This window comes from Diadema antillarum, unplaced genomic scaffold, assembly GCF_040938485.1.
Source record: "Diadema antillarum isolate AM-2024a unplaced genomic scaffold, OU_Dant_1.0 seq00000712_RagTag, whole genome shotgun sequence".
NCBI lineage: Eukaryota > Metazoa > Echinodermata > Echinoidea > Diadematoida > Diadematidae > Diadema > Diadema antillarum.
Window position 1 is genome coordinate 630,987 of NW_027271616.1, and position 137,999 is coordinate 768,985.

The 137,999-nt window shown below is 39.4% G+C and overlaps 1 protein-coding gene, 1 long non-coding RNA gene and 1 pseudogene across 2 annotated transcripts; 1 reads left to right on the forward strand and 2 right to left on the reverse strand.

Annotated features, from left to right (window-relative positions):
• Window positions 1–16,005: 16,005 nt before the first annotated feature.
• On the reverse strand, window positions 16,006–17,694 carry LOC139737894 (uncharacterized; annotated as a pseudogene).
• Window positions 17,695–18,001: 307 nt separating this feature from the next.
• On the reverse strand, window positions 18,002–22,255 carry LOC139737883 (uncharacterized). The gene is made up of 3 exons (XM_071648552.1): window positions 22,219–22,255; window positions 20,318–21,777; window positions 18,002–18,097 (listed from the first exon to the last, which is right to left on the reverse strand). Exons 1-3 carry the CDS (start codon window positions 22,253–22,255, stop codon window positions 18,002–18,004), a joined length of 1,593 nt encoding a protein of 530 aa, XP_071504653.1.
• An 8,030-nt stretch (window positions 22,256–30,285) lies between these two features.
• On the forward strand, window positions 30,286–120,818 carry LOC139737895 (uncharacterized). Its single transcript, XR_011711406.1, has 3 exons — window positions 30,286–30,783; window positions 93,265–93,356; window positions 120,605–120,818. It is a non-coding gene; the product is annotated as an uncharacterized lncRNA (long non-coding RNA).
• Window positions 120,819–137,999: the final 17,181 nt, after the last annotated feature.

The following is a 137,999-nucleotide window of genomic DNA, read 5'->3' on the forward strand; positions in this document are numbered from 1 at the left end:
CATGTATATGGAGATGATCTTGTAGAAAAAAACGTCTATTCAAGACTACATTACATGGGATAAATGTGGAAATTAAATTTAACAAGTGAACGACTAGCGACTCGAGCTCGTATGAACATGATGAATAAGGTAAGAAACGTACATAGGCTCTACATTATAAAAGTAATTTTAAGCCTTTTGCTGGTAAATTACGAAACTTACAGTTGCGCGAAAATTTGTGTTGCTTTTCCAACTTACAGAGATAGCACTCTTCTGACTCCCACTGTATAAATGTGTACAAGGAGCGCCCCGGGGTTAGAGATGGGGATGCGCTGTGTAATCTACTACTTAAGACAGCACCAAAATCAATTCGTGGGACTACACATATCATATTGACAGAACTTTGTATGACGTATCACGCATCATGGGGTCTTTGTATTATTGGGCTCACCTTTCCTTCTCGATTTTCTCGATGGTTTTCCTTTCTTCTTTGTCATAATGCATGCTATAGTATCAACGCAGCTCTAACGTACTAGAACTCACGAAAATTAGTAGGTCTGTCTTTCGTAGATGGATTGCGGAATGTAGGCTGGTTGATTTTCAAAGATTTTTGACGATCGCGCGCAAGCATGCCCTCTACGCTAAAATATCTTTAGGGTAAGCCAACGATCACGACCACGACACCACGATGATGCGCCGACGAGTTTTGTTGTTGTTGTTGTTTTAACTCTAGCTACCAAACAAATTGAAATCAAAATAATGACCGAGTGATGAAACGTGAAAATGAAGTTGAACATCGTACATGAACATGAAATCTTAAAAACATGCATCACAGGTGCAGCTGAGCAGACTACTAGTATAATACTGTGCTTACTGCACCTGCCAAATCTGAAAAGAAGAAACATTCCTTAGCTGGTCCTTAGCTGGAAAAGGAATATAGCATTTACGATCAAAGCATCTATCTATTCAGAAATACGTAGGTTTAGAAAGGAAGCCACTATTATGCCTTATTAGTTTACGAGTCTAACTATTGGAAAAAAAAAATCCATGATTCCCCAACAAAACTTAATAATCTCATTGAGTTTCAGAGGTTGGGATTGCCGGTACCCTGCAGGCACTGATTCCTATCTGAGTGCATTTATGAGTAAGATTTTGAGCCTAACCGTTTTTTGTTGAAGTGTTTTTAATGATTTTGCCTTACGTCGAGGGTGCTGAATCAGAATCTGAATGATGCAACTCTTGCGTCCTTTAGGACTTTTAGATATTCAGGATAGCCGCCAAATTCTGAAATACCTATAGTTACAGTTATACAATGGAGACAAATTGAATATGGTGTTATCCAATTTCAAGGGTGCTGAATCCGAATCTTAACGACGCGCAACGTTTGCAACCTTTAAAGATTTGAGATATTCAAGATATAGCCACCGAGATTATTGCAAACTTAATGCTTGTCAAAATCTTAAATCCTTTGTGCTCTTCCTCATAAATGATGTGGGGGGGGGGAGCATGTGTTTATTTGCTTCCACTGTGCTGCATGCGAATTTGGACGATTGGATTTTGAGATAATATCATATTTGAACATAATCATGGCCGCTAAAATCTGAAATTTCCTATTCATTGTTTCTTCCAAGTGCTACGTGATGAAGCTTTATCCTTCATTGTTCATGATATTTAACCAATTAAAAAAAAACAAAAAAACGAAATATATTTTCATATTTCAGCCGAGCGAATTGGCGAAATCATCCCAAAAGGTATAAAAAAGGGGCGATGATAATGGTAATCTATACAGGGTCTACCAAGATATTTTAATAATGTAGGCCTATGTCTCACAGAATGTTTGCACGCATATTGAAAACGTCGATATATTCATTCTCTCTAGAAGTAGGTTATGAAAGTCTGACAATTACGAACACAAGGATATAAATGACTTATATTTGTAATACCCCTCCCCCCCCCCAAAAAAAAGACCTTACAATGGTCGCCAATAAATAGGGGAAAGTAGGGGTATAAAAAGAGTACAGCGGTCAGCCTATAAGACGAACCAGCCCATCAAACTGCATATGTTATTATCAATACTTGTTTATAATTAACATTATTATGTACTAGTGAGAGGCAAAATGTGCGAGGATTGCATGTGGTTAGGAAGAAGGCCTACAAAAATTCGCAAGAGAACCTTTAAATCTGAGAAAAACATTATACTTGACACGATATGCTTCAACCAGCACTTGATGTAATAAGGAAAGTTTCAACACGTCATACGGGTTCATATGAATGTTATTACTAAGGCAAATTGTGTCATTCGATTCAAAGATTTATTGTGGCCTTTGATAATCACACCAATTGTGCGGTAATGCGCCCGTCACAAAGCAAATGCCCAGCGAGTACTACACAGTACCCAACGAAATCGAAAATATGAAAATACGTTCCCATCCGTTGGTAATATTATGCTAGAATAGTCCGTGATGTTTTTGACCGTCCTTGCCATTCATTAGCTACATACGTAGGGATTTACAGAGATACGCTGGAGTCGATTTGACTTCCTTTTTTATCCTATTTTGGAAAATTACTCCATTAGTCAAGGTGACTACAAGATAAAGACAAAACTCTATACTATACACGTTAAAACACACACGCACATACACACAGGCACACACACGTGCACGAGTTTCATTATCGTGTTAACCTTCTTATTTTCTTATATCTTTCTTGTTTAACGTCCGATCTAATAAAACTTTGAGCCAGTCTATTTGCGCATACGTATTTCCTAAAAACTAAGTAACAACCTTCCTCACCATACAAAAGTAAACCGAAAAGCGGAGTGGACTTTCCACACAAAGAATAATGGGATGAGACTAGAACGTTCCATGGGCCAGGCCGACACCTTGGAAGTATCTGTAGGCGTTTTCACATCAGCCCGATAAAACTCCAAGCTCGAGATATTTTTTAATGTCCCAAGTCAGAAAAATAGCGCGCTATTTCGAAACATCGGGCTGATGTGAAAACGCCTTCTTTGTCTTTTATCTGAGTGCCTTTTCGCCTACCCTGCCTCGCATAGCAACACCCCCAGCTTTACATACATTTGCATGATATTTGACGGTCGCAAGGCTTCATTTGCCCATGGACCTACTACACAATCATAATTAGAATGGGCTTCTTTCTTTGACCCATCATCACTGTCGCCACCTGATTATGTGCGTCTTGATGAGTACATTCAGATGTTTGGATGATGACGATTATATATTCGTGCATTGTCACTGACAAAGGATCCGTTTCCCTCGTTCGGTCTTATTTGGCTGAGGTGCCTGATTTCAGACTCAACTGCCTTTGAATAAACACCACTGATAGGGAGCAGCAAAGCTCAAAATATGACAGATTTTGCGTCACAAAATAAATAATTTCTGAAGTGGTCGACACTCGTGGAGACACATGTCGTCTACGTTACTGCCCATGTTTACTCTGAAACAATGTGCGAAAATGGGAAAAATCAGATTACAAGTACAAATAATAATCAACCTGTCAAAATATTTGCTTCCTCTCGTAACGTGCATTTCGCAGATGAAATTGGCTGTGCGATGATTTTCCAGTATACACGACAACTGCACATGCATTTTTCTTGAGATAGAGTTATCGTCTGCGCATGTATAGTTTTTCTCAAAGCGCTGTCTTGTTTTTACCCAGGTTTGCTGTCGGCGGTCATGATGAGATCAAAACAGGAAAGCATTTTTAACATTTTTCTGTGGCACTTTGGCAGAAACAGGTGTTTGAATTGATTAACGAGAGATGAAACTATATATATATATATATATATATATATATATATATATATATATATATATATATATAAGAATAATGCATCAGTTAGAGTTTGAGGAAAGTCGGACAATTTGTTCAAAAGTTTTGAATGTTTGAAGTTTCTGCTAAGCCACTGCTGGATGAGAAGACGACTCCAGCTTGTGATGTCACAAGTTAGTGTAGAACGATATAAAGAAAGTATAAAGAAAATTCAGCATAATGTTATCTTCACTTTTCTCGCATAATAAAAGAACACTTGATTTGCCTCTTTCAGAAAACAGGGAGAATAATATTACCCTTAGTATATGTCAGTGAGAAGTCGAAGAATGTGCACTTTTATTTTAAAAAATGTGAAATTCTCTTTATATTTCCAACACTTGGGACCTTGACTACCTAGAACTGGCCGACATACTCAGAATAAAGTGTTCAACGGTCAGATAAGTTGTGGCCACATGCACAATCTTTGGACCGGGAGACTCTTGAAAAAAAAATGTTGCTAAAATCTCTAACATGAATTCGAAAATATGAAATGTTATGATACTTACAAAACAATAACTATGATGAAAGAAGATAAAGAAAAAGTCAAAGAATCAACATGTCTGCAAAATCGACCGCAGAGCATGTTAATTTGGATGCCCAAAAATGAATTCGAATAAACGAGCGCTGCATTTATACATGATCACGTGCCCTCATTCTAAACTGAGTGAACGGATAGCGAAATGCTGCCTGCCTTACGAATTCAGTTGAAAAATGCGTTGATTAGAATTTTTTTAGCATTCCTCCCCATTTCCAACATTTTCCTATACCTACAAGTTTTCTGTAAATTTATCCTTTACTTTGTATGATGAAATTTATGAACTGTATTCAATTTTTGTAATATATTTATATGTTTCTGTTGGAAATGAAAAATAAATGAATGAATGAATGAAATGAATGAGGGTAAAGGTAATTCGAATGCTCCAAAATGAATTTGAAAGAAGAGATCACAAAATTGAAATACCGAACATGTCATCTAGACTAAGTTTTGCTAAATTGAATGCAGCAATAAGAAATTGGATTTAAAAAGGTGCAAAATTGGTCGGGAAAACCTATATTAAGCAAGAACGTGTAGCTTCTGCGTAGAAAAAACGAATTTCTAATCGCTTTAGGGGCACTTTTATATATCATGCGATTGGTATAATTTTGAGGGGTCTTTATTGTGAGAAGGACCCCGTGTGAAGCCTGGATTTGTACAAACACCGGGAAATTCATAAACGTTCAATTTTTGACGGAATATGTAAAAACGCTACCAGGCAAGGAACAAAATAATCATCGGTATTACCGATGGTACAATACTCGATGTCTATCAAAACTGTGCATGAACCTTTAACTTTTTTAATTTTCCTTAAAACCCCATAACAGATTTTCACCAAACTTATACTAGTAACATCTTTACAGCGATTATAGTACATTGTTTAAATGAGCTACCCCCCCCCCCCCCAAACTTGGGCGGGGGGGGGGGGGGGGTTGAAGCCTCAGAGTACCTAAACACTGGATTTTGAAGTTATCTTCTTCACTAGAACTGAAAATGATAGAGCTAGGTGAGTGCTATGAAAACATGAATGAATGAAGTTTCATGTTTGATTATGGTGGTATCCAGGCGGGCAATGATGGGGAGGGGGGAGGGGGGGGGGGAGTTTTCGCATTTTCAACATCTTTTTTAAAATCATCATCTATTTATCTGTCTGGACATGGTTGACATTGACACTCAAACAGCGATGAAGACAGGAACAAACACCACAATAGCAATACGTTGCAATTCATTCTCGAATCTTTCAAAGTGCAATTTTTGTAGCGAGCGAGCGAGCAGACGACAGAAAGAACTGGCTGATAACGTACTCAAAACCACGGGTGGAGAGGGAGCAGACAACAGAAAGAACGGGCTCATAAGTTACTATCCCAAACCACAGGTGGCGCTCGATATGCGACTGACACATTTTCAGAAGCCTAGACACCGAGCACACTTTAAGCCTTACAATCGTGGCGAGTGGTTTTTGCGGCACGGAGACGAACGCTGCCTCCCCCATTCTGTATGATGTAGTGACACCGAATGAGAATAGCGCTGGCTCAATGGGTCAGCGAACAATACTTAGACTAGAAATCTCCTGACCCAAAATGGCTGCCCGAGCCACGAGAGCTTCCGAAGCGAATGGACGCACACTCTCAGTGCGCATGCGCATGAAGAGAGGCCAAAAGGCCTTGGGGGCATTTCATGAAGCAATTTGTCAGATATTTCGTCTGACAAACTGTTAAAAGCTACTGAAATCCTTGCTTCTGATTAGCTGAAAGCAAATTTTGTCCGACAAGTTGTCGGACAAAATGCTTCATGAAATGCCCCCCCCCCCCCCCCCCCCCCGCCTGGCCTCTCTCCTCCAATCACCGCAGCTCGCAGTCACAATGTTTGTGTATGAAGCAATTGCATGCACAAACTTCGGTCGTTCGTGAGTTTACGAAATAACGTACCATTAGGGGTGACGATCGTCCGTAACAGACGCAGCCTCTTGGGTTGGATCCATGGATTTGATTAGTCTGGCTTCCAGACCCTCTGCTCGTATTACTTTGCTACACAGGACGTTGATGCCCTCAAAGTCGAAAACTGGAGTAGGTTTAGGTGGATTTGTCCTGCCTTCAGCAAAGGCGACGACTTTGTCGCCGGGGAATCCAGTTAACAAAGGGTCTGGAAACCAGACTAGGATCTGATGGACAATGGAAACAGCTGTCTCGCGCATGTGCAGAGCACCATTTTTTTTTTTTTTTTTTTTTGCCTAATTAATTAGCGTCCGGCGTCGTCCTATTAGCGATAGCGTCGCAGATCTAAAGGTGTGATTTCACGGAGCACGCGAACGATTTGCGAAAGACGCGAATGACAAAATCCAACATTCGGAAGAGTTTTTCTCCGAATTGTGTTCCGACGATGAAGCCGAAAACCATTCTTGCCCAATTTGTGCGAAGTACTTACGACGTATGTGCGAATGTCGTGTGTATCATTGCTAAAGTACAGCATGTTACGTACACGAAGAACACGCGACGGAAATGCGAACAATGCAAATTTTTCAATAATCATGGGAGAAAATGTACCTAAAAATAGGTGGGAGCTGTCTTGAGTTGAAGGTTTTTTTTTTCTGTCCTGTATTTCTCCTTTCTTTTTTCTCTCATATCTCTATTGTGTGTGTGCCTTGAGTTTTTTCTTACGACCTATCTCCACTAGTAAAGCATTTGATTTTTTTTTCAGTTTCTCCAACACATAATCTCTAGTTTCAAAATGTAATTTTGGCACACTTTAGATTAATTTTAAGTGTATTCTGCGATTTTTTGAACATCAAACATTTCTTTCTCTTTGCTAGTCTTTAATTTCTTTTTTATTTTAAAGTATATAGTTGTTAATAATTGTTTGATGTTTAGATTCATGCTACGATTTTGATTTGTAGAAAATGTAGGTCATACATCCCCCCAAACATGCGCTAAACGTTCGTGAGAATGTCTCAAAAGGTACGCGAAAAGTTTGCTGTTACGTCGTAAAATGATCGGAAAATGTTCGCAGATTTCGCGAAACATACGCGAGACATTCTCAAAAGTTTCGGGGTCTGTTTGGGGTTTCACGAATATTTTGCGAACATCGCGCGTGTCTTGCGAAGGTCTTGCGCATATGATGAGGCTTTAAAGAAACTTTCGGGAACAAATCACGAGCAAATCACGACCAAGTGTGCGGAAAAGGTTCGCAAAAAATTTCAAATTTTTTTGAAGTTCTCGCCGAAGTAAAAACGACATTCGCGAACAATTGACGACGCTTCCGAACCCTCACGTTCGTTTGGCGATCTTTTGCAGACTAAAATACGAATGCTGGATTTTGCCATTCGCGTCCTTCGCAAATCGTTCGCGTGCTCCGTGAAATCACACCTAAAAGCTATTTAAAATGACTAACACAACAAAACAAACACATTTTACATTTATTGGCATGGTGGGATCGATTTTTTTCTACTTAATGAAAACTGCTTGTGCAACGGATCCATATATAAATAGTAGACTTATTAAGGGGGTAAACAAACATTGCATTTTTAGTTTAGTACTTAATATCCTACTTGGCACAGATGTTCCCTCTGGCAAATTATTTGTTTTTATCCAAAAATATACTCTGTATCAATGGAAATAAGCCTGAATTTGCATAAGTTATGCAAATGATATGTTAAAAATAGTTTTATATATATATATGTATTTGCATCCAATAGATATGTCTTATTTAGTAGAAATATTCTATAGAATATATGGAAACAGTTCATGCAAAATTCTATTTTATATTTGTGCAATTGAACACGAAATTTGCATAATTATGCAAGTAATTGTGCAAAATTTTGTATTTTTTGAAAGATTTTCTATTTCTATGCATTTTGTAGAACAAAAGTTGTACAAAGTTCTAACCTGGGATGAATGTTCCTTTTTTTTTTTAAAGCAAATAATTCATCTAAAGAGACAAACTGTCTCTCTGCAAACAACCTGTAATTTGCATATCATACATATCAATAGATATGCATCTATACATAGATAATCAGGAACAAAAATTAATGTCTTAATCGCCTTGAACTCAGTATCAAAAAAGCTAATGAATTAGGACAATGTTTTAGAAAAAAGATGCTGCAGTTGCTTAAAATTGTTTCACAGTATTTACATCATTATACTTGGACATTTTATGCATGAATTATGTAAATAAGTACACAAGACTATACAGTGAAATTTCGAAACATATTTATCTTTAAATCATTTTACTATGAATTTCCGCTCATCAGTAAAAATGCTTTGTAGGGTGAGAAAAATAACAATCGATAGTGACACTCTTTAAATATGCATAAGTGCAGAAAATCATTACAAATAACCTCTCCATATAGGGAAAGTGTGGATTCTAATTTTTATTTTGCAGGGCTATACCCTGCTAATTAGAGGCTTGTCCCATCGAACTGATTAAAAACACGTGCAAAACTATGTTGATGTAAGAGTATCTGCACAATTAAGAGCTTATAAGTTTGAGTTAGAAACAAAGTCTGTTTCTGTAAAATTTGTGATGTCCTCAGTATGAGCTGCTGATGCCATGGAAACCTTGAGTGTGAGTTTACGCACATTATAATAAGGTAATATGGCAAAAATATCATGTGAACAAATAGGTAATGTAACTCTGAGTCAAATAATCTAACTTAAAAGCAATCAATTTCAACATCAAATCAAAGCAGAAATAGTTATGTTCATAGCAATAAAGTAAAGTATATTTGATGATGACCTACATGTTCTTTAAGCTTTTTAAAAAATGTGACACTTTCTATCTACCAAGAGTTACTGGAATGGTTTTGTGTAAAGATGTCAGAGGTAAAAAAAGAAATACGCTGGTAAAAATGTGAGAGGTAGGAATGTCAGAGGTTACATTATGTGTGCATCAAGAATAACGTTCATGCGACCCTGATTGAATGCAATGACTACCATAATAGAGGTATATATATATATATATATATATATATATATACACCCTGTATATATATATACACACACACACTTGGTGATTCTATCCTTCTATGAAGAGTGCTCGATATCCTCAAAGGAAGAGAGCTTTAGACAGAAGTATTGGAACAAGTTCACGCGGTTGACTGATGATTGCACCTCATGGAGGTTGCATGAAACTCAGAGTTGCAATAAATACGGATGAACATGCAGTCAACCGCGTGAACTTGTTCCAATACTTATATATATATATATACATATAGATATATATATACATATATATATATATATATACATATATATATACATAATGTACCAAAATCAACTGAGATTTGTATGTTTATGATATTTTGTGTTATATATCATTAAGTTCATATGTTTTTTTTTTGTATGAAGAACTGATAGTGAAGTCTGAAATCTGAAGGTATTGAATAATAACAAGTGTATATGGGGGGGGGGGGTAAGTGAAGTGGCAATATTTTTCTGATTGCCCTATCAAGCTGTAATAGTAATTATGTTTGAGTTTGTTTGTATTTTTGTTTTGGTGTATTAGTGGTTGATTTGTAGTGTAAGCTATTTTATTGTTTGTACTTTGTTTTGATGTTCATGACATTTTTATCTGTACATAATGTGAGCAGGGCCCCTTGGCAGAACAGTTAACCAACTAGAAAGGCTAAAAGAACATTGAAATAAATAGATAAATAAATAAATAAAAAAATAAATAAATAAATAATAAATGTCACTGAATTTCTTTTCTTTTCCTTATTCATCAAGAGGAAAGAAACACTTGAGAGGGGAGGGGTTTAACATTGTCTGATTAACAACTTTCCAGTTTGTGTTTTATCTCATCTTATTTCGTTTGCTTTCTTTTTTGAGAGAGCGTATAGCGAGTAATAATACACATTGAGCCTTTTTGTTGTGGAAAGGAGTAGAAGTACCGGCAAAAATATAGTACAAGGTAATTTTGTACTCCTACAATATTACTCGGCAGTTGTCCAATAAATACATAAATACATAAATACATTTTCGCATGGGGAGGGGGGGGGGCGGTGGTGGTGGCTAAAGCCCTCAGCATCCCAGTACCCTTTGTCCTATAATACACCTTCGTCTATTTTACATTGTAAATTGAGCATATTCCCAGATCGTACTACTATAGTCGACATTATTAAGTATCAACTTTCTATGCCAGAGATAACGGTAAATAAATGTTAATAATTAAGGAAGTAAATGTCACTTCAGTTTCATTTATTTTCCATCCGACTTCTAACGAAAAGTACAAGATGTGGCAAAAAAACTGCTGAAAACTGCTTATCCAATAAGGCGAGCCAATGGAGTAAAATGGAGTCAAAAGGGGCCTGAGCTTTCGATCCTAGCAGAATCTTCGTCAGAGGCAAAATGACAAACCAGCAGGGAAAGCACTCACATATAAGGACTTCACACAAGAACAGACAGGTACAGGCTGGGTACACAGAACAAAGAAAACAAAGGAGAGGGTGGGAGTTCATGGGCAAGGAGCCCAACAGGTAAAGAGAGGGGGGATTAGAGCAGGAGGGTGGACAGACAAAGGGCAGAGGAGAGTGGACAGACAAAAGGCAGAGGAGGGTCAGTGCTCATCAAGAGGATCAAGGGGGCAACCAATGTAGGAAAAGGATGAATAGGGAGGCAACATCAAAGAGGATAAGGAACACCAGAGGGATAAAGAAAGGGAAAGAGTGAAAAGGACAACAGCAAGGGGAAGGGGGGGGGGGGGCTGAGCAAACAGTGAACCCTGAAAGGAGTACCAGGAGGAGGCAGCAAAAGGAAGTAATCAAATAAATCAAAGTATATATACACACAGTAAGGATAATGACAATTGAAGTAACAATAATGAAAAAGATATTGATAAAAGAAATGAAATAAAACACATATGAAAAAACTGGGGGAAAGAAAATTGTATACAATGTATGTAGATAAGCAGGCAAGGCATTGTAAGCACAAGTATGTAAAAACCAACAGAACCAAGTGTGTGTATGTTTAGGTAGAAAAGGGCTGTATAAAAGAGACTCGGACTGGAGGAAGGGATTAATTTGGAATAAACAGGTCTGCAAATGGAAAAAGCGCAAAGAAAGAACAAAATGAAATTCAAAAATGAAAAAGAGAATAACAATGGTAATAATAATAAAAAGAAATAAAAGATGGTTAGTCATTTCCCTCCTGGATGTTGAGGCCATGGGGTTGGATGGTGTGAAGACGTCTCATCCAGAGCTTCTCTCTGCTGGTTCTGACTGTGTCTGGACGAGTGCCTAAAGATTCAATGCCCTGTAGAGTCATATCAGTGATGGAATGATCGGGTAGATTGAAATGGTGGCCCACTGGAGTGTCGAGCTTGGCTGTGTTGACAGTAGATCTGTGTCCATAGAAGCGTCTTTTGAGTGTTGTCTTGGTTTCCCCAACATACTGGATTCTGCAAACTCTGCAAGTGATGAGATACACAACATTAGTGGTGGTACAAGTGATGTTTCCCTTCGTGTGGTGAGAGAGGCCGGTAGAGTTGCTGGTGAAAGAGTCACTCTCGTGGATGTGTATGCTACAAATGATGCACCTACTGGCTGAACATTTGAATGTGCCATGCTGTAAAGGAGAAGAGTTGTCAGTGAGGGAGGGTACTTCAGCACGGACGATGAGATCCTTGAGGTTGTGGGGGCGTCGGTATGCCAGGATGGGAGTATCTGGGATGGCCTGTAAGAGACGATCAGAGGTATGAAGGATATGGTGGTTATCACGAAGGATATTGTGGAGAGAGGGTAGATTGGGATGGAAAGTGGTCACGAGGGGTATTCTGTCAGTGATGTCCTGCTTGTTGGTTTTCGGCTTGAGAACTTCAGATCTGGGGAGAGAACGAACTTTGTTGATAGCTTGTTGAAGTCTCCTGGTACCGTAGCCCCTGGCTGCGAGATGTCTCTTCAGGTTCCTGGCATGGAAAGAAAACTCAGAATCCTCAGAGCAGATACGGCGAAGTCTGAGGGCTTGGCTGTAGGGGATACTGGTTTTGCAGTGGCGGGGATGGCAGCTGGCTGAGTGAAGGTACTGATGGGTATCTGTGGGTTTAGTGTAGAGAGTGGTGGTGACATGGTTAGACTCCTTCCTAACGGTGACATCAAGGAAGTTGGTCTCTTCTTGGGAGAAATCAGAAGTGAATTTGATGGTTCTGTGGAAAGAATTGATGTGGTCAATGAAAGTATGGAGGCTTTCTTCCTCCCTGGTCCAGATGAAGAAGATGTCATCGATGTAGCGCCACCAAATCCATGGACGACAGGGGGCTGAATCTAACATCTGCTGCTCTAGCTTGGTCATGAAGAGACAGGCGAAGGAGGGAGCCATCCTGGTACCCATAGCTGTGCCAGATACCTGTAGGTAGTGCTTGTCCATGAATGTGAAGTTGTTTTTCGTCAGTACATGTGACATGAGGGATTTGATGTGAGATATGGGGGGGTTGGAATGGCCGCTGTAAGTCAAAGCCTCACAGGAGGCTAGAATACCTTCATCGTGGGGAATGTTGGTGTAGAGAGAGGAGACGTCGAAAGTACCGATGATTGCTGTCTCGGGTATCTGGTCCTTGATGTCATCGAGTTTCCTGAGAAAGTCTGGTGTGTCATGAATGTAGGAGGTTGCGAGTGAGACAAGGGGTTTAATGTGGTGATCAACAAAGAGGGAGATGTTCTCCGTTGGGGAACCATTTCCAGAGAGGATGGGACGACCGGGATTGCCAGGTTTGTGGATCTTGGGGAGGAGATAGAATCGGGCAGGTTTGGCATTAACGGGGGAAAGAAATTTGTGAGCCTTCTTGGTGAGGTGTTCATGTTCCTTCATGTCATCGAGTGTCGACTGGATCTGTTGGGAGAAATTATTGGTGGGATCAAAGTCAAGAAGTGTGTAGTGGGAAGGATTGCGGAGATGTTTCATGGCTTCATCGATGTACTGCTGGCGGTCCATTACTACAACAGCTGATCCTTTGTCTGCGGGCTTGATGATGATGTCAGACCTGTTTTTGAGAGATGAGAGAGCCTGGCGTTCTTCCTTTGGGAGATTGTCATGTGATGCAATGTCGAGGGTATCTGCGGAGTGGACTTGAGATGAGACAGCTTCGATGTACGTTTCCAGGGAGGGAACTCTATTCTTGGGGGGAATCCATGAGCTTTTTTGATGAAAGGGCTCAGGAGCAGAAGGGGGTTCATCAAGAAAAAATTCTTTGAGGCGTAACCTGCGGTAGAAAGTAGAGAGGTCTTGGCTGAGTGCTATCTGATCAACCTTGGGTGGAGTGGGGCAAAACTTGAGACCTTTTGAGAGAAGAGACGTTTCTGCTTGAGAAAGGGGAGAAGAAGAAAGGTTGACGACAGAAGTGGAGGATACATCAGTTGGTGTGGTGTGTCGCCTGAATCTGTTAGACCCTTGACGTTTCTTCGTGATGTTGCCTATTTTCTTGTTCCTGCGAGCAGTGAGGTCAGACACATGTTTTGAGAGACAAGATTCAATTTCATCATTGTATTTGAGCCATTGGGTGTCGGTGCAGCAAGAGCGAAGTTCACTCTCCAGTCTGTCGATGTCAGCTGAAAAGGAAGTGAGAGAGGCGGCACACTGTTCAGAGAGAATGTTAATCAAACGGATGGAAGCTCCACGTAGAGTCTGGTTCCAGCGTTTCCGTAGTTCAGGTGAGAGTGTTCCAAGAGCTGGAGTGCAGTGGAGTTGGAGGCCTGTGGGTATCATGCGGTTAAGGGAGTAGAATCTGTAATTATCCTGGTGAAATGAGAATCTGAGGGCCTTGAGCTTGGTTTTCCTCAGGTGATGAAAAAGAGGTAGATGGTTAGCCATGGTAGGCAGGGGACAGAGAAGAACAATGATAGCCAAACAAGGGAAGGAGAAATACATAACCTGTCAGAATTGAGGGAAATTCAAAAAAGGGAGCAAGATTGACCTGTAAGGCGAATAAATCAAAGGGAAAAGGGTAAGTACAGTCGGTCTATGTACAGCTAGGCCAACCTGTGCTAAGCAGAAAAGTGAGTGAAGAGAAATGATAAAGGGAAATGATACAAGCTCAGAGACAAAGGCACGGAACTGAAGAGAAAAGTAACAGGGACGGAGACAAACACCTGAGAAGAAAGAAAGAAATACGATAAAAACAAACAAATGCAATACTGTGGAAACAAAGATACTGCAAGTTGAGAAGAGGGAGAGAAACATAAAAGCAGGGCTAGGAAGGAGACTGAACTGGAACAAAGCAATAAAACAATTAAAATAATTAAAACAGAACAGAGAAGACAAAGAGGATAAGGAGGATCACGTGGGCGTGATGCAACAGCAGAGGATGAACTAAATGTGGCAAAAAAACTGCTGAAAACTGCTTATCCAATAAGGCGAGCCAATGGAGTAAAATGGAGTCAAAAGGGGCCTGAGCTTTCGATCCTAGCAGAATCTTCGTCAGAGGCAAAATGACAAACCAGCAGGGAAAGCACTCACATATAAGGACTTCACACAAGAACAGACAGGTACAGGCTGGGTACACAGAACAAAGAAAACAAAGGAGAGGGTGGGAGTTCATGGGCAAGGAGCCCAACAGGTAAAGAGAGGGGGGATTAGAGCAGGAGGGTGGACAGACAAAGGGCAGAGGAGAGTGGACAGACAAAAGGCAGAGGAGGGTCAGTGCTCATCAAGAGGATCAAGGGGGCAACCAATGTAGGAAAAGGATGAATAGGGAGGCAACATCAAAGAGGATAAGGAACACCAGAGGGATAAAGAAAGGGAAAGAGTGAAAAGGACAACAGCAAGGGGAAGGGGGGGGGGGGGGGCTGAGCAAACAGTGAACCCTGAAAGGAGTACCAGGAGGAGGCAGCAAAAGGAAGTAATCAAATAAATCAAAGTATATATACACACAGTAAGGATAATGACAATTGAAGTAACAATAATGAAAAAGATATTGATAAAAGAAATGAAATAAAACACATATGAAAAAACTGGGGGAAAGAAAATTGTATACAATGTATGTAGATAAGCAGGCAAGGCATTGTAAGCACAAGTATGTAAAAACCAACAGAACCAAGTGTGTGTATGTTTAGGTAGAAAAGGGCTGTATAAAAGAGACTCGGACTGGAGGAAGGGATTAATTTGGAATAAACAGGTCTGCAAATGGAAAAAGCGCAAAGAAAGAACAAAATGAAATTCAAAAATGAAAAAGAGAATAACAATGGTAATAATAATAAAAAGAAATAAAAGATGGTTAGTCATTTCCCTCCTGGATGTTGAGGCCATGGGGTTGGATGGTGTGAAGACGTCTCATCCAGAGCTTCTCTCTGCTGGTTCTGACTGTGTCTGGACGAGTGCCTAAAGATTCAATGCCCTGTAGAGTCATATCAGTGATGGAATGATCGGGTAGATTGAAATGGTGGCCCACTGGAGTGTCGAGCTTGGCTGTGTTGACAGTAGATCTGTGTCCATAGAAGCGTCTTTTGAGTGTTGTCTTGGTTTCCCCAACATACTGGATTCTGCAAACTCTGCAAGTGATGAGATACACAACATTAGTGGTGGTACAAGTGATGTTTCCCTTCGTGTGGTGAGAGAGGCCGGTAGAGTTGCTGGTGAAAGAGTCACTCTCGTGGATGTGTATGCTACAAATGATGCACCTACTGGCTGAACATTTGAATGTGCCATGCTGTAAAGGAGAAGAGTTGTCAGTGAGGGAGGGTACTTCAGCACGGACGATGAGATCCTTGAGGTTGTGGGGGCGTCGGTATGCCAGGATGGGAGTATCTGGGATGGCCTGTAAGAGACGATCAGAGGTATGAAGGATATGGTGGTTATCACGAAGGATATTGTGGAGAGAGGGTAGATTGGGATGGAAAGTGGTCACGAGGGGTATTCTGTCAGTGATGTCCTGCTTGTTGGTTTTCGGCTTGAGAACTTCAGATCTGGGGAGAGAACGAACTTTGTTGATAGCTTGTTGAAGTCTCCTGGTACCGTAGCCCCTGGCTGCGAGATGTCTCTTCAGGTTCCTGGCATGGAAAGAAAACTCAGAATCCTCAGAGCAGATACGGCGAAGTCTGAGGGCTTGGCTGTAGGGGATACTGGTTTTGCAGTGGCGGGGATGGCAGCTGGCTGAGTGAAGGTACTGATGGGTATCTGTGGGTTTAGTGTAGAGAGTGGTGGTGACATGGTTAGACTCCTTCCTAACGGTGACATCAAGGAAGTTGGTCTCTTCTTGGGAGAAATCAGAAGTGAATTTGATGGTTCTGTGGAAAGAATTGATGTGGTCAATGAAAGTATGGAGGCTTTCTTCCTCCCTGGTCCAGATGAAGAAGATGTCATCGATGTAGCGCCACCAAATCCATGGACGACAGGGGGCTGAATCTAACATCTGCTGCTCTAGCTTGGTCATGAAGAGACAGGCGAAGGAGGGAGCCATCCTGGTACCCATAGCTGTGCCAGATACCTGTAGGTAGTGCTTGTCCATGAATGTGAAGTTGTTTTTCGTCAGTACATGTGACATGAGGGATTTGATGTGAGATATGGGGGGGGGGGTTGGAATGGCCGCTGTAAGTCAAAGCCTCACAGGAGGCTAGAATACCTTCATCGTGGGGAATGTTGGTGTAGAGAGAGGAGACGTCGAAAGTACCGATGATTGCTGTCTCGGGTATCTGGTCCTTGATGTCATCGAGTTTCCTGAGAAAGTCTGGTGTGTCATGAATGTAGGAGGGTGCGAGTGAGACAAGGGGTTTAATGTGGTGATCAACAAAGAGGGAGATGTTCTCCGTTGGGGAACCATTTCCAGAGAGGATGGGACGACCGGGATTGCCAGGTTTGTGGATCTTGGGGAGGAGATAGAATCGGGCAGGTTTGGCATTAACGGGGGAAAGAAATTTGTGAGCCTTCTTGGTGAGGTGTTCATGTTCCTTCATGTCATCGAGTGTCGACTGGATCTGTTGGGAGAAATTATTGGTGGGATCAAAGTCAAGAAGTGTGTAGTGGGAAGGATTGCGGAGATGTTTCATGGCTTCATCGATGTACTGCTGGCGGTCCATTACTACAACAGCTGATCCTTTGTCTGCGGGCTTGATGATGATGTCAGACCTGTTTTTGAGAGATGAGAGAGCCTGGCGTTCTTCCTTTGGGAGATTGTCATGTGATGCAATGTCGAGGGTATCTGCGGAGTGGACTTGAGATGAGACAGCTTCGATGTACGTTTCCAGGGAGGGAACTCTATTCTTGGGGGGAATCCATGAGCTTTTTTGATGAAAGGGCTCAGGAGCAGAAGGGGGTTCATCAAGAAAAAATTCTTTGAGGCGTAACCTGCGGTAGAAAGTAGAGAGGTCTTGGCTGAGTGCTATCTGATCAACCTTGGGTGGAGTGGGGCAAAACTTGAGACCTTTTGAGAGAAGAGACGTTTCTGCTTGAGAAAGGGGAGAAGAAGAAAGGTTGACGACAGAAGTGGAGGATACATCAGTTGGTGTGGTGTGTCGCCTGAATCTGTTAGACCCTTGACGTTTCTTCGTGATGTTGCCTATTTTCTTGTTCCTGCGAGCAGTGAGGTCAGACACATGTTTTGAGAGACAAGATTCAATTTCATCATTGTATTTGAGCCATTGGGTGTCGGTGCAGCAAGAGCGAAGTTCACTCTCCAGTCTGTCGATGTCAGCTGAAAAGGAAGTGAGAGAGGCGGCACACTGTTCAGAGAGAATGTTAATCAAACGGATGGAAGCTCCACGTAGAGTCTGGTTCCAGCGTTTCCGTAGTTCAGGTGAGAGTGTTCCAAGAGCTGGAGTGCAGTGGAGTTGGAGGCCTGTGGGTATCATGCGGTTAAGGGAGTAGAATCTGTAATTATCCTGGTGAAATGAGAATCTGAGGGCCTTGAGCTTGGTTTTCCTCAGCTGATGAAAAAGAGGTAGATGGTTAGCCATGGTAGGCAGGGGACAGAGAAGAACAATGATAGCCAAACAAGGGAAGGAGAAATACATAACCTGTCAGAATTGAGGGAAATTCAAAAAAGGGAGCAAGATTGACCTGTAAGGCGAATAAATCAAAGGGAAAAGGGTAAGTACAGTCGGTCTATGTACAGCTAGGCCAACCTGTGCTAAGCAGAAAAGTGAGTGAAGAGAAATGATAAAGGGAAATGATACAAGCTCAGAGACAAAGGCACGGAACTGAAGAGAAAAGTAACAGGGACGGAGACAAACACCTGAGAAGAAAGAAAGAAATACGATAAAAACAAACAAATGCAATACTGTGGAAACAAAGATACTGCAAGTTGAGAAGAGGGAGAGAAACATAAAAGCAGGGCTAGGAAGGAGACTGAACTGGAACAAAGCAATAAAACAATTAAAATAATTAAAACAGAACAGAGAAGACAAAGAGGATAAGGAGGATCACGTGGGCGTGATGCAACAGCAGAGGATGAACTAAATGTGGCAAAAAAACTGCTGAAAACTGCTTATCCAATAAGGCGAGCCAATGGAGTAAAATGGAGTCAAAAGGGGCCTGAGCTTTCGATCCTAGCAGAATCTTCGTCAGAGGCAAAATGACAAACCAGCAGGGAAAGCACTCACATATAAGGACTTCACACAAGAACAGACAGGTACAGGCTGGGTACACAGAACAAAGAAAACAAAGGAGAGGATGGGAGGTAATGGGCAAGGAGCCCAACAGGTAAAGAGAGGGGGGATTAGAGCAGGAGGGTGGACAGACAAAGGGCAGAGGAGAGTGGACAGACAAAAGGCAGAGGAGGGTCAGTGCTCATCAAGAGGATCAAGGGGGCAACCAATGTAGGAAAAGGATGAATAGGGAGGCAACATCAAAGAGGATAAGGAACACCAGAGGGATAAAGAAAGGGAAAGAGTGAAAAGGACAACAGCAAGGGGAAGGGGGGGGGGCTGAGCAAACAGTGAACCCTGAAAGGAGTACCAGGAGGAGGCAGCAAAAGGAAGTAATCAAATAAATCAAAGTATATATACACACAGTAAGGATAATGACAATTGAAGTAACAATAATGAAAAAGATATTGATAAAAGAAATGAAATAAAACACATATGAAAAAACTGGGGGAAAGAAAATTGTATACAATGTATGTAGATAAGCAGGCAAGGCATTGTAAGCACAAGTATGTAAAAACCAACAGAACCAAGTGTGTGTATGTTTAGGTAGAAAAGGGCTGTATAAAAGAGACTCGGACTGGAGGAAGGGATTAATTTGGAATAAACAGGTCTGCAAATGGAAAAAGCGCAAAGAAAGAACAAAATGAAATTCAAAAATGAAAAAGAGAATAACAATGGTAATAATAATAAAAAGAAATAAAAGATGGTTAGTCATTTCCCTCCTGGATGTTGAGGCCATGGGGTTGGATGGTGTGAAGACGTCTCATCCAGAGCTTCTCTCTGCTGGTTCTGACTGTGTCTGGACGAGTGCCTAAAGATTCAATGCCCTGTAGAGTCATATCAGTGATGGAATGATCGGGTAGATTGAAATGGTGGCCCACTGGAGTGTCGAGCTTGGCTGTGTTGACAGTAGATCTGTGTCCATAGAAGCGTCTTTTGAGTGTTGTCTTGGTTTCCCCAACATACTGGATTCTGCAAACTCTGCAAGTGATGAGATACACAACATTAGTGGTGGTACAAGTGATGTTTCCCTTCGTGTGGTGAGAGAGGCCGGTAGAGTTGCTGGTGAAAGAGTCACTCTCGTGGATGTGTATGCTACAAATGATGCACCTACTGGCTGAACATTTGAATGTGCCATGCTGTAAAGGAGAAGAGTTGTCAGTGAGGGAGGGTACTTCAGCACGGACGATGAGATCCTTGAGGTTGTGGGGGCGTCGGTATGCCAGGATGGGAGTATCTGGGATGGCCTGTAAGAGACGATCAGAGGTATGAAGGATATGGTGGTTATCACGAAGGATATTGTGGAGAGAGGGTAGATTGGGATGGAAAGTGGTCACGAGGGGTATTCTGTCAGTGATGTCCTGCTTGTTGGTTTTCGGCTTGAGAACTTCAGATCTGGGGAGAGAACGAACTTTGTTGATAGCTTGTTGAAGTCTCCTGGTACCGTAGCCCCTGGCTGCGAGATGTCTCTTCAGGTTCCTGGCATGGAAAGAAAACTCAGAATCCTCAGAGCAGATACGGCGAAGTCTGAGGGCTTGGCTGTAGGGGATACTGGTTTTGCAGTGGCGGGGATGGCAGCTGGCTGAGTGAAGGTACTGATGGGTATCTGTGGGTTTAGTGTAGAGAGTGGTGGTGACATGGTTAGACTCCTTCCTAACGGTGACATCAAGGAAGTTGGTCTCTTCTTGGGAGAAATCAGAAGTGAATTTGATGGTTCTGTGGAAAGAATTGATGTGGTCAATGAAAGTATGGAGGCTTTCTTCCTCCCTGGTCCAGATGAAGAAGATGTCATCGATGTAGCGCCACCAAATCCATGGACGACAGGGGGCTGAATCTAACATCTGCTGCTCTAGCTTGGTCATGAGGAGACAGGCGAAGGAGGGAGCCATCCTGGTACCCATAGCTGTGCCAGATACCTGTAGGTAGTGCTTGTCCATGAATGTGAAGTTGTTTTTCGTCAGTACATGTGACATGAGGGATTTGATGTGAGATATGGGGGGGGGGGGGTTGGAATGGCCGCTGTAAGTCAAAGCCTCACAGGAGGCTAGAATACCTTCATCGTGGGGAATGTTGGTGTAGAGAGAGGAGACGTCGAAAGTACCGATGATTGCTGTCTCGGGTATCTGGTCCTTGATGTCATCGAGTTTCCTGAGAAAGTCTGGTGTGTCATGAATGTAGGAGGGTGCGAGTGAGACAAGGGGTTTAATGTGGTGATCAACAAAGAGGGAGATGTTCTCCGTTGGGGAACCATTTCCAGAGAGGATGGGACGACCGGGATTGCCAGGTTTGTGGATCTTGGGGAGGAGATAGAATCGGGCAGGTTTGGCATTAACGGGGGAAAGAAATTTGTGAGCCTTCTTGGTGAGGTGTTCATGTTCCTTCATGTCATCGAGTGTCGACTGGATCTGTTGGGAGAAATTATTGGTGGGATCAAAGTCAAGAAGTGTGTAGTGGGAAGGATTGCGGAGATGTTTCATGGCTTCATCGATGTACTGCTGGCGGTCCATTACTACAACAGCTGATCCTTTGTCTGCGGGCTTGATGATGATGTCAGACCTGTTTTTGAGAGATGAGAGAGCCTGGCGTTCTTCCTTTGGGAGATTGTCATGTGATGCAATGTCGAGGGTATCTGCGGAGTGGACTTGAGATGAGACAGCTTCGATGTACGTTTCCAGGGAGGGAACTCTATTCTTGGGGGGAATCCATGAGCTTTTTTGATGAAAGGGCTCAGGAGCAGAAGGGGGTTCATCAAGAAAAAATTCTTTGAGGCGTAACCTGCGGTAGAAAGTAGAGAGGTCTTGGCTGAGTGCTATCTGATCAACCTTGGGTGGAGTGGGGCAAAACTTGAGACCTTTTGAGAGAAGAGACGTTTCTGCTTGAGAAAGGGGAGAAGAAGAAAGGTTGACGACAGAAGTGGAGGATACATCAGTTGGTGTGGTACAAGAAAATACAAAGTATGTATTACATCATCACATTGTTTGGTCACTTTGAAAAAGTAAATACATAACGCAATATGAATTGTAAGGTATATGATAAGATGATTATGTACAACAAAGTAGAATAACTAAGAACATTAATGAGTACTTGGAAAGGTTGACAGAAAAGGATGTAGGCCTAATCTAAGCAGATAAGTAAAATAATGAATAAAAGATAAATTACATTTTTGTAATTTTAATATGTGACATTTTAGCTCTGAAATTTCTATCTCTTTCATTTTTACTACAGAAATTTTCACCTTCGACATTTTTACCTCTAACATTTTTTACCGGGCCCCACTGAATTAGAGTGTCTCAACTATGACCAGAACACGTACCTGTTTGAAGATCGATGACCACCAGCACTTGCAACATTATCATCAACTACATATTTCATAGCACTGTCTTTTTAGTATAAAATAGATTTATGCCCATCAGTGGGGCTATTAGTCTGGTAGGAATGGGGGGTCCCCATGCACCCCCCGAACACATTTTTTTAACTTACTTTTTTGTAACCCTTAGGGTGTCTAGTTAGTGATTTTTTTTGTTCCCAAGAAAAAATCGTGTCCCATGGGGGTCATTGGCGGCCATCTTGGCAACCATCTTGGATTTTCAGGGAAAATCATTATTTTCCATAACTTTTGAACTACACAGCATAAAATTATAAATAAAGCATTTCTTCAGGGTAAACGTGACACGAGGAATCGATTGCAATGGTTATTCACATGATAAAAGCAAGTTTGAAACAAGAAAAGCCTAAAAATATGCAAATTTTGGTGTCATTTTCACCTAAAAATACCCAAATAGTTTAACTTTTGAATTACACAACAAACAGGGACAAATAAAACAGTACTTCAGAGTTGATACGGCATGAGGAATAGTTTGAGATAGTTATTTACATGATTAAAGCAAGTTCCATACAAGACAAGTCCAAAAATGCAAGGAAAACCAGTGTTGTTTACTCTAGAAATATTCCAAAGTTGTCCATATACATGTAAATGACAATCTCATACCTTCTAAGAGTAACTAACCACTTTTTCTTAACAGTCTGGTAGAAATAGGGGGAGGGGGTCCCATGCACCCTTCTTTTTCTATCCCTTAGGGTGTCTATTTCATGATTTTTTATTTGTTTCCAAGTAAAATCGTGTCACATGGGAGTCATTGGCGGCCATCTTGGATTTGCAAGGAAAATCATTAATTTCTATAACTTTTGAACTTTCAAACATACAAGGAAAAATAAAACATTTCTTCAGGGTAAATGTGACATGAGGAATCGATTGAGATTGTTATTTACACCATTAAAAAACGTCTGATACAAGGAAAGTCCAAAATATGAAAAATTCTGTATCGGTTACACCGAAAAGTACCCAAATAGTTCAACTTTTGAACTACACACAACATACCGGGACAAATAAAACATTTCTTCAGACGAAACACAGCATGAGGAATCAATTGAGATTGTCATTTACATGATGAAAGCAAGTTTGATACAAGAAATGTCAAAAAATGAAAAATTAAGCGCTGTTACTCTGGAAATGGCCCAAATATTTCATGCTACATACATGGCAAATTGCATACCTCACAAAAGTGACTAACAACTTTGTCTTTAGATCATTGCCCAAATAGGCCTGTTTTGTTTGGTATCAGAAATAGAATCTGAAGAGAAAATTAATTTCAAGCATTGTCACCCCTCACTTGGTGAAATCGAATAAGAATGTAAGCACTATGGTAATTCATATGCAAATACCCTTGAAATAAGTGGTCAAAGGAGGTGACACATGATAATAATGTTGATCACAGCATGTGAAAGTGACTAATGGACAAAGATAAAACTTGAACTGAAATGTAACACTCTTTGCGCATTCAATTTCGTTTCATTTTGTATTTAAAAAGAGTTTGAGTTGGGATATTTTCAAGGAAACAATCACTGTGCCAAAATGTTGAGCCGATTTGAAAAAGTTAGATGCCAAAATGTTTCCACCGATTAGTGTTTTCCTGAACACAGTCACGTGATGGAGGTACATTCGTTATGTTTGCCCATGGGCGAACATTCTTGTAATGTTCTCCCATGGGAAAACATGTTCACGTAACAAATGACAGAATTAAGGCCTAGGACCGCACCGCAATTATAACCTCCCTTAATAGCATTTCAAGTATGTTCCCTCCGCCGCCAGTCATCATCTATTATATTTTAACATCTCTGACGTGTGTATATGCTTTTCATGAAGTATACGGAATTAACGTATATTGAAATAATGCCTCTGGCACCACTTCGTGACTTCACTTTTCTAAAAGTATTCTGAATTGTCATTCTGTGTAACTGTACAAACTCAGAAGCGGCTATGCGATATATCAGCTTTCCATTTCACACTTCTTTAATGTCTAGTCATCATCAAAACGATCATTGTAATCAATGTCTGGCTCCTCTTCTTCATCCTCCTTCATCTCCTTAGTAATTTTCTGAAGCAAGTCAATGAGGGAAGTCGGAAAGATAGGGCCACTTGACCACACTGGCTCCATCATAACAAAGGCTATCTTCTGCCATCCTTGTCCAGGTTCAAATGGGTCGTATACAGAGCATCAGAAGATTGGTTGGTCAGCTCTCTTTAAGATGGCAAGGCGATGGGTCACACATTTAATGTGTGGGATAAGGTTGTCTCTGCAAGGTGTATATGAGCATGAAGAAATCCACATTGGAGTTTGTCGTCATTTGTTCGCCCTCTCCCATCATCTGCTTTGGATGATGCTGCTGTAAATAGACTTCTCCGGCTCTTATGGTCACACATTAGGCACGTGAATGCTCCAATGTCTTCTGTCACCTCTTACTGGCTCTACAGACCATCCATCACCAAGATTTATGTGGGGGACATAAAACATTGGCACATTTTAAAGTCATGTTCTAAGATTTCAGCAGTGTTCATTAATATGTAATATTGAACAATTTACCACATTTCAGTAAAATATTGCTGAAATGATAATATCAGAATACTCTCACTTGAATGCTGTTTGATACATGGGGTGGCTTTGTAGATTCTTTAGGGGTCCGACTTTGCCCCTACTCTTGGAGGCACTTGTTACATCTTCCCCTGTAAACACATGTAGTCCAAGTATTGTGGTACAGTAGCCAGCTCTCTTTGATTCTGTATGCCAGTTCACCAACATTCACACTTACCACAATCTGGCAATGCTCGACAGTCCATTTATCAAGGAAGATAGTGAGGGTGACGGAGTAAGCATGGTGCAAGAAGATCAAGAAAATGTCTGTGTCTGGTGTCCTTACCACAGCTGCTTTGTACCCAACCTTAATAGTGGAATACTCGAGGCAGAGCGCTATACCCTGGTGTCCTTCTCCTGGTTACAGCAGCTCATGGATAGAGCTTATTGTCTCGTGGGATGAATAATTGAGTGAACAAAAAGAATGTAATAGGAATCACTTAAGCTTCAGAGAATGTGATTTCTGTTTGTTTTGTTTACACAATGATGTGTTCCAGGAGACAATGGTGCGATATCCATGAGTGACTGTCTAACCAGTATAAGGAGACGGACACCACCGTGACGGTCGTGCTCTACCTCAAGTGCGCTGCTAAGCTTGGGTATAAACAAGGTAGCTTTGGTGAGGAATCCAGACACACATTTTCTTGATCCCCTTGGTCCATGCTTAATCCATTCTACAATGTAGTATCTTACTTAATAAATAGACTGTCGCGTATTGCCAGGTTGTGAATGTCAATTAACTTGCATATAGAGTTAACGGGAGCTCATTACTGTACCAAAATACTTGGACTGTATGTGTTTACCGGGGAAGATGTAACAATTAAAGTGCCTTCATAGGTTGGGAAAAGTTGGACCCCTAAAGAATCTACAAAGACACCCCACATGCCACATAGCATTTAGGTTGGGAAAAGTTGGACCCCTAAAGAATCTACAAAGCCACCCCACATGCCACAAAGCATTCAGGTGAGAGTTGTTTGATATCATGATTTCAGAAGTATACTGAAATCTGATAAGTTGCTCAGTATTATATTATAATAAACACTACTGAAATCTTAGAATATGACTTTACAGTATGCCAAGTTGAGTGTTTTTCCTCATAAATCTTGGTGGTGGGTGGTCTGTGCAGCCAGAGGTGGCAGATGACATTGAAGCATTCACATGCCCAAAATGTACAGCAAGGCCAGGGAGAAGTCTATTATAATGGCGTTCGCAGCATCATGCTGAAACAGATGACCAAACCAAGGTGGATTTCTCCTTGCTCCCACCTGGCAGAGGCAACCTTATTTCACACTTTCAATGTCTGAACCACGTGTACCACCTTGCCATCTTCAAGCGATCTGACTAGCCAATCTTCTGGTGCGCTACCTCTTTGATCCTGGACAAAGGTGGCAGAAGATAGCCTTCGGTATCATGGATCCGATGTGATCAAGCCGCCCTATCCTTCCCACTTCCCTCATTGACTTGCTTCACAAAGTTACTGCGTAGATGGAGGAGGATGAAGAGGAGGAGCCAGACATCGATTACAATGATCGTTTTGATGATGACTGGAAATTACAGAAGTGTAAAACCAAAAGCTAATATATCACTTACCACATCTGTGGTTTGTATGATTGCACAGGATGAGAATTCAGAATACTTTAGACAAAGTAAGGTCATATTGTGTTACTTTTTCCGATATACGTTAATTCCATACTTTATATATAAATACATACATATATATATATATATATATATATATATATATATATAGAGAGAGAGAGAGAGAGAGAGAGAGAGAGAGAGAGGGAGTGGATTTCTGGCTGTCAAGTGAAATTCATATGTTGATGCATGGCACAAAAAGTGTTCAATTACATTTTAGGTATGAATTTTGTCGATTAGTCACTTTCACATGTTGTGATCAAAATTTGTTTGTTCACCTCTTTTGATCTGCTTTTTTAGGGGTATCTTTTAATTTCTTTCCGAAGAATTCCGATTCCCAATAATACACTTCAAGGATTTTTCTCGTCCTTGTTGTCCCATGACACGTACAGAGTAAATTCGATTCTATTTGTATTACTTCCGCATCTTATCTTTCTATTTTCCCATATTTCCGTATCCTTTCCACGCATCTCATTATTTTTTCGATATAGTTCTGTCGAGGATCGCTGGATTTGTTTTGCCTTTCTGTCCGTTGTATTGTCTTTCTATTATGTCAGCCTTGTCTCGTTCTGTCTTGTATTTTAGTCCTCCTTTATAAGTGTTGTCGTCCCAGTCTCGTTTAATGTTCATTCGCCTGTGTATGTGTGTGTGTCTGTTACTCTGTCTGTTTATTGTTCTTCGAGACTTTTTTTATCTGACTTTATTCTCAAAATTTTCCCCTCTTTGCATCAGTTCATTTCTATTGACATTCTGTACCTGAGGGGCTCACATTCTACAAGCATTGCCTTTTTAGTGGGTCCCTCAGTTTTCGATATTTTGTGTAATGTTATATCGTCTATATCACTTCAGTCAATTTTCATTGCAACATATTTGTTATCTCACGGTTTGACAATTATGTTTTCTCAATTTTCCTTTGTTTTGATTATATGTAACCTTATTCTCTGTTACCAAAGAAAGTGAAATGTTTATGTTCTTCTTTTCGAAAAAATGAAATAAAAGTTTGAATTGAATTGAATTGAATCTGCATATGAATTGCCATCTTGCTTACATTTTTCACTTGAATTCAACAAGTGAGGCGTCAAAATGCTTGGAGTTGCATGATGCATGCTTTTTTTTATACAAAACACCATAGTTGAGCTATGGTCTAAAGACAAAGTGCTAAGTCACTTTTGTGAAGTAGTTTGTCATGTATGTATACGGATTTTGGGTACTCTACAGTGTAAATGACACTTAATTTTTGTATTTTAACCATCTCAATCGATTTTTCATGACACAGTTACCCTGAAGAAATTTTATATATATCCCTGTATGTTGTGAAGTTCAAAAGTTACAGAATTTACTGATTTTTCTCTCAAATCAAAAATGGCCGCCAATGTCTCCCCCCTCCCACACGATTTTCACTTGGAAACAAAAAAGAAAATCATCACATAGACACCCTAAGGGATACAAAAAATGAGGGTGCATGAGGATCCCCCATTCCTACAAGACTATTAAGACTTTAGTGGTTAGTCAATCATATGAGGTATATAATTGTCATGTATGTATATGGACTATTTGGGCAATTTCCAGAGTAAACGACACTTTTTTTTCGCATGTTTGGATTTTTCATGTATCGTACTTGTTTTAATCATGTAAATAACCAGCTAAATCGATTCCTCATGGCACATTTACCTTGGAGAAATTATTTATTTGTCCTTGTATGTTGGAAAGTTCAAAAGTTATAGAAATTAATGATTTCCCTTGCAAATCCAAGATGGCTGCCAATGACCCCCATGTGACACGATTTTTACTTGGAAACAAACAAAAAAAAATCAAATAGACACCCGCAAAAAGGAGGGTGCATGTGACCTCCCCCCCCCCCCCATTCCTACCAGACTGTTAAGAAAAAGTGGTGAGTTCACTCTTAGGAGGTATGAGATTTTCATGTATATGTATATGGACTACTGGGGAATATTTCTAAAGTAATCAACACTGGTTTCCCTCGCATTTTTGGACTTTTCTTGTATGAAACTTGCTTTAATCATGTAAGTAACTATCTCAAACGATTCCTCATGCCGTATTAATTCTGAAGTACTGTTTTATTTGTCCCTGTATGCTGTGTAATTTAAAAGTTAAACTATTTGAGTATTTTTCGGTGAAAATGACACCGAAATTTGCATTTTTTTAGGCTTTTCTTGTTTCAAACTTGCTTTAATCATGTAAATACCCATTGCAATCGATTCCTCGTGTCACGTTTACCCTGAAGAAATGCTTTATTTATTGTTTTATGCTGTGTAGTTCAAAAGTTATGGAAAATAATGATTTTCCCTGAAAATCCAAGATGGCTGCCAAGATGGCCGCCAATGACCCCCATGGGACACGATTTTTTCTTGGGAACAAAAAAATTCATTAACTAGACACCCTAAGGGTTACAAAAAAGTAAGTTAAAAAAATGTGTTCGGGGGGTGCATGGGGACCCCCCATTCCTACCAGACTATATAGACACAGATGATTTTTGAAATAATAACTTCCCCTCGCTCAAATCAATCACAATGATAAGAAATGTAAAAAAAAAATAAAGTATATCATATTTTCAAAATTCTTTGCATGATTAATAGGAGGCCTACTTATCAAAAGGCAATTGAACTAAAAAAAGTCTTAGAAAAGGAATATTAATTATTCAATTCAGCCATCATTTCTGGATGACATGGATTCCAGTAGTTTTGGAGATTTCACTTTTTGGCGGTTCTAATTTGCATAACTTATGCAGTGAGTACACTTGATCATCATAAAGACAACACCTGAGGTTATTTGGTTAAACTTCTCCATCATTTCCTGTCTTGAACTTTTGTTTAAAGTATGGCCTAGTTTTTTCCATGTTTTGGCTACTGGAGACTTTGGTATATTCAGGAATTGATATATAGGACCTACAATATGCTAATTGGGTAGTACATTGTATTTGCATAGAGACAGAGTTTAAATCTTATAAACCCGCCATTTCCTTTTGACCCAAGGAATATGCATGATATATAGGTTTGTAGTTTTATCACAAAATGCGGTTCTTGAACGGTAAGAAAAAAAATAACAAAATAATGTTTTCATTTCACTTCTGTGAATAAAATATTATGTAAATTAGGTGGCTATGATCACACATTTTCCAATTATTCACATACTTTCCTCCTCGTGTTTCATAGAATGTTACATATTTGCCTAGGATGAGATATTCATGTTTTTTTAAATTAATTTGCATAGATTATGCAAATTAGGAGCTACTTGCATGGATACAGTTTGTCTCTTTGGGTGAAAAAATTCCAGCTGCCCCCTTTGAGATACTTGTGTGCCAAGTAGGACATTTGTACTAAAGATTACAGTGATCGCCCTTTTTTTGCCCTTAGCAAGCTTACTACATGTACTAGTATATAAGGCCTATGCTACCCTGCTCGCCTCCACGTATTAATGATTATCATAAAAGAATGTGCTGATAAATTAATGTGTACATTTTTTTATCATTCAAGAGGCAAGGGGATCTCATCATCATTGGTGTGATTTGTACATGCACGCAAATCACAACATGTATGTTCATCATAGTTCAAGTGTCCTCTTCAAATTGGCACCAGGTTCTTACCGTCTTCAGAATTGTGTGCGTACCAACGTTCAAGGTGTTCTAACTCAACCCAGTCTGTACTCTGATGCGCAGCGAGGTTTTTTGACTAATGTTGGCGACCTTTTTTAGAGGGCGTAGCTCGGTCGGCGGCGCGGCGGCGGCAACTATCAGCTGACAAATGAAGCGTTTGACGACTGTGGTACGGTAGCTTACACGGTGTCCATTGTTTTATGGTCGAACTCGTGCATTCGACCCTCGCGAATAAATTCTGACTGCACTGCTTTACTATCGGGGACCAACCTTTGAACATTGGGATCTATCATGATTATTACCACTCTTTTACCTGATCAAATTTAGTTGTTTTTTCATCTGTATGTTATATATTAAACACAATAACTATTCGGTGAATATCAAACCGTTTGGTTAAGCCAATCCAGTGAAAACGTTCTTCTCCGTACCCTCATCAAACGTCAATCCGCCACGACGTCGTGCAAGTGACGGTGTAGAGCTGCAGTGGCAGGCCCGCCGAGACCGGCTGCCGCATTGCTGATCTTGGGCCTGGTTGTTGCCTCGCCCTCGTCGGGTGGCATATCCGGTATCTACTGGCTGTGGTCTGTTCAAATCAAAGAAAGGCGTTCAGAGCTCGGGCCTCGGAGCTGATATTTAATGACAGCTTTCAAACCGAACGGTAAGATAATGATATACAATTAGGCAAGACATATTGGCATTTATCGCAGCAATACCAACCACGAAGAAATAGCAGCGCAGTTGCAGCGTCAGTGTCACAGTGTCAGTGAGTGACACTATCATCACTACACAGGCTACAGTCTACAGAGTCACAGTGCCAGTGCCAGTGGGTTACCCCAAGAATCAAAGTTCGTAATCATACTGTAGGGGCCTACTAGGCCAGCCAAGGTTGAAATTGAAGAGTTAGGTGCTCAGCAGTCGACAGAAAAATCTGTCTGTCAGGAGGAGTCTTTTATAATTTGTTGACTTTTACAGCTCTCCTCCGTGAAGCCAGACATAGAGTAAGTAAATTTACTGTTGAGTACTAGTAGTCTCCGCCGAACATATCAGTTCGGGAAACCCACTCACAAGGGGGGCCCCTCCTTATAAGTAACCCGTCCCCCTTATAAGTAACCCCGTCCCCCTTATAAGTAACCCCCGGGGTAGCCCCGGAGACCCGCCGCTCTGCGGCGGGGTCCTGGCGGCTACCCCGCAGTTTCGTTCAAGTGAGAATCACGAACAACTCCCTATTGCCACATATACGGCAACTTCACAAATAAACCATGGCTAAATGTCCATCATAAACACAGTGACAATATAAAATGAAATATACACTACCCCATTGCCTTGGTCCTTCTCACCAATTTATCTGGAAACTGAATAATTTTCCACATTTTTTAGGAGTAGGCGGTCTGCCCTAGTGGAGAGCTTTGCTGCTATTTTGAACGTGTATATCCATCAGTACGCATCTACGCATGCGTAGATAAACAATGACGTCAACGTTACGGACGCAAAAGGATATGAATAATGCATCATCGCACGATGAATATGCATCATGTAGCGAGTAATACAGCTGTCAATGCACTGCACTGAATGCATTGTGTGCGCATGTGCAAGTGATTGTGAGTTTTAGTGAGCATCGGTGAGCTGAAGATATTTGCCTTATAAGACAGCATTTTCTGCATCATAAGCAATGAAATGCATCAAACAGTCGCCGATGTAAATCATTTAGGTTTAGTCCACCCATGTAAGTATTCCCAGTAGTTTTTGTTGAAAAATGAAGGAAATACAGCGCCGGAACGGCACCCGTTTGGTACAACATTAAAATATCGAGGCCAAAACGGCGCAGCCCCAACACTGTACGTTGTACGTTGGGGCTGCTGGTCGCAGTTACCCCCGGGGCACCCCTTATAAGGAGTCTCCACGCTTTTTTGCAATGCAACGCGAAAATGAAAGGACTGCGGCAATTCGCTTGATTATGTCCATAAAGCTTCACAAGTTTCCTAGTTACTCACGAAATTTGAGCAAAATCGGTTTGAGGCATCATATCTAAAATCATGGATTTAAATGCGATGTCAAACGACCCATGCGAATGCTGAAATGCGAGCGATTACTGGCGCGAGTGTCGCCAGGCGCGGCGGCGGCGCGGCAATGCTTGAGTGCAGACGTGGCGACTGAGTACGTACTCAGTCGCCACGTCTGCGCTCAAGCATTGCCGCGCCGCCGCGCCTGGCGACACTCGCGCCAGTAATCGCTCGCATTTCAGCATTCGCATGGGTCGTTTGACATCGCATTTAAATCCATGATTTTAGATATGATGCCTCAAACCGATTTTGCTCAAATTTCGTGAGTAACTAGGAAACTTGTGAAGCTTTATGGACATAATCAAGCGAATTGCCGCAGTCCTTTCATTTTCGCGTTGCATTGCAAAAAAGCGTGGAGACTCCTTATAAGGGGTGCCCCGGGGGTTACTTATAAGGCCAAGTAAAAAAAGAAAGTAGTTTCTCGTCCGGGTTTTTTGAGCAAGGCGATGAGGGAGGTCCTTACTATTTGATATCTTACTATTTTTTCGAGGATTGTCAAAATGAAAGTAATACGTGTTTCTCGTCCGGTAATTCTGAGAAAGGTAACGAGAGAGCGCTTTACTATTTTCATACCCAAAATATGAAATGAAATATCACTCTGATAGCTGTGTTATGAGAGACCAGGTCCCAAGTGTGTCTTGCCTGCACTCTGTGCACTTTCAAACAAATAGATATATGTACCATACTTGAAATGAAACTTCATGCATGCAGAAATACATTTGCTTTTTCTTTCCACTACAGATGTCGAAGGGAAAATGGCCCTCTTGATACTGGTATTTAGTGTTGTAATGGCATTTCTGATAACAGTGTACTTGCAATTCTGATGTATTGTGCTATTAATTGCAACAGGTATAAAACATGTCTTTCAACGAATGTACGACTGAAATAAATTCCCTGATATTCAGAAACACTGCTTTATTTATCATTTGTGTTTGTGACTTTTTGTGTCCACTCAGCTGGTATGTATCTGCATTTCTTCACAGTACAATTGTAGCACATTCAACTGGAAACTGGCTTGTACAATTGCAGATGGATGTCAAAATGATACTGATATGGCATTATAGCATTAAACATTTAAAGATGTTTCTTCATATTCTAAAAAGACATTTGATAATCACTCATCATTGGATGATGAATGATTGTATACCAAAACTACATGTGTAGTTAAACATGTACCTGTGAAGGTAAGTCACATTCTCCCTTCATTTCTTCCATGGCCATCATTACAGTGCTACCAAGAAGCAGCAGTGATATAAACCACTTATCATTTGAGTGATGCACAATTTTATACCAAATCTGCGTACTAGTATATTGCTGTTTATGTATGACAAGTATACCAATTTAATTACACTGTGACTGTATTCATTCAGTCACATCAAGGGTATGGAAAAAACACGTTTTTTAAACATAGAATAGTGACATTTATGCATCACTTGTTGAACCTATGAATCCTCCCATTATCTCTGGAAATGCATAGAATTACTTTTGCCTTTCAACACAACACAAACTTACTGAGTTAGATCTTTTCTCATATGAAAACTTATTCGCTCAGGGATTTAAAATGCCGCAGACAGTACCGCCAATTGTCAACCGTGTGAAACAACCACCTGATTTCCTTTTTACTGAAAGACAGAATACGAACCAGTTGAATACTATTCACTATTTAAAGCCGTTCGCTGTGCACACGTACGCTTGAGATCGGTTCTCTCCATCACTCCACGATTTTTTTTTCCAGCTCCAGAACGCATGCTATGCTGGCTGGCTGGTCTCCTCTACTACAGTGAAACCCCGTTATAACGAGTTCGGTTATAACGAGGAACCGCTTATAACGAGGTGTTCGCGTCGGTCCCGTTTTTCTTTGCGTGTAAACCTATGGCAGAACGAATCGGTTATAACGAGTTCGGTTATAACGAGATTCCGGTTATAACGAGGACAATTTCGGTAAATCATGATAAAGCAAAACATAAGCAATTTGATCGGATATAACGAGGTTCCATTTCTTGACCAAATTGCCGCTTTCAAACACGCGACAAATGAAACATTGGAAACCGAAATCTCGCTATCCACGTCTTTTCCCGTTTTGTAGAGAACCGTTCCTTCCATGTTTTCTTCTTAATCACGCGATAAGACACAGGAACACCTTCCGATGTTCCTACTAAATTATTAACCATAATCATTCGATTTTCTTTTTCGCGAGAAACGCGTGCGTGATATGAGTTCAGACCGCAGCGCAACGATTAAAAAAAAAATAAACAACGCATTCAAAAACTTTTCATATAGCGACAATAAAATTGTGACCAAAAATGGACAATTGGAATGCGTGTGCAACTCATCATTATATCCTTTCCACTTTTAGTTCCGACTTCCAGTTCTTTTGCTGGTTTTGAGCAATTTGAGTTTGGATGGTTAAAGCCGAAATAATAAAAATCATCGTCCCGATCCCGCCGGGTGACAGTAGCGTTAAAATAGTTTAGTAACGCATGTTAACCTACTTAATCGGTGTTCAGAAAAAGAAGCAAACGCATTTATTAGTTTGAATAGATCTGGATTTGTTCATTATCATTTAACAAATGATAATTTAAATAATGTGTGTATGATCAAAGCAGAAATAATTAACGAAATCACCGCGATCCCACAGGGTGACAGTAGAGTAAAAATAGTTGAATAACGCATGTTAAGCTACTTAATCGGTGCTTGGAAAAAGAAGCAAACGCATGTATTAGTTTGAATAGATCTGGATTTGTTCATTATCATTTAACGAGTGATGATTTAAATATGAGTGTGTATGATTAAAGCCGAAATAATTAATGAAATCATCGCGATCTCGCCGGGTGACAGTAGCGTAAAAATTGTTGAATAACGCATGTTCACCAACTTCATCGGTGCTCGGAAATAGAAACAAACGCATTCAACAGGTCAAGAACGGATGTACAAAACGCGAAGAGATTTTCAGCAGAAAATAAAGAACGCATTTTTAATCCCTTCGAGCGCAACGATCATACATTGTATAAAATTACAGCCAAATGATTCATGAAATTATCGAATTCCCGCTGGGCACCAACAGCGTAAAATACCTCGCAAGTTAGCGGTAAACAACGCACGTATGTTACTCTGAAATCAACGCGATCTCGCCAGGTGACAGTAGCGTAAAAAAGTTGAATGACGCATGTTAACCTAAATCAGAAAAAGAAACAAACGCATTTATTAGTTTGAATAGATTTGGTACAGATTTGCGTAAACAGGATGACAACCTCCCACATTTAATCCTGTCGCATATTTTCAAGAACGGTCGTACAAAACGCGAAGAGATTTTCGGAAGAAAATAAAGAACGCATTTTTAATCCATTTGGGCGCAACGATCATACATTGTACATGTGTACAAGATTACAGCCGAAATGATTCATGAAATCATCGCATTCCCGCTGGGCACAAACAGCGTAAAAATACCTAGCAAGTTACGGTAAACAAGCCTTTTACAAGGCCTGTATGTTACTCTATATATTTGCCCCCATATTTACGCTGGTGTTTAGAAATTTAAGCTTAACAAGCAAGAATTACAATAAAGAATTAACTTATCATTTCAGCCTCTATTTCTTCGTCTAATTCACAAATAATCTCCCTTTATTCTCTCAATAATAACGCTCAATAATTGTGTAATAACAACGCAAAGGATATGTTTAAGTTTCATTGATGGGTATATGACGTCATGCTTATGTTTTTCTTTGTTTTTGATGAGTACGGTTATAACGAGGTACCGGTTATAAAAAATAGCAAATATCAAAAAAAGTCGATGCGGCAACTGAAAATCGATGCGGGCGGGGAGCGGGCTGGGAAGAGAATTATGAATTTCTTGGTATTTTTAGCGCCATTTTGAAAATAGTAAATAGTAAAAAAATCGATGCGGCGGCCAAAATCGATGCGCGCGAGGACGAGAAACAGGTTTCTTTTTTTACTTGGCCTAAGGGGGACGGGGTTACTTATAAGGGGGACGGGTTACTTATAAGGAGGGGCCCCCCTTGTGAGTGGGTTTCCCGAACTGATATCCCGGACGACAAGATACAGACCGATCTTTCGGTCAAGGTGCGCAAGTGCTGCCTAAATTTTTTTGAATGTTCATAGTATACAGCTACAAGCAGTTAATGTACTAAAAGTAGCTAGTCCTACACCTAAATAGTTAAGTGTTACAGATTTGTCAAGGGAAAATACACCCTCATAGAACGTATGAAAAACAAACAGTTCCAGTTTAGACTGACCTATGGAATAACATTTCCTAGGAGAAAATGTGACATTCGTGTCACTTCACGCGTGCGTGCACACACACACATACAAATTGTTAATCCTAAAACCTATAAAGTTTAGTTATTAAGCCAAAGGTGATTTGGGGACCATTTCATGAAAGTTGTCAGCCCCGACAAGATGTCGGTCTCCGACGGTTACCATACCATAGTATTCAACAGTCAGTGAGCAGAGCTTCACAGCCAATCAAAACCAAGGATTTTACTGAAACTGTCGGAGGCTGACAACTTGTCAGGGCCCCTGCAGAACGCAGTCCGTTTATACTGATGTACATTGTACAAATTGTATGACACCCCCTTGTCTTCCCAGTGACAATTGTTTTAATTTTGTTGGCAAAACAACTGAAGTGGTGATATGCTTGCCCCTTCTCAACATGCATCGTGCATGCACTTAGCAAAACAGTGTGTCTGTACATGAAATACAATGTACATTGTTTTGTGAGGCGTATCGTTATGCAGGTGATGCACAGTCAGGTGATATGACCAGGATGATGCCATGATCAATGTCCCGCAATGACTGACAAAATTCATGCTGTAATAACTGACCCTAGAGCTTGTATGTGATGCGTCTAAATTTGCTCGAATATGTCACATCTAGTTTTTGCTCTGTGTCCCTGCTGTTCTGTTTTTCTGTTTTGATAATGGCATCCCAAAGTCTTCAGTGCTTCAACACTGCAAATCTAATGTACACAGAGTTCAGTAAAATGAATCCAAAGTTACAAGGTAAAACAGAGAGATGTTATCATCAAAATACAGTCAAACCTGCCTTAGCCACCACCTGTATATAGCGGCCACCTGTCTATAGCGGCCATTGAAAAATCCCCAAGAGAAAAGCCCTGTTAAAAACCCTGCGTATAGCGGTCACCTGTCTAACGCGGCCAGCGGCCACAAATTTTGTTTCCCGCGGTAGATTTTAACCTGTCTATACTGGCCAAAGAGTTGATAATTCAGCGTGTTTTCTGCTTTTAGTAGCCATGCCAGTCATTCATGGGCAACGTTCAGTGATCGCCACCGCTGGATTTATCGCTCATTCAGTATCAAGATTTCTTCACGACTGTGTACACATGCTACTGTACAACAATAATTTAATATTTCAAGAACACTGGCATTGTTCAATTCATGAAGCACATGTGTGCACACGTACACACATACATTGTACATGTGTAAGTACCTGGTACTTATAGATGTACACAATGTATACAAAGATGATACGTGTACATTCGTAGGCAATGCTTACAAAGTTGGATAACCTGTCTATAGCGGCCACCTGTCTATAACGGCCACTTTTTTTCGTCTCCCTTGGGTGGCCGCTATAGACAGGTTTGACTGTACAGTATCTAAGGGAGGGATTAAGTGCACATGCCCCCATGGCAATATTAGTTATAAATGCAGAATGTTATATATCTGAGACAAATGGTAGTGCAACCAATGGTATCCTGCTGTTCATTAAGGTTCCTGTGCCATGCAGAACTGATTTGCCATTCATGTGGTGTACATCCTCACTGCCTAGAGTCATTTACCCTTGTCAGCCTTGTTTTATTGGTCCAGAGATAGAAAGACCTACATGGGGAATAATCATAGATTCAGATACTGTACAGTATGTCCCAAAAAAAAATTACAATCAGATTTTCGAATTGATAACACCCAATATGATTGACCTGTCTAAATGCTGCTTCAGGGTCTTAGAATATAACATCTTAGCTCTATTTTGCAGAAAACCCCATTCAATTTGGTTAAGCGGTCACAGAAAAATGTAGATTGTTGTAAAGCATGTCATGAGTCTGATTCTTCCAATTTTAGCACTTCGATGCTCTTGTGTGTGAATACAATAGACAGAACTTGGAGGGAAGAGATTCCTGACATCCTCTACAAAATTCCTCATTTCTCTTTGACCACTGAAGCAAATCGAATGGGGTTTTCTGTAAGATGTGGGCAATGAGTTATAGTTTCATACCCTGAATTTGCATTTAGATTGATTCAATGTTTTTAAAGATATCATTGTGGAGGATCCCGTTGTAATTTTTTTTGGGACATACGGTATAGTACAGTGTGTATAAAAAAAAGGTAATCCAACTTTGGAGGGCTACTATTTCATATTGTCAGCTATAGAGAGCACAATCTTAGTTGTAGGGAAAGGGGAACTCTTCATCTTTCCATTGATACCTAATTATGTCGACAAATGTCATGCATGACTGAGCACATGAACGTAATTGAATGACAAATTGCACTTTTTCCAAGTCTGCATGTTATTGTGAAAGAACAATGCATGTCTCACTGCATGGATGAGATCTGTCAATGAAAGTGGCCAAATAGCTTGTACAAATGCAGCCTACACGAATGCACGTTTGTGTTTAGGGTTTCTCCTAACATTTTATGGTCTATCTGTCTGATAACTTGGTGGCTCCCACATAGGCCAACCCACACAGTCCATTTTTCTCTGTTCATATTCAACACATACCTCCCAGTGACAAACCATGTCTTGAATATGAAAAGAGAAAATGGATAATGGTTTAGCCTTTATGGCAAGGACCAAGTTATCGACAATGTGGCCATTTTGAAGGTTATGAATCATAAAAGGTTAGAAGAAACCCTAAACACAAACCTGCAGTCGTGCAGGCTCGCCTGATGATTTGACCACTTTCGTTGACAGATCTCATTCATGCAGTGAGACATGCATTGTTCTTTCACAATAACACGTAAACTTCGAAAAAGTGCAATTGTCATTGTTGTCTTTAAAGTTCATGTGCTCAGTCATGCATGATGTTTGTCAACATAAGTAGGTATCAATGGAAAGAGGAAGATTATGGGTGCATTCGAATGCTCTCCTAAAGCAAACTGTACTGTACCGTACCCAGCGCCAGAGGAGCGTTCGAACGCTCCTAAAGTGTACCATACCGTACTGTACCGAGCCAAAAGTGGACCACCTCCCGATGTGCTCCAAAAGCGTACCAAAAGCATACCAAAAGTTCATTGTAAAGCATGCGCGTATCATGCGCATACGTCACAATGCAAAGACGTCATTCTCTTTGTTCGGAACAGCTGTAAGTAGTTAAGCTCCAGGTGGATGATATTCTTGCTACAAACAAGCGTGACCTTTTCTAAAGATAACTCATGAGGTACGCTTTCTCCACAGAGCGCTCGAACGCTCCAAAACTGGCACAGTTTGGTACGGTACGCTTTAGTTCAGTTCGCTTTGGTTCGCTTTAGAGCGTTCTAACGCACCCTAGGTCCCCCTTTCTTCACAACTAACACTGCACTCTCCATAGCCAACAATTACAAAATAGTAGCCCTCCAAAGTTGGATTACCTTTTTTTTTTTTTTGATACGCACTGAATATTGCTGACCAGGCAAAGTAAATAATGTCCATGGCAAAACATGACATTTTTTTCACTAGTCGTACTGCATCATAGTGTTGTCAAATTTAGAACTATAGGTCATAACCTGTATAAATGGTAATCCAAGGTAGAAAATCACTTCATTTCCTCATGAAAAGGGATGATACTTAATTTTCATTCTATCACTTTGGCTTGATCACAAATTCAATCACTGGCTTATTTTTATGTTTTAAATATGCATGAAATTATATAATATCATACATACAGTATACAACAATGCTGTAGATCTCTTGTCAAATGTTTTTATGCCGTATAAAAACAATTAAATATTATAGTGCTGCAATTTACCACAAAAAATATTAATGAAATAAACTACTCTGGATTAATTGTTATTTTTTGTTTTTAAACGAGATACAGTGAATAATTATCAGAACTTTACAAACAGTTTGTCATTTTCATCATTTGATTTTCCTTTTTTTAAGGATATAAATGTGAATATTAACCTTGCCTGTTTTGCTCTGTCTTAAAAAAAATAAGATTTGGTGATTTGGTATTGATAGGATATCAATTTCTGCGTACAAACATGCACAAATATTACGTTTGTACATTGTCAGAAATACATTAGAACACATGTAGAATGTGCTTAATTTACACATAGGAATGTGCTTAATTATACCCAAATAGGGCAGTGCTTTCATCAGAGAGAATATTTAGCTTCCGTATTACATAGCAGGAATTGTATGACCGTATTAATAACTTTGTAGAGCTCGCTCTTTTTCTCTCACACATTCTGTCTCCCTCTTGCACTCCTTATCAGCCAATTTATGTAGTATACAATGTAGCTCCTGACTCCAAAGATATTGGTACATTATCCGTTCCTATCCTCTGGAAAGGACGGTGGGTGTCTTAAATGATGACATTATGTTTTAACAACACTATTCTGATTTAAAATCAGCCGTATAATTTTTTTGTAGATTTTCTTTATTCTTTCAACAACTTGTACTTCACTCATAAAGCATAATTCAGGGTGCACATTATGCGTATTCATGCAATGTGTATAAAGTAGGCCTGCATATTTAGTGTGAATCATCGTTTTATATAGATCTTGAAATTCATTTGCAGGAGAATACTACAACTGTATTCCCAAGTTAACTTGTGCCGCATTCATTTGGATGATGACTTGTCATGGAGGATGAATGCACAGGTGTAACTTAAAACCATGTCATACAAGCACATCAGCTTTGCTGAGCTCAGTTGAGCCTACTTGGTTGCCTGCCAGGACAATTACCGATATACTTTGTGTCTCAGCGATTCAGTCTTGCTCAAAACCACATGTAACTGTGCAAGTGTCTTGTGAGTCATCTTGTATAATTCAGTTAGGACTTAGGGTTCCTGTTTTCTTGAAATCATTGCACTATGTGTGACAGCAGATACAGTACCTGTTTTAGCTCTGATGTGAGATTAAATAGCAAGCCCTTGTTAAAAAAGAATGTATCCGGTATATTAACCCATCAACCCGTTGAGGACGAGTCCCGAGTATACTCGGGCAGGTGTCTATGGGAAATGCGTGTTGTGGCAAAATCAGCCCGTCCTCAACGGGTTAAGGACGAGTCCCGCGTATTCTCAGGCAAGTGTCTATGGGAAATGCGTGTTGTAGCAAAATCAGTCCATCCTCAAAGGGTTAATTATATAATGTGTGTTAAAATTTCAACATGTATCCTGCTTCTAAAGGAGCCAAGAAAAAACAAAAACATTCTTTGTTTTTATTTTCAAAGAGTATTAATGAGGTGTGTGTAACATACAAATGTACATGATAGACATCTACTCAAGTGTAGTCTCTTGTCCTTGGTACACAGCTATATTGTAGCCTACTTGCAGTAGTTGTGTGTGTGTACAGTATGTGTGTGTGTTTGTTTGTTTTAGACCATTCTTCAAAGTAGTTGAACCTTGCATTAAAATTATAATTCCTCACAGTCTTGGTTAACAATTCCATTAACTGAATTAGCCCTAAGTAACATTGTGTGGTAGAGAACAGACCTCATTGACAAGACACCTTCCCCAAAAACATTATCAACAGAATGCATTGAGTGGAACAGTCATCCATCCTATTTTTATGAGCTCAATTTCATCTTTTGTTTTTCCCTGTATTGTATGGAGGTATCTTGTCACAAGCGAAAGTCAGATACCATGTAGTCTTTGAAATACCTGTACTTGTACCGTGGAAACCATTTTGTCCGCTGTAGTTTTCTGCTTTTAGTTTAGATTTCACATCAACTTTTTTTTATTAAGCCGTATTGATAGGAAAGGCTATGATGCTTGTAATTCTTCAAGAAAACCAGTAGTTGGAATGGGAAGCACTGCGTCTATTAAAGCGGTGCATTACGGCAGGCAACCTGCAGTGGATTCTCCAGTCCCCTCCATTGTACTCATTATTCATGCCCATGATAAGAGTTGATTGGAAGCCAGCCACAAAACAGCTTGCTGGATGTTATATCCGCGCTGCAAGTGGCCAATCCCTCTTCACCAGGCATACATAAGTGGGCCAAAGACGACCAGAGGGAAAACCTCAAGAGTAATGGAGAGAGCTTTATAGGTTGGGGGGGGGGGGGGGGGGGGGGGAGGGAAAGAGGTGGTCAGGCCTTGAAATGGCAGACACCTCTGTAGTGGTCAAGGCTATACCTGAGTTAACCAGTCAGGAGTTAAATCATGCATAGTACGAAGAGTTCGTACGTATACATGTAAGACCTACAACTTGTATCCTATATACATTTGTACATAGGACATGGAAATCAATATACTGATACATACCATCCTAGTTAGACATTTACGTCGGGCCTACTGCAAATGAATTTTAAGCCGTTGAGGACGAGTCCTGAGTATACTCGGTGTCTATGGGAATGCGTGTTGTAGCAAAATCAGTCTGTCCTCAACGGGTTAATAGGTATTTAAAAAAAAAAATTGCAAATTGATGTTTCTTGATAGAAAATAAAGTGATTAACTACAGCAGAGTTTTTAACCTATGCTCATTGCTGAAGTTGAATTTGTGGTATTTAAAGTCAATATGAAATGTACATGTACACTTAGTTTGTTATTGTGGGAAAAAGAATCTGTGACCTCCAAATTTTATGTACAATATTTGCCATGTACAGTATATACCCATCATGAAATATTGCAAGAGTAGCTGTTGCTGCTAGTAATCAAAGTTTCATTGTGGAACCATCCATCTGTAGTAGACCTGAATACTGTATACGCTATAATTTTCGCGTACATAAATTTTTGCGAATTGCCGCTGTCACACATTTTTGCGAGTGGTTAAATTCGCGATTGGGGGACTAGAGAAAATATGAAGTGGCAAAGAAAGTGTGAATTTTCAACTTACTAGCAAATAAGAATGATACTAGTTATACACTGCATGAAAAAAACTTACCAAACTCTGTGAACTAGTAAGTTAGAATTCAACATTTTTGAAGTGGTTAAGTCCATCGCGCTAGATTTCTGACGAGTGGTCCCCTTGCGATAATGGATTGGCTCTCTACAGTAGACGTGGACGTGCGTAAACAAGCTTAGCCAGTATGGTCTGTTAGGTAAGCCGTGACATGGTATACTAGTACTGAAATGTTCGTATCATCAAGACAAGGGATTCATTTTGGAAGGTAATATTTTCGCGTGTTGTTAATTTCGCGAATAGCTCCCGACTCGCGAAATTCGCGAAAATAAAACCCCCGCGAAATATATAGCGTATACAGTATATGGAGAAAGCATTTAACATTTGATGTCTGATTTAGCAGTGAGTTCAATAATGACAAAGTTTATTGTGAACATTGTACACATACTGTAGAATTAGTGTGCATGCTGTGAAAGGGGATTCATATATTCTGTAAAGTCTCATTACAATTTGATAGTTTCTGCAAGGTGCCATACGTATGTAAGTGCAACAAGTGTGGCAACAACTCAATAGCATCCTTCAAGTTGAATGAGCCACAAGAGTTCTGTACAGTTTATCATGCTAAACTGCAATTATTACCATGTACAATAATTGTAGAAGTGTCTTTATGGAATGAAGTTATGGAATTAGCATAAAAGTACATGTAGCAGAATTTACTTCAAGGAACCTATTTTAATTTCCTTTTCCCTACAATTCCCAGCATGGAATATTTTAGATAAGTCTTTTGCTACGTTTGCTCATCAAACATTAAATGCAGATCAGTATGAAATAGGTCCCAACATGTTCATTGCAGTGATGATAATGATGCCCCTATTATTATTATTATCATTGTTATTGCTATTATCATTATTATTATTATTATTATTATTATTATTATTATTGTTATCATTATTATCATCATCATTACTATACCTGTACACGGTATGTTTGACAGTGTATTTGTACATATGTACATGCTTCATGCCTACAAAAATTGTATATAAATTCTTGTAGTGTTTGCTGTTAAAATCATAAATTTACATTCATGCTTGCGGGTAGGAAACTGCATAAATTTCAAGTGTGTCTTACAGATTACCTGGTATAGATTTGTCTTAATTCCCTGAGAGCAATGATGATTACATATCAGGCAAGTGACAATATGGAAAATAATTGGATAATTTCCACTACATACAAGTACCATATTTACAATGCGGCTGTAAAATGCATTTCACCCTGTATTTTAAGCTTTTATGGGGGGGGGGGGGGGGGGGGGGGCTATTAAAACAACAGTGTTTGGTGAATAAAAAGTGCAGGTGGAGGGAGATAGAGTTCAAGGTACTGATATACAGTGTGAAAAACTTCTGCTCACATATTTTACATGCACATTTTCTATGGATGTGTTGGACCAGTTTGGAGTGGCTCATACAAGTGTATTATGTTTTTGGCTCATTACACGTTTACCGAGTGTATTGGTGCTGTAGACTCTGAACGTGTCGCGAGGTTTGTACTTTTGCGAATTTTACGAGTCAGGTGCTATTCGTGAAATTAAAGACACGCAAAGATATTGACTCCAATGCTGACATGAATGTGACGCGCATGCATGCATACAGCTGTACCATTCTCCATTCAGTACTGCACTCCACGTGAAATTGTGAGAGGGTACCGATTTGCTAAGAAATAGACTTGCTAAATATATGGCGTATACAGTACAAATATGTATGTGATTTGTGCAACGATCTTAACTTTTCTTAAGCCCTAATAACATTTCCACTTGTGAATGAGTGGAATTCACGCTGTGTACACAAGTTGTTGCTTGGTGAGACAAGCTCCCACGTCAGGCAAGCCTTGAAAAACCTATGTGTTGCCATCTAGTAGCATTGCTACAAGTGAATGGGAATACAAAATAGGAATACAAAAGAATGCAACTGAATTTACAAAATGTATGCAATAGTTATAATGTATTGTAACCCCCAAAATTTTAGAAATGCCTCAAAGCTCTTATTCCATCTGCCACATTTTATTACCAATGGATAGTAATTCTTGCAATTGTTGAAAAAAAGATCTACAGACTCTAGATCTGTATACCGTACTTGTTGGGTTGCACTGGCATTTTTTTTTTCTTATAGCATATGATGGACTGAAAAAAGTTAGCTGGCAAGTAAAAACTTGATTCCATATCACTATTATTATCAGTTGTTTTAGGCCAGCCCATTACTGTAGCTCATAAACTTGTGTTTTCTGAGAGATTGAACAATGAGATTCTCCATCTGTTCATTTGTAGTCCACCATGTAAAAATGTTTTTTTTTTTTTTTAATGAGTAATGGTCCTTCAGGACCTATTCATTTAAGAAAGAAGTGTACTTTGCAGAACACAATAGTTAGAGCTAGTGTTTAATTTTGATAGTTTATACATGGATGTACACGTAGGTATGTACTAGCCGTATCTGCACAGCTCAGTCCATTTGGACTGGGAACACTAGGCATGGAGTGGTTCTCTTGTCACGAAGCCATTTGGCATGTCTGCATTTATTGATGTATGTGCTCGAACCCATCTCCGCCATCAAGAAAATGAGCCCGTTCCTGATACACTAGACAATATGGCACAAATACACCCTGTGTAAACAAAACTATTGTGCTTGTATTTTTCTAGTCGGAAAGGGCTCCTTTCCATGCTTGTCTATATCATTTTACAGTTTAAAGTGGGCCACTGTCTTTTTAAATGGATGCATACATTGTCTTCCACAGTGTGGGATGTTATTGTTGGTGGTACTCTATATTTTACATTATGTATATTGTCTGTTATGCAAATGATCTGTAGCCCAGAGGTGTGAAAGGGAAATAGGGGGAAGAGGTGTGAATGACACTTGTGAAGAAGGTGTGACATGATTATATTAAAAAAACTGAATCATGAAAAAACTGTTCTGAAATCATTCTGTCTTGTTCATTTTTTTTTCCTTTAGTCCTTCAGGAGTGAGATTTGTGCATTTCACATACATGATTCTGGAATCAGACTATAATATTAGAACAAATAAAATAAAATGTTTCAACTGTAATAGCCTTTCAGAACCTGCAAAGCTTTCATACACTTTGTAGATGTACTGTTACGACCAAAATCACTCTGAGAATGATCGCACAAAAGAAACAATCAACTGATGTTCAGGCGGTTTATTAACAGTGATATTGTGGGTACAGACTGGTAATCGGTTTCACATCAGTACAATAATGATCAATAAAAACAAATATAGTCAGTAATGGAATCACTTACGTACGCATTACACGCAATATCCCTGGAAATGTCCAAATACGATGCTCGATGCACAAACGAATGATCCGCGATGCACCGATGAATGATTCCTCTGACGTAACTCCAGAGGCACAGTTTACGATAGTCCACGGTATAAATCCGGGGTAAAATCCACGATATACATCCACGGCGAAACGTTCAGAGTCCAAATGTTGTGACGACCACGTCCAGTTGATGCGTTGAATGATGATTCACTTAATATTGTCCAGCTAGGAATCCAGCCCGTCACAGCTTTTCCGTAGCAATGTCCATTGACATAAAGATGGTGTCTATCCCCAATGAAGGCAAATTAATTATCTGCAGGCAAAATGTCTCCCAGGCCTTATCTCCACAAACATAACAGGTCAGCAGGTAACACAGGACTGACTATAACAAGTCGCTTCAGAGCCAGAAGTGACGTAACTCTCAGAGCAGAGGTGTTGGGTACTCTGCCTACTGCAGAATTTCTCTAGCTTATATACTATCTATTCACCCCTTCTAGCACATTCTATAACTCTCTCCAACCTACTAGCCAGTCTAAGTTCCAGGAAACCTGGATGACTCACTGCCTAACTATGTACAAAACATCACTGCCAAGAATAACTACCAATCACATTGGGCTACAGGGACAGTGCCTCACTCAGCCAAATATGTTAGCACTTCCCAGAACTTTCTGGAATGGGTGAAATCATTCTAGATTGAGTGAGCTATAATGTATTTCCTGTTACATGCATGTACTGTATAGCTACATTGTATACCACCTAGAAAATTCTTCACTGATCTGGTCAGCCTGTATGTACTACAGTGTATATCTGTACTACAGTGTATATCTATACTACATAGAATGTTCTCCATTAATCTGGTCAACCTGTGTACATACACATTAAAACAACCATGCATACAGTACATCATACATGTACATAACTACTAGTGTGTACATTTGTGACACCATCCCCCATGGGAAAAAGAAAGCCTTGCCGTAGCAAGGGTTTCTTTTACCTTCACAATTTCTCATTATTATTTATAATGAATGTGAGGTAAAATCCAAGTTAAGCTACAATAATCACATACTATCACATGTCTTTTGGATAGCTGTACTAATTCCATGTTCTCTTTTCATGGATACCATTTACAATGATATTGCTTGGATTCTCGGAGCTTATACAATCATATCAAACTGTTTTGCACACATTAATGGATATGCTAAACACATACATGTACACTGTAACTGATATGCGGTGAAAACTTTTCACCTTTGAATTCTACTGTGCTATCCACTACTATGTCACACCAACTGACTTTCTGTCATAGCACTCTTTCAGCATGTTGACATGACACATTTTCTGTGCTTCGCCTCTGTCTGGTGTACTGACTACGTAATTCACATCATTGAGTTTCTTTTTGACATAGTATGGGCCACTGAACTTGGCTTTCAGTGGTTCACCTTGTATGGGCAGCAGTACAAGAACTTTGTCACCTGGGTTGAAAGTTCGGGCTTTGGCATTTTTGTCTGCCTTTCTCTTCATAGAGTCTTGTGACACTTTCAAGTGTTCCCTCGCTACCTCACAAGCCTTTGAAAGCCTTTCACGAAACTTTGACACGTAGTCAAGTAGGTGGACCTCATCATCCTCCGTCATGAATTTCTCTTTGATGAGCTTCAGTGGGCCCCTGACTTCATGACCGTACACCAACTCAAATGGGCTGAAACCCGTCGACTCATTTGGGGAGTCCCTCGTTGCAAACAGCAGGAAAGGGATGCCCTTATCCCAATCCTCGGGATACTCCTCACAAAATGCCCTAATCATTGTCTTTAGGGTCTGGTGGTAGCGCTCCAACGCACCTTGGGACTGGGGATGATAAGCTGACGACTTCAGCTGCTTCACACCCAAACGATACATCACCTCTTGAAATATGCCTGACATGAAATTTGACCCTTGGTCAGACTGCACTTCCTTGGGCAACCCATACCTAGTGAAAAACTGCACTAGAGCATCTACCACAGTCTTAGCAGTGATATTTCGCAATGGGATAGCCTCTGGAAACCGTGTGGACATATCCATGATTGTCAAAAGGTACTTATGACCCGACCTAGTCCTAGGCAAAGGTCCAACACAGTCGACTAGAACCCGACTGAATGGTTCTTCAAACGCAGGTATCGGAATCAATGGCGCCGGCTTCACCGAATGCTGTGGTTTACCAGCCACCTGACATGTGTGACAAGTCTTGCAAAACTCAGCCACATCCACATTCAACCCTGGCCAATAGAAATGCCTCATGATCCGATCCTTTGTCTTTCTGACGCCTAAATGGCCGCCAACAGGTAACTCGTGAGCAATCCTCAAGATCTCACCGCGGTAACTAGGAGGGACAACAACTTGACGGACCACCGTCCAATCCTCATCAGCTGGCCTATGGGGAGGTCTCCACTTCCTCATCAAAATGCCATCTTTGACATAATAGCACTCAGGGACCTTTTCAGCCTCAGCCTCAGAACACGCCGTCTGAGACAAGCCTTTCAACTCAGAGTCTGCCTGCTGTGCTTCAACCAAGGAAGACTTGCTAAACAGCCCATCGCTGTTAGCCTCGGAGCCTAATACAGCAACCCCATCATTCAAATCCTTGAAAAAGGTTTCTGCCAACCAAACACCGGAATTCTCCTCCACATCAACAGATTCCGCATCATCTTGAACAGCTCTACGAGCCTGAGACCTAGTCACAACACAATCTGGGAAAATCCCAGGAAACTCCTCCTGCAACTGCTCAGTTTCAGCAACCACCACTGGTTTATCCGAAACAACTGGAGACGCAACCACCTTGTCCCCAGCCAAGTCATTCCCCAACAGGAAGTCAATGCCTGCCATGGGCAACTCAGGAACAACTCCAACAGTAACAGGACCAGAAACTAGGTCACACTTCAAATCCACTCTATACAGTGGCACTGACATATAACTGCCATCAACAGTCTGAATCAAGACTTTTGCATTCACTGCACTATCTGGTGGAAAAGTCATACCACCATCCACCATCAATGACTGAGAGGCCCCCGTATCCCGCAGGATGACCACTGGCTTACCTGCCTCACCAGAAGTACATGGGGTCACCTCACCATCAAACAAAAAGCTACGATAGCTCTCATCCACCTGCTTCATCCTATCTTTGAATTTGGGAGATTGACTTTCAACGGCCTGTGTTTCACTGAACGGGACACTGTTTTCTGGTAGGACACTTTTTGACATGACAAATCCCAAGTCCTTCTTTGTTTTGTTTTGCAACTTCCAACACTGTGACTTTACATGCCCTGTCTTGTTACAGTGAAAACATTTGATGACATTTGCACTTGTACTGGACCCTTTGTCAGATTGAGGCTTTGGTGCCGATGAAGTTTCAGAACTCGTGCCTTTTTCAGAACCAGCATTCTTTGGATTGCTCGACTGATTTTTGTCTCTCTTATTTCCAGAGAAATTCCTGAAAGGTGGTCTGTTGTCATTTCTGTGGGTCAGCTCATACTCATCAGCCATCAAGGCTGCTTTATGCAAATTTGTCACTTTGTGATCATCCAAATGCGACCTCACACTGAAAGCAACACTCTTTTTGAATTCTTCCAAGAGAACAACCTCACGTAGGTTATCAAAATCCTGATCCACTTTCAGGGATCTGTACCACCTATCAAACGTCATTTCTTTTTCACGAGCAAACTCAACATGTGTCTGGCCTGGTTTGCGGTACGAATTTCTGAACTTGTGTCTGTACGCCTCTGGCACCAACTCATAAGCATTCAACACTGCCTTCTTGACTGTAGCATAGTCACGTGATTGCTCTTTTGAGAGAGATGAGTACACATCGGCTGCTTTGCCGACAAACACACTTTGAAGGAGCATGGGCCAAAATTCCTGTGGCCAGTTCAAACTGTCAGCCACCTTCTCAAATGACACAAAGTATGCATCAACTCTGTTTTCTTCAAATTTTGGCACCAATCGAATGTTCTTGGCTAAATCAAATTCAAAGGGAGCCCTTTCATGAGTTCTTACAGTCTGTGCATGAGTCAATTCCATCTCACGCAATTTCAGTTGTTGCTCCATTTCCTTTTCAATTCTCTTCATTTCTATTCTTTCCTTCATTTCTAATCTCATCTTCTCTTTCTCCATTTCCAATCTAGCAAGTTCAAGCCGTGTTTGATCAGAAATTTGAGCTTGATCTGGAGTGTCAATTTCTTCTTTGAGCTCCATGTGACCAGCTACTAAGTTAAGAATCTCTGCCTTTCTTACACCTTGTGGAACATCTACATTCAAATGCTGTGCAATAGCAGTCAAATCACATTTGCGTAACCTTTGCAAGTCTTTGAGGGACAAATCTGTCCTCTGAACAAATGCCTGAACATCCATTGTACTGATTGACATTGTTACAATGTATAACACACAATATACAAGTGAACAATCAACTCAGCTGATATTTTGTCTGTACCAATATTCTGGATTCCGGAACGTTCCAAATTCTAAGTTTTGGCTTAAATTCACTTCTCGGACACAAGCCCCCAATTTTGTTACGACCAAAATCACTCTGAGAATGATCGCACAAAAGAAACAATCAACTGATGTTCAGGCGGTTTATTAACAGTGATATTGTGGGTACAGACTGGTAATCGGTTTCACATCAGTACAATAATGATCAATAAAAACAAATATAGTCAGTAATGGAATCACTTACGTACGCATTACACGCAATATCCCTGGAAATGTCCAAATACGATGCTCGATGCACAAACGAATGATCCGCGATGCACCGATGAATGATTCCTCTGACGTAACTCCAGAGGCACAGTTTACGATAGTCCACGGTATAAATCCGGGGTAAAATCCACGATATACATCCACGGCGAAACGTTCAGAGTCCAAATGTTGTGACGACCACGTCCAGTTGATGCGTTGAATGATGATTCACTTAATATTGTCCAGCTAGGAATCCAGCCCGTCACAGCTTTTCCGTAGCAATGTCCATTGACATAAAGATGGTGTCTATCCCCAATGAAGGCAAATTAATTATCTGCAGGCAAAATGTCTCCCAGGCCTTATCTCCACAAACATAACAGGTCAGCAGGTAACACAGGACTGACTATAACAAGTCGCTTCAGAGCCAGAAGTGACGTAACTCTCAGAGCAGAGGTGTTGGGTACTCTGCCTACTGCAGAATTTCTCTAGCTTATATACTATCTATTCACCCCTTCTAGCACATTCTATAACTCTCTCCAACCTACTAGCCAGTCTAAGTTCCAGGAAACCTGGATGACTCACTGCCTAACTATGTAGAAAACATCACTGCCAAGAATAACTACCAATCACATTGGGCTACAGGGACAGTGCCTCACTCAGCCAAATATGTTAGCACTTCCCAGAACTTTCTGGAATGGGTGAAATCATTCTAGATTGAGTGAGCTATAATGTATTTCCTGTTACATGCATGTACTGTATAGCTACATTGTATACCACCTAGAAAATTCTTCACTGATCTGGTCAGCCTGTATGTACTACAGTGTATATCTATACTACATAGAATGTTCTCCATTAATCTGGTCAACCTGTGTACATACACATTAAAACAACCATGCATACAGTACATCATACATGTACATAACTACTAGTGTGTACATTTGTGACAGTACACATGTTGCTAACATCTTCATTATTTTTTTTTTTTTCGTTCAAAAATTTTAGGAGTTCGTTTCCAATTTGATAATATCATTAACATGTCATGTCACATTAAAAGCTAACTTCACTGTAAACAATAGATAGATAGCACAACAAAATTGTCTCAGATGATTGTGATTAAATGTAGTGGACAACTATTTCATGATTCAATTCATACAAATGTTAGAGTTAACAATGTCTTAAACCAAACTCTGTTTGAAATTTACTCTTCAAAACAACCATAGTGTATTGGTACATGTATTTTATTATATTATCATTTTGTGCATTGTTGAGGAACAATGTACAACCTTGTAATTTGTAATTTTGATTTGTATGTTGCATGTACAACTGTATGTACCTGATGTACTATGAAATGATGTTTCATCAGACTTCATTTTTTTTTTTGAATAGCATAAATAAGCTACACTTAGGTTTCCATCTGTTCAAGTATACATATCATAATGATATTTCAGATCATTTCATGAATACAGTTCTTCTAGTTTTGTATGCTGTTATTCAGAGTTTGTGAAATTGCTGGTTGTATTAAAGATATATTGAAAGGTAAAATAAATTGTATGTTAATGCATACTTACAGTATTATTCTAATGCATGCTTATTATTCAAATGCATAGTGAATTTTGATGACCATGGAATTTTCTGGTAGTACTACAATCCTTGTATGATATGATGCATAGCTGAAATTTTTCTCATCTATTCAGTAATGTTCTTCAGGCATTGTAATAGGCTTGCAGGGAATACAATTTGTAGCTCAGCATTATTGGAAAAACAGCGTATTCATGAGCTTATAATTCCTTGTTGACAACCAAACATGCTTGACAGTAGCACGCTCATCTTGGGCAGTGCACTCACTGATCTCTAATGCAGTCGAAAGTTTCTTGCCGACTTTGCGGCCGTTAATGAAATAATTTGCATAGTAACTGCTTGATTGAAAGCATTACCGTAATGTGGCAATAGGGGCCTAATTGAAAAGACAACTCACATTCATTATGGATCAGACGATGAAAATTGGGAAGACAAGAGTGCAAGGGGCTTCTACAATGTACAGCGTACATGTAGGTTGTACTGTACAAGGTATGTTGCCAGGGACTTTGAGAGGCAAGTGAGCTAATTCCAGCGCACCTTTTCAAATATTCATGCACTTGCTTCGCTCTCTCTTCTGTTTTCCTACTTTCTTTCTTTTTAAATCATTAAAAGGGGTATCGAATGGCAGTGTGCTTTAAGAATGTGACTTCTATAGTTTGGTATTAGAAGCTTGTGCTATGGAGTAGTAAATGCCAGTGTTGAAGAATAAGTAATGGAAATTGTGAACAAAGGGCAAGCAATAAACACAGTTCGTTGAGGAAAGTTATGGATTTCATATCAGCTGAGACCAACCTCGGGCCTGGGACAGATTCCCCTGTTATGGTGATTTGTCATTGAAAACTGGCTGTCAGTTAAAAGGGAAACTGTCTGTTAAAGAACAACAAATATTCTGTAAGGAGAAACACAGCAAAGACAGTATAGTGAAGGGTTTAAAATACATGAATTCTCCTAGAAGTGTGTAAAATTAATGCGTTGCTTGCTAGGCGCATAAAGAGGTTCCAGACTTTACCAAAGAAGGTCCATGTTCACAAATATGTTTCATTTTAATTAAGACTTTTTTTAAGGTCTGACAGCAAAGTGGAATCCTTGTTCCACAAAGCAAATACCAGTACCCAAAATCAAATTTGGCCAGTAGTGATCTGGAGGTGGTTACTGAGCGAATTTGCTCTATGTATTCTGTGTGTGTTTGTTTGTATTTTTGTACTCGATAACCACTAAAGCAAGACTGAGGAGGTACAAGTACAAGTAGCCTGTATTCACTTCCGCCACAGTGCATGCAAACAATGTGCCAGCCTTTGCATGGCAGCATACAATAGTATTCAAGAAGAGTTTTGTGTCAGTTGTAACTAAAATGTATGTCAAGTCGTGAAATAAGTGACAGAACTGTTGTGTGGATGTCTTTTCCTGTTAGCAGTTGACTGGGAGATTCCTTTCAGTGCCTGAATGTTGTTGTTGTTGTTTTTTTAAATACTGTACAAAAAAGATCCATGACCAGAATGGAGACACATCTCAGACATCGATCACAAACAAAATGTATTTTTCCAGACATGTTTGTTCAAATGTAGATCAGCAGTTGCAATCTTACAATACATTTCTACAGAGAGGGACAATTGGTGTAAAAAAAAAAAGTCAGCCATAGCACATCTTTACCCCTCTGCATTAATAATCTTTCTTTCGTTCATTTTTTTTTAAATGTGAACTTTTGATTAAAAAAGAAAAGATTTGTGAGTTCATGTCATGCTTGCTTTATATCATTCTGCTACTGTGTCATCACAAATTCTCTAGAAAATCCATCATATGGAATTTACCAAAAATGTTGAAAGCTGCAGGTTTGAAAGCTGCAGGTTTGAAAGGATTGCATGATTTTATTCAAGCTGTACATACAAATTTGTAGTTGGTGGTTGTACTTATTACGATCCTTCTGCACACATGTGCTGAGTCCACATGATTTCCTATACATTTGGGGAAACTCCCTAATTATACCATGACAGAAAGTGTGATGATAAAATTTGTATGTGGTGGATTGGTCGTGTGATTATTTGGACTTTCATTCCTCTCCGGTGGTCTGATCTTGGATGTCACTGTGTGCAATGGTATTGGCAGGCTACATGAATAACTTTCACTTTCATATCATCGTGCCTCATGGTCATCAAACGTACGATGTTGAACTTTCTCTGCTGCCCTCATCATGCAAGTAGCAGAGACAGATGTTTCTTTAAAAAAAAAAGAATTCTGTAGGTGTTCATTTGAAATAAAACACCTCATCATTAAAGGGCGAGTTCACCTTCATACATACACTGTAAGGATTGAGAGAATGGAGCACTTTTTAATAGTAGAATGTATCAGTGAAAATTTGAGGAAAATTGGGCAATCCGTTTGAAAGTTAGGAATTTTTGCAGTTTCAATGCTGCAATTGCTGGATGAGAAGACTACTACAGCTTGTGATGTCATATGTGTCAGAACAGTATAAAGAAAATATAAAGAAAATTCAACATGTTTTCACTTTTCTCGCATGATAAAAGAGCACTTGACTTGCCTCTTTCAAAAGGCAGCGGGGGGGGGGGGGGGGGGGAAGGATAATATTACCCTTAACATACAAGTGTACAATGTACATCAGTAACTAGTCGAGGGAATGTGCAGTTTTTCAGTGAAATTTTGTGGAATTTTCTTCATACTTTCCTTATATCGTTTTACGCATGTGACATCATACACTATCTTAGTAATCTTCTCATCCAGAAGTGACTGCACAGAAACTTCAAAGATTCATAACTTTTGAACAGATCGTCTGATTTTCCTCAAACTTTCACTGATTTGTTCTGCTGATATTGCTGCATTCACTCAATCCACATGTATTAAATGAAGGTGAACATGTCCTTCATTGTAATCTGTGTGAGACACAGTCCATATAAATTCTCCAAGTACATACAATGTACACACTCATGTGAAATCATTTTCATGAGAGGGTAAAATGTAGACTAGGTCAAACATTTTGTGTGTGTGTGTGTGTGTGTGTGTGTGTGACAGCCCAACATATACTCTTCATCTGTTAAATCGTATCTATTACATGTATATTCAAATATGCCCTTCTTACAGTATCTATTGGCACAGTATGGCTTTATTTCTATCAATTACAATTTAAAATGCCACCACGTACTGATGTTCTAGTGTTGATATTAGATAAAACGGATAATATTGATGATGGTGGCAATGATGATGATGATACTTCTACCATTCATATTGCTGATATTAGTAAGAATAATAATGATAATGGTAATAGTTATTAAACTCATATCAAGGGGAAATTGATAGTGGAGAGTAAATGCGGCCTTAAAACACTCATGCACCACACCAGTGTCACAATACAACACTGCATTCTTGCTCTAGTAAATTGCACAACTTGTTTGGGCTCTTGGAACAACATACTTGTGTCAGTTTGCATTTTTTCTCAAACTGTGGAACCCAGAACAATACAATGTACATGGAACCACAGCTTTGCTGAAGAAGCCGTAGTGGAGGAAAGATTATAGCCAACAACAGAATCAGTTGATCGGACTGAGAGAAAGTGTTGACCAGTGACGTCCAACATAGCTGTGATTTATGAACGTTGGAATGTTATTCCCCATACTCCCATAATTTAGCAAACAAACCCCCAAGTGACCATCTGCCAGCCAAGAAATGAAAGTTGGCATATGATTCTAGAGATATTGGCTCGAGAACTTGGTACGAACTTTGATTTCCTTAGCCCATTGAGGACGAGTCAAGACATAAAAAATGTTAAAATCTTCAAAATTTTTCGATGCACTTTAACAGAGTGTCTTCTTCTGTTGAAATGTATTTGGCATTTAGTTGCTTCAGCAAGGTGCTATTAAAACAGCTTGGCGAAGGTTCATTGTAGGTGGCTTTATTTGTCACTGAGAAAGTGTATTGCAAGTTATTGCAAGAAAATACTGTAGCTTTTACATGGGGATTTTCCTAAGTGACAGTGCCTTTTTTTATTTAAGGAGGTAGAAGTACATGCAATTTTATCTTAAATCAAGTATGGGCAGTTATCAATGTTTTGTGTAGAAAAGCACCTTTTCCTGTTAACTTTGTTCATTTCTGGATGGAAGGCAATGACCAATGAAAATGACCACCATCTTGCGTGGAAATATTCACAAAGTTGTTCATGAAAAGATTTTATGCTTTACCTGGTACAATATCGGCAGTCTCTCTACTGTATGTGGTAGAGCATGATGATGTTGTTACTTGATGTCAGAATCATGATGTTAGGAGCATGTCAGGAGCCTTGGATACATGTATGCTGTCATAAATGTAATGCAATGCAGTGATGTACAAGTTGTACATTTATTTCAAACCTCTATATGGTATAATGACATACAGGTTTACTGTGCAAAATCTTTAGTGCATACAATTTGTTTTTGAGATGATCCCTGCGTGAGCATGATTTATTTCCTCTATCTTTATGCCTGTGTATGGCTTTATTTAGAAAAAAGTGCATTCACTGCAGAAAATATATCATTGTGTCATGTGCATAAGGCAGACGTATTTGCAAACTATTAGTTTCTGGGATGCGAAGTGCATTTTTAGGCACAAGCACAGTATACATGTAGTTGACCATTATTTTTAACCAAGTGTTTTCGTATTTTTGTCAGTACAGTTGGGAAGCATCGTGCATGATGAGAACAGGAGCGAAGACAAGACACTAGTTTGTAGTTGTAAAGCCAGGAAAAGTACAGAGAGAGAGTTGATGTGTCTCCACAGCATGAAACCCGAGATAGATGATGGAAATCGAGCGAAATGTCAAAGGGATGGTCTAACGCCGCGGCGGGATGCCAACAGTCCCTGTTGTAAGAGAGGAAACATTTTCCGAGTCATTATGAGCCCTTTCAGATTGGCGAATGAACTTGTTTGCGGACGTGTTATATATATCTAGCAATTGTATGTCTTGCACTGTTGAATCAGGTATAGTTTTGTGAGTTTGTATTTAAAAAGAAGACTTGCCAAATCTGGTCTGACCAGTTGCGGTCTGTAGCCACCTGGAAGTATTTTCCAATGGAATTGTGCTGGATTTTGGTTGCACATTTATAATCTGAATGGTTTGACCTCTGGTATAATATTCGCAAGGAGTAGAAGCTCAGCTTGAGAGAAAAAGAAAAAGGTTTCAGAAAGTGATCAGCCAACTTGAATTGAAAGTGTTTGCAGTGTTAAGATAGACTGTAAAGAATTATGCAGATTAAACTGTTTTAAGTTTTTTTTTTGGTAAATTTATTTACATTTGTATTTATTGGTGTATTTATATATTTATATATTTATCTATTAATTTTTGGAGGAGGGGGGGGGGGGGGAGGGGCTAATGAGGATAAGTTTGTGTTTGATAATATACATACCGGTAGTTTATTTGTTATCATTTAAAGTAAACATTACAGTATCATTTAGTGTTGCGCTAAGTTGATATAAACTTGAAAGATGGAATGATTATGAGACTGTGTTCCAGGATGTGTCCCACTGTGTGCCACAGCTTTGGAACAACTCTTATCTGTGACAGCATGGCCTTTTTTTCCCTACATTTTGTATGTGGTGTATGCTGAATGGAAAGGTAAATACTTTTATTAAGATGGCCCTGAGATTTGAAAGCTTTCACATTCACTTATATTTAGTCAATCATACACTGACTTTTTATATCTATATTGCTTTGAACATCTGATTTAGTGTCATTCTCACAATTTCACCCCAAACGTGGTTATACATAAAGTAATGTGTATAGGATCATGTGAATTTTATCTCAGTTGTTAGAAATTATTTTTGTAGCATAGATTTCACAAATTTTGCTGAGATGGCAGGTTTTGTCTACCTTAAAGGTGCCTATTTGCACCAAAATCATTGCCTGTCCTCTGTCCTAAATGAGCTTCAAAAGTGGAAAAAGGAAATTAATTGTATAAATGTTTTTGTGTGGTTTCCTTGAGAACATACAATGTACTCTATTGGAACCCGGCGAATCTTAAAAAGTACAGAATCAATATCCACATCTTTGACGTAATCATAATGACCGTCGTCTGCTGGATAAGAATTGCAAGAATCCCTATTGACCTTGACATTTGAGTGCATATTTACCTTGTCCCAGCAGACAGAGCGGGATGGGAGTTACATCGTTCTGTTTGCCCCCAGCTGCTTTATGATCACAGCCAGCCAGTTTTGATCTGGAATCTCAGCAAGTGTCCGAGTGGCAGCGCAGTCTTGATACACTAGGGGTAACTTTAATTTTTTTTTTTCCTGATGATGCACATCAGAGCCATATCAAAGGGTTCACAGCAGTGCAATGAGATTTTGATATGACTGATTCTCCTTCTGCCATGTTTTGGTATTTATCTTCCCAGATTATACCTGTCTCTATTTGGAGTATCAAACTACTGTATTAGGCCTAAAAATCTTCCCTCTTTTCTCAAAGTGCCCTTATCATGATTACTGCCATTAATTGAAATGTACTGTCCACTGACTTTTGTCACTTTTCCCAGTATTGTGGTCAGTACAGCATATAGTTTCATTAGAAATATGACATTTATCTGATGTGTACATGGAATTTAAAGTCAACCATAACCTAATGAAAATGGCCAAATCTTACAGATGTAACATTAACAGATTGTGTTATATTCTATTAAAGTACCTTGTATTATCTCTTGGTTTTCACTTTGCCTGAGGTGAAATTAATATTACAGCTCCAGGATCTGTCGTTTTGATGATAAAATCTGCTTGTACAACATTATATTAAACTCTATAGTGTATTTCCTCAATCTTGATAATTTTGAGTGTGAAAACTTAACAACACCAGTACAGAAGATCGTATGACTTGAGTTAAGAGACCAATTTATTCAAAAATTATGGTTTTGAATAGCAGTTTCCAGTGTATGACCTCAAGTTTCTGTTTTGTATTGTCATTCAGAAAAAAAAAAAAGAAAAAAAATGCACAGTACAATACTTCCTGTCCTGGGTTTTCTCTGGGAAACAATACATTGTGACCCAGAGTCTTTTGTATTCAGTAGTTTGAACTTCTGTCCCCCCTAATATTGCAGTTGAAATATGGAAGCACTCTCGGGCAGGTAACATAAGTGGTGGCTTGGGGTAGCTTGTGTGTTTTGAGGACAGAACCCTTGCCCAAATGCCTGTTAATATGGACTAGAAGGAGAGCTGATTTTTTGTTTTGTTTGTCTGTTAATGTTGTAATGCCATAATTTAGTCTATTTCATGTATGATTGTTTACCACAAATGAGATAATGATGAGATGGATTGCAAATATCAACGCATGTGGTAATGTTTCAAAATTTTAGCGTGATCAAGTGAGCGATGATCATGCCCTTCATCACTGAATCCTCGAGATAAGGAATCATTCACCGCCATTGTGGGCACTGCAAGCCTTTACAATGGGGTCTCAAAGGTTACGTCAATATTATGAGTGGGTCCAGATTAAAGATAACTCTTTGCCACTGATGTTGTCCTAATCAGGGTTGGTTGTTGTAAAAATCACTTGCCAGGCTGTGGGTCAAAAAGGCGTGATGCGACTATCAGTATGGACCAACAGTGGATCTTTATTCCCCATTAATATGTACACCGGATGTGTAGTGATGTGGCAGCATTGATATGATATGGACAAAGACACATAAAGTGGGCATTTTGTCATGAAATTAAATTCTGGGATTTCCCAATCAGATTTTTAAAGGGAATAAACAAAGCAGTAGATGTTCATGCTCATCACTTCACAAGCAAGTATGCATTGGTACCAAGTCCTGATGTTTGTTATTTGTTGTTCAGAAACCCCCCCACAAAAAACAAACAAACAAACAAACAAATAAACAAACAAACAAAAAACAAAACAAAAAACAGTAAGGAAATAATGAGGGTTTGTCAAAAATCTGTCTGCATTGCCACATTATGTAGTAATTTTACCTTCACATACACAGCCAAGACCCTGTTGTACCAGATACCAAACAGAAATGATGCATATTATTTCGGGTTGTAATAGAAGTGAAGTATTAGTTCAACGTGAGCATTTTAGCCCAGTACAAAAGAGTTGATAAAACTTCTGTTCGGAATGTGGCCAGTGTTTTGTGTGTTAAAGGGTGTGTACAGTTCAGGGGGGTGTTTCATCAAGTTAGTCAGCGCTGACAAGTTGTCAGTCTCTGACAATTACCGTGGTAACAGTCAGTGACCAGAGCATCTCAGCCAATCAAAACCAAGGATTTTGCTGAAATTGTCAGAGACTGACAACTTGTCAGCGCTGACTAAATTGATGAAACACCCCCCTGGTCGAGGTGAGGATTTAGCTTTTAACGCTTTGCGAGATATTCAGAAACCAGCCTATGAGATGTCAAAGAGCATGCAATTCTAAGGGGCATCAAAAGTTTATTTGATGAAAATCAGTTTTGAAATGGCTGAGATATCCAAAAATAAGATGAAACATAGATATCCTAATAAAAGGTGTGGCATGTCGTCTTTTATTATTATCACTTTTTTGGATATCTCAGTGATTTGAAAACCAATTCTCATCAATTAAACATTGAATCCTTCTTAAAATTACATGCTCTTTCATATTTCATAAGAGGTTTCTCATTATCTCACTTAGGAATGTTCAAAACATGAATTCCAACCTCAACCAGGACTGTACAGTCCCTTTAAGGTGACATGCTGTTCTGTGCTTGCTTTTCTCTATCTCTGGCTGAGTCACTGTCCACTGTAAATGTTGTATCCCACTGCGGTGTCCCCCTGGACCTCTTACTGATGCACCCCTGCACCGGGGAGATCCTACTGGATCTCTAGTGCCATGTTCAGCTAATGCGATAATGCTATCTCTGCTTCCTTTCTCCCCAGTACTCTCCCTCTCTCATCCCCTCCCTCCCTCCCTCTATCCTCTTCTTCACTTTCGCCAGTGAGGATCTTGCCGTAGGAGTTATTAGTGTGATTGGATGTAGATTTTTTTTTTTTCTTTTCTAGGAAGCGGGCTTTATTCTAAATGAAAAGGAGCCAGAGTTGCATGAGCTGTTGGGTCACCTTTTTTGTATATGGCTGTCACATGTGTGGATGAAAAATCACTGAGGTCAAAAATTATGAATATTGATGCCACTGAAATGTCATATCTACACTGTTGTATGTAGAGTGAATTTTCATTATCCCCATTCACAGCTCCTTTTCATATTGATATTCTGCTTTGAATATGTAGAGCAATTTACAAGGTAATGTTTACAAAATGCTTGACAGAACACATGTGTCACTGTAAGTACATAAATCTAATTTTGATCACATAATGTCAAATCGTATGACTTTTGGTATATACATGTATACAGAGGCACTGTGTATTGTGAAGTGTCATGATTAAGACACTACAAAGTTGGTGATGGATGGAATCATATTTGCAGAAGACCCTATGCTCTTCAAACAACAGCAACAGAAAAATCACAGTTTTAGCTGAGATTCCGTACAATGTGCAACTAGAGAGTACAATGAAGTGCAATAAAATTGCATTCTTTTTGCAAGAAGCGCAAAGGTGCATTATGCAATAGCTAGGAAAAGAAGATACTGCAAGCTTGTGAGCTTGTACAGTATCAGTGTGAATTGAGGTGACTATTCTTCTCACAGTGTACCACTTGATTGATAGGTTTTCCTTCTCTGAATGAACATTATGCCAAGTTTGGAATCAACCCGAGGCTTTAGTAAATAGAAGTAACAGAATGCTGTCTACTCCTAGGGCATTTAGCTCCTTTTATGACATCATGTTGTGATGTGCATGTTACTTCATTATTCTAAAAGCCTGTGATGGCACATCCATCCATATTGCCTGCAATGTAGGAATGTACACATTTTCACGTGATGCACCACGCTGTGACCTGGGGTGCCGTCATCCCCGGGGTTACGGCATTGTGTAGCGCCATCTTGTGTTTGTAAAGATGTACAGTGTTAATACTAAGACTGTCATTATGGCAGCCAAAGTTTAGCAAACATCGATAATGATCTCGATGCCAATTCAACCCTCTTGCTACATTAAAAAAAAAAAACCACCATAAAACTGTAATACAGTAATAATATTAATAATTCATATATATATTTTTTCAAAACATAGCAGTTTTATACAGTAATTCAGAATGAGATCAAGTCAATCCACAAACTTGTCCTAAGATTACTTATTTTACATCTTCCTGATAATGCATAGTGTGGTGCTGCTGTCTGTGTTTGACACTGAGATCACTGACCAGTGTAGTGTGTGTGATGAGCATTAATGTTATGATGCTAACACTGCACCGCTGAGCTCATTGCAACAGATTTTCTTTCATAAAGCACTCAAAATTACCCATTATTTGGTAGCCAAGGATGCAGTGGTAAAAAAACCTGAAGAGTGATTCAACACTATGGTGGATTTCTATTTGGTACCCCATGGTGCCCCAAAAAAGGTCAAATATACCCTCAAATTACCCAGCTGCATCAAAAGTTGTCCAGCATGGTTGCAGTATTTTGTGTACGTACAATATTTAACGTTCCACCTGGCTTCAATGTAGGAAACTTGCAGGTTCTAAGTAATGCACACAGAAAAATCTGAAGGTACCTGCCAATCAGTCCTTTTGAGATAAGCAGGAGTGCTTGGGGGCTAAAGTCATGTCATGGTACTCATGTTTCTAGTTCTCATCGATGGTTCTGATGATGCTAGATTGTGTTCTCAGTCAAATGCAGATTACAATACATACAAGTATATGTTTTTTAAATCCATATTTTGAATTCATCTGTGTACATGTTAAAGGGACTGTACAGTACTGGTTGAGGTGGGGATTCATGTTTTGAACATTTCTATTGAAGTGAGATAATGAGAAACCTCTTATGAAACATGAAAGAGCATGTAATCTTAAGACGGATTCAACGTTTATTTGATGAAAATTGGTTTTCAAATGGTTGAGATATCCAAAAAAGTGATAATAATAAAAGGCGACAGGCCACGCCTTTTATTAGGATCTCTTTGTTTAGGATCTCTTTGTTTCACCTTGTTTTTGGATATCTCAGCTATTTCAAAACCGATTTTCATCAAATAAACTTTTAATAAACTTTTGATACCCCTTAGAATTGCATGCTCTTTGACATCTCATAGCGTGGATTCTGAATATCACGCGAAACGTTAAAAGCTAAATCCTCACCTCAACTAGAACTGCACACACCCTTTAATGGAGAATCTACTCTGAAGCAAAAGCTAGTTTGGAATTGCAGTAGTGTAATCAATCGCTTTAGAGCCCGTTCAATTTTGATATATCGTGTGGCTAGGCGTCTCAGTATGTACAATACAAACTGTGTTTCCATCTACACTGTAATGTTTACCATCCCGTGAATGAGGCAACAGAATTACACGGGAAACATGGGAACAATCCCCAATTTGAAATGACCCAGAAGGATAGTTGAGTATAAAAAAACAAAAGCTTTTGATCTTTCCAACATTTGTGATTCTGAATGGCTTGTTGACCCAATTTGTTATCAATACCACTTCCTGTATTGCCAGAGAATGGTTGCTATTATTTGAAGTTCACAAAGTCACTGCATGCATCCAGTACACATCCCCATGGACATTGTGTTTATAAATACATTATGCTCAATTGCTGTATAACATGTGTTTAAGTGGTTTCTAATTATCTTTCAAAAAGTTAAAAAATCTGAATTCCCCATCTCAACCAAAACCATCCCTTTATAGAGCTCGGGTCTACTCCAGTTTAAGCAAGACAGTAAACCTAATCGCATTGTATTTTGGTTATTACATTTGTGACTGGAGATTGTGGATAACCTGTTAACATTTATTGAATTATAAATGCATAAAATTTAGAAAAAATGTACATACATGTACAATGTTATATAAGTGGGATTTCAATTTGCCAAAGAATAGGATTTCTAGTTCACGCTGATCTTGATCAGTAATGCATATCTAGGAGATGATTTATTATACCCTCTCTTTCTGATTTGATGCAAAGTATTTGCGTGGGTGACGCCAAACTAATTACTCTATCCATGATGGACACCTGTGCTTTACGTGAAGTCCTTGATGAGAATGCCAATGATTTTAATGTAAAACTATTGATTGCAATTCAGGTATTCCATGGCCTTTACTTGTAGAGGATGGGGGATAATCTTGGCTTGGGATTGTGCCAATATTTTCAGTGATGTCTGCTTCTTATCTCTGTCTTGGTTGATAGAGTCACAGTAGAACTGAAGCCCAGCAGGTAAAACAACAACGTCAGCATATTTTCTGTGAACAATTGAATGATGAAGAAAAAGTGTGATGACCTGTGTGAGTGAGGCTCTCTTACCTTTGCACATATGTTCTCCACTTAACATGAAGCTTACTTAATTCAAGGCACTATTTACCATTTGCAGATGACACCAAAACCTAGCTTTAGTGCTTCAGAATAGTTCTAAAATGTGAGTTAGGGATAGAAACTGATGTACAAAAGTTGTTTCTAGAATAAACCATTTACAGATATGTTTTATTGAGAAAAATAATCACAGCTCCTCATATTTCAGGCTTTGATGCAAAATTTGTATATGTAGGATGTTTTGTGAAACAACTGGCCTACATATATGCATTAAATGTGACAACTCCATATTTTGTTTTTAAAGTCACTGCTCCCAATGATAAACTATACCTTAAATAAGTATTGAATGTGCTTTGTAATCACAATATCAGTTGACTAACTCACCTTGATACACCTAGCCAATCAAAATCTCCTCTTGAGTTCTACAAATGTTACATTCAGTTTAGACAAACTTCACTATGTGAGATATTCGTCAGCCAATGCTTAGCTACTGTATAAGAAAAGAGAGAAAAATTTCTCCCAGAACTAATCTGATGATATGTTGCGTGATGGAGCTTGATAATATACAACTTTCGACACCTTTAAAAGAAAAACAAAACAACAACAACACATACTTTTCACCGTCGCTAAGAGAAACATTAAGACATCATTAATCAAGTACATATATGCATAGATTAGCATCATGTGGCTTTCTCTCATTACTTTCCTACTAGAAGGAGTAAATTGATGTTTAACCTTACAGCCTTCTTGCTGATACCAAGTCATCACCTCTTGAAATATAACATCAGAGTTCCCACTTTGTCTCCATCACAACATGTAGCTGCAGTTCTTGACAAGCGATAGTTTTGGGCAAACCATCTGTTCACCTTTCTTCGATATGAAATCTTATTGCACCCGATGTACGGGCCTGAGAGGTTTCACACGTTCAGAAGGACTCGCTTGCAAATTATACATTTAGAACATGCCCCATGCTAATCAGGTTATATTGTGAGTCAAAAAGCAAACTTGAACAAACATGTTCATGTAAAATATGTTTGGCCAACTGTGGTCAAAGGTGTTTTTCCAGCAGAGTGTTTGTTTACTATCTAATTGGTTTGACCTCTGAAACTTAATTTGACGTGGAGCTTTGATAGTTAGCTTGATTAAGTATACAGATGTATTTCTGTCATGCAAGTGTACTGAGAGTTGCATTGTTTTATTGATGGTTAAAGGAGTTTGTGATACAGGTATCATGTATGGAATTTTGTTTGTTGGTGATTGTCAGTCTTGACTTATTGTGGTGATTGAACGCTCCCTAGGTCTAAACATGCTTAGAAATGCATGTTTGAAATGTGATTAACGAACAAGCCCTCGTGTAAATCTGAAACACTTCATTCTAATCAGTCTTTAGTATGTGTAACTTTTTTTTTTATGTGTGGCGTCATCAACTTTGGCAATGATTTGTAACCCAGTGGTTCCTTGCAAGTCACTCAGGCAACTTCCTTTTTATCATTGTGAGACCAACCAACATTTTTTACATGTGTGGCTCCTGTGTGCATTACTAATCATCAGATTCTTTCCCTCTTGCTTTGGCTCTCAATTTTTTCATCACCTTTTCCATGCACCCCAAAATTGGAATCCCCTCTTGCAAGTTTCTACAAGACCCTGTAACTTAACTTCTATCAATTCCTAGCATCCACATATCAGCTTCCCCTGTCTTTTTTCCCCATCTCCTATCAGTTCTCCATCCTATTTCACTTGTCTGTATATTGGTACGTTCTTTCTATCCTTTCTTCCAGCTACCAGCCATCTTCCAGTTGTACCCTGTTGTTTCCCTACTACACTCAACATCTCTTTCCTAGATGTTGTATCCCTTCCAATAACCATTCCTTCTATATCACAAATCATATGTATCTAATCCCTCCATTCATTAACCTCTCCTAATTCCTGCATTCGATAATCTTTCCTTATCCCTCTAATCAATAATCTATCCATATCCACAACTTCTCTCTGTTCGTCTTGTCGCTCCATCAATTTTTCATTATCCATTTCTCCATCTTCCAAACTGTCCTGTTTCCCTTTTCCTATAGAGCCCAGTGATCTCTCTATTCCCCCAGTCATCATTCTCCTCTCCGTCCTCATCTTCTCTACCCTTATTCGTTTTCTTTTATCACTCTTTCCGTTTTTCTTCTGCCAGTCTTAAAAATATGTTTCTATTCCTTCTCTCCATCTCATCGTCTGTCCTTCTTGCTATGAATCCTTTCTTTTTACTAATCACATTCATGTCACTTCCCTCCATCCACTCATCTATTCTTATCCACTCATCTATTCTTTTCTACCAATCATATCTCTCTCTCCTTTCGCAATATATTATCTAACAAAATCTTCACTTCATCCTTTTATTCCGTCAACCATGTCTCTATCCCTTTCTTCTATCTATCTCAACCTTCACCCTGTCCTTTCCTTCCATCAATGGTGTCACTATCCCATCCCTCCATCTACCGATCTTCACTCAATTTTTTCCTTCTGTCGATCATACCCATGCCTCTTCCCTTCCAGCAGCGATATTTTCTCTCCCTTCCCTGTCAGAAGCACATCTCGGCTCTCACTCCCCTCATGTAGTGCTGTGATGAATGTCATCTGGTGACAGGGTTTTTTTTCTCTATCTTTCTAGTTTCTACTCACGTTTTTCTCTTATTGATTTTTTACTTGAGACCACATTACATTGCAAATCCAGTCACAGATGGCGATATCAAATTTCAGGATGCTGCCTGCGAGGTCAGACCAGGAGAATCTTGTCATCATGACTACAGGAATAAGCATGTCTTTTTTATTTATAGATTTCTGCTGGTTATTTATTCATTAGTGGATGTATTTTCATGTGTGTGTGTGTGTGTGTGTGTGTGTGTGTGTGTATGAGTGTATGTGTGTGTTTGTTTATATGTGCTTGTGTGTGTGTGTCTGCATGTGTATGTACTTAAATATGGCTGCATGTGTTTGCCTTTAAACATGACATCTAGCATTCTGGGCGACACCTGCCATCTCTCTACTCGTACCAACCATGTGTATACCCTGTCTGTATGTGCAGGGGTATAGTAGGCCTTGGATCATGAAGAATATACATTGACATGGATTTAAATGTTTTTATTCTTTTTTAGTTTTTGTTTGTATGTGTGTGTGTGTGTGTGTATGGGGGGGGGGTGATGAGGGCAAAGATGGTTCAGATTACAACTCGGTTTGAATCTTGAGTGCATAAAGTTTGGCTAAGTTTCATAAGATGTCGCCCAATGTTGTCTACCATTAAACGATGGGAAATTTAGACCATGTAAAGGTCTTAATTTTCAGATAATGTTTGATAATACTTGCCATGTGTGCAAAAATGTGCTTTTTTTGTTGTCTTACTTTACTGCCTCTACATGTACATGTGCAAGGATCGTTTATTACATCATGTAATGAATACAACGATAGGAAATGTTCTCAGAGAAAATAGACAAAACAGAATAGAGGATTTATCAGAGATATAATCAAATCCAATGCATGACAAAGTTTTCATTGTAGAACTCAGAAAAACAGCTATCAGAGCTGCAAATACAGGCAGCACTAATTTTTTTTCTTTATAAAATGTTTTTTAGATCATTCAGAAATCTTATTTGTCACAGTCCAGACATTCTGAAATGGTGGATAATGCCCACTCAAACTGAAGACATTTTAATGTCCAGACAGCATCTGTTTGAATCATAAAAGCATTAGGCGTACATCCTACTTTAATTGTCTTCGCGTTTGTTTGGATAAAACCAGCTGGTGCTCTGTTAGATTTTTATCGCAGTTGTTCAAGACAGTGATTATGAGTAGGGTGTGTAGTCAAGGAGATTATTGTCTGTGTAACTCTGTCTGAGAAGGTGGTGCTGATATCTGCATTAGATGTGAATATACACACTAAGCAATACAGGTTCAAATTTGAACCCCAAAATTGTCCCTATACAACCACTGTAATGGGTGCCACTCTGCACCGTAATAAGCAGTTTGCACCCTTAGAGGTGCAATACGCTGAATTTTTAACCTGCAGGGGTGCGAATTTGCAGCCTCAGTTTTGTGCTAATCAAGGATGCAAACATGCACCATAAACAATTAATACATTTTGAATTAAACATTTGGTCCACAAGTACCAAGGTTTTACTCGTAAGATCAAACTTGCACTCTAATGGATATGTCTGCATCTTTGTAGGTACGAATATGAATATTAAGAGATTTAATTTTCTACTGGCATAATAAAAGGCACAAATGTGCACCCCAGGGTGCTGGTATAGGGACAAATAGGGTGCAAATTTGAACCTTTATTCTTCAGTGTGTATGTTATCTTCAGATGTGAATATCAGGAAGAGAATTTGCACTGTAAAGAAAAAGTTGCATGAAGAAGAACCATCCTGTAAGAGCAGCCCATGCATTGAAATCATGGGGAAAAGTAGGACGCTCAAAAGGAAATGACAGTTTGAATGTCAATGTATTATCATCTAACAGAGCACCATATCCACTCTCTTTGGAAATTGAATAGTCTATCACATTGTGTGTAGACTTTAAAAAAAAAAACAAAAACAAAAAACCATGTGCTATTGGGTATAGGTAGGACCTGAACAAGAGACTTTGTGCAAGACACAGTGATCATTGTCTTTTGAGTGGTCGTCTCTGCCATGTTTATAGCTACACCGTCTGTCCTTCGCGGCATTCCTATTTCATTGGTAAAGTTCAGACAGTGCATTTGTGCGAGTACGACGTACCATTGTATCCTCGCTAAACGAAGGCGGCTTCCACTTGGCTTCTCTTGAATCGCCCTTCGCAGGCAATTTGGACGGAGAGAGCCCGGCCGTATGCTGAGGCTTGGTTGGAGTCGTTTTTCTCGAAAGGTTTGATTGCATTTATTAGCCCAACGGTCCCCTGTACACTCCAGAGTCTGTGCTGGGGGTTTTTGTGCACATGCAGGGACTACTTGGTAAATCAATAGGGTCAGGTTAATCTGCAGTGCCAGCGTGTATTTGCCATATGTCTGGATATACATCACTTCAGGGTGTGGGACAAAATCAATGAGCGTTTTGCAGTCAATAAGTCCATAGGTGATATAAAAGACAAAATCTGTGATTTATTATCATGCTTTGCTTTTGTTTTGTTGTTTTTTTTCCATAAGATCATGAACATAATGTGCAGGCCAAAATGGTGCAGTCGTCATTCATCAAATAGATGTGGTATTCATTATTCAGCAAAATGAGCTCATGCATTTTTACTTTCTTGTGCAGATGTTGCTTTGAAATTCTCATGGGACCAATTAATTGTTTTGTAGATAGTACATGTGATTATTCTATTGTGCATTTAGTTGTCAGGTTGCATGTTCGTGCTGTTAATATCAAATGTGAAGCATATTGTGAGTATGCACTGAAAATATTGCAATCTTTTAACCTACTAGATTTGTAAAGGAGATCTGTGTGTAAACATCATGTAATCACCACTCCCAAGAGTGGTCTCTTCAATCAAACATGGGATGTGGTGAGAGGTGGGAGTAATCAGTTTGTAAGAGAAGCAGATGTCAGCTTTTGGAACAGCATTTTTTTTTTTTTCACCCCACGAAATTAAACTGATTGCTCATAGCTGTTCAGAAGCTTGGCATTTCATGCAGTTGCTGCGAATGAATCGAGCTGGAAAGCTGGAGAGAAAAGTCAAACTGTATCAGTTAACGAATGGAATGCTGCAAAAAGGTTGAATTGTGCAGCGTAAACCCTTTCAATTTATGAATAATGCAGTAACCCTGACATAAGACCTTCGATATTATAGGCAATGCCCCTATCAAATAATGCTCAATCTCTGGCACAGAGATAGACCAAGAGAAACTGGTAAAGGAGAAAGCTGCTCACAATTCTGTTTCTCAATGGAGGCTTAATCTGATGGGAATCAGATTGAAAATTACATACACTTTGCATGCAGAGGTTTCGACACCCTTTAGCTGCAATGCCAATCTTCTGATTGAGCGGTGGTCCCAGTTCAGATCTGCAATTCCGTGCGAAAGCCCTGTCAAAGTCACAGCCTAGGACTGTTTAAGTATCGTGAATTAGTGCCTGCTGCGTGACGCAAGGAGCACGGGAGCTTGTGATGGAGGGGACCTGACTTCGAGAATCGTCTCTCATTTGCTGCCCTCATCCTATACTTCAAACCACTTCTCGTGACGCTGTGTGCATTGCATCATGGGAATGCGCAGCTTATCTTACTGTAAGAATCAGAGAGAGAGAGAGAGAAGGGCAGAGATGGAGGAATGGAGAGAGAGAGAGAGAGAGAGTCTTCCCATCTGACAAATTAATTTGGAGATGATGGAGGATGAAAATAAAGAAGGCAAAAATGAATCGAACCCCCCGAAGAGGGTTGCGATGTTGAACAACTGTGCGATGGCAGTGCTATCTAGCTCTCCCGTCCCCCTGCCTTCCCCTCTCCTCCCTACCTCTATCTGCCACCCCACCCCACCCTGCCCCCACTGCCTCAAGGCAAAGGATTGCTAGTCTGCACTCAACAGCTAGGATGTGAGTTAAAGATAAATTCCGCAGAAGTCCTTACTATTTTTTTAAAATCACTATAAAAAGAGGATATCACATCTAGTGCAATCTGTTGTTTCAGAATTGTAGTGATGACTTTTTAAAGAGAGAGTCGTCATTATTTGAAGATTGTTGACAAATGTTTTTATTTCTACACAAATATACCTTTGTGCAAACTTATGGAGAAGTGTGAGGTAGTGACAGTATTTCCTCATCTAGTTTGCATATATATGTGATTGTGACCCATTTCTTGAAAACATGGGGAACTATAACATTTCTTAAATTTCTCATTTTATGTCTGATCGTAGTGAAATTTCACTTTTATGTGTGCTTGACTTTTCATGCGCAAGTCAAAATTGATTACTGAGTAGTTTCCCTTGAAGAATTGGAGTGTTAAGACTTAGGAAAGGTAGGTTAGGAGTTAGGAAGGGGTATTCAAATCAGATGATACCAGAGACCACCTGTTTGGGGGATGATGCTGAGCAAACAGGGCATCACCCCCCAGCATCAACCTCCTCGGGTCTGAGATGGTGTACTTATCCCTTTGTGGATTGGGGAAGGGGGAAGGGGCAGGGGGAGTGATGAGGTGGAGCTGGGAGGGGAGCTAGTTGAGAAGATATTCTGCTTTCTAGATGCAGGTGTACATATCTACAAATGTGACTAAGGAGAAATGTACATTTTTGGGGACTTGTTTTTCGTTGAAATGTTTCTGAAACATTCTGATAGTTCTAAAGCTGAAGGTCTGGTGATCTAGTTCAATTCTCCTTAACTGAAGGATTTGTTATATGACTTTTGAATTTTAAAACGTACAGGTTTGTACATGTACATTACTTCTGTGTAATATCTGTTGCAGTCTGTTGATCGTAATGATAGCATTGTTATTGTGGATCAAAGATCGATAAACTTCTTTGGTGAAAAGTGCATTTACAGTACTTTCATTTTATTCACAGATTGCTCTGTCTGCCATGCCATCATTTTGCAAGCTATGGTGAAAAGGGATTGATCCTAGGAAAATTGTAGTCAGCCATTCAAGATAAAAATGTAAACTGTCTTACTATCTTAAAGCTAGCTGGCATAATTTGTCATGGAGACATACTGTATTATGATGTAGGAGTTTCTTGTTTTCTGTTTTAGAATATATTACGAGTACAGTGGTGAAGACAGTTCAAGCATTATGTTATATGTTGCGTTGACTTCGGAGCATCACGTACCATTGGACTAGGCTGTGCGTGGCATCTTTACTGTGTGCCAGTGATGGATACAATTTTGCGGAAACATTCAAGTTTCACTCGGGCTCTCTTGCCGAGTATGTGACCCGAAGCCTTTAGCTAATTGAGGAAGAGCTTGGATGCAGGATGTAGGATGGGAGGAGAAGTAGAGACAGTTGGTTTGTTAGCCTTCTTCCCAGCTACCATCGATTTTAGAGTAAGATGTTATATCTTGTGTCTTTCTATGTCTGATCTATGTCCTCTCTCACTCTCATCTCCCCTCTCTGTCTATCTGTATACATGTGTGTATATGTTTTACATGTACGTGGATGTATGTGTGTGTATGAAAGTTGTGTGAAAGAGAAAGAGAGGCGGGGGGGGGGGGGGGGTTGAAAAAGATGCAGAGCCCATGGAATTGAGTCATGTGTCACTTTCATTCCATTACCTACCTATAAACCGTGGCCAGGCACTTGCGTGGCAGTGTAACCCTAATGCATCTTGCTAAGATACATAGGATATGTTGATCTTCTGCAACCCTTCTCACACAATGGCTCCCTATTGGAGTGCCTACAAACCCTGCTGCCCTCTCCCTTGGGGCAACTAAAATTCACTTTTGGACCAGTAAGACATTATATCTTGCTTGTTGAGTGTATAAGACATTTGCCATGATGACCATTTTGTCAAGTAGAAAAATGTTAATTTATCTATTTTTAATGCAGGCTGGAGAGATGATGTTATTGCAAGACAGAGGATTATATTATGTGCATGACTGGTACATGTATGTATGTTAACATGTTCTTTGTTTTTTGTTCACCAATAAAGACATTATTACAATGACATCTTGGGATACAAGAGATCTGCATCTAGGCTATCATCAGGGATGACAAAAAGCAAACTTGCATTGAAGCTAATGCCATGATACAAGTCAACATATCCTGATATGGAAGCTCTAACCACATCTATGCAGTGCGCTGTATTTACATGTAAAGCTTTCTACTTCATCTCATTATACTGATTAGCATGTGGCATGTGGATTTGATGTCACTCTGTGTTTTCATCAAGGAGGGACAGGTGAGATGGGGGGGGGGGGAGTAGTGGGGTGGGGTTAACGAAAACGAGTATCATCATCATCTGGTGCAGACCAAGGCGTGTGCGGAACAGAGCTCGCAGTACATGTAGGTGCATTCACATTTGAAATGTTGTGGTATTAAATACCACAGTAGCTTCTTGGCACCATTCTCATTTGCAAAATACCATGGTGATAGATACTGCGGTAATTTACTTGATATCATTATCATTCATGAATTACAAGGTGTACCATGGTATGTCTGGCCCAAAAACACATCTCTCTGTGGTAAGCACTGGACGTGCGCATTGATTTCGTATGGGGGAATAGGCAAAAAATGTGTCATGTCATGTGAGAAAGATGCTGCTGTATGATCGATGGTACAGTGTATTTTGTGACACAATTCACTCTAAAATCTTGCATGCATATTTCGTATGGACATTGAATTACCACCCTAAATACAGTATTTTGCAGTATATTTTGTAGTGTATTTGCATTCACATTACAAATTACCACACGAAATACCATGCACTTGCAACTGTAGTATGATCACCATGCTGGCTTCTTCACCAACATGATGCAGAAAGACAGGAGGATGGGGTTAGCTAGTGAGGAAGAGACACCAAGAGGGTAGGGAGGGGACCAATGAGGGGGCGGAATCAGTTGGGAGCAGATCTGTTGCCTGCCGCGGTTCAGAGTGAGGTCACAGAGAACATAGGTGATCACCTGTAATGAAATAGCTACCGTGAAATAGCTACCTGGTAAGCAGCAGTGGTTCCACCAATCATCTCCTGGTGTGATGTGCAATAAACCATGTCCATGTTGTCTCATGTAAGGAAATTGGATGAATGCACACATTGTGTTCAGTATACTTGTATGACCAAAAGAAAAAAAGGCAACTCCTCCCCCTCCCCCCCCCCCCAAAAAAAAAAAAAAATGCTGTGTAAGGAGAAGCTATCTCTCTTCATACTAGAACTGTGATGAATGAAGGTGATGACTTGTAGCCCCTTGTATGGCATCACAGGAGTTTGCAAAGAGCTGGAAGTTGGCTATAGCCTGACATACAATCATTGCTCCCTTAACAGATTAACATGTACAAGAAGAATTAAGAATGCCTTGAATTAAATAAGCCATTCACTGCCTAAAGGGTGCATTGATATAAAGAATAAAATCATTCAATCCCCTTCACATCTTGCAGCCAAATTTTTGTAATCACTTTTTTCAGCGGCTTTCTGCCAGAACTGGGGATGTTCTGCAGGTGAGCCTTGATTTCTTTTCTGTACATTATAGTTAGTTGTTTGAGGCAACTTGGTTTCTCCGTTGATTTACAGAAAGTATCTCAAAACCAAGCCTGCAGACTTACCACAGTGTTTGTACCTTTGTAGTTGAGTTGAGTTGAATTTGAATTTGTTAAAAAACAACAAAACATATTAATAGGAGAATGTGACTACACAAGGTACATATTTTTGCATGAGCTTGTGAGTATGACAATAGGAATACAAAAAAAAAAATATGCACAGGTATAAATACATGCATGCATAATCATAATATACATATATTTACCTTGATTTTTTTATATAAAAAAATGTTATAAGGAGAAGCAAAAGTTAGCACAAGTGCTAGTCAAGAATGGCTCTCCTATAATTTTCTACAATTAAAAAAAAAAATCAAAACATGCATGGTAGTACAAAAACTATAGATTTAGTCCATAATAAACTTCATATTTTTCATCAACTTTTGATAACAAGTGAAATCTTCAATTTTTATGAAATGAAAAACCTTGTTTTTGCCTCTTGAATACTTTACGGCCAACGATTCCAAAGCTTTGTTCCTGTAAAGGAAATAGAATGCATACCAGGTCATTGCCCTGAATGTCCAACAGTTCTAACAAAAGAAAAAAAAATCATTCTCCTGCCACTGAGCTTTTGTGACTCTAGACCCAAGAAAATGGATGCATACAACTAGACAGGTACCCTTTTTTGTTGCAATAAAGCTGAGATAAACTGTACAGAAAACGGATCAATTCTGGTGGATTACAAATTTTTCCACCAGCTTAAATTTGTTTATCTGTGAAGTATGGATCCATTGAAGCATTCTTTCATAAATCCTCCCCCCCCCCCAAAAAAAAAGGGGTATTCATTTGACTGACGGAATGGACTTGTAGAGTCAGACAAAAAGACCACATTACTGTTTTGTTTTCACATATATGGTACGCATGACTTGCCTCTCTTGCACTTTGGAACCACAGACAATGTTTGAAAGAATTTATTTATAAACATTTATTTCTTGTTTATGTTTTGCGTTCATTCTATGCATGGCTTCATGGTCTTCTGATTAGGGCATGTTCCATGCATCATTGAAGTATGTGTATGACAACTTGACATTGAGGTTCAATGTTTTCTTCTTCTTCCGTTAAGCAAGCTTCATGCTTGAAGATAAATATACTGTTTTTGTGTGGGTGGATACACATGTAGATGGATGGCTGCTTCACCAGTTTAGCACCCTGCACTTTGCGATGAATGAATGAAGTGAGATCTTTGACGTGCATGAATTGTTACTCATGAACACACACACACACAGAGGGGACCTTCATTTTATGGCCTATCTGAGGACAGAGTGTTTTTGCATCCTTCAAGAGGGGACAGTATGATTACACGCAACATTGCTTAGTGGGACTTGGGAATTGAACCCTGGTCCTTTGGATCTTGAGGCAGACGTACCGACTGAGCCAAATCACTGCTTTATTTCTGTGAGACATTTTGATAAACACAGAAGTTGCAATTCAAATGACCATGAAAATGATTGCTATTGGCACTTGGCACTATGGCTGTAGATTTTCTCCTGTTTACTCAGAAAGTTTCATGAGATTCACGCCAGAAGAATATGAAGATTAAATCTAAATTAAAAAGTGACTATATATGTATTTATTGCAAGGATGAATATGAAGTTCAATATTCTGTTGCTGATGTACAGGAATAAGGTCAAATTCAGTAGGCATGCATTTCTTCTCTCTTTAATAGTGTGTGTGTGTGTGTGCTTGTACACATACATTTGTGTGCGTGCTTGTACACATACATTTGTGTGCGTACATTTCTGCATATTATGTGCACATGCTTATTGAATTGACTAGTCACATTCATGCTTTGTTTCAGGTATCTTGATTTGATGCTAGCGTCGGGTTTTAGCCTAGATCTCAACTCAATATTGGTAATTCTTGAGAGGCTGAAGATAATTGAAATATTCCGCTCAAAACATTTTAAAGCATCTAAAGATGAAACACTCACACTGAATGTCCTCAATAAATAAATGGCCCTACTTCTTCCCGCTCATAAATCAATTTTGTATGTAATGTCATTGTACTCTCTGAATTAAGGAAGTACTTGGGTTTTATGCCAGGATAGCTTGGGTATGTACATGTAAGTCTCATTTTCGAAATTGCTGGCAGTGGCTGCAATTGGGTTGATTGACTCTAGTTTCTTTTAGGGAGTAGAAGAAGTAGATTTTCTAACATTCAAATGGTTATCACCCTGGTTAAAATGCAGTGCCAGTTGCTCAATTTTTTTCCTGTTCTGTTGAATTTGTCAACTTTTCACGCTTTTCTATTTTATCAGCTTCTTATGATGATGAAGTGAGTAGTGGGAAGTGTAAGCTAACATGTGAAAATATCAGCTGTGGAGACATTTGCTGAATTTTTTTTTTCTTCGAATTTGTTGGAAATGTAAATCCCTGAGTATTCTTCATACATGGACAAGCAAGTTGACATACTGGATGGTGGTTGCAAAAACAAAAAACAACAAACAAAAACCAAAAAAAAAACCACCAAAAAAAAAAAACCACCAAAAAAAAAAACCAACAACAAAACAAAACAAAAATGAAAAACCGGTACCAGTAGCAAGATATACATGGATACAAGCAATATATATTGTATTTGCAGCATTTCAAAAAAAGAAAAAAAAAATACAGTTGTATGTGTCGTCTTGACTGTCAAGAACTGTTCATCAAACTTCATTTAAATTCTTCTGATTTTTCTTATAAATTCTGACCCTTTAGTTTAATCTAATGACAAAGGGGGTAAAAAAGTCTTGTTTCTGTGTTTTATTAAACATGTAAATGTACCTCACATGTCAAATGTTATTTGCATAGGACCTATACATTAGAGCCAGACAGTGTACATAGTACTGCAGGATGTGCTGCAGGCTATGGGAGAACTTTTTAATTGGATGCGAAGTTGCCCGGGCAACAGGATTTAGGTGAAGACAGACCTGCTGAATGTATACATCGGACCCTCAGAGGTCTAGGCCGAGACACACACTGATGGATACACGGAGAGACTTTCATTTCCTTGCAGAGTTGTTGGGGGAATTATTGCTGTGAAGGCTCAGACGATGCCGATGATGCCGATGATGATGATGATGATGATGATGATGATGATGATGATGATGATGATGATGATGATGATGATGATGATAATGATGATGATGATGATGATATGACATCATAGAGGATTAGCATGTAAGGAAAAAAAAGAAACAAAGAAAAGAGAGAACAGAGAGGGGAAGGATCTATGATTTCATGTGGCAATGACATGTATCAGGAAGAGAGACTTGATGTCAAAGGATATCAAATGAGAGTGTGCTTTAAAGGTCCAGTCAATCTTTAGGAGCAGTAATTTCAAAAATTTTCAAGATATCACATTTGATGCATATGTATAGGTCTGTTGTATCACAAAACATCCTACCATATAAAATTTTCACAGTAAAGCCTAAAATATAAAGAGATATCAGTATTTTTCTCAAGAAACCTTATTACTGTAGATGGTTTAGTCTGGAAATTTTTTTATTATAACTATTGTTCACATTTTGTGTATTTAACAATACTTAACATCGATTATACGGATTCACATTTTTACATTGGTTGTTTCTATCCCTAACTCACATTTTAGAACTATTTTAAAGCACTAATGCTAGGTTTTTGTTTCATCTGCAAATAGTAAATTATGCCTTTAAAAAAAGCTGTATCAGACTTTAGGATTGATTTATGAATTGTGGATTGATGGTTAATAATGTATTGAGCAAACTTAATGAATTGATTTCCACTCTTTATATTCGAGGCTTGGAAGTAGATAAAATGATAGATGTCAGTTTCTAATCTGGCATTTGCTGTTGGGTAAATGGATAAAATTCCTGTGTTGAAATCAACATGGAAACACATGCTCGTGTGACAAGCTTGAAAAGTCAACTATAGAGCAGAGCATGTTATGATTTTCAGAACATGCATGTGTCTCTTTTGAAACTTCAAAGTCACCAACCAGAGGCCTTCGTTACCATGCACTGTGTTTCCATTTATGTTGTTATATGGTGTTTGAGGTTGAAACAATCACAGAAGATTTGGGCACCATTGCTTCTTGATTGTATTGGGCCAAACAGCAATCCTCTGGGCCTTGCCACCTTTGCCTTTTTCGCCTATTTATTCCTCCAATTTCAGGTGATCATGGGGCATCACAGATTTAAGCAGTGTGACCAACAGCCGCAAATTGCCTTCAGTGGGGGAATAGAAATGGAAAAGGGATGAGGAAAAAAGAGAAAGACCGAGGGAGAGCGAGTGAAGGAATGAGAGAAGTGAAGGAGAGGATGAACGAGAGATTTTAAGAAGAGAGGAGAGAATGAGCAGGAGATGGAGAGGGAGAGATGGGATGGGGTAGAGAGATGAGGAGAAATTGAAGATGCGGGGCAAGACTGGCGTGATGCGGGAGATGGCAACGGCACGGCGCGCGGAAGACTTGACCACAGCTGACAAATAGCCGCTTCCGCCGTCTGTGATGTGATTGTACTTGATTCTGTGCGACTGGCGCAGACAGAATTGTGCTCATATCCATGACGAGAGGCCCGTCTAATGCAATTTTTGCTTCCCGCGATGACATGTCCTCGCAGTGGTAGGGTGAAACAGAGAGGGAAGGAGACCGGGCAGAGGGAAGAGAATGTAGCCAAGCAACAGACAGGGATGGGATAATATGCTACATAGAGTCTGCATGGGTCTTCTCCTGTCTTTTCTGGGTCGGGCGTAGCTCTTGGGCAGAAAACCTGAGTGATTAATGCATTTGCACAATGAAAAATCAATGGGAAATTAGCGCCGTGTCCATTATATGTTAGTGTAGCCCGTCTGCGCATCGACGTAACTTGCCCGCATATTGATTTTGATGTTAGGCTATGACTTGTGGTACTGCTGTATGACACATTACTCCAGTTTTGTATATAAGTCAAGGTTTGGCCCGTCTATGCAAACGACTGTCTTCTAGTAATGGCTCATCAAAGTCATATTCAGGTGTTTTCACTGAGCTGATCATATCACCTTTGGCAGCCAAAAAAAAAAAAAAAAATCCCCAAACAAACAAACAAACAAACAAACAAACAAGCAGACAAATAAGCACATAAGCTGCATGTAATGTGTTCCAGATACACTCAACTCTGAAATCCTCGATCTGCATGTCTCATGCTATGTAACCGTAGGTATAGACTCCAAATTTCCTACCTGAAGGTCTAGTCTACTGTATTGTATGTTAATCAGCCATTGATACTGTCATCCTCCTAGCATGTCACAAGTTGTCAAGACCGCAAGAAAAATTGGTCCCGTTCCCTCCCGAAAACTCACTCGTTCAAACTTGCCGTGGATAATCTCATTTTGCAAGGCCGTGTATATGGTCAGGTACAGCATCAACCATGTAAGCAGGACTTTTCTGAAGGCATCTGCTTTTGTTGCCAAATCAAGTTTGAAATGCGAGGAAGTGGAACCCAACCGTCTCAAAAGAATTTCAATGAACGTGCCCTTGACCAGCACTTGACTTATAGAGCAAATATTATTGTTCAGTCTTCATAGCTTTCAAAAAGGTCCCCCCTCCTCTAAGGTAATAGCTGAGAGAACTCTAAGCTCTTGCTTTCTCACTCTGTTGAAGAGCAAGGAGAAGGATTGATATCGTATTGGCTCCTCATTTTAGTACTCTCTCCAGCAACTTACTAGTCCTGAGTAGCTGTGTGTTGATGTTAAAAGTAATATTTGATACTGTGCAGATTCTTTCTGGTGGCCCTGTATTTTTATATGGTAACTTGCACTTTTATGACTAGTTATTGAAATATAGTTAAATTATTTATTCAGCTGAAAATGAAATTCATCATGGTGATGACAATGACATAGATTACATTCAATTTTGCTATTTCTGACACAAGTAATGTTTCACACTGTGCCAATTCTTTCTGGTGGTCTTGTATTTTTATAGATGGTAACTTGCGATTAATTACTAGTGCTTGAAATATGATTAAATTCTCAATGCAGCTGAAAAGGAAATTCATCATGGTGATGATGGTGACATGGATTACATTGCTAGATGACACGTGTGATAATGTTGATGATGATTAAAAAAGCTGCAGGAATGATACACCGTATTTATAGCCAGTTTTGACATAACTCATCTCATAACTAGAGGGGTTAAATCAATGCATTTTACAAGCAAAATACAACAACTAATAATACAGTATGAATTATTTATTGTTTCTTTTTTGGGGAGAACTTTATCCGTATTGTATTATTATTATTATTATTTTTTTGTAAAGCAAGTGTTCTGCAATTGCATATTTTTTTCTTTGTATTTGACAGGCCATCCTTATAATGATTTCAGCTTGCTCTATTCTGTTACACCAGCTGTTATACCAACTGTTGGTCTTTCGATCCATTTATTGCATTTTAAAACTGGTCTGAAAGGGTATGAATATATAAATGACTATTGTCTAAAGGCTCCTCTCATTGGGAAATATAAAGCTAAAATGTTTTAGTTTTCATTTCACACTGAAAACAAGAAACAAAATAGAAAGTGAGGAATATCGAGAGCTTTTATCAGCGTAATGCACATATGCTCAATTGAATTAGCATTTTGCTGGATACTACAGCTATTGGACATTATACCAGTGCATGCACATCTAATTTCACAGTTTGTATTAGTGACCGCATGGAGAAATACCAATATTAAGTGAAGTCGCAAGATAAACATTGTGAATTTTGTGTGGCAAGAGCTTTCATTGCAAAATGTTAACACCTAACTTAATACAAAAAATTAAACTGTAACATGTGATTTTCTGTCATGTGTCAGTTGCCTACTCGCAGCATTCAACCAAATGTTAGGATTCTTCACTTACTGGTTGGCTCACTGGCCTTTATGACTAGCTGTATTCTCATCAGTTGTATACAAAATGGTGTCTTGAAGACTGAAGTAGCATTGAAAACTCTGAAGTTGTTTGTGCAGGTATGCTCGACAGTTCGGTAGAATTCACTGCATGAGCCAACTAAAAGCATTTTGTTTGTACCTCTCTCACATTGGGTATAGTAGCTTTTGTGCAAGCCCAAAGAAATGCAGATTTACTTACATCCGTCTTGATGTGGACTTCGGCATAAATGTGCCTCTTTGGTTTGGCAGCCGGGTGTAGAGGGAAGAGCATCTAGAGATTCTCTCCTCTTCCTTGTCTTGTCTTGTCCTATCGCCAGGATGATATCGCCCCTAATCAGATGCCTATTGAATCAAGGGGGGTTCAAATAGAATTGGTGGAGTGAGATTCGAAACGCAGATTGAATTAGCAGGTGACGTGCAGAAATGGCATAGCTGTCACCTGGCAGAATTCTGTCACTCCGAGATGCAATATTTTTTGGCCCCGAGAATGCTCTCATATTATCGTCATCCCTTTCAATTTTTTATTCACGTTGTGAGTTTCTTGGAGAATGAAAGGGAAGAAATCTGGAGGTAAATTGCCACCTTGTACACCCAAAAGACGTCAAGCCCTCAAGGCATGCCACAAAATGCCCAGCCAGGTCATTTGACGGTCAGAGAAATTACATTGTGTTCCTCTTCCAAATTTTGTTTTGTTTACTGCAACAGTTTGTAGATAATTGCTATCTTTGATTGCACAATTTCCCAACTTTTGACTGTATGGTCGAAGAATGGACATGGTTTAGGGAACATCCCAAACACTTTCTGAATCCTAATTCTGATCTTTGCATAAATTTTCTGCGCATGGGGAAAAATACCCTCATTCTACTCATTGCAATATTTTGCAGTCTTTGTTTCAAAATGTGCAAACAAAATTGTGTTATTCATAAGAAAATTAAGCAGTTTGAATTAATCCCTAATTTATTAAATATTATGGGACTATGGGAGAGGGGATACACACTGAAGTGGGTTGGTTCATCACATATTACAACTGCCCTATGTTGTACAATGTGAATATTATGAATGATGTCAATATGATATTCACATGATGTACTTGTAGGAACCCTCCTTTTTCAGTATGCAATAGGAGATACCCCATAGTATTCAAAGATAAGGAGGAGAGTGAAAAGAATAGCTTTACATGTACAAATGTACCTCCAAATTATGAAATATTTTGAACTTACAACTAGATTTGAGTGTAGATTACTGAATGTAGCATTTTTAGGTGTTTTTGGTAGAAACATTATGACTTACAAAGAGAGAATGACTGTGTTTGGTTTTAGATTCAGAACAACAAGTTCTGGAGTTCTGAATCTGATAATTTTAAAACCAGAAATTTTTGCATGCATTTTAATCTTGTAGTAGAAAAATCAGCAAAGAAAATGGGATTTTGTGAATTTTGCAATAGCAAAGATTGATTCGGAAAATTTGAATGCACATAAAAGTTTTGTCTGCACTAAACGCATGGAATGCAAGAGGCAATTAATGCATGCTGCGAAAGGGCCGCCAGCTCCAATTCGCGAAAATTTCTTGCTTTACAATATTGAAAAATAATGATATTTACAAATTCTAATAGTTTGGTTGAGTGTCAACACTTCAATAATCATAGCAATTACTGCCAGGTTTGAGTGTTGGATCTTTTTTTATGTCAGATTTGAAAAGGAAACCTAGAAAAGATTTAATTACATTTGCATTAAAGCTGTAATTGAGTGACTTGTTTGTATACCTGGTAATATGCAGCTGATTAACAATGGTGACCCTTAAATTGTTATGATATGTAGCTTTACCATGCTAATATATGATAATCCATCAATATGTGTAATGCCATTGACTAAATGACCCGCAAAATTGACTGTAATCATTTCAATATCTTGCCCAGTAGTGCTCTTTGCTGCTCTGCTGTTTTTTATTGTGATTCTGTTCTCTAAAAAACCCATTATTCTAAAGAGAGAGAGAGGAAAAAAAAAAGATACAGAGCTATCGAGCCATTGTCACATAGTTTTGAATTGGAGCTTTATAAGATATTAATTTTCCCAGATTTATTACTTGTGTACTACAATATAAAGCATCATTGCACATATGGAGCATATTAAGACAATAATAATAATAATAATAATAATAATAATAATAATAATAATAATAATAATAATAATAATAATAATAATAATGATAATAATGATAATGATAATGATAATGATAATGATAATGATGATAATAATAATGATAAGTATAATAATGGTATCTAAAGATAGTATCAATTGTCTACTTGGTATACTGGTCTTTCTATTATCATCACCATTGATTGATACTGCATGGGAAAATCACTGTATTATATATGCTATACATTTTTCACAAGTAATTGAGTTCGTGCCTGAGAATCACAGTGAATGAACAAGAAATATTTGTGAGTAATATCCCTTCTTAGGAGAAAAACTAGTGATTTTCCACACTGGATACAATCCACAGCTCATTTGTATTATAGCAATAAATACAGAATATAGTAATATTTTTTGCAAGTTGTTTAATAAAAACAGTGAAATATACAGTGTATGCAGTACAATTGGACAGGAATCAGAAGGAAATTGCTCAATGTTATTGCTTGGATATAGCAACATCATTGACACCACTCTTGGCAATGCCACCAAACTGACCAATGTCCGACCATTTTTGTATGCCAGGTCGCTCCGACCATGGGATATAGCGGGACAAATGAGGAAAAACTATATTTAGGTTACCGTTGATTGGCATCGACGGATTGTGTAGTAAGAGCCTTGGATTGATTTCTCTTTGCATCTAAATGAGAGAGTGTGTGTTGGCATCTTCGTGAGTTGTCGTGCAGGAATCAGTTGAACACAGAGTCATTGCACTATTCTACTCAAGATAAAGCTACCATACCAACCTGTCTGACCAGTGAGATAGATAACTAATGTGCATATTGTTGCCTGACAAGGCCCCATTGTGCAGAAAAAGATGTACTGTACCTGAAGGTACTGTACCTTAGATTTTTTAGTAATTATAACTTTATTGTGCGTGTGCTGTGTCCTAATGAATGCATTGTATACTGATTGTGCTGAAAGGGGTTTGTCGTTGTAACCTAAACTTCACTGCAGCTGTTAATGTTTGCTGAATAGTGCCAGCAGTGTAGTATATCAGCAAATATTCTTTGTGTTTGTTTGGTACTACAATTTTTTTTTCACTAAGAGGGGGCTAAATCTTGTTAGAACTACATGGTTTGAAATATAAATTTCCTGCATTGTACTTTAAAGATCTCCTATTTGTTTACAAAGTGCTGCTGCTGATAAGATGATCTGTTACAAAAAAGAATTATAAAGCAGAATCTGAAGCTAATACTCCTATTGTTTTTGTGGCATGTGTTTTCATGTTCTGTTGATGTATGAACTCTCGCAATTAATGTAAGCTGCAAAGACTTTCAGGTTTTTTTTTTTCTGGAAATCATTTAACATGAAGTGCCTTCCTTTCAGGAAGAAAGTGCCAACCCACATAGTTTATCTGTTTTTGTTTTGTTTGTTTTATTTTTACTTTTGCTCAAAAGATTTATATTAATGCTTTCAATTTATGCAAGATAGAGGAAGTCTCTCCACAGCAGAGCGAGGACTTTGAAGCTGAGTGTCACCTTTGACCTTGAGTAACTGTGCAGTTCTTTCCCTGTGATGCAATTTATATGTCTGGATTTTAGTGCCATTTCGGCAGTCAAAGCCAGTCATGTGCTTTTTTTGCTTGCTGAGCCTTAATGTGAAGGTCAATTGGTCTTTCATTGTCCATTAAGGAATTGATGATTTCACAAGTAGGAAGGATCTCATTGGATGCGATTTTAGAGTGAGCAGAAGGTAGCATTTGTCGTCTGCAATACAACAGACGTGGAAGAGCTTTGCTCGCAAATGCAGAGATGAAAACAAACGAGCAAAAATCCACCAGAGGGTATGCGAACCAAAGCTTAGCCAAACAAAACTGGTGGGATAATGTCGATAGGAATGGGTTTTGCACATATTTGATGACACTATTTCCATCTGTGTCTTTAAATCAATATTTGTATGTAAAATTGGTCAGTGAAATAGGCATGATATATTTCTATGGTGCTTTGCCTCAGAGTTTCAAGTGTGAAGTGTTAGGGCAGTCTGTATTTTGGGGTCGGCTACAAAATAGTGATGAAACATGTCTTGAATGTATTTTACTTTTTTTTTCTATGGTGAAAACACACAAATTGTTTATTCTTAGCTGAAAGATTGTGAAAAGTATAGAATTGTAAAACCCATTCTATCTTAAATTGAATTATATTGAAGAATGACATTTTCAGTTTGTGCAATATTAGGAATGTAAATTGTGTGATTTGAAAACTGATGTGAAAAGTCATCATATGCACATTTGTCCAAAGTTCAAGATGGCTGCCAACCTGTCTGTGAAAACCACCTGCCAGAACCGTTAGATCCTTTCCTTCTTTTTTATTTTGTCATTTTCCCCTCTAAGATAGTAAATACAAAAATTAGACTGTAAAAATGTAACTCGGCATGCAGTCACTTTTAGACTGTGTTATGTGTTTTGTTTGTAAAATATGTATATATTTATCCATTTGGGAAATGAATGCTACAGTACATGAATAATATCACTAGAACTCTATGACTACTTTTATGGTGGTTTGCTTGTATGTATTCTGCACCAGTTATGCAGGGTGTGCATTCTGTCTGGAGATGACATTCATAGGATTCCACAGATGAATGGATAGATTAAGTTGCTGAGGACAATTGCCCTCCAAACAACCTTTTTTGAAGAAAAAAAAAATCCTCAAAACAGGGAAGTTTTTTATCACAAAGCTTTCTCCAGTTAGTCAGAATGACCTGTGTACATGAGATAATCAATACATGTAACCATTGCAGAGATTTCTGGTATCTCACAATGACAGACAAAGGTCATGACCCTTTTCAATCACAGGCCACAGATAGTGCCACATGACATACTTTGTTGCTTGAAATATGTTGTCAGCAAAAAAAAAAAAAAAAAATGAAAAAAAAAATGATGGCATTGTATGCATCCATTGTCATTGTTTAGACCCCCGGACACAAAAATAAGATAGCACATAAATCAGAAAGGAAGGCAAATATTTAGTTCAGACATGTTGCAAAGTGAAGTATAATGATGATGATGATGGTGATAAACTGCATTTCTGTAATACTTATCACCCCAGATATTGTCCCTTTGCACTTTGTAAATATCAACAGAGAAAGGAGTAAAAGGAATGAACAGAAGAGGATCAGGCAAAAACATGCAAATCAATTCAGTGTTGGAAAGCACAGTACCTTAACACAATAATGTGGCTGTGAAACCTGCAATAATGGTTTTCAAGTGTGAAAGATCCAGGGGTCGTGTTTCATAAAACTTGTCATCAGTGACGACTGCCACATTTCTGTGACAAATTTGCTCTTAGCCAATCAGATGCAAGATTTCAGTAGCTTATAACAATTATGACAACTTGTCACCGATAACAAGTTTTATGAAACGGGGCCCAAGTGTGAAAGATCCAGCGAGCAACCTAAATCTAGGTATGAACGTGTCATGCGAGGGAGATCGAGATGATCTATGTGTTTTGATTGTGAATAAGGTTTTTTTTTTGCTTGTAGGGATGGCGGCTGGTTGACAATAGAGAGAAATGGCGGTGTCTGTGTGACAGAGATTCCTGTGTTCCCAAATTGTCATGATTTCTCTCCATAATCACAAATAGCTGGCTAAGATTTGGAGTTGTGAGGGCGTGAATGCCACGAGAGAAATGGAATGGGAGTCACTGTGAAAGCTGTCCGTGTTTGCAAACAGTCAGTTTACGTTGACGGCGCCAACGCTGAGGCGTAAACTGCCTCATCCCCCACATGATCAAAGTTCAAGACAGATGAGTCAAACTTTTGACACAGTCACATATGACCAGCCATCATTTGTAGATGGGTGTGGAAGTTTGATCAGCAGAGCTACCAACTAGTATGTTTTTGAAGATACTTATCATGATTTTACTTCAGAAAAAAAAGAAGAAAATGTATAACATTTTTGAATGAGAAATGTGTTTCTGCTGAAATTGGATACACATTGTACTGTGGACTAGCTTTTGAACAGATCCAAATATAGACAACCGTGTCAGTGTTGATGGCCCGAATTCACGAAGGTGGTACAAATGAAACCATGGTTTAAACCATGGAGCACCAAGTGTCGCATGGAATATTTCGTTACAAAATTGGTCATTTTGTCGACAAAATGACCGTTTCGTTAACAAAATTATCATTTCGTAGACGAAATGTGCATTTAGTTACAAAATGTTGTCATTTCGTTACAAAATAATCATTTCATCGACGAAATGACTGATTTCGTAACGAAATATTCCATGCGACACTTGGTGCTCCATGGTTTAAACCATGGTTTCATTTGTACCACCTTCGTGAATTCGGGCCAATGAGTTCAAATGCATTGAAACTCTCATGTGTTATAACAAGCCATGCAGTATAAACTGTAAAACCAGAAACATTTGCAGCATGAAACTTGCATGCATTGGAGCTGACAGCCTTTTTTGCGGCATGAAATTTTTATGAATTGGAACCAATGGCCTTTTTTGTGGCTTGACATTTTCGTGAATACTGGCATTTTACTTTCACAAATGTGGGCTTCTAGTGAAATTCGTGAAAGTTTCATGCACACAAAAATTCATGATTTTACAGTTTGCCGTGAATGTTTAGCAGTGTGAAAGTTGTTCCTTGTTATCGAACAGGAGGATAAATGTTTCTGACATGGCAACTTGGACTCGAATGCTTAAATGCCATTTAAAGAAACATAGATTTGAAATGAAGACACTTGGATTTTTTTTTTTATTGGTCAAATGAAATACTGATATGACAATAAACTTGTGCAGATACATTTTATGCCATGGTAAGTCCCTTCTCCAAGTTCACAGTTAATGAACACTTTTAAACTAACAGCTTGCACTAGTTCAATGTTTGAATGAGAGGGCTCTATCTTATCAGATGGATTGGGTCTCTGCAAATTCTGAAATTAATTTGCAAGAAATGAAATCACAGAGCACATTAGGGGTGCTGCAAAAATGTGATGTCTTGGTTGGCAGTAGAGCGAATGATAGGAAAACTTCACCGTCAATGGCTTGACATGACGTGGTTATGTATGGGTGGGGCTAATGGAATGCGTCTGTTCTCATAGCTTAGGTAGTTTGACTTGGTGTTTTAAACTGTTGCTGTGGAGTGCTCCCCTTGCGCTCCCCTCATGCATCTGGAATGTTTGCCAGGCAGTTTGTAGTGGGCTAAAGTTTGTCGGAGTGCAGAACCGAGAGAGACTTGTTCGCAGACTATGTTAATGTATGCAGGGACACCCCTAAAATCAGCTTGTCCCTGATCAGGGAATAGAATACCTGTTCAGTCTTACCAGCATCCTGTCACTCCATCTACCAATCTTCCTCTGTCTGTCTGTCTGTCCCTCTATATACATGTCTGTCTGTTTACATGGTCCCACTGATCTATTCTTCCATCTCTGATTCATCTATCTGTACTCATCTACCTGTCAGTCTGTCTTTGCCACCTTCTGTCAATCCATCTGTCTCATATACTGTGATCCCATTTCCTTTTTTGTATTATTTATCATTCCCTCTTAATAAATCTTGTCCTTTTTTTCTATCAGTGCCTTTTCTTGTGTTCTCTGTCAGTCGTTCTCTCCTTCTTTTCTTTGTTGCACATGCTATAGGTCTATCCATTTATATTGTCCTACCAATCTATCCATCCATCTCATCATTCACCTATCTACTCCCCATCTATCTATCTATCTATCCTTCTTTGCCTTCTTCAGTCTATCGCTCTGTCCATTCTTCAGTCTATCCATCTCTCCATGGTGCAATTTGTATTGTTAATATCCTTTTCTTCTTTAGGACTTCTTTTTAATCATGCTCTGTCATGTCTATCTTGTGCTTTATCTTTCCTTCTCTCTCTCAGTCCTTCTGTTTCCTCATCCTCTCCATGGCGCAACGGGTGAAATGCCTGTGTCATGTTTGATGCCGGGGAACAGCAGCACCACAAAGGCCTAGAAGCGGCTGCCGGGAGGTAATTAAAAACCTCAGTCACGTATGTATGTGTACATCAAGGCATATGGGGAGATGGATTTATCAGGTGTTTGCATGGCGCTATGAGTGTGAGAAGACAATCCAGCCAGATTGAGTTAACATTGTCGGGGGTGACAATGAAGGGGGTTGAAGCCGATGGAATAAGGCACGGTGCTGCGTACCCATGCAGGCATGTACGTCACGTCTGGATCATGGTGTATGCCGTGACACAACCGGTTGTGTGTAGAATGCGGAGTGGCGTAAAATGCATTATCGTATATATACATGTAGCATGGCTTCTAACAGGATGGTTTACTTCGTGAAATCTGGGTGCATTTTCCTCCATGGGATAAGCACTTTGCTATTCAGTTCACCTGCTGCAGTTGGACTAAATGCACTTCATTTAACTGGACTCTAGTTCACCAGTATGATGTGCTGCTATGTTGGGCAAAAATATGGCAAGCTGTCCAGCTGTTTGAAGTAACCTTTCCCTGAAGGCTTGTAATAAAATAAGGAAATATTAGCAAAGTTGTCTATCCATCCATTGATGGAAGGATGAAACAAAAAGAGGAGATGGAAAGTAAACTGAAATAATGTGATTTTTAGAATAGAAAATAATTAATATTACATTTGCTCTTGATGTGATTAAAACAAAATAATTTGCTCGTTGTAGTGTCTGTCCAAAATCAATCAGTTCTGCATGTCAGGAAAGAATCAATGTCAGACTTTATTCTTTCAGAAAGGTGAGAGCAAAGTAAATTTGGTGCTTGAATCCCAGAGCTGACTTCTGACAGAAATCAACAGTGATGAGAGAGGAGTCAGATGTATAGCAGAGTTTATTGATGGGGTGCAAATAATGGCTTGTTTTTTCCTCTCTTTGTAGATAGAAGTGTTTATCCTGTGATCCAGTGAGATGGATGAAGTTGATTTGCATGTTGTTTTTTTATATTTTGATATGAACTTACTCTTTCAAATTCTTTGAAGAATGTCATTATTAAGACATCAGTCATTATGGATTTGGACGAAAATTTCCTATAATACGATGAACATATTGCAATCATTCATTAGCTGTTTTGAGCTGGGAAAGCTAAAAAAAAATAGAAAAATGTTGGAATTGAGTTGTAAATCTGCTACTCAGTGATGGATTCCTTCCATTACCATACCAACAGACAGTGGCTTATCAGTTAGCCAAGGTGAGGTCACATGTACATATCTACAAACTGAACATGTTGCTACTACTAAAACTAGTTGTTTATATGGCAGAGTAGTGCAATGTAGGATTTTGAGGCACACATTGCAATTACTCGGGTTTTAATGACTAAAAGCAAAACGAGTTCAAAAGCTCCCTTTGAGATTGAGAGAATACAGACACATGCACACACACACACACACACACACACACACACACACACACACACACACACACACAAATGGTTCTGTAGGTAATATAGCACTTATAAATAAGCTTCGTTGTGATGTGCAAAAATTGCTGTACAATTACATGTGAGGAAGAGAAACGTGTTACCTTGTAGAATTGTTCTATGTACGTGTTTGCAGAGTTTGCAATAAAAGCAAACATTAAAATTTACCTCAGTAGCAATGTATGCCTTTTCTTTCAGCTGTTACAGACAGGATATAATTTGTGGGATTTGATAAACACTCAGTGTATATTCCCTCATAAGTCACCTCAAAGCATCAATATATGTATAGCACTCCACTCCTGTACGATTCCATTGCATAATTACAATCATACATTTCAAGGTAGCGAATCTCATTTATTGATGCCATTGAAGTATGCACTTCTCTTCAAATTATGTGTCATCCGGAAATAAAACTGTGATACAGTGCTGCTGGGAGAGTCTTAGATTAGGGGGATTTAGAAGGGATGGTGATCCTCCACATCATTTTGTGAGGGGATGCAGGGATTTGGTTGCCCATGACAACGGCATCCCTGTCCCAATTCCCTCTATTGTCAACCTGCTCCACAATGCATATTTGATGTGTAAAGGATTCTTATGTCACATCATTGCTCTGTTTATGACAATGTGGCTGGCCAAATGCATGTCAACCATTATTGTGTCAAGCTGTCTCTGGCATGCTTAGTGCATTTTGTAGCTGGGGAAATTAGAGCTTTTTTGTGTGTGCTATGTGTACAAAGAAGGTGATGTGTATTGTCTGAGAATGATTTAAGGGCTGACAGGAGGATTTTGTTTCTTTTGTTTTTACATGTGGAGTTAATGTTAATCACAAAAAAAAAATTTGAGCCTTTTTTCTGTCTGTCTCTCGCTGTTTGTTTATATGCACCTACCTATGGACATATACATAACATAATATCATGTATTACAAATCAATAGATTGTTTGATGCATGGTTGATATCATATTGCATGTAAGACCATCGGTTCCTAATCATCAAATTAGATGGAGTGATTGTCACAAAAAGTGGACAAAAAAGAACAGGGTAGTAATACAAAATCAACTTGTCCCTCATCAAGACAGGAAACTAGACTGTGATGGACAGAAGACTTTCTCTTAACTTGCATTGCATCGAGTGTGATAGGACAGCTTACAGCTTGAATATCTGTTGCAACACATGCAGTAATTAAGTTTATGGGGAGGAGAGAGAGCCCCATGGGGAAACTGCATGCGAAAGCTGCAGGTAAAGCAGTGTTGTGTTTTGGGGAGAATAGTGGAACAACTCGATCCGCATGATTGCTGTAACTTATCTCATCTCCCCAGAGGTATGGAGGAGTCCCCACCACCGCTGTAGTACAAGTCTATACATATTGCTTGCTATGTCTGAGTGTAATTGTGGTGTTTGAATTGCTTACCTGTTGTTGTTTAGCAAGAATAGAGAGAGAGAAAAAAAAGAACAAACTAGACAGAGGGGGTGAGATGTTAGAGAAAATGGAGAAATGTTGTGTACTGAATGAAAATATTTTCTTTTTCCTGCTTCTTTTTCATTATTACAGATTTGGTCAGTTGGTTTTCACTTGTCGTACCGAGGGTGAATGTCCCAAGTTCTTTTCCTGTATCCTTTGCCGGAGCTAAGGTGCTTACGGAGGTAAGTGCCTCATTTTGTCATGGATTGTGAGCTGGTGTGAAAGTGTAATTGAGAGGAAAATATTGACAGTTATTAAAGCGAGCTAGAGAGCAATTTGGTAAAGTGTCGGACAATATTGCTGGAACCCGCCATATCCTATGCCATTATTTCCACTACCCGTGCTGCCATCATCATCATCATCATCACTACCACTACCACATCCTTTCATTATTATCACCACTACCATTACCACCATCATCATTATCCTCTTTATCACGATTATCATTTAAGACTTGGGGGGCTGAAATTGATGTCTTAGTCATAATGACCTAGAGACTTAGACACTGTTGATAAATGCATCAATAGCCATATGCTCAGTGCATTAAAATGCTGTACAGGAAGATTCTTCTTGCAAGTGTATGAAGAAATTGAAGACCTCTACCAGAGCTGATGTGTAATTATGTAATCTCCCATTGTGCTTCCTCCTAATCAGTGAGAAAGTGTAATCTCTGAAGTGAATGAATAAATAAATGGATAATTCACACACCATTAGATATGACCAATTACAAATGTGATGTCACTGTTGTATGACCGAGGCAAGTAACATGTACGTCATGGTGCCCTTAGCAACAGTACCATGTTATATGGCTTAATCTCAGTGTGGTATGAATATTCTAAGCATTCGAAAAATCAAATTTCACATCATCATCAAGTAGACTTTGAGAAATAAGAGTAAAGTCGGACACACTGAATTGTGGCCATTTTATCAAAACTGGACATGAAATGAAGTCATGGAAATTTGCGTGGAACAACACAGTATGCAAATGAGAACAAACTATGATGTAATCATCTCTCGGTTCTCCAATTTGTTTCTTGGAAAAGAGGAAAATATCATGTTTTGGGATGATAGATTAGCACATCTACTATTCCTAACCCCGAAATTTATTATTTGCTGGCTATTACAAGGATACAATAAATTTGTGTGAAAAGCTTAACTTTTTTTCTTCTAAATTTCATGTCCCCCCTAAAAAGGAAATTAGTAATGAAGGTTTATGTAAAGCTTAGTGTGAGTCTCACGAGGAAAAGTCATTCTTGCTTTCAAACTACATAAATATTGCTCCTAAACTGTAATAACACTGCTCCTAAACTGTAATATAAACACTGCTATGTGAAAACATGTGAAACTTAAACATCCCTAAACAAAAACAACTTACACATGGTATAGAATTGCACTTTTAACTTTCACATATCTGTAACTTTCTTTTCTCTCTCTGCCTCCCTTTGATATGATTATTTTTTTATATGTAATATTCATTTCAATATGGTAGAAAAAAACAACCACTATCAGCCTTAGGGTTATTTTTCATTGAGTCTTTATAGCCGTTGACAGCATACAGTAAAGCAACAAATGATACGTTATAAATCATAACATTCACAACAAGAGAAAGAACGGTGTGAAGGAACAACAGGAGATTAGCATGAAATGAAAGAAGGGCCTATTTACAGCAACAAAAAAAAAAAAATTGAAGGAGCAGCATTATTATTCATTGATCATGTCATGTGAAATCAGGTAAACAAACAGAATTTAAAGGAAACGCAAAAACTATATTAGAATGAAATATTTTTGTTTTATACAGATCTCAATCTACCTCATAAAATGCAGTTCGGAATATGATGTGTTCAATGTTTGACATAAGTCGATTTAACTTGGTTTCACATCTGTGAGTCTACCATATATATATCTATATCTAGGTGGTAGATACATATGTTGTATCTATGACGGGTTCCTACTTCCCTTAGCAGAAGAAATGTGTGTGGAACAAGCATTCACGATATTTGAGATTGTGAATGATGGCAAGTCAGGGGGAGCAGACGCGGGGAAGAGAAACGTAGCTCCGGGTCGTGAATGAAATATACGGAATATGGTGTCCATATCTCATTTGACAGCTGTAGGCATGAATTTCCCCGGCTTTCGAAATCCCAGACTTATCTGCTCAATAAATCAATGTGAGCAGAAGACATCATGCAATGCAATAAATGGGCCCACTTGTAGTTCTGAATCACAGACCTTTGCATCTCTGCTCAGTTTGTGTAGCTGAGGTATGGTAATCCTTTAAAAATGCTTGGTTGGTACACTAATGTATCTGGTACAGGGTGACAATAAGAAGGAATAAAAATGCAGATATATGTATTTTACTGGCAAAGGAGAGATTAGAGTGTACTAACTTGTAGTGACTGTCTTCCTATGTCGTTTGGAATATAGGGAAGGAGGAGCTGGAGAGAATTTAAGAATGAGATAGATTACTTGAAATCTTTGAAAATTCTTTGAAAATCAGCCCTAACTATGACTGAAAGGGCAATCCTTCCCATGAGCAGGGAATGAATAAATAAAAAAAAAAAGATTAAAAAAAACTCCCTCATATCGAAGTATTACATGTTGACTAAGTCAATATCTTATGTAGATAACAATGCATGCTCATTGTAAATGGTGTCGTGCACCAGTGCTTGCTGTGGATATCCTAAGGTTCATGCACCCTTTCCCCCCACCCTTTTTTTCCCCTGTGGGACCTAATCCTTCGCACTTTTGGATATTGATGTATTGGGAGATGTGTGAATTTTTCATTCATTATATCACCTGTTGCTGTTATAGTATAGATTTATTCAGTGTATTGTAGTTTAGTGTAGTGTCACAGTCATAGAGGAGAGGAAAAATTATGAGATTGCACCTTGTATCTGGAAGGCCTCACTTGAACAATGATAAATGCCAAATGGTCAAAACAATGAATAAATGTTTAATATATATGATTATATAAAGAGAGAGATTATTTTGTGTTTATACATGTGTACATATATATATATATATATATGTATATATATATGTGTGTGTGTTTGTGTGTGTGTGTGTGTGGAGAGAGAGAGAGAGAAAGAGAGAGAGAGATGGATAGGTATAGATATATAATGTTATGTTATAACATATTGTATAAGATATATAATATTTTGTGTTGATGCGTTCCGTGAGTGTGTGTATAATGTGATGTAGTAGCTCTCTCTTCTCTCATTAAGTTAGCCTGCAGTTACTCCATATAATTGATTGTGTAAATGGAGTGCATGTCTTTGTGAAGCTGGAATGTTAGTGTCCCACAATGTCCCCACAATGCCCCCACAATGCCCCCACAATGCCCCTGTAAGTGTGCTTGTGTTTGTGCAGTCTTTCTGATGGCACGGCTGGCAGCTTTCAAGGTGTTATTTCACTTAACCACGGATCACTTGGTGGAAACGGTGGGCTCCTAACCGGGAATGAAAACAGCGCGGTGTCAATGTCACATCAGTGTAGAAGCCGCATTTAGAACTTCTAAAAGCTTTAAGCACTCATTGTGACGCAGCATCTGTAGGCGGTGGCCCTCCAAGGCAAAGTGAACCAATAGCAGTGTCGCACTCTAGTGCCTCATATCAAGAGATAAACTTTCCATTGAAATTGTGTTTACGCATTTACAAACCGGGTGCCAAAGCAGCCATCAGTGAGCCCAAATAGCCAAATTGTGAGGTACAATGTGGGATTTCGTCTATGCAAATCCTGATATTGTTCCACAGTGTTTGTATCACAAATAATATATTACTGTACACCATATATCAAGATTTTAAAGAAAGGCACAGTCATGGACATCCTTTAGTGGAGTGAGTTTGAATTTTTTTGTGTAGAAAATATCTGTGATATAACGAGGGGTGTATCTGTCATATAGCAAACACAAAGTGCTGTAGGAATTTTTGAAGAAAGAAGATTTGTAGATAAGTGTAGTTATTAATCTCTTCTATTTTTAGTAATATAAGATCTTTGGAAGAGACAGTCATGACAATGCCATACACGTGTCATCTTAAGATGTAATAGTAGGTAGGATGATCAAAAGGGGGCAGTTTCCTGGGAGACAACCCCATACAGGGCTTCACTCTTGTCTGATTATACCAGGAGCAGAAGGCATCAGCTCTTCAAATTTTGATGCTGATTACTACGGGGCAAACCCTTATTACCCCCAAATGTTCCATTGCCACAGAGTTATTATTATTGCCGAGTAAGACATCACCGTGGCATCCTATCAGGTTTCGGCGCGCGGGGGCCATGTCCACCGCCCCTCATTCTATTGCCTTGATGGTTTCGCCAGTGGCCTGTGTGCCCAGTCAAGTACAAATTCCATTAGCTCGCAAGCGTGCATGCTGTATTATCCCTCTTGTGTTGCAAACCCATCATGTGCTGAATAATTGACTGTGACTGTAAGCTGGGGGTTTTGGCAGCAGCTGTGTGCTGTGCGCTTTTTAGGTGCAAAACCTCCTATCTCCTCTCCCTGCGCATTCTGAGTCTCTGGCATTTAAGGCCGCAGGTCCATATCACCGGGTCACTCGGTTGGAGCGAGAAAATCAGACCTTTAGTCTCTATCTCTAGTATAGTCCAGTACTGGACTTCTATGTCCGATGATTAGAACTGTCCCACAGGGTGCCTATGACCCACTTTGCAGATGACATGTGCTCTGGAGGTGGGAATCATTTTGACTTTTAAAGGCAGGATAAATAAGGTAGATTCATAAGGCAACTCCTAACCCTGATTTTTACTCAAGAGTCCTCTGTAGTGATCATTTCTCAAAGTGTATTCAAGAAAAGATGAGATAGATAGATAGAGAGAGAGAAAGAAAGGAGAGAAAGAAAAGAAGAGAAAGGGAGGAAGAAAAAGAAAGAGGAGCGTAGAGTAGCAGTAGAAGGAAGAGAACTTGTTTGACTTTTACTGTACCAACTTGTACTTGACTCCAATTAGAAAAAAAAAAAGTACATCTTGTCAGTGTGTTTCTCCAGTGTTTCCTAGTCTTACTTTTTCACTTCCCCTTCCTTCCCATTAGCCCCCCCCCCCCCACCATCTCCACTCATCTTGGGATCAGGGGTGTGTATATATTCACGTGCAGGGTTATCCCGCCCCGAGTGTATATTTACATGCATGTCGGATGCGAGCGTGCATCTCCTGCACAAGGGTTCAACTGGTGGCGGGGGTATTGCGTGAATTAGATGCACACAAGCATCCATCTTCCCATGGCTGGAGCCGCGGTTGCCCCGATCCCATTATTCCAATTTCTGCTCTTTTTTTCCCCCCCTCTTCGTCTTCAGGAGAGGTGGATCTTACCGGTATTGTCTAGGGTGCCGAGCGTACATGTGTGTGTGCGCGATTATCCCAGAGGTGGCATTTTTGCAAACGTTGGGAGGAAGGTCACAGCGCTTAGTGGCTGGATATCGCGGTGCATGGCTATGAATTGTGATTTCGGAGAGTGGAAGCGCCGGCATTGGGTGAGAATTGGTTTAAGCTTATTAAGTTTTGCTTTGCTGTGTCAGTTTCTCGGCAATGGCACTGCAGGTATCGTGTAGTCCCTGCATCATGCCTGCAGATCTGAAGTCTGAATGTATGTTTGTCACTCTGTGGGTTTGCTTGTCTGTGCTTTAATTCATTTTCTCAGAATCTCTGTAGGATTGATACTGGAAATGGGTCAGCAAAACTTCAAAGAGTACATTTTTTTTTTTTTGAGAGGATGAGATATCGTGTAGAGTGAACTAAAGTGGGCAATATCAAAAGGGGTCAAAGGTCATATTCAAATTTGTAAGTCACACCCGTTACTGAAAATGAATTGGATTGTGTGCTTTTGTACAACAGTTTGTAAGCAAAGCTTTTTTCCTTTTAATGTACTCACCGATAGTTCAGTTTTACTTGTGAATAATTTTAGCACCCCTGTCGAGTATCTTCTGTGATGCTTTTGTATCAACATGGATGTCAGAACCTCTATTCCATATTTGTCCTGGTAGATTATTGCTTCTCACAATTAGCCCACATTCTTGTCTCTGAAGGAATCTACCATACGCATGATTTTCATAATGTCCTTCAAAGATATCATTCATGATCAGTGGCCACGAGATTGATTAGAGCGTACGTTGTGTGAAATTCACGTACATGTAGTGATGATCATTTGCGTGTGATCACTTTAGGATCGCAGTGAGGTGAATGATAATGTCAGTCAACTGTGTCATGTGGGATATGTGAATGGAATATCAAATGACACATTCTGTCTTTTCCCAATCGCAAATTATGATCTAGGTTGTGGCGTGTGCACTCTCAGTTTTCTGATTTGAGGAAGCTAGAATTGTGGCGGTAGCGTTTTGCTGTACTTCTCCCATCACTGGTGCAGGTAATTTCCCCTTTTTGCTAGTAATGAATTAATGTAGTCTGTGATTGAAATCAAATGGCCGTGCCTCCTCACTGACCAGAACTTGAATACTCCATGATCCGAAGGTCGCCCATGCAACGGCAGAAGTTAAGTGACACACGGCTTGCTGTAATCAAGGTGGTTTATTGAAGCAGCCAGGCTCGATTAGGGGGTCTTTTCTTCAAACTGTCTTTTCATTGGAGGACATATAATGTAGGCTTCTTTCATCTCATTACTGCAAGTTCATGTGAGTTAATCTCTTAGGAAAGGTCCATTATCTTTTGTAAGACATTAAAATTCATGGATATTTTATGTAATACATTTTCTTTTAAAAGTGATTTGTGGAATTAAGATGAAACCAGAAGTGAAAGCCCCCTTTTAACTGTGAATGTGGGGAACCCGGTTGATTAGTTGCAGCTATAGCATCAATTGAGTGAAACTGATCTTGTATTCATGCAGGTGCTGCTGTTGTAAGCACTAGAAAAACTATTCTTTTATTTTTTATTTTTTGGTCTTAATTGTGTTTTGGTAGTCCTGTGAGCACATTCTGTGCATGACCGTCATATATGCTTGTATTCTTGTCAGTTTATATTACATCACTGCCTATAGTGTGTATGGATGATTTAATCCAAGAAAGAATCAATGTATGGCTCCGATTTGGTCTGCATTCTTATCCAAGTGATAGCAGGGTCATTTTTCTTGCAGATTTTCAGTCAGTTGTTTGGATATTGATTGCTTACCTTGAACTAATAAGCCTTTTACTGGGAATTGCTGCCCCAAAAATCGGAAATAAAGTTAGCCCTGCCATGTCTTTAAAATACCCTTGTGTAGTCACATCCTTACTGTTCTTAGGAGAATCCTCAAAATATGTGTACCTTTTATTTTGGTGTAATATACGTACTTTGTGTACGTACTCGGACACTTAGCAATTAATATCATGCATAGATGCTTATTATTATCATCATCATTTTTATGGTGATGATGATGAGGATTATCATCATCATCATCATTATCATTATCATAATTTTATCATTATGATTATATATTATTATCATTTTCATCTTTGCTGACCCACTTACCAACATGGTGAGGCAAACCTTGTTGTTGTTGTTATTGTGTGTGTGTGTGTTGTTGTTGTTGTTTTTTTGGGGGTGGGCAAGATAATGTGATGTTGTCTGATCCTTACATCGCCCATCTGTCAGGGAGTGATACATCCATAATATTTCATTATCCAGGTTGTCATATTCACTCTCCCCTCATAGTTGGGATTGGCCCAATGCCTCTTTTGCACAAACACAATCCCCCCCACCCCCCCCCCCCCCCATGACACAGTTATTTTCCAGCCAATCAGTGCAGCGATGTAAGACCTTCAAACTCCCGACTTGAGATGATTGGCTATAGGAGAGACTGGCATTTGTGCACCTGTCCCGAATATCACAGGAGCACAGTAAACTCACATGCAGACAGTCGGTTTAATGGGAGACAGACTGAGAGACTGTGGGTAATAATGATGCTTATCGCAATTTCAAATCTTGGACTTGATGAAGAAAGATGATCCCTGCCCCCTTAGGTGCATGGGAAAAATGGGAACGTGCACAAAGCATGCATAGAGATAAAAACAAACGGCAGTCATGGTAGAGGCAACAGACATGCTCAGGGTACAGAAATGTGATCACATGAATCCTTAAGCAATTTTTCTCCCCATCTGATCTGATCGTACACATTGATATTAAGAATAAAATCAAGTTGTGCCAGAATGGGAAGTAAATCTGATGGTTGCAGCAATGCAGTATAAAGTAATATTTGACCGACCTACTTATTGGCTTAGTAGACAATGGTAGGAGTAAATAGGGAAACTAAAAAAAAAAAAAAGAGGTCATTATGATGATAAGGAAAAACTGAGAAATGACATGATGTACAGTAGACAGAGCACATGAAAAAGAAAAGGGAATGTTATGGGTGTCCTGCAGTGTTAAAGGTGCATGGTCCAGGTGTTTTACTCAAATGCGTACGCGGGCGCACGGTGCAAGTTTCCTGGAGACCTACGCTATCGACTCCTCTTTAGGGCTTACGCTGTGGCCCACTTCCCCGAGTCCGAAGAAGTCCGATCCACTGTAGTCAGTGGTCCGATCACAGTTTGGCTCATGATTCGGCTGAGGGGGATGACAGCTTTAGCAAACTTCTTTTGTGATGCCATAATAAGAAGCACATATGCACGCACCCTGGCATTACTACAGACTGCGCGATGCGCACAGAAGACAATGAAGGCAACGTTACTTAGCAACACCTACGCACTTTACGCACTTTACTCTTGATGACAGCTCAACTTCGGTAATCTTCGTATCAATGCTAACGGTGATCGGCAGTATCATCAACAGCGCCCTCTACACTGCGGGGACTATGCACCTTTAAGTCCTATACTGTAAGTATTCATGACTGGCGATGGTACACAATGAGTTATATCAGGAGGTGGATGCAGAAAAATAGGCCATATGCAAAATGTATGAGAGCACTATTTGAAGAAAATAAACGGGTATTTTCTAATCTGTGCCGTTTAAGTTGAGAAAATACTATACTTCAAATAAGGAGGGAAATATGGTAATAATGCACAGGTTTTTATTGCAACTGGGCAAGTTTGAATCATGTACAGGTGTTTTTCTCCTGTGGGTTATAAGAGCTCACCTCCCAAGTGTACTGCAAAGATTTAAAGTTGAACTATTCTGAATGCTCTATATTTTGAGAGACAATGGTGATTTCACAAAGTATGAACACAGTGCAGTCAATTAAACAGTAGCACTGTTGAATAGAAAACAAGGAGATATTTACAAAGTTGTTATTATCATTTTTAAATTTCTCCCAGCACAGATGAGTATCTTGGAGTTGAGATGTAAACTGCCCACTTGGTTGCTGGAATACCCTTTTAGCCTATTTCCAGTCTGAATATAAAGCTTGTACCATGCCTAATGCATGCTGCACTTGATAAATCAAATTTGTAACAGAGTATGACATGCATTGTATACCTAATAAAGCTGCCTCAGAATGGACAGCGGCTGAGTAATGTAACTCCAAGCTCTATGTATTAGATGTTGATCATCTTTATTTTTCAGACTCGGAAGTCAATAAAGACAGTTACGTTAAACTCAGGTTCGTGACACAGAAATGTAATTTGCTCAACATTGCATTCTGTCATAATCAGGGTACGGTCATGCAGTATTGGTAGGAAATATAAACAATCAGATAATCAATATCCCTTTGAATAGCTTTTTCCACATTTTTGTGCTAAAATAACTATTTCTGATTCATACTTCAGTGTGACAATTTGCCACAGGAATATTAAATAGAAGTAAACGATTCCTAGTTGTTGAGAGAAAAAAAAATCAGATAAAATATCAGATGTAATGAATGAGATTTCAAGGATGCACAGAGCTGTGTGTTGAGAGAACAGGGTACCGGTAGTTTGAAAATAAATGAAGGACTGCATGCATCTTCCATTCCTTCCTATTCACGGACTTGGCAAATGCCTACTTACTGGCATCCATTGCCCGTGCGCTCAGATGGTGGCCCAAAACGTGCTTAATGCACCATTTTCTCTGCCCCGCGTCCGTGCCGGGGAACACGAGCCAATTGTGCAAATACGGCTCACGTCGGACGTTTTTGCAGACAGAGAGAAATGTGGAAGGGAGGATGATGGCACGCAGTGTACAAACGGGAACGGAGTGTGGAACGGTTTTGACCCTGTTCATGCCACTGGGAAATCTAAGCATTGCACACTTCCTGCAAACTTATGAGGATCTCCTCTTTCCCCGTCTCCTTCACTGTCCTCTTGTTGTTTATAGACAGTGAGATGGTGAAACATAAATGCATCACCAAACATGTATGCCTTGGAACTTGCCAAGGTCGATGCTGTCTCCTTGTATGGTTTCAGTAAACAAGACCAATATATTGGTCACAGTCAGAGAAAGCAGTGACAGTTAAATACCTACATATTGTAATGAGTAGTGTGGCTGGAAGAAAATGAACGTCAAAGTTATACCGTACAGGATATGAAGAGATGTTGTGTAACTGCTAAGCCACGTAGGGAGTCAGAATGGTTATGTGTGTGATGGAGTTTTCTCTGTGTTGTAGGCCTATATTGACTGCACTGTGCCATATTATATACAATGTATTTGACAAGTAAAGTTGGTTACATTTCGTTACTCTGAAGCTCCAGTTATTTGAAAATGAAATAAGGTTTGATAATCTGAAGATATCATAAGGTTCGAAATCTTAAAATTACATTTAGGTTTGTTTTTCCATAGGTTTGTTAAATCAGAAAATGAAAAAAAGGTTAGTAATTCTGAAGGTTCATTACTACACATTGTTTATGTTTTTGGATTAACAAACCTTCAGAATGACGAACCATATTTCATTTTTGGAATTACGAGCCTTTGGATTAAAGAACCTTCCAAATAATGCCACAGATCTTTGGGTTAATGAACACTTTTTCATTTTCATGTTAACAAACCTCTATGTAAGGGGGATTTGCGTATTTTTGGATTAACGAACCTTTGGCATGTTGAACATCACCTGTTATATTTTGCAAATTGGGACTTGTGACACAATTTCACAAGTGTTCAAATTTGTGATAGAGTACCACATTGATTGGAGGAGAAAGAAGTGTCATCACTTTTTCAAGAGATAAAACAAAGCGATTTCAAACGATGGGTATAATACTGTATGTATACATGTCATTTATTTAGAATGTCTAATTTTTCACAGACCAGGACTTCCCAACAATATAGTGAGTGGGTATTTTTGCTATCGATGCAATAATAGACAAAAATTGTGAGCATAAATTTGCAGATAGCACCCGACTTATAAATTTGCAAAAATAGAAGCCCCATGAAATGTATGACATTTGTATAATATTGACTGGCCTCGAGGGAGATACCAGAAAATATTGCCCAAACTGAAAGAATATTGCCCGGGTCGAAGATGAGGGCAATATTCTTTCAGTGCGGGCAATATCTATCTGGTATCTCCCTCAAGGCCAGTCAATATCATAATTATTACTTATCCCCTAGGTAAATTAGGAAAATATGTGAATACGGCTATACATTATGATACAGATCAAGCCACATTTGACTACCTGTAGATCATCACCAACATGTCGAATAATTGACAAATTGTTCATCAATGTATATCATTCAACTCCAACTTCAAAGATATATAATGTAGTTGTAACAGGCAAACTTCACACATCTGAACGCTTTTACACTTTATTTTTTGCTTCTGTTTCAATTTGGAGAGTTGTTATAACTGATGGTCACTGTGCAGTTATTGAGCACAAATGGGCCAGTCATTGTTTGACGCGTCGTGCTGCTGGAAGTGGTCAACCTTGTATGAGTTGATTTATCGGCGTTCTTCTGCGGTGCGTGTAATTGACACGCAGCGACTTCCTTGAATGTTTTCTCTTTGTGGTCGATCGGAATGTTTACATGTAAAGCAGGGAGGTTAGATTCCACTCCTTCTCTTCCCACCTTCCTGTTTTACAGTGCACTCCCGCTATAACGAACACGGTTCATAACAAAATTCTGGTTATAACGAAGTAAAAATTTGGGCTGCAATGTCATCCACTCTATGTATTTCTATTGTTTATTTGCTCGGTTATATCAAAATTCCGATATAACGAAAGAAAACTGCCGGTCCCGAGGATTTCGTTATAATGGGAGTCCACTGTATATGTAAAAACCCGGATGCTCGTGATATGCTCTAATGTCGCCTGCTGAACTCCACGACCCTGCAAACTACCAACTGTAATTGCCTCGCAAAACTACCTCGTATAGGTAATAATTTAGAATATACAGTACAGGTGTTTGTGTTACGGGAGCCATTATTTTTCACGAGTTATTGACTTTGCAAATATTGGTTGACTCTCTATATTCGCAAAAATTAAACCACTGTGAAATACATTGCACATACAGCAAATTGGTCATTGATTGAAACGTTTATTAGCATTCAAAGCATTTTGGTAATCCATAAAAGACAAGAACTCTCGTAAACTAAAGACGGTAAAATCCTTCTTGATCTTTGTATAATTATAGCAGCTAGGAAGACAAAATATCAGTTTTCATTCCTTCGTAAGCAGTCTTGCTTATACACTGTAGCTTACAAAATAGTTGGATTCTAACTACATATTTTCAGAAGAAATCTCAGAAATTCACAACAGATATTTAGTGTTCCTACAGTCTTATGTCCAACCGTTGCATGAAGATGAACATCTCATTTTAACAAAAATCTGTCATGCCCTGTTCTTGTGAAATAACTTTCAAGTTTGATATTTGATAACAAAAATGTGGAACAAAAATGAGGGTTGTTGATATCAATGAAATGGATTTGGGTGCAGAATTTTGACTGAACCGCATGCAAGAGAAGTGACTTGAAGTTTTAAATCAGCATGCACACACTCTCAAAAGGCTGATCTGTCTTTATTCTTCACACCAATTTCATAGCAGGCAGATCCATTTGTGTTTTTGTTTTCGTTCCTCGGAAAAGCCCCTTTGCGACGGTGATCATTTCAATCGGCGCCCCTGCGTCACTGCTCACGGTTGATGCTCCCCGTGCACCGCTGCAGGCCTCCCTGTCGCTTCAGTGATTGACGGATGCGCGATGGTCAGAGTCCTTCTTCCCTGGTCTGCTTCAGCAGACAAAGGAGAGAGGCTGCCCTGAAGCTGCTGCTGGCTGCGACCCCTTTCATACTGGGACATTCTGCACGCTTAAATTTCTGTCAGTCAAAAATCTCTTTCGGATAAAGCACTGGTGAAACTTTGAGCCAAAGGTACACTGTTCTCGTCCCATAGATTATTCTTGATAGTTCTCTAGTGATTCGGCATCTGAACAGATAAGTTCTTCAGATGAAATGCTGACGAAATCAGGCATGCTGCTCAGTTGTGAGGTGTGAACCATTCCATGCGCAGAGCTGGCTGATGTTGGCGATTCACATTTTTTCCCTTCCAATTCTCTTCAGACGTCATCATCTCTCAGCCTGGATGATAGGAGGAAATATAGATGGCTGATAACAAACAGTGGATGATAGGGGGAAGAGTAGATCGCTGATAACAAACAGAATTCTTTTCACCGATTCACCGAGATTTCTGAGGGTAAGTAACAGGTACAGTTGATCTGAAGTCCATAAGATGTAAATGGATCATGTCTGCTGTATGGGGGTAGTCTAACAAGTATACACACATACACACACACACACACACACATGCACTGGGTTTGCACAGGTTTTAACCTCCATACAAAGGTCTACATTGAATGCATGCATGTGTGTGTTTGTTTGTTTGTTTGTTTGTTTGTTTGTGTGTGTGTGTGTGTGTGTGTGTATTTTTCACACACAATACTGGAACAAACACTAGATGCAGAGAGGGACCATGTCCAGCGCTACATCCATGTGATTCCTTGTTATACCTCTGGATGGATTTATATGCCACTCTGTGAGTTGATGTCTTTCTGCTGGATTCCAGGGCCCTCTGTTTTATGAAGAGTTGTAATCGATTTTATAGTTGATTTCTATGGTAAGTCCATGGCAGCCTGTGTAGTAAGGAAATTTTAAATCGATTACTGTAAAACGTGATATATTCGCGGCATGAATTTTTCGCGAATTGGAGCCGACGGCCTTTTTGGCGGCATGAAATTTTCGCGAACTGCCACTGGCATTCAATGCATATAGTGTAGACAAGAACTTTAGCGTGCATTTTAATTTCGCAAATCTTGGCGCTCGCAAAATTTGCGAAATTAAAATGCAGTTATAGTTGATTTTTATGGTAAGTCTATGGCAGCCTGTGTAGTAAGGAAATTTATAATCGATTACTGTAAAACGTGATATATTCGTGGCATGAATTTTTCGCGAATTGGAGGCGACGGCCTTTTTTGCGGCATGAAATTTTCGCGAACTGCCACTGGCATTCAATGCATATAGTGTAGACAAGAACTTTAGCGTGCATTTTAATTTTGCAAATCTTGGCGCTCGCGAAATTCGTGAAATTAAAATGCATGCGAATATTCCTCGTTTTACAGTATATCTTTTCATGAAACGGGGCCCAGGGCTCCTGCAGTATGTCATCTTCATTTGGGATGTCATGTTGATGGCACTCTAAGAAGAGCTGAGTCAGCTGTTTAAGTGCATGGCAAAGGTGTTCACTCCAAGGGTGTTCACAAGTCAAACTGTATTACATGAACACAAACAGTGCTCATTCAGAGGTCAGAGGTCAAAGAAATTAACATGTAGAAATAGACCCTCATAGTCATATATGAGAAAACTTTCAGTAGATATTATCTAGTCTGTTGCAGTTTGGGCAAAGATCAATGAAGCCACAGAATCCTATTCAAATGGCTTATAGATAACATTTTCATGTGGGAAATAGTTATACTGTTGTTGTTTTTTTTTCAAAGGTAAAGTGTGGTAAGAGTAGACTTTGACAACACACTTTTTTCCTGAGGTTGAATTGTTCTGTGATATTCCAAATTAAAAAAAACCAAAAAAAAAAAAACCAAACAAACAAAACAAAAAAGCATGCATGTTCAGAAATGGGCTTGCAGTTTTAATCAGCAACATCGTGACAGGAATGTTGTTCATTGCGTGTCTGGATAATGAATCCCGCTGTATGTGCTAAGATCTGTAAAATACACTTACGCCACACTAAATCGTAGAATGGGTAATAACACTCGCCCAAACACAGAAGTCGTATCAATGCACTGCTTTGCAGGCCTGAATCTTTGTCTCATACTATTTGTGGCTATGGGATGTTTACGGTCGAAAGTGACACTTGTGATGAATACAAAACATAAATTCCTTCCAGCAAGCCAGAACGTAGGACATTTAGTACAGATTTTGGACGTTTAATTCAGACCCTCGACGTTTTGTTATTCCCCTCAAACGTGATCAGTGGAACGCTGGAAAGAAAACATTTCACTTCCAATCAATTAGGCCCTGCTTGGCGATGGAAACTAAGATGCTGTATTCAGAGAGGGAGAGAGAGAAAGCTGTTTGTAATGTGTACACGGGTTGCCAATGACATGCTAAGTCCTAGTTGATGCATAGGTCTACAAGTTGTTTACCCATGCAGGACTCCAGCAGTAAAGAGCAAACATGGCTCAATTAGGGCCGGTTGCCATTAACACCGACTCTCTCCCGCATACATGCAACTACAAATGCGTGACATCGTCGGCCTGGTTGGAAATTTAGGCACACGGATGGTGGCACAAAAGCTTGACGGAAAAACTCGGTCAGAGAACTGATAGAGTTTCTATCCAAGCCCTTTTAACCCCCTGCTAATCTGTAGTCGTCTCACGGTACAGCTGACCAAAAAAACTGGACCACCAAAGTATGTTGCCGTGGTAGTGTAACATCTTCTTCTGGCATGTATATGTCACACCTAATTTCATGCAATTAAGGAATCCATTATCAGAGTTGTGCGGTAATTGAATCCCTCCGTGCTTGGATGGGCAACCGCAATTCCTTCACTCCATGTGAAGTTCAATTAAAGCGATGTGAGGGAGATACCCCCCCCCCCCCTTCGTTTTGTAAGAGTGATAAACAGATAGAGGGGCACCTATTTGCATGTGTGTGTGTGTGTGTGTGTGTGTGTGTGTGTGTGTGAGTGGATGTGAATGTACCAGCCATCTGGCTCACTCTTACGATCAGTTTTACAACAGGGATGGTGAGATGATGTCAAGAGACCTTATCAGAGGTGATATAAGTTCCCATTTTTGGTCTGTAACCTCTAATCACGTACAGAGCTAATAATCTCCATACCCAATGTCCTGCTGGCGTAGGACCGGTGGAGTAACACCATTTGGCTTGGGATGTTCTCTCCCTGCTGACCCCTGAAACATCTTGGTTCATTCATGTTAGCAGCACATATTGTCAGTCCGGGATGACTTATAATTTGTCGTTTGAATTGAACCTGTAGTAAGATATAAACCACTGACTGACTGGGTAGCAGAGTTGAAAGTGTAACACGAGAACAACATAGGCTGTTTGAATGAAGGTAATGTGTTCAAACCAGCATTCTTTTGACCACATTTCCACAAAACCTGTCATTTGTAAATTTGTCTGAGAAATTGTGCTACTCTGTATAAAATGCTGTCGTCTTGGCAGTTTTGTTTTGTTTTGTTTAGTTTTTTGAATTCATGAATGAACGAATTAAGATGTAAAGCAAAGCAAATATGAAAGGATGATGATGACATTCAAGAAAAGGAAATTGTGGGAAAGGATGGGAGAGGTAAGACGATGACACATCCTTGGGCCTGCAGTATGACTCCTTCCATCTTAACGTCCTGGAAGAACCTCGCCAGATTGGGTTACCATCCAGATGAGGAGATGCGCTTTACTGGAGCCGCCAGAGGAAAAGAGAGAGAGAGAGAGAGATAGAGGAGGAGGGAGGATAGGGGGAGAGAGAGAACAAAATCTGCACAGGAAGGAGGCATTGGAAAGAGACGAACCCCTCCAGGGGGGCACACTGCCCCGTGGTGGTGGAGCCAATTTGAATTGTAAGCGGATGAGCGTGTGTATGAGACTTTGCGGAAAGATGCGGCACATTGGGCCACATCTTATCACTGTCGTCCAGATCGGCTTTCCTCCTCCTTTTTAAATGCGATTCTTGCTCTTTAGAAAGCTGCTCAAATGTTTATCGTGTAAGCACCCCTGAAGTGTTTTGAATGAGGGAGAACCAAAGACTCTTTTTCTTTCTGAGGGAGGGGGGTTAGGGGAGGGGGAGGGGTGAAGAGTGCTGGTGGATAGATGGGGTAAGCTGGATGAGACGATGATGAGACTTGGATGGGGGAGAGAGGGGAGAGGGGAAGGATGGTGGATATTCAGGGTCGTCTGTGTGAGACAGAAGGGGTCATGAGAAAGATGATTCACAAGGAGAGATAGTTAAGGAAAAGACATATCAGAGATAATCTCATGGAAAGCAGTAGGAAAAAAAAATATCGCTTGCTCAAAGGAGAAAGGTAGGATATATAGTGGCTGCACTATGGAAAACGAAGAGCAAGATGATATTATGGAACGGAGAATTCAAATGAAAAAAAAAAACCAAATGCTGAGAAAAGGTGGAATGTAGCAAATGATGGCAATTTTACTTTAGTGAAATGTACATTGGTTTCACTTTTCAAAAATCTTCCTAAATTTGAATTTGATTTAGCTATTGATAGATGGTCACAAGTGTCATCCAATGCATATGCAATATGAATGTGGAATGCCTTTAATAAGAAAGATAATGTTTCTCTTGATGTTTCCGCTTGTCTGGATATAAAGTGACAGACCTTTAGAATGCAAGAGGAAATGAGTTTCATTCAAAGCAGGATTAAGGTAAAGTGACCTCTAGTTCTATATGTGCCGGTGAATTTCATCTTTTCCAGTAAGCCAGTGACAGTGCTCGAGGAGGAGCCTGGATTCTGTGAGGTCAAGTGAAGGGAGGGAGCCCAGAGTTAGGTAGCACAAATAAGAAAACAAAGAGATGAAAAGAAAAGGGGTAATCTGAAGTGTTAGCCAGCTGAGGCATGGGTGACAAACTGTGGCGGTATTTCCGCTCCTTCTTTAAAAGAAAAGAAATTCACAGCCACATGTTTGCAGTGGCATTTAATCCTGGGGCATCGTCGAGTGCTATGCCAATATGACGTGGAAGTATGGGAGAAGAGGTCCTAGGATGTATGCATGGTGAATGGCGGTCTCGCTCTCTGGGACTATCACCATCGAGATGCAGCCATTTCTGACAGGTTCCCTTTTCGCCATCTGTTACGTTTCCAATCTTCCACAACTCCCCAAACTCCCAACCAATTTCCTCAAATCATATGCATTAAAACTTTGGATTTTTGTTCGCCTCGATGCTGTTTGGGGATTCATTCATTCATTTATTCATATATATGTACGTATATGTTGGTGGTGTTAAATACGGGCTGTGATTTCCTGTGGTACTAATGTGATATGTGACAATTTAAGCCCGTGGAGTGCAATGCAGTGGTAGCTTGAGCTCTCACTGGACTTAGGAGCTGGTTGTTGGCGATTGTCAGTGATGGATGCAAGCCTGGTGAATCATGGATGGTCAGGGATGCGTACGAAAGCTAATGTGGTGACCTCACTCGTTGGGGGTCGATGGCATTTTGCATTTTTTAGGGAACTGCCACCTTCTGGCAAATTTCTCGCATCCCATGCAGCAAGAGTGATGGCAGACACATGATGAATTTATTTTTACTCTTTCTGTAGTGCGAAATCTTTCAGCTCCTTAAGTTCTGTGATACAAACTTTCTTAAAGGTTATTCCTGGTCATTTTGATATGATGGGCAATTCTTGAAATGTCAATTACTGTCTATGCAAAGATCGAATGTAACATGGGCTGAAAATGGAAAGAAAGCTGAACGGTGTCAGCGATTTGGAAGGAGTTTGCAGATAAACTTCTGCACCATGGCCACCAGTCCAGCCTATTTTTTTCTCTTTCTGTGAAGCTATACCTTTGTTCTACAATATAGATGTATATTAAGGGTCCTGCTTACCTTTGGGAGCAGTGATTTAAAAAATGTTCAAGATACTGCTTTTGATGCATATGTGTAAGTCAGTTGTATCACAAAACATCCTGCCATGTCATACAAATATTGAATGTTTATAAGTGAAATGGACACAATATTTCATGAGGTGAAAGATTAAATGATCCATTCAACGAGGCGCAGCCTCGTTGAATGGATCAATACGAATGTAAAACTTTTATTATTTGTTTTATATAATGCCTAAAATAGATCCTTGTCATTTGATGTTATATGAATTTAGAAACAAGAGAGAATGTGCGGGATCTGAGATAAGGAGAGTGCTCACTGAGCGCTTTACGCTATGGATCGCATACACACTGCAAACGCAAGTGTTTTACATGCGTAGTGTGCCAGACTCTCGGAGTGCGTGCAATGGATCAAATCGTATGGATCCAAAATTGCATGGTAAATGGAGCCACAATTGCACGGATGATGACGTCATAGTAAAATGGGCCGAATGATCAATGTCAAACAACCAATCAAATGGCAAGGATGTCTTCAGGCGTTACATAAATATATATATACATTTTGGTTTTTTTGGCAGTAAAGCCTAAAATATAGGGAGATATCACTATTTTTCTCATTAAACCATAACTGTAGACAGTTTAGTTTGGAAACATTTTTATTATAAAATTATTGTTCACATTTTGTATATTTAACCCTACTTAACATCGATTATACTGGTTCAAATTTTTATATTGGTTGTTTCTATCCTTATGTCACATTTTAGAACTATTTTGAAGCACTCTAATGCTGGGTTTTTGTTTCATCTGCAAATGGTAAATTATGCCTGTAAGAACTTTAGTCTTGCATAAATAATGACTGGTTCCATCTGTTTCTGTTTTCCCATGGCTTTTTTTTTATATTTCCAATGCTTACAGTCCATCATTGTTAGTTGAAATGTAGGTTAGGGACTTCCTGCATTTTACACTCAGTTCTGTATTCTTTCCATTGTTCTATAAGTAACAATGCCATCTTCCGCCCATGTGTGTGTATGTGTGTTTTTTTTTCCCCAATCTCTTCACCGACTTCTACTGTATACGCCATATATTTCGCTTGTCTAAATTTTTGCAAATTGGGAATTTCTGATGATTTCGCGAGTGGTTAAATTTGCGACTGTGGAGTCCTGTACTGAACGGAGAAGTGTGCACGCGTACGTCACATTCACATCAGGATTAGAGTCAATATTTTCACGTGTCTTTAATTTCGCGAATAGCACCTGACTTGCAAAATTTGCGAAAATAAAAATCTCGCGAAATATTCGGCGTATACAGTACCTTGTGCTATGCACCCATGTGCAACGCATCTATGCCTTCTTAGCCTGTATATGCTTCTATGAATACCTCGGTATACATACAGTACCTACTAGTTGCCATTTAGTGCCTTCCCTTGCAATTTTCTGTTGCTGTTGACCCACGTTCATCTGAAGTTCTTGATCCTTATTTTGTTACACACTCTTCTTTAGGGTTCTTTCTCATTTCCTCTCTCGTTTCATCATCCTTTCACTTGCATGCAATGTCAGCTTTCCTCTCTCTCTCTCACATTCATTGATTTCTCCCCGTACCTCCATCCTGCCTGGTTGTAGTGTTTACCACCATTTCCCGCTCCTTATCATGAGGGTAATGAATGGTCCATTAGAGTATTGTGCCTCTCTCTCTCTCCCTCTCGTTGGCTGCAGTCCGCAGCCAAATGGCAAATCAATCACCAAACATTACTACTTGTTGGGATGGTTGGTGAGGGGGAAGGGGTGGGGAGGGGGGATTTGGGCCTGGTGTCTTCTTGGAGGCTCATTCAATCCCCCTCTCCCCTCTCCCCTCTCCCCACTCCCCACTGTCCATACCTCACAATCTCAGCTACACTGTAAAAGCATGATTCCATTGCATAGGTTGTTCTCAGTTTGGTCACAGATGACGTAGGGTTACCTTGACTATGCTTCTTCACCTCCTTGTTAATCACTTTAGCTGCTCACATTTCATATCTTTTTGTTACCTATAACGATGATTCACAGAATGCCTCAGACTATACTAAATACCTCAATATATTGCTGATTTTTTTTTTTTATTGTTGCAAATACTCCGTAGTTACTCAGTGAAAAAGATAAAAGGGTATGCAATACAATGATGTATATTTTGCTGGCTTTGTAAAAAAAAAAAAAGAGGAAAAGCTAATGAGACTCAATGACCCTTTGAGTCTTTGTTACCTCGTGAATGATGTATCTGAATAAATATATGAATTTATCGTGACACCTCACTGTAGTGGATGTGATGCAAACCTTGGAAGATGCTTAATACACAATTTTTGCTTTCTGTTTTGATTAGATATTTTTATCTTGATGAGAGATTTTGTATTCTAGTCTGCATTTCACTTCTGTGCTGTCTTAGCTCAATATCTTCAGAAGATGTGAAGTTGTAGTTTTTAAGAAATATTACTCTTTCGTGGAAATATATCTGTGCTTTGTGGCATGATTCTTTTACAAAGTTATAAAGGATGAACTGTTAGTTGTGATGTTTATAAATGAAAATAGAAGAGATTATGAATTGCAAAGGGCTTCTTAAACCATTGTCTATAGCCATATCCTGTACATTATTCTCTATCTCTCTTCTAAAAAAACATACCTGATAGAGACAATTTTGTCGTCACTAGAGGAAAACAAAAAAGGACTTTATCACTGTTTAGTGGACATTTATCAGTATTTTTCATGACTGAATACTGACCACCAGTCTTTTGGTAGTCTTGAATCAAGGCCCCTGGTACCAGGCTTCCATACATTCGTCACAATATAAGTGGTAGTTGTGATTTTTTTTTGTTTTTTTTTTTTGGTTGTGTTTTTTTTTTTTTTTGGGGGGGGGGAGGATAGAATGATACTGGTAAATATTAAGTGCTTAACAACCACAGGCTTGTTCCATCTTGATATTTAAGTTTGTATGAAATGGACGTGCAGTGCTAATTATAGTGCTGTGCCCATCTTTTTATCAACTCCATAGTCCATCTGATTACTGCCCTCACCCTTGGCGCACCAGCCCTACACCAAACAGCAAAGATACCCCTCGGGGTGTCATCAAAGCACATCCATCACACTTTTGATTTTTCCCTCTGTTTAATGTCTTGTGAATATTGTAGTATCCAGATGAAATATTGACTTTCCCCACCCAATATAGAAACAGAGACTCCTCAATGCCCGAGGTAGCCCAAAGCTAAGGGGAAAAAAAAGAATCGAGGAAGGCAAGAATCGTCGAGAGGGGACACGTGTTGGATCAAAGTGTTGCCATATATCTCTCAGGTCATTGCTTGTGAAGGAGATGTCTTGGAAGAAGGAAAAATTATCGCTTGCATGCATGGATTTTCAGTTTGTATTTGAAGGACTGAGGGAAAGGTTTGCGTACTGTATAAGCTGTTATTTTCGTGAGGGTTTAATTTTCGCGAATTTCGCAAATCACAGTTGGATCACGAATTTAACAACATGCGAAAATGTCTCTATGTGCCGTGTTGATAGTGCATTAACGTAAGCGTCGGCGTCAATTTGCGAAAACAACATCGCGCGAAAATGTCTATAACCTCGTCATTCGCTAAAATATCTGTACGCGAAAATAACAGCATAATATCGTTGGTGGGGTGACAAAACCTCGTATCTCAAAAATGTCAAATGTTCAGGAGAGCTAAAAAACATGGCTGCCATAACATGTAAGTCAATGGAAACAGCCAACTTTTATTTATCATTTGTGACCTTATTTTTGCAGATGGGCATATAAGGATTGGGAATTACATAGTAATGGTTCCTAGCTTCAATATAATGAAGAAAACTCATTTTCACCAAATATTGAGATACGAGGTTTTGTCACCCCACCAACGATAATTAATTCAGGAAGTAGTGCCAGATATGCTTGTTACTCTTTCAATTATATGGTATGGTTAGTACCTGATATGATATCTTTCGTATAATATGCAGTGATGAGGAAATGTTTTGAAGAATAGTATTTTCATATATCTTTAGGTACCTCTCTGTCTATCCGTCTATCTATCTATATATCTATCTATCTACCTATCTATCCATCTATATCAATCTGCGTATTTGACTGGTAATATGTATTTATTTTGTTTGGAAAGGGGTGATAATTAGATTTATGTATGGGATTCATGGTGCACTAAAGGATATTCAGCCGCGAGGAGGTTTTCACTGAAATTTCAATTTCTGTACCCATTGGAATCTCGGCATGAAGTGATATGTCTGTTGGCAAAATAAGTGATTCTCAGAGACAGGGTATTGAAGGTGATCTCAAACCACAAGTGAATAAAATGTTCCTTGGGAGCACATTGTCGCAGAGAGGATGCTTACGTCAGCGGAGATGCATGGTGGGCAAATGCGGGACCAGACGTTTAATGGGAATGTGTGCGAGCCGCACAACCTTGGCCAATTACCATTTTGCAGACACTCGTTTCGCGTCGGCCTACATACACGACTTGGATGTGACGTGGGCAAAATAAGCCATCACCCCCTCCCTGCGTCCCGCTGCCACAATGTTGCCACGCACCGTGATGAATCCTGCGGAGAATGCCATCAGAACTTGGTAACACTTTACCCAGAGTAAATCCATTTAGCAGCATGCGGCGTCAGATAGACAAACACCAAGGGAAGGGTAAAAAGGAGCATCACCAAGACGCTCTTTTCCCAACTGTCTCCGGGTCTTATTTGCTCTCAAGAGCAATCATCGCCATCACGGAGTGAAAAATTGAATTAGAGCCCCCCTGCTTGCGAGGATTCTTCTCTTCCTTCTATTTTGCTGTGTTTAGCTTGATCATTGCCAAGATTTCGTGAGGCGATGATTTAAAATTTTGTTGCGAGCGCAGGATTGACAGTACAATGTATGTATAGGAATGTTTGCCCAGGTTTGGAGTGGATTTTGCCAGAGAGATGGAGCATTTATCACAATTGTAGGTCACTGGGTTTCTGTGAGAGGGTCCCGCAGTTTCCACTCTTAACCTATCAGTGTCCTGGACCCTTGGAAGAATCAAACCAAACCCTAATAAGACTGCGTGTATTTTATTTAGTAACAAATGCACGAAGTCTTCAGAAAGATAGGAGAGAAGTTGTTGAGAAACTCTTATGTACTACCTAGCATGCTTGGATTTTTTTTTGTAAAGAGTGTTGATAATAGAATACGAGCCTAACTACCTCCCTGCGATATGGTAACTTCTGAACGGATGTTCTTTAGTCCTAATGCAGAAGTATGATCAAAAGAAAAGGGAGGGAACTTCGACAGGGCCAGTTGTTACAGAACATTGGGATAGCTCAGTGACAGGCAGATGCTGATTGATTTGATACTCGGGAGATATTGGTCGCAGTGTCCCTGTGGATGTGTGCACACTGAACATAGCACCACTCGTGAAATCTTGAAGTGTGGAAGTGTTCAATGACTCATACAGGTCTCTGATAGATCATCGATGGAGGAAAGTTCATCACGGAGACACCCGTTTCCTTTGCCATACATTAATCAGCCCAGTTATCCTTCTCTCCTTTCTCCCGTGTCACGGATGTGAATGCAGTGGTGGCAATCGGACACCAGCTGATTGCCATGCGTGGTGAATGCTCGGAATCCTAATAAGTAGCCATGCCAACCAGTCCATCATTTTTCCCCACCTTCAAACGCTATGCCAGTTTTGCCAATATTGTCTGTATTCATATCTTCACAATTGTGCCAGATCAAGATGTAGGGTGTATCCAGGGGAAAGATACTTCTTGCTTACGACTGCAGTCTGGCTTTGTTTTATTCATGCCCTCCCTAGAGGCTTCCCTGTCAGTAGGAAGGGATAAACCCTTGCCTATGCCCTTGTCCCTCCCATCTGAAGTTTGAGTCGTAGAAGGGGTACATTCTCTCCCCTCCCAGGTCTTCTGTATCCAACTCTTGTCCTCCGGTAAAGTTACTAGATTTCTTGCTGCTGTAACATGAAAAACCTCAAGCCGCTGTTTCATGGAGGAGAGGAAAGACAATAATGCAGAGATAGGCAAAGTATTCATACATGTACATACAAATTGTACAAGCCAGAGAAGTTTGATACAAGTAAATTCATTTAAACTCACTGGTATTTCATGTTGATAATGCACTCAAATAGATTATTGCAAGAAAACCCCTACCCCTTCTAGCAAGTTGGCTACTTAAATATTACTACACTTCTTTGGCATTGTTTGGTACTTGTTTTAAGCCACTGTGAGAAATTGGGCTCTTGATTATTTAGCCTAATGGGTTTATCATGCATCATGTATTATGTATTACATTGTTGCATTGGAAAAAAATGCAAACAGAAGAAAACTTATCAGACATTGATATAATTAATTTGTGGAAAAATGAGCAAAGAAAAGGTTATTCCATTGGGATTCGAATTCGAGACCTCCGGATTGCAAGCCCGGTGCTCTACCGACTGAGCTATAGAAAGCCCTAGTTTAGTGTTCGTCCCTGAAACCCTAAATTCTCAATGCTCCGATGGTCAGAAGCTATAGCAGTGTGTTTGTGTGTGACACACACGCACACACTTAAACCTGGCATAAATCCGAAGGATGATTCTACTTGGGGATAAATGCGAGGGATCACCGAAGTGATGCAGCTTTTTGAGTATGAAACAAATGCAAACTGGAGAAAACTGACCAGAAATGATTGTAATATATTAGTGGAAAAATGAGCAAAGGAAAGTGGATTTCATCGGGTATGGAATCCCCTTTTCTTTGCTAATTTTGCCATATTGTTGCATTGTAAGAATACAGAAAACAAGAACCTAATTACCAAATGATGCATATGATGCATGGGATAGAACAATACAATCTGTAATACAAGTAATATAAAACAGAATTAACATTCTTATTGCATATATTGATTATGCCATGAACCATGTGAATAGTTACTAGAATGTGAATATCACTTGGATGTGTACAAACCTGGTATTTTGGCCAGATTCAGTTGGGGGGGGGGGGGGGAGATACATGTAGAGGAGGTGGCAAGAAAACCCTTGCATAAAACTGCTGGTTTTCTACCGTTGTTGGCTCAGTACTTTATGTGCCATTTGCTTTTGGATCAGTGGCATAAGCTTGTCAGGTATTCTTGTTTGCTCTTAACATTTGTGTCGCATTACACCGGGCGGCGATACACTGTTTATACACCCCTTTTTTTTTACCTCTCCTCTGATTTGTAAAAGAAACCACAAATACCAATTGATGACAGTGTACTGAAGATAACTCTGTTGCTTTATGGGTCATCTTGTGGAGTCGCGTTGATTTGCAATAGAAGAAGAATCACTTAGTCCGCTGCCCCTCCTTCCATCTCTGTTTCCGCTATGATTTTGAGAAGGAGAGAATGTTCGTTCAGCTTTCCTTTTCTTCATATGTGTCAATGAGGAAAAGCTGAAATTTACTGTAAACTTTGCCTATTGGACAAAGTGTGTAAAGTAGGTTTGCACCCAGGGTGTTACAATCCTTGTAGCTTTGGGATGCCATAGAGGGAAAAGGCTGGCCTGGCTCGGATATATTTGAGAATCCCCATAACAAATTGTTTGCAGCATTATCGCTGATCTCTGTGTAAGTGCACATACAGTACAGCCACGGATTCTTGATCAGAATCAACCGTTACTCATGAGTGTACGCTTTGATGCACATTCCCTGACTGGTGCTACATGTATTTGTGGGTTTTTACTGTACCCCAGTGGACAGCCAATGACTTGAGCCATCCATGAATCCCCAGGCTAACAGGTCCTTAATTAAGGATGTGTGGGTTGCCACAGGAGGAAATATAGGACGAAAAATGAGTGTAAGAGTGTCGTGTATTTACTCTTTGTGTCATGCAAATCCAGTGATGTGTATATTTCATTCAGGTTAGAAAATTGTGCTTGATAGAGAAGTAGAACTACCATTTATGTTCTCTTTTCATCCTGCTCTTGCTATTTCTCACTTTCTTAGTCCTCATCACCATCATTTTTTCATCATTATTATTATAAACAACATGTCTTTATCGTCATCGTCATCATCATAATCATGATCATGATCGTCATCATCACGATCTTCATCGTCGTCGTCTGCACAATCTTCTTTGTCTTTACCATCATCCTTGTAATCATCAGTAGGAGCTTCACATGGAAAAGACATTGAACTACGCTGACATTTAGCACCTTGATGTGATGCATGTCTTAATCGCAATTGTCTGTGATTAGGAGGAGGCAGAGTCTGTGAAAGGTGCCAAATTAGTTAATGAATTGGATTCCCGTTCTTTGCCGTGACAAATACGGTTTTGTTTTTTTTTTCTCCTGTTGTTGTGTTCTCCAATTTTAAAGTACGATTTCCTACACTAATTGATATAATTCCTGTTCCAGGTCACAGTAGCTTGGTAGAACTGTCATGCATTTTCTTTTTGTATTGTCATAAATTAGAGATATTACAATGTATGAATGCAAAGCAGTGTACTTCATTGTTTTTGTTATTTGTTGTTTTTTCAGATTTGAGGATTTATGCAGCGTTCACTTCATGTGCCAAGGATATATACCAGTAATCAGCCAAGGAAAACAAGGTGCTTCTGACTGAACACTGATAAAAAGGTGAGATCCATTTTGCGTTTAGATTTTGAAGAAATTATGGCAATAGTCAAAGAGGTGTATGCGCCATTTTTAACCACCCTCATGTTGTGACTGAAGGCTGGTATGTACTGACGGCATCCCTTGGGCCATAGTCCAGACATGTGTGCCTGGACTCCTGGGGACATGTGAGACGCATGTGATGTCAGAGCGGGGGGGGGGGGGGGGGGGGGGGGGGGGGGAATAATTCCCAGCTGGGTGGAGGAAACGACTTATTATGTGGAAATGGACCCATTACCTGCAAAAGCAAAGTGTGCTTTTTTTCCCCTTTTGGGAATTAGGTCAATCTCCTGGTATGTAAACAGCGCAACATTTCTGGAGGTAAACAGATCTGTTAGGGCTCGGCTTGCACGAATGCAGTGAGGTAGGGTGCTGCAGGGATGCTAGTCCATTTAGAGACAAAAATGAATTGGAAGATAAAAAACATGTATGGTAGTGAGTAGGTCATTTGAAAACATTTCATTTCGATGTCAGGACTGAAAAGGATAGATAATTTTTTGTGTGCAACTTCTTTTTTAACCCTATAAAGCCCAAGGGGGGGCACATTGTGCCCCCCCTACCAGATTTTCGTTTGCCACTCCTTCGTCCTTAATTCGATTTCAACCAAATTTGGTGACTTTTCCTAAAATCTTATTGCAAACATTTTGATATATAATTTAACTATATTTTGTGTTGCTGGTTGCCATGGCAACCATAAACTGACAACCATGTCAGTCAGATTTTGCATCTTTTTTCTGTTCCCATTTCATTTAACAGCATTACAGTGTATGAAATGGGTATTTCTTGGCTGAAATTTGTTGAAGAAGCAAAATTTGAAGTAATTATGGTCCTGGAAAGTTTTTCTTATTATTTCCTTTGTTTTTATGTGACAAAGGCATAAAACAATAGATATAATAGAGATAATTGAAAACAATAATATTTTCTACAGATTGCCCTTATATTTTGAGTTATTTTGATTCCTTCAGCCAAGTTATGCCTCTAATATCATTAGTTTATCATATTATCAATTTGCAATCTCAAAATTCCACTATCATGCAAATATGAAATGTCATAACTATACATGTTCCCATCCCAAACATTTCATCTCGGGTCTCATAATGTATCACTATGTTGATATGAAGAGCGCCCCCATGTGGTGACCTTGAGATTTCAAACATAACAAATAATAAAATTCGACTTGCTTATCATTTGTGGCAAATATGAAAATGATTGGTCTATAATAAGACATATATAATGGGGATAAAGAAATTATACCGAAAAGTCATGTTTTTAGCATATTTCCTATGTATTTCTTTATATTTTTGTAAATAGCGCCCTCCATGGGTGACCTTGTGAAAATTCAAATGTACGGTCATGTAGAGTATGAGTTACTCTACCCACGTGCCAAATATGACAATGATACATCAAATAATAAAAAAGTTATATAGGGGGGGCACAATGTGCCCCCCCTTGGGCCTGCGAGGGGTCAAAATAGCTTGGGCTTAATAGGGTTAAAGACCATATGAGAAATTTTAATGCCTCTCTTTTCGTTGCATCAGATGGGAATTCAACAATAGTTTGGGTGAAACACCATCAAATGCTTGAAGGTTTGCAAAAATGACAATGACTTTGTTCAGCTGTGCATACATTGGTCCGTGGGAAAACAGCCTGCCGATAGTTGGATACGTGACATGGAAGAGGTTGCCCAAGAAATAACAAGGGAAGTAAGTGATGGAGACAAATACTAACGAGTGGGATTTTCTTGTGGCATCTAAACAGGCTATCTGAAGGAATTATGTGCTGTGATATGACTGGTACCTAGGGGCGAATTCCACGATATGCTGCTTAATGGTCTAGTCAGCACACTTCCGTATGTCATTTCTTCCATTTTGCCAATATGTCTCCTAACTGAGTAAGCACTGATAAAAAAAAAAAGAAGAGCTCTACTTCTGTATTTGGTGTGTCTGCTTGATACACTAAAGCTTTAATACACAGGGGCATCTCATATTAACAACTATTCCACCTATTGCAAATTAAATTGAAATAGAAAATCACATAAGGATGAATTTTGATATCAAGCTACGTGAAAGTGGGGGCACATACAGTGTATTTCTGAATGAGAGTACTGCAAACAATTTTATTATTTTCAACCCAGTGATCCAGTATGTGTTCACACTGACGTTGAATCTCGGCTAACTCATCAACCGCTTGATTGAAGTCAGACTGTGATAATCTTTGTGGATGGTCACAACTTTCTGGGGTTTTTTTTCTGATGTTGAGACAGTGCTTAATATTAACAATGCATTCTGAAGTTTGGAGATGTCGATACTTATAAACAACACATTTTGATGCTGAGATTATACCTAGACAAACTACACATTCTGATGTTGAGATAATTCTGACAAACAGCACATTCTTACAAGTGCTCTGAAATGCTGCATCATTACATTTCTACAATCATACCTCCTCTCTACCATACATATTTCTCTCATTTCTTTTGCCCTCTCCATATTTTCCCATCCTTTCTCCCATCTTTCCTTTTTTTTCTGTATCTTCATATCCATCAGATTATGAATTTGGGTCGCTACCAGCATAGTGTATCAATCATTTCACCCTTGACTCCTAACATGTAAATTAACCAACTTTCAAACACAATGATCTCAATCATCGACTGGTTTTTGATGCTTTGTTATGCCCGTAATCACATCACCCTCTTTGTTGCATCAGATGTAACAGAGAAGATTTGACTCAAACAGCCATTAGTCTGCTTTGCTGTGTAGTTCGGACTGAGATTGACTCTGACAGTGTACTTGCTCTTGAGAGATCATTTGATTTTAAAGTAATTGTGTGGTTGTGTATGTGTGACCATATCTGTGTGATACAGAATGAGGTGATATGCAATTCACTTCTGATTGAAAGAAATGCTCCCTGTTTGAATAAAACAAAATAAAAAACCCAAATTCCACATTCTCTTTTCATGTTTGTTAAAAGTTGTGTCTAAAATTCTATGTTAAACATTCGCTCTTTAACCACATAGAATCCAGCAGCAAAGTTTTCTGTTCAATAATTATGTGACCTTTAAACATTAATTGCCCCAGGACCTTGAAAATCCCAAATTTTGCTTGGTACTCTGATACAGTCATAGTCTTTTAGATGTTTCTAAGTTCCCAGTGACCTCTACCAATTGCTATACAGCTTTTTTTTTCAACTGTTTGATCCATTGCATGATTCTTCAATCCTACTGGTCTTCTGATGGATATTTTCGCATGACATCTTCGTTTCCCCACCCCCTTCACCTTCCCATCATGCACCACCCTTCATCGGCTGCGTGCACATCACTTGACGAGATTTCTCGAAGTACTAGTAATTATATCTTGGGCTATAGTAGCCGCGGCCAGTCACCCTTCACACTCTCCACGCCATCCACTTCATGCTGTCTTACACAGGTGACTCACTGGATGGTCTCTCTACGCCTTTTTCCCCATCTTGGACTTTGATTGATTTTCTTCCGCTTTTCCTTTAACCGTGGCCTGCGTTTTTCAGGTGGTTACTGACTGCATGGGTAGTACATGACATGACAGGGTCCAGTGGCTTTGCTTCACATGCTTCCGAGGAGTGCTAGTCTCCCGTCAAGGCAAAGAGTGTCTCACAAATCACGCTGGACGATTGGTTGCAAAACAGACTAGTCAGTCTCTGAAGTGTTTTTACTTCATAGTAACCCTCTGTTAATTCATGGTCGTCCCTCATAGTTGTCATGCTGTAGGTTTGTCTCTAATGACCAAAAACTTGACTTTTCTCATCTCTAGTACAGAAACCCCCAGACTTTCATCATTCATGCTTGATTTTTTTTTTGTATCATAGATTTCCTCATTGTTTTGTTATCTCTCTCTCTTTTTTTCACACTTACAAAAAAACAAAACAAATTATTCCCCCACCCTCATTACCATATTTTGTCCAAATTTTCCAATACTTCATTTTTTCCTGTAGTTATTCAGGGCTTTCCTACAGACTAAATCCTGACATCTTTTTATTCTCATTTATTTATCTTGCACTTTCTGCCCAAAATATTTCAAGTATGATATGGCTATACCTTTTGCCATTCTCATCTGCCCTAAACTCTGTGTGTCGCTCCTTCACCCCTCTCTCTCTCCTTGTATTACTCTCTGAGATCCCGTTGTATCTGTCTGTTTGTCAGTCTGTTGTCTCTGTGTATGTGTGTCGTGCATCTGACTGCCTGTCTTATCTGTGTGTGTGTGTGTGTGTGTGTGTGTGTGTGTGTGTGTGTGTGTGTGTGTGTGTCGCATGTTTGTCTGTCTCCCTGCCAGTCTGGTCTGTGTGTCTCTGTGTGTGTGTGTATGTATGTGGTTGGTGTGTCTGTTTGTCTGTACATCTGTCTTCCTTCTCCCATCCACCTCCCCCTACCTGCCATGGTCGCCTCAATTCATCAGCTGCTCGCGTCTTCCCCCGGCCCATCTCCCTGGTTTTATCATCCAATTTCCGGATGTTCAAATTTGCCAATATGGAGCCCGTAGCTGTTGTTTCAATTGCCTCTTATCCCACCATATCTGCCTTGCGTGATCGTTTGAAAAGGAAAATTGTCTTTACATACTGCCCAAATTTGCCCAACCTTGAGTGTGTGATAGTACGGGCCCTTTCAGTGTCTTTGCATTTCACTGGCAAACATTTGTCCACCTTAATAGTGAGGATGGGTGGGACCAGTTGAATATATTGTGATTGACCATTAACCATGCCTTCATACATCAACACATACAAGTATATGTGACACGTTCAATTGCATTCATGTGTTTGTTCCCCCCCCCCCCCCCCCGATCTTTTTGGTTCAGGAAAAGCAGTTCCATCTACAAACATAAGGTCGTAAAGTCTTCATCATTATGTGTTTACTTGCTAAATGTATATTACAGCTTGCGAGATCAATATTGAGTTGAACAAAGCAATGCACTATTAATGGGTGCGACAAAAATGATGACTACATTGTAGTATCACTATTGGTGACTGAGGTTTTGGTGAAATATTTGCTTACTCCAGTCCTGTGCTAGGAAGTGCATAAATTCCATTTTCAAGCAGTACATTGACACCAAAATGCTCAAACACACTCATATATATGCACACATTCATGCACATACTTATTTTTTCTTCAGTTTTACGACAATCTTTCTCCTTCTTCATTCACAACATGAACATGACTTGTTTCTGATATATGTTTCGGGCAATGTTACACGTATACAAATATAATATTATTCATTGAAAGAACAAACATTACAACTACAGTGCTGATCGCGTTAAACTTACCTACGCGTTACCCCAAAAACGCGTCGGTACGTGTACTTCCGCGTTGCGTTTCGCCATACGCGATCGCAACGCGTACACATTGTACAGCAAAATATTCCCCTCCCTTTCACTATTGTGGAATAGCGCCATCTCGCGGGCAACATTTCATTATCTGTGATGTACTTGTGTTCGCGCCCGCGCTCCCACCGCAATGCGAGCCACATCGGGCCGCGCCATTACGACTCAAAGTGAAAGAGCTTTATAACTGACTGTGAATTGAAGAAAAAGAAGAAAACACATGTGCTTTTATAGTTTTTATGTGTCACTGAGAAGGGGTGATGTATTTAAAAATGAATAAACACGTATTTCCGGCGTTGACTTGCTCATTTTTACCTGTCGGTACTGAATATTGCTTTAGCTTGAGTTTCATTTTTATGGCATGCTTGTTCTTCATGTTGGTGTTTCTTTCATTCCTTGGTGGTTGGTGTTAGTTTTTTTTTTTTTTTCTGTGAGGTGACCTATTTTGTTTTAGTGTAGGCCTACGAGCTGAAATTTTCGCGGTGGATTTATTTTCGCGAATTCCGCGAATTTCGCGAATCGCCTTTGAACCGCGAAAATAACAACACGCGAAAATAACAACGCGCGAATAACTAAGTTTAGTTTACTTAGACCCTCGCAACCGCGAAATTAATAACACGCGAAAACGTCCCTAAATAGCAATTTGCAAAAATATCTGTACGCGAAAATTTCAGCTCGTACAGTAATTCCTATCGTTCCGAACGCATACAATCGCGTTAAATCACAAAAACGTAATGAATAAACACGTTTTCACGGCGCTGCCTTGCTCACGATCAGAGTCATTTTTGCCTGTCGATGCTGAATTTCTTCAGCTTCAGTTTCATTTTTATGGCATGCTTGTTCTTCATGTTGATGTCTATTTAATTCCTTGGGGATTCGTGGTTTTTTTTTTAATTCTTATCGTTCCGAACGCGTACAACCGCGTTAAATCACAAAACGTAACGAACATACACGTTTTCACGGCGCTGACTTGCCCTTCTTTTGCCTGTCGGTGCTGAATTTATTTAGCTTGAGTTTCATTTTTATGGTATGCTTGTTCTTCATGTTGATGTTTCTTTCATTCCTTTGGGGTTGGCGATTTTCTTTTCTTTTTTTTTCGTGTGAGGCGACCCATTTTGTTTTAATTCCGCCTGTCGTTCCGAACGCATACAACCGCGTTAAATCACAAAAACGTAATGAATAAACACGTTTTCACGGCGCTGCCTTGCTCGGAGTCATTTTGCCTGTCGGTGCTGAATTTCTTCAGCTTGAGTTTCATTTTTATGGTATGCTTGTTCTTCATGTTGATGTTTCTTTCATTCCTTGGGGGGTTGGTGATTTTCTTTTCGTGTGAGTTGACCTATTCTGTTTTAATTCTTATCGTTCCGAACGCATACAACCGCGTTAAATTCAAAAAAAAAAAACCGTAATGAATAAACACGTTTTCACGGCGCTGCCTTGCTCAGAGTCATTTTTGCCTGTCGATGCTGAATTTCTTCAGCTTTAATTTCATTTTTATGGTATGTTTGTTCTTCATGTTGATGTCTCTTTCATTCCTTGGAGATTCGTGTTGTTTTTTTTTTTGTTGTTGTTGTTGTTTTTTTTTCTTCGTGTGAGGTGACCTATTTTGTTTTAATTCTTATCGTTCCGAACGCATACAACCGCGTTAAATCACAAAAACGTAACGAACAAACACGTTTTCACGGCGCTGACTTGCCCTTCTTTTGCCTGTCGGTTCTGAATTTATTTAGCTTGAGTTTCATTTTTATGGTATGCTTGTTCTTCATGTTGATGTTTCTTTCATTCCTTTGGGGTTGGCGACTTTCTTTTCTTTTCTTTTTTTTCATGTGAGGCGACCCATTTTGTTTTAATTCCGCCTGTCGTTCCGAACGCATACAACCGCGTTAAATCACAAAAACGTAATGAATAAACACGTTTTCACGGCGCTGCCTTGCTCAGAGTCATTTTGCCTGTCGGTGCTGAATTTCTTCAGCTTGAGTTTCATTTTTATGGTATGCTTGTTCTTCATGTTGATGTTTCTTTCATTCCTTGGGGGTTGGTGATTTTCTTTTCGTGTGAGTTGACCTATTCTGTTTTAATTCTTATCGTTCCGAACGCATACAACCGCGTTGAATTTAAAAAAAAAAAAACCACCGTAATGAATAAACACGTTTTCACGGCGCTGCCTTGCTCAGAGTCATTTTTACCTGTCGATGCTGAATTTCTTCAGCTTTAATTTCATTTTTATGGTATGCTTGTTCTTCATGTTGATGTCTCTTTCATTCCTTGGAGATTCGTGTTTTTTTTTTTTTTTTTCGTGTGAGGTGACCTATTTTATTTTAATTCTTATCGTTCCGAACGCATACAACCGCGTTAAATCACAAAAACGTAACGAACAAACACGTTTTCACGGCGCTGACTTGTCCTTCTCTTGCCTGTCGGTGCTGAATTTATTTAGCTTGAGTTTCATTTTTATGGTATGCTTGTTCTTCATGTTGATGTTTCTTTCATTCCTTTGGGGTTGGCGATTTTCTTTTTTTTTTTCGTGTGAGGTGACCCATTTTGTTTTAATTCCGCCTGTCGTTCCGAACGCATACAACCGCGTTAAATCACAAAAACGTATTGAATAAACACGTTTTCACGGCGCTGCCTTGCTCAGAGTCATTTTGCCTGTCGGTGCTGAATTTCTTCAGCTTGAGTTTCATTTTTATGGTATGCTTGTTCTTCATGTTGATGTTTCACTCCTTGGGGGTTGGTGATTTTTTTTTTTCGTGTGAGGTGACATCTTTTGTTTTAATTCCTACTCGTTCCGAACGCATACAACCACGTTAAATCACAAAAACGTAATGAATAAACACGTTTTCACGGCGCTGCCTTGCTCAGAGTCATTTTGCCTGTCGGTGCTGAATTTCTTCAGCTTGAGTTTCATTTTTATGGTATGCTTGTTCTTCATGTTGATGTTTCTTTCATTCCTTGGGGGTTGGTGATTTTCTTTTCGTGTGAGTTGACCTATTCTGTTTTAATTCTTATCGTTCCGAACGCATACAACCGCGTTGAATTTAAAAAAAAAAAAACCACCGTAATGAATAAACACGTTTTCACGGCGCTGCCTTGCTCAGAGTCATTTTTACCTGTCGATGCTGAATTTCTTCAGCTTTAATTTCATTTTTATGGTATGCTTGTTCTTCATGTTGATGTCTCTTTCATTCCTTGGAGATTCGTGTTTTTTTTTTTTTTTCGTGTGAGGTGACCTATTTTGTTTTAATTCTTATCGTTCCGAACGCATACAACCGCGTTAAATCACAAAAACGTAACGAACAAACACGTTTTCACGGCGCTGACTTGCCCTTCTCTTGCCTGTCGGTGCTGAATTTATTTAGCTTGAGTTTCATTTTTATGGTATGCTTGTTCTTCATGTTGATGTTTCTTTCATTCCTTTGGGGTTGGCGATTTTCTTTTTTTTTTTCGTGTGAGGTGACCCATTTTGTTTTAATTCCGCCTGTCGTTCCGAACGCATACAACCGCGTTAAATCACAAAAACGTATTGAATAAACACGTTTTCACGGCGCTGCCTTGCTCAGAGTCATTTTGCCTGTCGGTGCTGAATTTCTTCAGCTTGAGTTTCATTTTTATGGTATGCTTGTTCTTCATGTTGATGTTTCACTCCTTGGGGGTTGGTGATTTTTTTTTTTCGTGTGAGGTGACATCTTTTGTTTTAATTCCTACTCGTTCCGAACGCATACAACCACGTTAAATCACCCAAAAAACCCATAATGAATAAACACGTATTTTCGGCGTTGACTTGTTCATTTTTACCTGTCGGTGCTGAATTTCTTCTGCTTGAGTTTCATTTTTATGGTATGCTTGTTCTTCATGTTGATGTTTCTTTCATTCCATGGAGGTTGGTGATTCTTTTTGTTGTTTGTGTGAGGTGACCTACATGTATTTTGTTTGAATTATTATCGTTCCAAACGCATACAACCGCGTAAAAATCACCAAAAAAAAAAAAAAAAAAAAACACGTAATGAATAAACACGTATTTTCGGCGTTGACTTGCTCATTTTTACAAGTCGGTGCTGAATTTCTTTAGCTTGAGTTTCATTTTTATGGCATGCTAATTCTACATGTTGTTGTTTCTTTCATTCCTTGAGGGTTTGTGATTTTTCTTTTTTGTGTGTGAGGTGACCTTTTTTATTTTAATTTCTATCATTCCGAACGCATACAACCGCGTTAAATCACAAAAACGTAACGAACAAACACGTTTCCACGGCGCTGACTTGCCCTTCTTTTGCCTGTCGGTGCTGAATTTCTTCAGCTTAAGTTTCATTTTTATGGCATGCTTGTTCTTCATGTTGATGTTTCTTTCATTCCTCGGGGGTTGGTGATTTTTTTTTCTTCGTGTGTGTGTGTGTGTGTGTGTGTGTGTGTTAGGTGATCTATCTAGTTTTAATTTCTATTGTTCCGGACGCTATGTCCAGAGCGTCTATACACATTGGAACTCGGGGACTTTTTGTAGCAGAATACTAGTATCCGATGCGCGTACCGAAATTTGGATACGGTATATCGCGGTAGAGTGCATTCTTCTTCACCACAGCCAGTTTTACAAAATGTACGCATCTTAACACGTAACGCTACTATGTGTATCATGAATATCATGGAGTATGTTTATATGACAGAAATAAATCGAAGTGATAACATTATAGTACACGAAATATGTTCAGTTTCGGGAAATAAAATAAGATTTACTTTCTGAAAAAGCTTTTTATTCCCATTCGACAAATGCAGGAGACTAAAGCTGTGATTGTTGTTTTATGAACTGTATACATGTACTAGTATTGGCATGCAATGCTTGTGCAGCAAGCAGTGAAACAAAAATGTTGTTCACAGGCTATCCTTTTCATCCCAACCCATTTGTTCACACATCTTACCCACACGCAAATCGAAGCGTCCACATTGTCCTCTAGCGGAAATGGGCTCTGGGACATTCCATTCAATGACGGGGTTTTTATTTTGCAACGTTGTCAACTATTAACTCTCGTGTAAGCAAGTTCTTGCTACGGCTAATCTATTCTATGATGCATCATAATCTATTTATGCTTAGATAACCTAAATTTGCAGAGACATAGAAAAAGATTTGACATTCAATCGTGATACGTTTAACTACTCATTCACCCTGTACTGTAATCCGCATGAGGTTGTCTGCTCCACACGTGTTTTCGCTATCACTAAAAGTTCGATCGCGATGGTACGGTGTGTGTGTACCATAGAGCTGTATTACCGATATGTTATTCAGCTCTACGGTGTGTACTGACTGTGAAGGGTGTATACTGTATGTACGGCGCAGCACGTGACTTTTAATGGTACCAAGGCACAAACAAATTGGACATACGAAGTCGTACATTCAAGAGCTAAAACAAACAAATGGCGAAATCAAACTCCACCACTGAAATGGTATTGACACTTTGATGTAATGAGTATATTCCAAGCTCATGTTTGACCGAGTTTTGAGAAGAAATTCTATACTTTGTAAGTTTTCCTCGCACGAGATAAGGAATGTGATCGGTGAGATAGCTACCCATACAACAGTAGTGTGTATACTGCACGCATGAAGAACGGTCCCTTACCCTATGGCTATACACCTACATCTATGCAATATACCAAATGAGGCAAGAACGTTAGGAATGCACCACGGTGTGCTGCAGATTCTTGGGGCGAAATTTGCCTTTATTAAAGCCCTTCTCGTATTTTATATTTTGTATTCTATATTTCATATTTAATTCTTATTCTTCATAAAATCACAAATAAAACCACTTCATACATTTACAATATATTTTGTGGGGTTCCCGGTTTTTTTTTTTCAGTCTAAGAAATCTTGTTTCGGATTAAAAAAAATAATAATATGTACAGTTCTTGAATCAAGTCTAAATTCCATGCGCCTTCTTGCAGTTACCCATGGATAAGATGCATTTACGTAATCAGCTGTTGCGGAGTTGTATAGGCCTACGGTACTACGGTACCTACAGCCCCTGCATGTTAGACTGTAATTGTGACTGCCATTTTATCGGTGGCGTTTATGATTTTATAATCTTACCCGTTAAAAAAAGAGGCAAATTCGAACATTATGAAATGGAGTAAGTTTTTGTCAGAATTCCTTATCAATATCAATTGTTTCCATGACAGTTTTCAGATTTCACTTGCTTCATTATCAAAGCTGTTGTACATCTTGGTTGCTTCATAAGAAATCACCTTTGATTTATGATTTTACAAACGAATTTTCATCGTTCACCTATTTTTTCTTAATTTCATGTTATAATATTTCACGATGGTATGTGCATGCAGGGCTGCCAACTCTCACTCATTTTGGTCCTTTCTCACTCTATAACTTTATTTCATTTGCATCTCACTCATTTTGACTCCTGTCCTAAATTATAGCATTGGCCTTTATGGGAGTCCCACTCTCAACTAGTTTCCAATGTTGGCAGCCCTGTATGTGTTGTCTTTCCATGGCAAGATGGCATTTTTTTTTTCATCCAGGCTCAAAGAAGAAACCGACAGGAAGGAAATGAAAAAGGATAGAATGAAACACCAGCTCAGCAGGCTCTTTTTATCGATATGTCACAAATAGTGAACGTACGTAGTACATTAAAAATTCGATAAAGTTCTGAATAAATAGTGGAAAAATGAGCAAAAAATTTGGGAGATTCCATCGGTTCGAGATCAAGAACTAAATAGAAACTAAGTACATTACAGCAGACTGGACTTGATGCAAACCTACTGTCTAGCTATGGTTATAATAATATGGTCTACAGACTCTATCTAACGTTAGATAATTCTCTAACATAAAGATGTAATGAACTGAGAACACGTGGATCATCGACGTGCGTGACATCGAAGATCCTATGTTACGATTTGTATTAGACTAGTTGTGCGTTGACCTAGAACATAAGCTAGCTGGATGAGCACGGATGATGTGAGCCGCAACCACAGTGGCCGCAACACACAGACACATACATCGTACACATACTGCGTTCATCTGCAGCACACTGGGTACGGTCTGGGCATAGATTTTGCCTGAAATGGTTTGTAATGGTAGGAGACTCTGTTTTGTTGGTAGGGGTAGGTGCGCGCGCTACCTATCACGCCTACATACGGTATATGTACACACCATAGAGCTGTACGTATTATACACACACTGGCTTTTCCCCCCACGATGAGAATGAGCGAGCATGCTGCATGCTGCGAGCATGCTGCATGAAAACAACTGGCGGGTAGCTCGCGGCGCGGTACGGTGTACGCAACAGTTACTTTGTATAGCTAGCGTGTAGGCTATGTCGGTAGGATTGTACATGAACAACAGCAGGTCTACTACATACTGGTACTACGTACGTCGGTGTCCAAGACTGCATTGTAACCAAAGTCACTGGGGGAAATCTCTTTGATTGTAACCGACACCCCATTACTACCAAGCTATAAATACTGAGTAGATCAAAGAGATGTTTGTCCTCCCCACCACTGCAGTGTAGCATTGGGGGTACCACCTATCGTCACCCTAAGGATCTGTAGCTTGTTTATTCTAAAAATATAACACAAACTCGCCTAATTCGTAACTCAAATATGCCATAAACACTGCAGTTTTGAATGTCGTGACCGTCTCGTTGATTTTGAATCTCCGTTTTAAAATAGCGCAATTTTAGTGCGTGCGTTCCGTTTTCTTAGCGCAGCTTAAAATGTAAACTAGCGATCGGCACCACCCCCTCCCCTCCATAGGTATACACGTGAATTTCACAGCCATGCGTCGTTCCTGAGTGGATGTGTATTGAAACGTGTTTAGTTTGGTTTGTTGGTTTGTTTTTGAGTTTGATTTTCGTTTCTTCGTTTTTATTGTTTTTATAGCTCATATCCCGCGCGCGTACATTTTCGTTCTATACGCAAACAGCCATGATACGCAGGGTGCCGATGGGAAGGTACCCTGCCGATAGGTGGTACCCCTACCATGCGATACAGCTTGGGAAAGCTCGAAGAAATAATCCTGGGGGTGTTTCACAAAGCCGTTCTTAAAGTTGTGCTGAATTACTGCGATTCTGATAAGTATAGCACTTAAGAACTCAACTGATCACTAGTCGGTCTTAAGTCCTTCTTAACTTTAAGAACGGCTTTGTGACACCCCCCCCCCCCCCCCCCTCAGGCCGCGCCACGCGTCGGCCATGGCCATCGACTGGACGTGCGTTTTGCGCATGCTCAGAACATGTTATTTCCCCTAGCCAGCTAGCTCTGAACGTCCCCGTCGCGAAAATCATAACGGCGCAACTGACTGCATCGAAATATTAACCCACGGGTATGCGCTCGAAGCAGTTATATTCGAGTTATAATGCCGTAGAAAAGCAAAATTCTTTTTTTTTTTGACTTGTGAGCATTATTTTTGTTTGCTGTTGGTTTTATGAATAAATTGACTTAAGCATGTTGAAAAATTACATGTATTTATCATTCTGGATAGTCACCATAATTTTATATGTTTAAATGACAATGCAGACTGTAGGGCCTATACTGCCTTAAGGTGTTTGGTTCAGAGGTAATTTTGTTCAACAGGTTCTAAGCTGTTGACATTACAAAGATATATTTTACCTATCTTTTTAAATTATGTGAAAATTGCCTGTCAGTCATGCATGTTAGTCATTTTTTAGAGTAATTAGTAAAAGATTAAAAAGACAATAGTTCATATCTCTACAATATGACTATTTTGCAAAATTTCATTGATTTATTTATCATAGCTGTAACTATCATATACATTAGAGCTTTTTCTCTTTTTTTTTTTAGTTCTTACAAAGTTGTCTCCGCGTATACTTCCATTCTTTCATAATTGATGGTTCCCAGTTTGCGTTACATTGTTATTCGGACTATCACTACCAGGTTTTTACAGTTTTGTTGAGACAACGCAGTTTGTGTTTCCCAGCTGAAGAAAGCAGCTTTAAGCTTTTCTGTGAACTTGAAGGGAAAATTTTGTTTACAGGTGTTTTGTTCGATAATTTTCCAAATCAATTTCACAGAAGGTCCCGGACACAAATTGGTCTCAAATAACCCTATATAAGGGGCCGAAACTGGAAAAGGAAATTTAAAAAAGGAAATTCTTTACTTGAAATTTGAGCGGTAATAACCACATTCTGTGTAAACAACTAATCAAAATTCAATGGGAATAGAACTGCAAATCATGCTTTCGAATTTTCCTTTTCCAGTACTGGGGACTTAAAGTTCCTCTGTTTACTTACTTTAGTTGTTATTGTTACATTTCGCGTAGTTTTTCTCTTTATGATAATGTATGGTCCATAGTTTGCTTCATATTGCAATTCGTACTAAATCACTACCAGTTTTTTATAGTTTTGTTGAGACAACGCAGTTTGTGTTTCCCAGCTGAAGAAAGCAGCGTTAAGCTTTTAAGGGAAAATTTTGTTGACAGGTGTTTTGTTCGATAATTTTCCAAATCAATTTCACAGAAGGTTCCGGACACAAATTGGTCTCAAAACCCTTGTAAGGGACCGAAACTGGAAAAAAAATTAGGAAAGGAAATTATTTCCTTGAAATTTGAGCGATGAAAACCACACTCTATGATGTGTAAACCCCTTATCATAATGAATGCAGGGGATAGAACTGTCAGTGTTCTTGAATTTTTCCTTTTCCAGTACTGGGGACTTAAAGTTCCTCTAATTAGTAACTTTAGTTGTTATTGTTACATTTCGCGTAGTTTTTCTCTTTCATGATAATGGTCCATAGTTTGCTTTATATTGCAATTCGTACTAAATCACTACCAGTTTTTACAGTTTTGTTGAGACAACGCAGTTTGTGTTTCCAGCTGAAGAAAGCAGCGTTAAGCTTTTCTGTGAACTTGAAGGGAAAATTTTGTTTACAGGTGTTTTGTTCGATAATTTTCCAAATCAATTTCACAGAAAGTCCCGGACACAAATTGGTCTCAAAACCCTTGTACTCTCTAAAAAAAAATCGAGTGAAAATTTTCACTCTAAAAAGAGTGAATACAAAAAAGAGTGAATTTCGAGTGAAATTGGAGTGAATTTTGAGTGAAAATGCTCATTTTCACTCATTTTGGAGTGACGTCAGGGATCACTCTAAAATCTTCGAGTGATCCCTGACGTCACTCCAAAATGAGTGAAAATGAGCATTTTCACTCAAAATTCACTCCAATTTCACTCGAAATTCACTCTTTTTTGTATTCACTCTTTTTAGAGTGAAAATTTTCACTCGATTTTTTTAGAGAGTAAGGGACCGAAACTGGAAAAAAAAAATAAAGAAAGGAAATTATTTCCTTGAATTTTGAGCGTTGATAACCACATTATGTGTAAACCCCTTTAATATCATAATGAATGGGGATAGAACTGCAGTGTTCTTGAATTTTTCCTTTTCCAGTACTGCATGGGGACTTAAAGTTCCTCTGATTAGTAACTTTAGTTGTTATTGTTACATTTCTCGTAGTTTTTCTCTTTCATGATAATGGTCCATAGTTTGCTTTATATTGCAATTCGTTACCAGTTTTTACAGTTTTGTTGAGACAACGCAGTTTGTGTTTCCCAGCTGAAGAGAGCAGCGTTAAGCTTTTCTGTGAACTTGAAGGGAAAATTTTGTTTACAGGTGTTTTGTTCGATAATTTTCCCAATCAATTTCACAGAAGGTCCTGGACACAAACTGGTCTCAAATAACCCTATAAGGGACCGAAACTGGAAAAGGAAATTTAAGAAACGAAATTATTTCCTTGAAATTTGAGCGGTACAATAACCACATTCTGCATGTGTAAACACTTAATCAAAATTCTATGGGGATAGAATTGCAAATCATGCTTTCGAATTTTTCCTTTTCCAGTACTGGGGACTTAAAGTTCCTCTGTTTACTTACTTTAGTTGTTATTGTTAAATTTCGTGAAGTTAATCTCTTTCATGATAATGCATGGTTCACAATTTGCTTTACATTAGGGAGCTTTAGATTTTAGACGCTTCAACTTGACGCGCGCTACTGCGCACGCTCAGATCATGTTTTTTTCCCTTTGAACGTCCGCGCGTCTAAAATCTAAAGCTCCCTATTGCAATTACATTGCAAGCCGATTTACGATGAGAGGAGGATTGGATATATAGGGCGCATGCCTCCCGCCACGTGGCCACGCGAGCCGGCCATAGCTAGCCAGAGAGTCATCAAGCAGTCTTCTATACAAGAAAAACTAGCGGAGAAGGTATCACTGGGAGCCGGCCGGCAAGCGATATTATCTGTTTTAATTCCTGAAGCAGTCACTATACGAGTCAACGGGCTCCACAGGAGTGAAGAAGATTAATCCCCGCCCTCGAAGCTTGAAGATTTCCGTATCATAATCTACAGCCTGTGAGGTCCATTCAACGACATTCAACTTGCCACAGACTACCATCTAGATGCGTCTTGCTCTATACCATCAGATCAGGCGGGGTGCAGGCAAGGCCGAGGCTGGGCCCCTGAAACAACGGCTCTTTTTAGAGCCACCAGAGATTCAAGAAAGAACAAAGATATACTCTCATGATTGAACATAATATCACTTTCTCAACTTTCTTCCCCATCTTTTCCTACCCTACATTTATACGAATAGCATGCTCCCTATTGCGTGCATACGTTACGAAACTGTTTTTCATTCCTCTTTCCCTTGCCTCCCATGTAAGAAATGACTATAGTGTTGTGTGCTATTGACAATGTTATTGCATTATTTCTGTGCAAGTGAGATGCGAGTTTCTGTTCATGTGTTGATGTGCACTGCAGTTGAAAAGCGTTCGAAACTCCTTTCCTGTGTATGGTGGAAACTCGATAGATCTAGGCCTACTAAAGGAGATCTCACATACAAGGAATACTTACATCAAAATATTTTTTCCGTTCCCAATGAATTCATTTCCTCTTCTTTTTTTTCTTTTTTTTTTTT

Excerpts from the sequence above, each read along its gene's own strand:
- LOC139737883 (XM_071648552.1), bottom strand. The coding sequence starts at position 22,255 with ATGTTGCAAGTGCTGGTGGTCATCGATCTTCAAACAG. Across the intron at positions 21,778-22,218 it reads GGTCATCGATCTTCAAACAG|AAACGTCTCTTCTCTCAAAA; the intron begins GTACGTGTTCTG and ends TTTCTCAAGCAG. Across the intron at positions 18,098-20,317 it reads TTCAACAAGCTATCAACAAA|GCCTCCAACTCCACTGCACT; the intron begins GTTCGTTCTCTC and ends TGATACCCACAG.